The following is a 119,695-nucleotide window of genomic DNA, read 5'->3' as shown; positions in this document are numbered from 1 at the left end:
CTTTTGAACAGTAGTGTATGTGAGATGAGGAATGAGTGGGACATAACTATTCCTCCCTCACTTTTACATGGGAGGTTGACTGAGAAAGTTTCGGTTACAGGTCGTCCTGAGATGCCCATCGTCTGAATAGAATTTGAGCTGAGCGGTGGGTCTACTGGAAGTACCCCATGTTGTATGACTGAGTGTCCCACTCCAGAATCTACTAAAAAAGTCAACACATGCCCACATACAGTGAGGGGCATACAAGGGAGTAGTTGTGTATTTTAACAAACTTAATGCAACTTCAGGTGTATCTACCGTTTCTGTGTAGTCTTGCTGTTGCATGCAGGTGCTGCTACTAATGTGTTTAACATTATGTGAATGTTCCTGTCTATGTGTATGTGCATCATCAGGTGTGTGTGTGTGTATATATGTGTGTGTTACCTCCCCTGTTCTCTGTGCGGGGCCCGTTCCCGGAGTCCGCCTGGCAGTCTGCTTTGCTGTACTCCTCATGGGGCCTCTGTTTGCTACTGTGGAGACAATCTTGAGCAATGCAGTCACCCGATGCCAGTCACCCTCTGCACACCATCATCAGCAACCAGAGGAGCCTGTTCAGTGACAGAATGCTCCTTCCCAAGTGCAGGATGAACAGACTCAAAAACTCCTTTGTCCCTCATGCCATCAGACTGTACAACTCCTCTCTGGGGGGGGGGAGGGGTAACAGGAGGACAGAGGACGGGAAGGAGCAGTAGCCTAGCCTAACAATAAGCAATACCAGACAATGTGCAATATAAAGTGCAATATCTTTCCTGCTGTGCCCCCCCTTTCCCCACCCTCCTCTCTTCCCCATATCTTATTCTTTTATATTTGTATATGTAAATACTTAATTTATTTTAATTTATCTAGAAGTTTTCTCTATTTCTTTTCTCTGTTTATCTGTAATGATGCTGCTGGAATCTTAATTTCCCTGAGGGAACCATCCCAAAGGGATCAATAAAGTTTTATCTAATCTAATCTATCTTCTGATTGCAGCTGTAGCAGGTTGCACCTTTTATCCAGGACGGGTCACCCCAGGTCATCCTGCCTCGGCCCCTACCTCGACCTCTTCCTCTAGGTCCAGGCTGAGCAGTCTGGAGAAGAGTGAGAGTGGCAGTGTGTAGGTCTTGGTCTCTTTTTGTTGACTTTGTCAACTCCTTCTCTTTCAGCAGCCTTTCTGCATGCACAGCATACTGCTTGATCTTGGTGAGGCTCAGGAGTGCCCTCCACTGCAGCCAGGGTCACAGGCCTGGTCAGGCCACTGTGTTTCTCGTGCATGGCAGTGAGACGAGCAAGAAACACTGACATCACTTCACCATCTTCTTGCTTACACATACTGATCTTAGTCATGTCTATGCTCATGGGAAACGCTTCGATCAGACGAGCACAGAGAGCAGTGAGGGTATTTCTATACTCACTATTGCCATCCGCTGGTCGGCTTCTGGTCACTCTCTGGAAACCTTGTTCCAATCTATACCCATCTTGGTCATGAGTAGGCAGCGAAGTTCATGGGTGGTTGGCTGGAATTATCTACAAAATATCAACAGCTCATTACCAAATCTCTTTCCTCCTACCTCTCTCACATTGGGAAGGGAAGCCATGCTTTCCTTGATATCGGCTGTCGTCCAGGGTCTGTGGACTAGAAGCACGCTGTCAGCTCCAGCCACTTCCACCATTGGAAGATGAAGGACTTCAGACTTAAGGTTACGGCCTTGTGGACCCACTGGTGATCATGTGGTCAGGTCCAGGAGGGTGTCTCTTCTGTCGCCATATGCAAGACCGGATCTCGTGTGTGACGGAGAAGCGAGGGGAGGCACTGACACTGGAGGCAGCTGGTAGGCTGGGAGAGATTCCAGAGGCTCAGTTTTGTTTTGTTTTTTGCTTTGTCTCGACTTCTCCCCCTTTCTGTGGGTGAGGCGCTTGTGGGAGTGATGCTCCGCCTTGCTGAGGAGGCAGTGTGTCTCGGGGTGGTGGGGCAGACTCCAGGTCAGGGTCTATCTGAAATTTCAAACACTGAGAAGAGGGTGAGAGCCCTGCCTGTCGTTCCTCTCTTTTGTACTCTCTCAAGTGTTTCTTCTTTCCATGCAGAAAATGCCCTCCAGTCCCCTAAGAACTTATTATCTGCAGACTCTTCTTTTCCCTTTGGTTTCAACTTTTTTTCTAATTGTTCTATCTGCCTGGGACTAAAACTGCCCTTCTCAGGGAATCCTGTCCTTTACCCATATGTCAAACTGTGCCAAACAATCCTCGCCATATGAGGTTTTCATAAACTGGATGTTTGGGCTGTCATAGGAACACCCAATTCTTATTATAACACATGTAGCCTCAGGCTTACTTGCTTTTTTCTTTTCTTTCCCTAACTTGCCGTTTCTGTTCCCCATTGTACACTATTATATCAATAGGTTGTGACAACAATGGCTGAGGTTTTTTTTTACTAGGATCACAAGAAGAATAGGTTGGACTATGTCCAAAAATGCGACACAATAATCCTTTAGGTATGTTCTTATTAGTAAACAATTGATCTGACATTTACCTTAAGCTAAAAGTAGGTATCATTTAGCACAACAACCTCAAAGACAACTCACGCATGTGTACAAGATCTATTTCTCTGTTTCAGAATTTGGAGGAGGACAGTACTCTGTTAATTCATCAATATTTTGCGTGCACACCGGTATGTCTTGGTAACTTTGTGATCAAACCTCTCTATCCTGTTCCTATGACAGGCCAGTTGTTCACACAGAAAAAAGAGAGCAAGAGTCAATTCTTTCCCAGTTACGAATCGCTGAATGTGAATCCGTTGAAACACGCCCCCTTACTTCAAACTCTCAAGTTGGTGAGCCGTTACCCAGTCGTCACTTAGATGGATTTTCCTCTTACACAACCCAATAAACTACTCGCGGTTTATTGTCTCAAAATTGTGTTTTATCCATTTCTGCAAACATATTGATGGTACCACAGCTTAGCAGTCCTCCTTGGCTAGAACAAATTTCTGTCCATCTCTTATATCAGTTTTTAAATACTGTTTCCACTAATTTCTTTACACAAGAATGCAAAGTTATCACTTACTGGTTTGGTGAGCCTTGACGGTCTGGTCTCTCGTCTGAGTTCTCAGCTCCACACCATGGTCTTGGGAGTGTCCCATTGTCCAAGGATCAGATGCATAGGGCCCACCCAGGGACGCCAAATTGTAATGGAAACTTCTAATATACACTTCAGAATGCTTAGCAGTTGTCTTTTCAGTTATTTATTATAGTAGATCATATAAAACAGATATAAAACAGGAAAGGAAAAAAAGAAGAGAAGACACCACTTCAATGATGCTGAGAGTACGCACTCTGAGTTGTGTCTTAGTGGCTGTTATCTATTATACTCTAAAGGCATTCGCTTACTGCTCGCGTCTGTACGTGATTGGCTCAAGACTTTCTATGAAGCTTTGTTAAAGCGTGCACCTGGCGTGCTTTGGGATGTGCAGGTGAATGCATGGTTAGGGAGAACCCAGACACCCTGCTTATCACCAGCCAAGGGCACAGAAAGGCGATTACAGCATGTGGGAAAAACAACTTCTCAGTACACTAGGCCACTTAAGCTCAACACAGAAACACAGAGTGAAACACATGAACACAATGTTCATTCACTAAATTTCCTTCACAGCCCACCTTTCCACCAAATTTCATCCAAATCCATTTACTACTTTTTGAGTTAGATTGGGAACAGGCAAACAAACAAACAGTGGCAAAAACATAACCTCTTCCAACACAGTTGGTGTAGATAAAAAACAAAAGGTGATTTACTAAGTAAAACTGGTTAAGTTATATTCTGAGAGGCTGCTGGATCCCGATACTCACTGTGATCATCTTCAAGTAACAGTTCTTGTGTAAACCACATGGTGGTGACTCACACTTGGTAATAGTGTCCTGTGAAGGCTCAGACAGGTGTAGTGAGGGCTAAAATAGAATAAATTTAAGTTAAATTTTATTTATTATTTTTACACAATTTATTATATGTTGTATTCTATACATAAAATACAAATATACAGTATTGTACAAAAGTCTTCAGCACCCTATTTTTTTAACTTCATACAAACTTTTAGATTTCTATTTTATGACTTCTATATTATTGAGTCAGTCCAAAAACATTTTAGAGTTCCAAACATTCATTTTCCAGCACAAAATTAAATGTTACAGAAAAAGAAAATGTTTGTATTTGAGCAGCATAGTCCATAAGAGAGCACTTTTCAGATTAAAAAAAGAAAACATAATGAAGGCTACTGGGTTTTGTTGCAAAATTAAGAAGCAAGTGAAAGTCAAAGTGTTCAGAAGAACTGTGGCTGGTTCTGGAAGATGCTCAGTAAAACCTACAGATCATTTCCTTATAAAACTGCACTTATTGTACTTGAGACTACTATTTTTTTCAAACAAAGGGTCATCTCACACCAAATATTAACTTTGAAACACAAAGGATGTCAATGTTGTCAAGAACCTGTGAAGTGCAACATCCTTAAATTTAAGAATTTCAATGAACACCTTTGCCTCTGTTACTAAGTGAGTAACTAAGAACCCAATGTCAGTTAGTCTTGTAACATTTAAATTAATTACACTAAAACACTTCTACTGAAATGTCTCAGCACAACATCTGGCAGGAAAATGGTGGACACTTTGAAAATCTTTTGTTGAAATTTTAGGAACATGTTTACATTTCAGGCAAAGACAAAATGTTCCTGATGTCATTTGTTTTCAAGGACTCTAATATGGACATGTACCGGTATGGTTACAGCATCTCATCTGGGACCAAAGCTTGAGTCTTTTTTTGGTTTGGTTGCTTAAATGAATCATGTCATTAGAAGCAACTAACAGTTGATTCTTCATTGGAAAAAAAAACATGTTGGACCTGAGAAGCATTTACTCAGAACTGAACTTAAACACACAGGCTCCTTGTCTCAAGTAGGATTATACTAATTATACTAATTTTGGAATTTATAATGTTGTGTAAATGTATTACTCAGAATTAGATACAGCCCAAGCAGTTAATGTAACATGTAGCAGGATATAGAATACACATGAGCACATTTTGGGGATAATTCTGTTTTACTCATGCAAATATGTATGTCCATCAACTTTTAAACTTTCATAGTTTGGTGACAGATAGATGTTGAAAGCTGAAAGTCTTTTCTGTCTGGTGCACCTCCACGATTGTGTGAGTACCAGCTGCAGGTTCTTCATCTGGGAGCCATCCTTCACCCCTTTAATCCCAGAACATCTCAGGATAGTGGGGCAGTGGTCAGAGACATCTCCTTGCTGCTCCATGCAGCTGGAATTAGATTGTCAGGTGATTCCATTACGTGGCTTCTTGGCTCCCCCTGGGTGGGAACCAGCTCCTTAGGGTGGTTCAGTGGGGACCATTGCTGTCTTAATGCACCAGGGTTGTGGGTTGGATCCTGAGCTTGGGATTCTGTCTGTGCAGTGTTTTCCTCATGTTTGTGTAGGTTCTGTTCCATGTTCTTCAGTTTCCTCCCACTCTCCATCAGTGCGTCTGGGATATTTGTTATCAAGATATCTAAAGAATGAGTAGATAAATATTTGTAGGATTTATATGGAATTGTCACTGTAAACAGCTGATGAACTAATTAAATTTTGGAATTGCTCTAAACTGGTTAAAGGTCACAGCATAGTCAAATGTCTGAAACAGTCTTTTTTTCAATAGCTTCCTTACTGCTTAAAATGTATTTTAAGGGTACTTCAGGTATTCAAATTATACTGTGAGCTGGCCTAGTGGTTAGCATGTCTGCCTTTTGACTGGGAGATCATGGGTTCTACTCATGGTCAGGTCATACCAAATACAATCATAAAAATGGTACCTACTGCCATCTGGGGTGGTATGCAGTGGACCAGCCCCCCCATAACCCTAGCTATATAATAGGTGAGAGGCCAAGGGCTATGGACCCTTCCCACGTGACGTCACAACAAACGTGGCCGCCATTTTGGACATGAACTACCAGTAGTCTACCACAGCCAACAACGAGGAACAACGGCGAAGCATCGAAAGGAATATAGCCATCAAAGAAAGTTTTTACTTTCAGCAAGACTTCCATCATGCCATTATATTGTTGTGCACCTGGATGTAGTAACCATCAACACACAAGGCAAGATTTATCATTTTATCGGATCCCAACAGATGCTGACCAACAGAGAAGATGGATGGTCTCTAAAATATTGGCAAAATGATGTTTATTGACATAGCAATCGTGTGTAACGGGAAGCATTTGCATATCCAAAGTGTTGTGTTTACATCAAAGATAAAATAAACCGATATGACGACGACTGCTGCTGCCAGGTTGGGGACACAAACTAGTAGAAAGGAAGTGTGCCAACAGACTTCCTTTGTGGTCGATTCTGCTTTAAGGTAAGATGCATTTAGTTATTTGTCTGCTGTGGGTTTGGAATCGGTAGCCTGACCGATTCGTTCATGTTTGTGGTGCCATTTGTTTGTTGACGCATGTTGAAATGGAAGATTGGTTGTTGACATGATTTCCAGTGATGCTTTGGTGCTGCTGTGGATCAGATGTGTTGAGTAGCCTGACTGTTTTTTTTTTCTTGCATGTGGTATCATTGTTGACACAAGGTTGTTTTTTGAACATGCCAATGCGGACACGATTTCCCCTGATGAGTTATGACTTCAGACGCGATGCATGTGTGGTGTGGAGTTCGTGTGATGTGCGTAAGATAGGCTTCTCATGTGTTTGGAGATCCGCGCTCTGAGACAAGCGCAAGCACCCCCCCCAGGGAAAAAAGGGACCCCCCGAAAATATCGGCATAGTTCGAACACTGGGTTGGAGAAAGTAATGGCAAATAGTGAGTGCACAAACCATAGAAGGTAAACTGTACACAGCGCCAGGGCAGTGTGATGGTATGTCTACTTTTAGATTGTGTTAGCTTATCAATGAACACACTCGTCACTCGACGAGTTTCACGTCTTTACAACAGATACTTAAATGTGTGTTAGGTATTATTGTTGCAGTCTAAGCAGTCATTGTAGCAGCTAGATGAGCGAGAACTGAAAGGGTCTGTGCCATAAACCGTTATTTCTTCATGTCCAAAATGGCGGTCACGTTTACAAAGGTCACGTGAGTGAAAAGGGTCTATAGAAATGGAGATTAGTGCCACACCCATGCATCTCAAAGAGCTGGGTAGTACTAGGACAGGAGACTGCCTGGGAAGACCGGATCCTGGTGTGGGAGGGACTTTGACTTGACTCAAGTATACAAATTAGTAAGAAGGACAGATGGCATGATGGTGCACTGTTGCCTCACAGCAAGAAGGTTCTGGGTTAAAACCTCACAGCCGATGTGTGGAGTTTGCATGTTCTCCCAATGTCTGTGTGAGTTTCCTCTGGGTGCTCTGGTTTCCTCCCACCATCCAAAGACAGGTTAACTGGTGTGAATGGTTGAGAGGAGAAAAACTCTATGATAATCCAGTAGAAGGCAAGAGGAACTACAGTGATATGCCAAAGAGAGAGAGAATGAGAAAGACTAGACATGTTGGTAGAGTCATTCCTTGACATATTTCTTTCACTGGTTTTTGAATGTGGGGGATCCAATCTCAACCAGACCTGGCCATCTAGATAAAGGTATGGTATAATGGTTAGCACTGTTGCCTCACAGCAAGAAAGTTCCGGGTTCGAGCCTAGCAGCTCATGGGAGCCTTTCTGTGTGGAGTTTGCATGTTCTCCCTGTGTTTGTGTGGGTTTCCTCTGGGTGCTCTGGTTTCCCCCACAGTCCAAAGACATGCAGTTAGGTTAACATGGAACAGCCTTAGGCTGGGGTGCCCTTGAGTGAGGAACCTAACCCCCAACTGTTCCCCGGGCGCTGTTAGCATAGCTGCCCACTGCTATATGTGTGCGTATTCACTGCTTCAGATGGATTAAATGCAGAGGAGGGATTTCACAAGTGTATGTGTGATGAATAAAGCTGTTGTTCTTCTTCTTCTAAAAAACAAGCAAACCCCTGTTAAAATAACACTTGCCAAATAATAATAATAATAATAATAATAATAAGGCAGTGGGGCGTGGTCAAGCACCAGTCTGTGACCGGAGGGCGGAGTCAGGGAAGGTAAGTGGCAGAATCACTACACCTGATGTCAATTAACCTGTTTGTGTGTCTTCCCAGTGACCGCGCCCTATATAAAAAGAGAGAGAGCACAGAGGAAGTGAGCTCTCTCCCCAGCCAGACGACTTGTGTGTGTGTGCGCATGCGTGCATGGCTGTGAGAGTATGTTTGCATCTGAAAAGAGCAAAATAAATGAAGTTATGGAACTTTATTCTGGTCTGCCGTCTTTCTGTGCTCCTCCCCCTCCTACGAACTGCCACAGTGGTGCCGAAACCCGGGATGGAGCACAATAAAAGAACAGCCCCAGGGAGTCCTCCCCCTTCGCAGACCTAGTCCATGCCCTCGCCACGGCCCAGCAGAGCCAGCACCAGGCGCTAGTCACCCTCCAGAAGGAGCAAGACCACTGGTTCGAGGCCCTGGTGCTGGCGCAGCAGGAAGATTGACAGGCGTTCCAGCACCTCCTCGCGTCGGCGGGGTTCACCATCTCCACCGCTGCGGGCCCTTCTTCCCTCACCCTAACTAAGATGGGCCCACATGACGACCCCGAGGCCTTCCTCACGCTCTTTGAGCAGGCAGCAGAGGCCTCGGGCTGGCCGGTGGAACAGCGAGCGGTGCGCCTCCTCCCCCTGCTAACAGGCAAGGCACAGCTGGCCATGCTACAGCTCCCCACTGACCTCCGGCTGGCCTACGCGGACCTGCGCCGGGCCGTCCTCCTGCGGGTGGGGCGCACCCCCGAACAACAGCGACAGCGCTTCCGCGCTCTGCGGCTGGAGGAAGTTGGCCAGCCGTTCGCTCGCGTTTGGCCAGCAGCTTCGGGACGCATACTGGCGGTGGTTGAGGGCCGACAACCACAACGCCGAGGGAATCCTTGATCAGGTGGTGCTGGAGCAGTTCATCGGCCACCTACCAGAGGGAACCGCGGAGTGGGTCCAGTGCCACCGCCTGGCGTCGCTGGATCAGGCCATCGAGTTGGCGGAGGACCATTTGGCGGCTGTTCCGATGGCAGGACAGCGGACATCCTCTTCTCTCCTCTCCTCTCTCCCCCTCTGTCCTCCTGTGTCTCCTCACCCCATTCCCCCACCACAGAGGCGGGGGCCGGCCCCACCCCAGCAGGCTCGTCGCACCAGCGGTGCCCTCCCGTTTTTCCCTTCCATGTCTGTCTCTTCCCCTCCTCAGGTGAGTGAGCCCCAGAGCGCCGGTGCAGAGAGGAAGCCCGGGCCGGTTTGCTGGCGCTGCGGGGAGCCAGGCCACCTCCAACAGCAGTGTTCAGTAATGGAAGTGGGCACGGTGGTTCGGATCCCCGATGTGCCAGGAGCTGCCCTTGATCGGGCCGGAGCGTATCGCATACTGGTGAGTATCCAAGGGGATACATATCAGGCGTTGGTAGATTCTGGCTGTAATCAGACCTCAATCCACCAAAGCCTGGTGCAAGACGAGTTGATGAGTCATTTAGTGAAGAGTGGGTCCTGCCGTAGTTCAGCAGGGGGAGGTCCCGGTGACGCATTGGCAGAAGCAGCTGTTACAGAGCCGTCTACGTCATCTCCACGTCAGAGTGAGGAGCAGCAGGCTCCTCCTCCCTCTCTCGGGGAATCCCTCGTGGATTTCCCGTTAGAGCAGTCGCGAGACGAGACCCTGTGGCATGCATTTGACCAAGTGAGAGTAATTGATGGTCAAACACTTCAGCCAAACACCACCCCGTCCTTCCCCTATTTTTCTATTATGAAAGATTATACCAAGTGACGCAGGACACTCAGACTAAAGAGCAAATCACACAGCTTTTGATTCCAAAAAGCTGTCGGGAATTGGTATTCCAGGCAGCTCACTTTAATCCCATGGCTGGACACTTAGGGCAGGATAAGACACTAGCCCGAATAATGGCCCGGTTCTATTGGCCAGGGATTCGCGGCGATGTCCGTAGGTGGTGTACGGCATGCCGCGAATGCCAGTTAGTAAATCCAGTGGCCATTACAAAAGCACCTTTGCGCCCTCTACCGTTAATCGACACCCCGTTCGAAAGAATTGGGATGGATCTCGTTGGGCCATTAGATCGGTCAACACGAGGGTACCGCTTTATTTTAGTTCTGGTGGACTATGCAACGCGATACCCGGAAGCAGTGCCTCTCCACAATATCTCAGCATGCAGTATTGCGGAAGCGCTCTTCCGCGTTATCTCCCGAGTCGGAATCCCGAAAGAGATTCTGACTGACCAAGGCACCTCATTTATGTCACATACACTGAACGAACTGTATGGGTTATTAGATATTAAGCCGATCCGCACCAGCGTGTATTACCCACAAACGGATGGTTTAGTTGAACGGTTCAATCGCACCCTCAAAAATATAATTAAGAAATTCATAAGTGAGGACACACGTAATTGGGATAAATGGCTCAAACCCTTGTTATTTGTGGTGCGAGAGGTCCCCCAAGCCTCCATAGGGTTCTCCCCGTTCTAATTATTATATGGGCATAAGCCACGCGGAATTCTAGATGTGCTGCGAGAAAATTGGGAGGAGGGACCTTCACCAAGTAAAAACGAAATCCAATATGTTATTGACCTGCGCGCAAAACTCCACATACTCACACACCTAACCCAGGAGAATTTGCAGCAGGCCCAAGAACGGCAAACCCGCCTGTATGACAAGGGTACGCACCTTAGGGAGTTCACACCGGGAGATAAAGTACTCGTACTGTTGCCCATATCGAGCTCCAAATTGATCTCCAAGTGGCAAGGACCCTTTCAGGTCACATGGCGAGTCGGGGATGTCGACTACGAGGTGAGGCGAACGGACAGGGGTGGGGCGCTACAGATTTACCACCTCAATCTGATCAAACTCTGGAACGAGGAGGTTCCTGTGGTGTTGGTGTCGGTGGTTCCGGAGAAGGCGGAGCTGGGGCCGGAGGTTCAAAAGGGAGCATTGGCATCGCATACCTCTCCGGTCCCCTGTGGAGACCACCTCTCCCCGCCCCAACTTGCGGAGGTTGCCCAGTTGCAGACCGAGTTTTCGGACGTGTCCTCACCCCTGCCCGGCCGCACCGACCTCATAGAGCACCACATTGAGACGCCCCCAGGGGTGGTAGTGCGCAGCCGCCCTTACAGGCTACCCGAACACAAGAAAGTGGTTCGGGAAGAACTCGAGGCCATGCTCAAAATGGGCATCGTTGAGGAGTCCCACAGTGACTGGAGCAGCCCGGTGGTCTTGGTACCCAAGGCCGATGGGTCGGTCCGGTTCTGTGTAGACTATAGAAAAAAGTCAACGCGGTGTCTAAATTCGACGCGTACCCAATGCCTTGTATTGAGGAGTTGCTCGATCGACTAGGCACAGCTTGTTTTTACTCAACACTGGATTTAACAAAGGGTTATTGGCAGATCCCTTTGACTCCATTATCCCGAGAAAAAACGGCCTTTTCCACACCGTTCGGCTTACACCAGTTTGTCACACTTCCTTTTGGGCTGTTTGGGGCACCCGCTACATTTCAGCGGCTGATGGATAGGGTCCTCCGCCCCCACGCCACCTATGCAGCCGCATACCTCGATGACATCATTATAGTAATGACTGGCAGCGGCACTTACAACACCTGACGGCCGTCCTTAGGTCGCTTAGGTGAGCGGGTCTCACAGTCAACCCAAAGAAGTGTGCGATTGGGCGGGTGGAAGTACAGTATCTGGGCTTCCACTTGGGCAACGAGCAGGTGCGTCCCCAAATTAACAAATTAACTGCCCGAGGCCCAAGACCAAAAAGGGGGTGAGACAGTTCCTGGGGCTGGCTGGCTACTATCGTAGGTTTATACCTAATTATTCGGACATCACCAGCCCGCTGACTGATCTCACTAAAAAGGGGGCACCAGATCCGGTCCAGTGGACAGAGTAATGCCAGTGGGCTTTCTCTGAGGTGAAGGTTGCACTGTGCGGGGAGCCACTGTTACACTCCCCTGACTTTTCTCTCCCTTTTATGTTACAGACCAATGCGTCGGACAGAGGGCTGGGGGCCGTTTTGTCCCAGGAGGTGGAGGGGGAGGACCGTCTGGTGCTGTACATCAGTAGAAAGCTGTCAGTACGCGCGGGACACTACAGCACCATTGAAAAGGAGTGCCTCGCAATCAAGTGGGTGGTCCTCGCCCTCCGTTACTACCTGCTGGGATGCCCTTTCACCCTCTGTTCGGACCACGCGCCCCTCCAGTGGCTCCACTGCATGAAGGATGCCAACGCGCGGATCACCCGTTGGTATCTGGCACTCCAACCCTTTAACTTCAAGGTGATCCACAGGCCGGGGGCGCAGATGGTTGTGGCGGACTTTCTCTCCTGTTGGGGGGGAGTCGGCTGCAGGCCAGACGACTGCCCGGCCTGAGTCGGGCGGTGGGGGTATGTGGCAGTGGGGGCATGGTCAAGCGCCAATCTGTGACCGGAGGGCGGAGTCAGGGAAGGTAAGTGGCAGAATCACTACACCTGATGTCAATTAACCTGTTTGTGTGTCTTCCCAGTGACCGCGCCCTATATAAAGAGAGAGAGAGCAGAGGAAGTGAGCTCTCTCCCCAGCCAGATGACGTGTGCGTGCATGGCTGTGAGTGTATGTTTGCATCTGAAAAGAGCAAAATAAATGAAGTTATGGAACTTTATTCTGGCCTGCCGTCTTTCTGTGCTCCTCCCCCTCCTACGAACTGCCACAAATAATAATAATAAATGTGTACTTATATATTTACTTAAGTGATTTGGTTTATCACACCAAACACTATTATCATATTATATTACAGTTTAATATTATCATATACTTTCAGACACTCCCATTTGGGACACTTAACCTCTTAGGGTCTTACTCTCCACTGATTCTATGCCATGGATTAAAACTTCTCTTGTGCCTAAATTTGGGATGTAATCATGCTTGGCACATCCAAGCTGTTATATAACAAGATTTCCTGGTAATTCTGACTGACACCTAGACAAAGAACTGACTATAGTGACTTACAGCAGTTCAAGAACAAATTATGGAGCTCAGTCTTTTTTTTTAAATCCTAAAAACAAACAGAAAACTCTCTTGTTTGCCTTGTGACACTAATATGCAGTGAAGTGGAATAAATATTTACTGGCAGTGTGTTCATGGAAGGATTTTCTTCTTTGACAAACCTTTTGACTACTGGCTTTGTTTGTATCAGCTATGCATACTTATTTTTGCCACTGACAGGCTCATAATATAAGTGTCTGGCAACAATGAAAAGATCCCTCTGGAGTACACCTGTGTCTGTTTACGTCAAAAACTTAATAAAATAAAATAAATAAATACAAAGATAGGAAATGAAAAAGGTAGGAAATGACTGTTTCTATTGTCATTATTTTACCTTTCTCTTCTTCTGCTCTTTGATGTATCACCCCATTCATTGTCTGTAGTTGATTGCATGGGGGCTGAATACCCTGTGATAATCAACAGGAAAAAAACATAGAAAAATAGAAAGCCTTTATTGTTATATGGCTTTTGCATGCAATGAAATTGGAGTGCTGTCCCGAGTTTGGTACATTATAAACATACAGTGACCAAATAACCATAAAACTTGAACAGTTAAAATCCATATAAGTGCATTGTGTATGTCATCCCTTGAGATGAGGTACTGAATTGGAATATTTCCAGTGAGTGAATATTCAAGTATTCCACAGAACAGGATAACTTAGCAGAATTAGAATGAATAAATAAGTTGACTGTACAAGGGGATGTAGTGTTCAACTAGAAGCTCTACATGCAAGAGTTCAGTGTAGTACAGTTCCAGTATGAATGTGTTTCTCAACTACAACCACAATTTCAAAAAAGTTGGGATACTGTGTAAAACATAAATAACATTACAGTGGTGCTTGAAAGTTTGTGAACCCTTAAGAATTTTCTATATTTCTGCATAAATATGGCCTAAAACATGATCAGATTTTCACACAAGTCCTAAAAGTAGATAAAGAGAACCCAGTTAAACAAATGAGACAAAAATATTATACTTGGTCATTTATTTATTGAAGAAAACAATCCAATATTACATATGTGTGAGTGGCAAAAGTATGTGAACCTTTGCTTTCAGTAACTGGTGTGGCCCCCTTGTGCAGCAATAACTGCAACTAAATGTTTCCAGTATCCATTGATCAGTCTTGCACACCGGCTTGGAGGAATTTTAGCCCATTCCTCCGTACAGAACAGCTTCAACTCTGGGATGCTGGTGGGTTTCCTCACATGAACTGCTCACTTCAGGTCCTTCCAAAACATTAACTTTATTCTTTAACCATTCTTTGGTAGAATGACTTGTGTGCTGACGGTCATTGTCTTGCTGCATGACCCACCTTCTTTTAAGATTCAGTTCATGGACAGATGTCCTGATATTTTCCTTTATAATTCGCTAGCATAATTCAGAATTCATTGTTCCATCAATGATGGCAAGCCATCCTGGCCCAGATGCAGCAAAACAGGCCCAAACCATGATACTACCATCATCATGTTTCACAGATGGGATAAGGTTCTTATGCTGGAATGCAGTGTTTTCCTTTCTCCAAACATAATGCTTCTCATTTAAACCAAAAAGGTCTATTTTGGTCTCATCCATCCACAAAACATTTTTCCAATAGCCTTCTGGCTTGTCCACGTGATCTTTAGCAAAATGCAGATGAGCAGCAACGCTTTTTTTTGGAGAGCAGTGGCTTTCTCCTTGCAACCCTGCCATGCACACCATTGTTGTTCGGTGTTGTTCTGATGGTGCACTCATGAACATCAGCCAATGTGAGAGAGGCCTTCAGTTGCTTAGAAGTTACCCTGGGGTCCTTTGTGACCTCGCAGACTATTACACGCCTTGCTCTTGGAGTGATCTTTGTTGGTCGACCACTCCTGGTAACAATGGTCTTGAATTTCCTCCATTTGTACACAATCTGTCTGACTGTGGATTGGTGGAGTCCAAACTCTTTAGAGATGGTTTTGTAACCTTTTCCAGCCTGATGAGCATCAACAACGCTTTTTCTGAGATCCTCAGAAATCTCCTTTGTTCATGCCATGATACACTTCCACAAATGTGTTGTGAAGATCAGACTTTGATAGATCCCTGTTCTTTAAATAAAACACGGTGTCCACTCACACCTGATTGTCATCCCATTGTTTGAAAACACCTGACTCATTTCACCTTCAAATTAACTGCTAATCCTAGAGGTTCACATACTTTTGCCACTCACAGATATGTAATATTCGATCATTTTCCTCAATAAATAAATGACCAAGTATAATATTTTTGTCTCATTTGTTTAACTGTGTCCTCTTTATCTACTTTTAGGACTTGTGTGAAAATCTGATGATGTTTTAGATCATATTTATGCAGAAATATAGAAAATTCGAAAGGGTTCACAAACTTTCAAGCACCACTGTATGTGAAGATTTGCAAATCATGAGAACCCTATATTTTATTGAAAATAGTACAAAGACAACGTATCAAATGTTGAAACTGAGAATTTTTTTTGTAAAATATATGCTTATTTTGAATTTGATGTCAGCAACAAGTTTCAGAAAAAAAAAGTTAGGACAAGAATTGTGTAATGCTAAAAAAAAAAAAACTAATTTGGTTACTTGGCAAAAGGTCAGTTGCATGATTGGGTACAAAAAGAGCATCCCAGAGAGGCAAAGTCTCTCAGAAGTAAAGATGGGGAGGGGTTCACTGCTCTGTGAAAGACTGCGTGGGCAAACAGTGCAACAATTTAAGAATAACTTTCCAGTAGAAGTTGTTTTGTTTTTTTGGTGTTCAGTGTCAGGTGTCAGGACCTTATCTCTGTAAGCTAACTCATCACCTCTTGAGATTAGTCTCATCCCAGTGATGACATCAGCAAATTTTCTGAAAAGAGCAATTTGGAAATTGACATTAACTGAAAACCATCTCATACAGATTGGTATTTGGTATTTCACTCTCACACTGTACACCCCAGATTTGGCAACTGTGAATGTTCCAACCTGCTCTTTGTCACATGACAATCTGATAAATGTTTTAAAATGTCATGGTCGTTAATTTAAATGGTTACACATTCCAACATATCCATAACTAAAGAGTCTAAAACACCCTGGACACTAAAATTGCAGCACTGTTATATGTGGCACAGGGTTATGAAAACATAGGAGGACTTTCAGCAGTTTCACAAGTGCCTACCTCTGGAACCAAATAGCAAATCTGTCTCACATAATCTTGTGAATGATGCACAGTGCAAGTTTAAATGTCAGGAAATTTCCTCCATTCACATGGCTCAGTGAAGTCCCTCAGATGGATGGAGAAAAGTCTCCATGATATAAAACATAATTCTAAATACATATTCTTCTATAAGCAGATGTGTATTATTATTATCTCATCTCATCTCATTATCTCTAGCCGCTTTATCCTTCTACAGGGTTGCAGGCAAGCTGGAGCCCATCCCAGCTGACTACGGGCGAAAGGCGGGGGACACCCTGGACAAGTCGTCAGGTCATCACAGGGCTGACACACAGACACAGACAACCACTCACACCTATGGTCAATCTAGAGTCACCAGTTAACCTAACCTGCATGTCTTTGGACTGTGGGGGAAACCGGAGCACCCGGAGGAAACCCACGCGGACACGGGGAGAACATGCAAACTCCACACAGAAAGGCCCTCGCCGGCCCCGGGGCTCGAACCCGGACCTTCTTGCTGTGAGGCGACAGCGCTAACCACTACACCACCGTGCTGCCCTATTATTATTATTATTATTATTATTATTATTATATGTAAGATGACAAAAGTCCTACACAGACAAAATTATCTTATTTTGGAGTGCAAGTATTTCCAGCACTGCTCACTTTGGACTTTATGTACATTTTCAATCTTGGTTGAACAGTTCAGCCTCTTTACACAATGACATTTTTGATATTATGAAGGATTAGACTGAAGTGTTTGAACACAAAGAATGATAACCTTATAAATCAGATTAAGGTGTCAGAATGCAGGCACTTACGGATGTATGTGCATATGAAGGTGTGAAGCAAACTGTCAACAAAGCCAAAACGAGAGACTGGAATCATGGTTGGTAACTAGCAAGAGTCAGGTGATTCGTGAACAACTTTAAAAGGAGAAGACAAAGGGCGAAAACGTGAAAGCAAGAAGCAGTCAGAGAAAACAAGGCTTGGTATGTACTGAATAGAGCAGAATGATACTTTGCACTGAAGTGGTGTCTGAGAGAGGCTTAAGTTGGGAGAGCGGGGATTAGGAAAATGAGTGTCTGCTGGATTCAATAATTGGGAGACAGAGGGCGCTGTGAATCTTGGAAAACGTAGTTTGAGGTGTCCATGTTTGTAGTCAGAGAGTTCTCAGCCAATTTACTGACAGACCCCCCGAGGAGCTCCCTCTGGGAGCTACATTCTTCCTGGGCCGCCCCTACCTCTGGGTGCTGGCTTGTCGGGATGTAGAATGTGGAATTCTTGCTTGAGGAGTGGGTCTAGAATGTCCTTGGCTGCAACCCAGCTCTGTTCCTCAGGGCTGTAGCCCTCCCAATCTTCCAGGTACTTGATTTGTCCTTCTCTTCATCTAGAGTTGAGGATTTTATTTACCTGGTAGATGGGTTCACCCTCTATGTCAAGAGCTGGGTGCTCCCGGACCGGTGCACTCTCAGCAAGGAGCCCTGGAATGGCAGGCTTGAGACTTGAGACATGAAAGGTGGGTGCTAACCTGCTGTGAGGGGGGAGTTCCAGACAGTAAGAGACCTTGTTTATGTGACAGATGACCTTGAATGTTCCCATATATTATAGCTGGAGCTTCTTACAGGTGTTGGGTTCTCTTAGGTTTCTTGTTGTCACCCATACTCTGTCACCCAGGGAAAAGTCTGGATTGTTTGCTCGATATTTGTCGGCATACCCCTTATATCGGGCATTGATGGTTTCTAGACGCTGGTGGACCTCCTCCCATATTGTCTGGCTGCATGAAAACCAACCTTCGACTGCTTGTATTTGGCTGGGCGCATCATCCCAGGGGAACCACGGTGACTGGTAGCCGAGTATGCACTGAAATGCTGTCAACTGAGTTGCAGAGTGTTTCAGGGAATTCTGTGCATACTTGTCCCATGAGAGGAAGCATACCCAGTCCCCCTGGTTGTGCATGCAGAATATCCTTAAGAAGCAGCCAATTTCTTGATTCGCTCTTTCTACTTGGCCATTAAACTGGGGATGATACTTGGACATGAGACTCACTGATACCCCCAGTCTTTCCATGAAGCATGTCCAAAAGTGTGAGATGAACTGAGGGCCCCGGTTGCTGACAATATCTTCAGGGATGCCATAATTTCTGAAGATTTGCTGAAACAGTAGTTTTGCCATTTGGGATGCTGTAGGGATGCCAGGTAGCAGGATGAGTTTAAGGGCTTTGGAGAAGCGGTTGATAGTTACCATTATTGTGGTATTTCTTTGAGAGGGAGTGAGGTCAGTGATGAAATCAATGGCTATGTGGGACCAGGGTCTTTGAGGTACAGGGAAGGGACAGAGCTTGCCTGCTGGTAGGGTTCTTGGAACTTTGGTTTGGGCACAAATAGAGCAAGAGGCGATGAAGTGGTTGATATTTGTGAGCATGCTCTCCCACCAATACTTGTTTCTCAACAACTGATAAGTATGTTGACTGCTGGGGTGTCCAGTGGCAGGAGCTGTATGAGTCCAAGTGATGAGTCTGCCTCTAAGGTGCTTTAGTACATATAGCAATCCTGGTGGAAGATTATGAGGTTGGGTCTGAGGTTGTGAGTCCCTTATTTCCTTATTGAGGTCCCAGGTCATTGACTGTACAAAGCATTGCTGTGGAAGAATTGAGTGTGTGACTGAGTCTTGATGAGGTGGTGCAAAGACTCAAGATAATGCATTGGCTTTGGTGTTCTTGGAGCCTGGATGGAATGATAGGTGAAGTCAAAACATGTAAAGAAGAGATCCCACCTGGCCTGGTGAGGGTTTAACCTCTTTGCTTTCCAGAGATACTCAAGGTTCTTGTGATCTGTGAGAATGAGAAATGGATGTGTGGCTCCCTCTAACCAGTGTTGCCACTCCTTGAGGGCTAGTTTTATGGCAAGCAGCTCTCTGTTCCCCACATCATAATTTCTCTCTGCAGATGAGAGTTTCCTGGAAAAGAAGGTGACAGGAAGAGGTTTCAGTTTCTCCCCAAAACATTGTGATAAAATGGCCCCTACTCTGGTATCAGATGTGTCTACTTCAAGAATGAAGGGCTTAGATGGGTCGGGGTGCTGTAACACTGGAGTGGAGGTGAAATCTTGCTTTAGATGGCTGAAGGCTTCTTCTGCTGTGGGGTTCCACTGGAGTTGTTTGGGTTGCTTCTTGAGCAGAGCTGTCAAGGGAGCGGCAATCGTGCTGAAACCCCTAATGAAATGGTGATAGTTTGCGAAACCCAGGAAACATTGGAGGTCCTTGATGGACATGGGAATGGGCCAAGAGGTGACTGCTGAGACCTTGGATGAGTCCATGCTAACCCCTCCAGCACTGATGACATATCTCCTTCTTAGGATATGTTTCTGATGGAACTCACATTTTTCCACCTTGACGTAAAGGTGGTTCTTCAACAAGTGGTTCTAATGTGATCCTTGTGGGTTGCTTTGTCTGGGGAGTAGATGAGGATGTCATCAATATATGCGATGGTGTATTTGCCTAGCATGTCCTGTAACACGTCATTGATTAGACACTGGAACACACTAGGCACTGAAGAAAGGCCATACGGCATTACCCGGTACTCAAAATGGCCAGCGGTAGTGCTGAAGGTGGTTTTCCCACTCATCGCCCTCCTTGATTCTTATGAGGTTGTAAACACTGCGTAAGTTGAGCTTGGAAAAGATCTTAGCTGACCTGAGTTGCTCCAAGGCTGCCAGGAGCAGGGGAAGTGGATATGGGTACTTCACGGACACCTGATTTAGTCCCCTGTAGTCAATGCATGGCCGGAGGCCGCCACCCCATTTTTCCACAATGAAGAAGCCCAATGAAGCTGGAGATCTGGAAGGGCAGATGTAGCCTTGCTTGAGGGCTTCCTGAATATATTCCTCCATAGCTGCATTCTCCTTCTGGGAGAGTGGATAGATACGCCCACATGGTGGTGCCATACCTGGCAGTAAGTCTATTGCGCAGTCATATGGTTGATGAGGTGGTAACCCACAGGCCTTTCCCTTGCTAAATATCTCCTTGAGGTCCAGATAACATTCAGGGACATTGTCAAGGGAATCTGGTTGTAGACTTTCCACAGAGGTAGATGAGATATTGTCTTGAGGTCGAGTGATACAAACCCTGGAAGCAGGCAGGTGACCAGTGGAGTATGTCCTTATGTTGCCAGGAGATCAAGGGGTTGTGAAGTTGAAGCCAAGGGTAGCTGAGGATAATATCATGGTTTTCTGTGGAGGTGATGTAGCAGGAGATGAATTCTGAATGCAGTGCCCCCACCTGGATGTAAAGGGGGTGGTGCTAGTGACAAGACCTCCTATGGGTCATCCCTCGAGGGCTCGAATGCTGAGTGCACTTTGGAGATGGGTTATTGAAAGGTTGAACCTCTGAGTGACTGAGTTGCTGACAAAATTCCCCTCGGCCCCTGAATTGATGAAAGCAGAGAGGATATGTGTGGAGTTTGCCAACTTTAACAGCACAAGAACCTTAAACGATTTAGAATTGAAAGTTCATGTTGGACTCACGATATGTGCTGGACCTTCTGTGAGAGCTGCACGAGATAGACGGATGGGACATTGGTTGAGCTGGTGCTTGGCACTCCTGCGGTAAAAGCACAGGCCCTTCTGCTTTCTCCTAAGATGTTCTGAATGTGTTAACCAGGTACGTGACACCTCCATGGGTGAACTGCCTTCTGATGACTGAACCAGTTTAGCACTTTCCTGAATGGAGGGATGGTGCATCAACAGATGATCTAAGCAAATGTCTAGGTCAATGAGTGAGTCCAGAGTACACTGTTCGTCTCGGCAGGCAAGCTTGCTCAGAATCTTGGGACGCAGGCCTTGGCAAAAAACTGCCTTCAAAGCAGGATCATTCCACCCACTGGCTGCTACCAGTGTCCTGAAGTCCAGGGCATACTCAGCCACACTATGGGAACCTTGTGAAATGGTGAGAAGACTCTCCCTTACTTCAATTCCATCTGGTTCATGGTCGAATACCTTCTTGAATTGAGCAAGGAACTGCTCATAAGATTTGGTTTGCTCACCTCCCAGGAGCCAAATGGCACTGGCCCATTGGAATGCTTTACCAGTGAGAAAAAAGAGGAACTTCACAATTTTATGCTCTTCAGACAGGTTAGGCATAGTAGTGAAATACATGGACCATTGCAGCAAAAAACCCTTACATGCGTTGGCATGTAATCAGGCTAGGCTATCCAGCTAATCTTTCCAGAGCAGGAAGTTGCAATGTGGGGTTCGGAGGAGACTCGGGACACTCTAGGAGGGCCTGCGACATCACAGAGGCTAGTTGCGCCATTCATGTGTTGAGGTAGCATCTCATCATGTGTAGCATCTGCTGATGTTCTCCCAGAAGGTGTCCCTGGGCATTAAGTGCAATTTGTTTAGCTTCTTCCACTACATCCATGGTGGCAAAGTATCCTGTCAGAATGCAGGCACTTATGGATGTACGGTATGTGCAGATGAAGGCATGAAGCAAACTGTCAGCAAAGCCAAAACGAGAGACTGGAATCATGGTCGGTAACTAGAGAGGGTCAGGCAATCGGCGAACAATGTTGAAAGGAGAAGACAAAGGGCAAAAATGTGAAAGAGTAGCAAAGAGTCTGAAATTCAGAAGCAGTCAGAGAAAACAAGGATTGGTATGTACTGAATAGAACATAATGATACTTCATACTGAAGTGATGTCTGAGAGAGGCTTAAGCAGGAAAAGCGGGGATTAGGAAAATGAGTGTTTGCTGGATTCAATAATCGGGAGACAGAGGGTGCTGTGAATCTTGGGAAATGTAGTTCAAGGTGACCATGTTTGTAGTCAGAGCGTTCTCAACTGATTTACTGACGTAATGATTATGTCAAGCATTGTTTTTTCTTCTTTTAACCAGCTCAGCACACTGTAGACCTGGACAGAACCTTACCAATATGTAGTATCACTTTTTAAAAAAAAAAATTTCAATCCCCATTCACTGGATATGAGCAATCGTGCAATCTGATTGGCTATTCTAGTACGAGGCTATCAGCTCATGTACCGTGAGTAGAGAAAAACAAAATGGTGGAGCATCTTGCTGAACCAACCGCGGACGAAATAAAAACTCTACTGGAAAACAACCACCCCTCCCGCCCCCAAAAAAAGCACAACAAAATACAGAATAAAATATTTGATGCTAAGACTGTATCTTCTTTTATTTTTCAAGAATTATTATAGCATTTTATCGAATTTGAAAAAAAATGCTCTGTTTCTCAAAATCTAGTGAATGTGGATAGAATAAAACAGTTATTCCACTCAATCTCATCATCTATGACTTATAGCCAACTTGGCACTCTGTGCCTCATCAGGTATCAGATCATGTCTGACTCGATTACATGGAATAACTGTTAAAGAGATGCCTGTATGGGCAGCACAGTGGTGTAGTGGTTAGTGCTGTCACCTCACAGCAAGAAGGTCCGAGTTTGAGCCCCGTGGCCGGCAAGGGCCTTTCTATGCGGAGTTTGCATGTTCTCCCAGTGTCCACATGGGTTTCCTCCGGGTGCTCCGGTTTCCCACACAGTGCAAAGACATGCAGGTTAGGTTAACTGGTGACTCTAAATTGACCGTAGGTGTGAATGTGAATGGTTGTCTGTGTCTATGTGTCAGCCCTGTGATGACCTGGCGACTTGTCCAGAGTGTACCCTGCCTTTCGCCCGTAGTCAGCTGGGATAGGCTCCAGCTTGCCTGCGACCCTGTAGAACAGGATAAATTGGCTAGAGATAATAAGATGAGATGCCTGTATGGAACATCCATCCATTACCATATATCCTGTGTAGGGTTGCAGGTAAACTGGAGCCAATCCCAGGTGACTATGGGCAAGAGGCAGAGTACACCCTGGACAAGTCATCCAATCATCACAGGGCTGACACAGAGACACACAACCATTCATGCTCACATCTATGGCCAATTTAAAGCCACCAATTAGCCTAACCTGCATGTCTTTGGAGGAAACTGGAGCAAACCCACACAGACAGAACATGCAAACTCCACACAGAAAGGCCCCCATTAGCCACTGGACTTGAACCCAGAACCTTCTTGCTGTGAGGCAACAGTGCTAACCACTACACCACCGTGCCACCTGTATGGAACATGTATGAGTATAATCAAAATAGGTTGCATGTTTTGCACAAATGCTTTTTAAGTTGTCTGGTCAAATAATATTATCAATCAATTAATCAATCAACAACTTTATTAAAGTGTCAAACTTATAGCTGGCCACAAGTAGCCTACTAATTGGGGAGACTAGCTATAAATAAATAAATAAATAAATAAATAAAAAAATAAAATCTGAAATATATACTTCTCATCTCATTATCTCTAGCCACTTTATCCTGTTCTACAGGGTCGCAGGCAAGCTGGAGCCTATCCCAGCTGACTATGGGCGAAAGGCTTGGTACACCCTGGACAAGTCGCCAGGTCATCACAGGGCTGACACATAGACACACAACCATTCACACTCACATTCACACCTATGGTCAATTTAGAGTCACCAGTTAACCTAACCTGCATGTCTTTGGACTGTGGGGGAAACTGGAGCACCCTGAGGAAACCCACATGAACACGGGGAGAACATGCAAACTCCGCACAGAAAGGCCCTCGTCGGCCATGGGGCTCAAACCCGGACCTTCTTGCTGTGAGGCAACAGCGCTAACCACTACACCACCGTGTCGCCCATATACTTATCTATAATCTTAAATACAAATGATAACTTAAATCTTAAATGTATACTATAAAACAGTGGTTCTCAAAGTGGGGTCCGCGGACCCCTGGGGGTCCGTGGCGCGTTGCCAGGGGGTCCGTGAAAAAATTTGCTACAAAATAATAAACTTCCCTTATGTGGAGAAAAAACGGAGCCCCTCTGGTGACATGGGTGAAAAAAAAATATTCCGTGGCCACGAGTTAATAACGCGTGGGAACGAGATCCTATTCCGTGGCCACGACTTGTTTAATGCGTGGGAACGAGATGATTATTAGGTGGCCACGAATTAATAACGCGTGGCCACGAGAAGTGCTCGTCATTTCATCACTGAGACTGTTGACTTTCTGGCATCAGTAGCTTCAGCCGCAAATATGGACAAGTTTGATCTGATTTCGTTTTATTTTAATCTAGGAATGAATTATAATGATATCCTTAAATCACTTGCAGTTAGCAGCCGAATTAAGTGTCTCTTGCTCAGAATTACTCCATGTCTAACTGCAAGTGATTTAAGGATATCATTATAATTCATTCCTAGGTTAAAATAAAACGAAATCAGATCAAACTTGTCCATATTTGCGGCTGAAGCTACTGATGCCAGAAAGTCAACAGTCTCAGTGATGAAATGACGAGCACTTCTCGTGGCCACGCGTTATTAATTCGTGGCCACCTAATAATCATCTCGTTCCCATGCATTAAACAAGTCGTGGCCACGGAATAGGATCTCGTTCCCACGCGTTATTAACGCGTGGCCACGGAATATTTTTTTTCACCCATGTCACCAGAGGGGCTCCGTAGGTAAAATGCTACAGTATTCGCCCAATCACATTATTCTCTTTATTCCCGCTCGCATAACATAGCTAGGATAGCTTGGTGAGCTGATTGAAAGGCAGCAATCAGAGTTAGAAAAAAGAAAATGGATAGATTTTTGAAACAGACGAGTAACAACACTCCCAAACCAAGCAAAGTAAGAAAATATGACGAGACTTATATAGAATTTGGCTTCATTGAAAGCAGCGGAGGAAAGCCAATGTGTGTGAACTGTCTCCAGGTGCTAGCTAATGAGGCTATGAAGCCAGCCAAGCTAAAGCGGCATCTGTTAACAAAACATCCGGAATACATCAACAAACCAAAAGAGTTCTTTCACAGAAAAGGTGAGGAATATTTCTCTCAGCGAACAAGACTAACCAAGCTGGCAACTACATCAGAGAGGGCGCAGAAAGCTTCTTATTTGGTAGCCCAGCGTATAGCTAAGTGTAAGAAGGCTCATACCATAGCAGAAGAGCTGATCCTTCCATCAGCAGTGGATATGTGCGAGGTTATGATCGGAACAGAGGCAGCTAACAAATTGAAAACGGTACCACTCTCCAACGACACCGTAAGGCGAAGGATTGATGATCTCTCTGATGACATCTTGTCACAACTTCTAGGTAGACTTCGCTGCAGTGGTCAATATTCTATTCAGCTGGACGAGTCTACTGACATAGCTAGTGCAGCTCAGCTCATCGCTCTTGTCCGCTATCCATGGGGAGAAACAATTTTAGAGGACTTTTTGTTCTGCAAAGCGGTCCCAGGTAGGGCAACAGGAGAGGAGATATTCAGGCTCCTGGATGAATTTATTAATGAAGCTGGGCTGAGCTGGGGTAAATGTGTCGCCGTGTGCACAGATGGAGCGGCAGTGATGACTGGCCGAAAGAGTGGTGTTGTCGCTCGCATAAAGGCTGTCAACCCAAATGTCAAGTCTGTGCACTGTATGCTTCATCGGCAAGCGCTCGCCTCCAAAGCCATTGAACCTGACTTGCACTTGGTGCTGAATAAAGCTGTGGCTGCAGTTAATTTTGTTAAGTCAAGGGCACTGCAGACACGTTTGTTTGGGCAACTTTGTCGGGAGATGGACGCAGGCCACGACACACTGCTTTATCATTCCGAAGTGAGGTGGCTCTCTCGCGGAAAGGTACTTCAGCGGGTGTTTGAGTTACGCGCCGAAATGTCGGAGTTTATGCGAACGGAAAAGCCCGACATCGCAGAGTTTTTCTCTGATCCTGTGTACGTTGCTAAGTTGGCCTATCTGGTGGATGTTTTCAACGCCCTCAATAGCCTTAACCTCTCCATTCAAGGACGCTATGCCTCCATCCTTGAAGTAAGCGACAAACTCACCGCCTTCATGAGGAAAGCAGAGCTGTGGCAAAGACGGCTACAAGATGGAGTGACAGACATGTTCCCGCAGCTCACAGAATTTCTGCTCGCAAACAACCTGCCTGTGACTGTCGTGAAAGAGGTAGCCACCTCTCACCTCACTGCTCTCAGCAAGCACTTCACCTCATATTTCTCAGATGTAAACACTGATGCCTGGGACTGGGTGCGAGATCCCTTTGCTCCAGCAGCTACATACAGCCTTACAGGCAAAGCAGAGGAGGAGTTGGTGGACTTATCTTGCGATCGGACATTGAAGGCCAGATTCCAGCAGGTGAGCCATGCAGAGTTTTGGCCCTCACTAGCATTTGAGTATCCTGAACTCACAGCACATGCTATGCAGATATTGCTCCCTTTTCCTACTACCTACTTATGCGAGTCATCTTTCTCTACTTTGACTGCAATGAAGACCAAGTACAGAGCTCGTCTCCATGTGGAGAGTGATCTTAGAGTCTGTCTATCATCCATCACACCAAGACTGGACAAACTGTGTAGTGAAAGACAGGCACACCCATCTCATTGATGATGATGATGATGATGATGCATTCCCCCTGACCCCCACCCCCCACCCAAAACCACCAACAATATGGTTAATCAGATATTTTCATAGTATTAAAAAAGTTATCTACTGTTGTCAATCTCACTTGCTCACTCTCCAGCTGCCCCCACCCCCACCACTGAAAATGGTTAATCATAACATTTTTAGTTGTAATGCATGAAATATTTTGAGCAGTTTGATTCTCTTACTGCAGTTTGATGCCTGTTCCTGCATCAGAGCTTTTTCATTGTTTTTTGATGGTTAGTATATTGCCATTCATTTTACACCATGAGATCAGTTACCTCTGAATGCATTGAGTGTTTTTTGTCAGTCTGTTATCTATTCTGATGAGTTCTAAAATGTAATCCCATCAATATGTCAATAATCAATACTAAACTAAAATGGAATTCTATTTGTTCCACGGTATATTGTTCCAACATATATATATATATATATATATATATATATATATATATATATATATATTTTATTTGCTAAATGCATTAAAATGACTATTTAAAACAATGTGGTAATAACTGTATGTAACAGGACAAATATTTATAAGCCTATATGGTTAAATTTGTGGTGCGATTATGAGGGGGTCCTTGGGAAAATTTCTGCTCCATTGGGGTCCCCGGCCCAAAAAAGTTTGAGAACCCCTGCTATAAAACCTGACAAAGAAAATCCTATTATTCTAAAAAAAAAAAAGATCCTTGATTAGAATGGAATACAAATAAATAGATATGAAGGAAATATTAAATATATACTCCAATCTACAGTATAATCTTACAATGATGGCTGTCACTTTAAAGCATTAAACAGCAGCAAAATGATTACAGTTTCAGTGCAACACAATATAATAAATACATTATACTACACACAAAGTACGAAGTACAAACCAGCACCAGAATGAACTAGATGGCTTTACTTTCAGGCTGTACTTCTATTGTGGAAACAAACAAACAAACAAACAAACTCAATAGAAACTCAGCATCCATTATTTGTGCGTTACTTCATTGTAGCATCTCATTTTTGATTCGTTAGTCAGTTATTATTCATAATGCACCCCTTCTGCACTGATGGTGAGAAATAAGTCAAGTACTATATCATTTCCAGGTCAGCATGAAAGTGATGAGGTCAGTTACACAGAACACTGCATCACGCTCTGCAGATTTTTATCTCTTATAGCGCTGTACGGTAAAAAACAGAACATCACAGATAGCTGCTGTGATGTAGAATGATTTGGATAGCAAATTGGCTGAGTAAGTTGGATATGGATTTGAATTATTTTCCACTGAAGACTGCATGGGTAACATCTTGTATGTAAAAATGCTTCAGTAAACTTGCATGCAATATTTTATGATGGAGTCATAAAAAGAGCTGACCTTTCTCCAGGGCCTCAACATGAATTTGTATGTAAGAAGCACAAGATGTTAAGTAGCAATGGATATACTCATTTTCAATTTAAGATTCAATAGGTTAGTCAGAAATCACAATCCAGCATTATTGTAGTTATTATAGGAAGTCTATTTAACTTCAACATCAACAGTTAAATAAAAAAACAAGTCAACATCAACTAAGGCTGAAGGTCATCTTCTCGGCAGAGAGTTCAGGCATAAGCAGCTTGAAATAGCTGAAATGTTACTGTACATAATGAGCTTAATATTTGACTAAATGGGTTACAATTGCAGGTGGCATGGTGGTGTAGTGGTTAGCACTGTCACCTTACAGCAAGAAGGTCCTCAGTTTGAGCCCAGCAGCTGATGAGGGCTTTTCTGTGTGGAGTTTGCATGTTCTCCCCCTGTCTGCATGGGTTTCCTCCAGGTGCTCTGGTTTCCCCTACAGTCCAAAGACATGCAGGTTAGGCTAAATGGTGGCTCTAAATTGACTGTAAGTGTGAATGGTTGTGTGTCTCTATGTGTCAGCCCTGTGATGATCTGGCGACTTGTCCAGGGTGTACCCTGCCTCTCACCCATAGTCACCTGGGATAGGCTCCAGCTTGCCTGTGACCCTGCACAGGATAAGCAGTTACAGATAATGGATGGATTGTTATTGCATTTTTCACAAATTGCTACCGTCATTTTGCCAGTTTATTTGCATTCTAAGTAGAAATGATTTTGACAGACAGTTTTTATTGATCAAACTCACAAAAAATAAGAATGCTCTACTTCTCAGAATCCAGTGAATGTGGATACAATAAAACAGCTATTCCACTCAATCTCATCATACATGGCTTATAGCCAGTTTGGCCTTGTTGGCCATCAGCTCATGTACGACTAAATTTCATGGAATAATTGTTAAATAGACCATTACATTACAGGCATTTAGCAGACATGCTTATCCAGAGTGACATACAACATACCCAGAGCAGCCTGGGGTTAAGTGATCAAGGGTACTTCAGCCATTCCTGCTAGTTCAGGGAATTGAACTGGTGACCTTTTGGTCCCAAAGCTGCCTCTGTAACCACCAGGTCATGGTTTCTCTTTAGACCAGGGGTGTCCAAACTGATCCATAAAGGGCCGTGTGGCTGCAGGTTTTCATTCCAGCTATGCAGCAGCACACCTGACTTGGCTCATACCCAGTTTGGACACCCCTGCTTTAGACCTTAGACCATCACTTCCCCATTAGACCATTCTACCATATTAAAGACTGCTTGCACTCAAGTGATTTTGATGACGTGAAATCCAGAGGGGGGGCAGGAAGTTAAAAGCCAAATGGATGAGATGGAGGAAAGCGCTTACTGTTCAATTAAAAGATATTACAAGAGAACTGTATAAATCAGAACTCACAGTATAGGCTCTTTGTGGTTTCTCAGTTTGATCAATTTGAGAAACCGTAAATGACGCAAACTTTTGGCATTGAGAGTTTGTTATAGTGCTTCTTATGTATCAAAAAATCACTTCCTGACCCATACTTACAGCAGGGCAGCTGTGGCCTGAAGGTTTGAGCTGCAGCCTTGGACCCAAAGGGTCGTTAGTTTGATTCCTGGGGCTTACAGGAAAAATATGAGGAGAGATGAGTGAATGAACAGCATTTTCCCCTCCCTCTGGATCATGGCTGAAATGCCCTTGGGCAAAGTACCCTACCTCCAACTGCTCCCTGGGTGCCCTAACACAGCTGCCCACTGTTGTGTGTGTGTTCACTGCTTCAGATGGGTTAAATGCAGAGGGGGAATTTTGCTGTGCTTGAGTATACATTTGACAAAAATACAGGGTTCTTCTCCAGTGACGTGATATCATATGCAAACAAGCTATACACAGCAAGGTGGTGCAATGTTGCCTGATACAAAGTGTGCCATTTCTTTGGTTTATATATATATATATATATATATATATATATATATATATATATATATATACACACACACACATATACACACAATATATATATATATATATATATATATATATATATATATATATATATATATATACACATACACACACACACAAAGTAAGACAAAGAATTGCAGCTTGTCATGTTAAAGAGAAACTGGAAATTATTAACTTCTCCTGTCATGAAGACTTTCCCTGTCTTGCTGAGAAATGTTACAAAGTACTGTGACTGTTACAAAGTGCTGACACCTGAGACTCCTCTAAATACTGCATAAACAAAAAGCTTCACCAGATATTCATGATTATTTGTTTGTCTGTGTTAAACAACACCCTTTGAAAAAAAATATTTTATTATAAGTCTTGGATTGTGTTGCATTTCTGCCATACAGGTTCCTTTGCACTTTCATTGCCTCTGGAACATTTAGTATCTTTTTTTTTTTATAATGTTCTGTTTACTTAAGACATACCTGTATGTGTTTGTAACAGATCCTGATGTGGATGGAACACAGAAGTATGGCAGGCGAGAGTTGTTCACACAGACACTTTATTTACACACGTGTTCTGGTTGGGAGAGACTCTCCTCTGCGCTTCCTCTCCTTTTATGCTCCATCCCTGCAACACACACACACACATTAATTGACACCAGGCGTAATGACTTAGTCACTTACCTTCCCCGACCCCGCCCTCCATTCACAAACTGCCTTTTGGCTACGCCCCCATTGCCACACTGTTGCAATTGTATATGTGGAATTTTCTTACATCATATGCTGATGCAAGATGACACAAACTAACCTGTGGGTGGAAATCTAGCACTTACTTGGAATTCCTTGTTCTTATGTGGGTAACAAACTGCGGTTTCTTCCAGAAACGTGTATTTATTATGAGATGAGACAGTTGTGCACATAATATGTGAAGTCTGTTCAACTTATCATGTGACTGATTACACCAGAACTAATATAGATATTTCACAACAATGAGAATGAATACTGGTGGCACGGTGGTGTAGTGGTTAGCGCTGTCGCCTCACAGCAAGAAGGTCCGGGTTTGAGCCCCGTGGCCGATGAGGACCTTTCTGTGCGGAGTTTGCATGTTGTCTGCGTGGGTTTCCTCCAGGTGCTCTGGTTTCCCCTACAGTCCAAAGACATGCAGGTTAGGCTAAATGGTGGCTCTAAATTGACTGTAAGTGTGAATGGTTGTGTGTCTCTATGTGTCAGCCCTGTGATGACCTGGCGACTTGTCCAGGGTGTACCACGCCTTTCGCCCATAGTCAGCTGGGATAGGCTCCAGCTTGCCTGTGACCCTGTAGAACAGGATAAAGCAGCTAGAGATGATGAGATGAGAATGAATATTTATGCAATCAGAAATTTTACTTTTTTTTTAATTGATCCTGCAAGCTTTAATGATTTCTTTAATAAGTTCTTTAATAGTTCTTTAAAGTGCTGATGACACGTTTTTGACATCTTTGGCGATGTTTTATAACATAAAAAGTAATTCTCGATGAGCCATACATTAATTCACAAAGGCGCCTATTTTACAAGTTATGATAAAAAACACGGCTATTTGGGCAAATTTGACGGGGCTGCAGCACCCAGGAGACGAAGGAGGAGGAGGAGCTATATGACGTCAGCAAAAGAACCTTCCTCCTAACTTACCAGTTTGTTGTTGATGTGGCAGGTGTTCAGTTTATCATTATTAGTATTTTTATTATACTATATATATATATATATATATATATATAATATTTAATATCAGCTGGATAGTACAGTGGTAATGCTCACTGACTACGACGCAGGAGATTGGGGTTCAAATCCCGGTTGGGGCAAAACATCATCCAGTAAGGGTCCTTAGGCAAGACCCAGGTCCTTAGGCAAGACCCCTCATGATATATCAGCCTACCTCAGGAACGGCTCATACCGGCTCAGACATCGCCCGGGTCAACAAGGTCTGCGTTAGTTGCTAGGGAACCAGGGCAAACTGATGAGAAATGGGCTACTGGAACAAGACATCGATGGATGAGGACAGAAAATATGAATTTGCTGGAATGCTACTATACAATGCTATATACAACGTTATATTAATATAACGTTGTTGTATTAACGAAATACAACAACGATGCTACAATCATGGAGATGCTTGGACACAAGGTGGGCTCGGGACATAACAAACAGTATCCACCATGGAAAAGACGATTAGAGGCCAAGATAAAGGCAGCACGGAGAGAAGTTAGCCAGCTAGCTGAACTACAGAAAGGGAACATGGTGAAAAAAGGGGCACCCAAGAAGTACAACTCACTCTCCATACCAGAGGTACTCGAAACTGCCAAACAGCGACTAACAGCTCTGGCCACCCGGTTGAAGAGATACACCAAGGAGGGAGAGGCCAGGAGAATAAACAAGATGTTCTCCACTGAACCAGCCAAGGTGTACTCTCAGTGGCAGGGAAACAACAACCGGTCAGACCCACCAAGAGCTGAGGTGGAAAAATACTGGAAAGAAAGGCATCACACAACACCGATGCCCAATGGTTAGTGGACCTAACAGCTGACCACAGCAACCTCCCAGAACAAGAACCAGTAACCATCTCAATGGCAGATGTCCAAGAAAGAGTGTCAAAGATGAAGAGCTGGACAGCACCAGGCCCTGATATGATCCATACGTACTGGCTGAAGAAGCTAACTGCACTCCATGAACGCCTAGCAGCACAGATGAACCAGCTGCTGAGGGATGGGACCCACCCAGAATGGCTAACCCAAGGCAGGACAGTCCTAATCATGAAGGACCCCCAGAAGGGACCCATCCCATCCAACTACTGGCCAATTACCTGTCTCTGCACAACATGGAAGGCCCTGTCAGGCATCATTGCGGCAAAAATGAGTAAGCATGTGGCTCAATACATGAGCAAGGCACAGAAAGGAATTGGCAGTAACACCAGAGGAGCCAAGCACCAGCTACTGGTTGATAGAACAGTTGCCCGAGATTGTAAGAAGAGACAGACCAACCTGTGCACTGCCTGGATTGACTACAAGAAAGCCTACGACTCAATGCCACACACATGGATACTGGAATGACTGGAACTGTATAAGATCAACAGGAACCTAAGGACCTTCATCCAGAACTCAATGGAAATGTGGAAGACAACCCTAGAGGCCAACTCAAAACCCATTGCCCAAGTCAACATCAAGTGCGGCATACACCAAGGAGATGCGCTATCACCACTGCTGTTCTGCATAGGCCTGAACCCCCCTCAGTCAGATCATCATGAAGAGCGGCTACGGGTACCGATTCCGTAGTGGGGCAACAATCAGCCACCTGCTCTACATGGATGACATCAAGCTGTATGCCAGGAACGAGCGAGAAATAGACTCGCTGATCCACACCACCCAGATCTACAGCGATGACATAGGGATGTCATTCGGATTGGACAAGTGTGGCCGGATGGTCTCAAAGAGAGGCAAGATGATCCAGACTGAGGGGATTGACCTACCAGAGGGCAACATAGGCGATATCCAAGACAGCTACAAGTACCTTGGCATCCCACAGGCTAATGGAAACCATGAAGAGGCCACAAGGAAGTCAACCACAGCCAAATACCTCCAGAGAGTAAGGCAGGTCCTGAAAAGTCAGCTGAATGGTAAGAACAAGGTCCGAGCCATCAACATGTACACACTACCAGTCATCAGATACCCCGCTGGTATCATAAACTGGCCAAAGGAGGAGATAGAAGCCACAGATATCAAGACTAGAAAGCTCCTCACCATGCATGGAGGGTTCCAAATCAAATCAAATCAAATCAAGTTTATTTGTACAGCGCTTTTAACAATAAACATTGTCGCAAAGCAGCTTTACAGAATTTGAACGACTTAAAACATGAGCTAATTTTATCTCTAATCTATCCCCAATGAGCAAGCCTGTGGCGACGGTGGCAAGGAAAAACTCCCCCAGACGACATGAGGAAGAAACCTCGAGAGGAACCAGACTCAAAAGGGCATGTTAATATGGTAAAAAATATATCATGACCTGCTCTGGCTGGATGCTTGATTGGGTGATGGGAGCACACTCCTCAGCAATGATGAGATGCACATGGGACCCTTAGGCCTGGCCAAAACAATTCAGTTACATTTCACCGGGTCTGGGACATGCGACAGAATGTCTGACGGCCGATTCCCTGCAGGCTACGATAGCCAGTCGAGGTCTCCACCGTCTCCACCAAAAGATTTCCTGTTGACTCCATGTAACTCAGAGGGACAGATTTGGGGTGGGGGGGAGAGAAAGAAAACACAGGTGGTTAGGTATGCCCAATGTCACCTGAATAAGTAGGAACAGTATACATATTGCACCGAGTACAAGCAGGGACTCCGGCAACTAACTATGACAGCATAACTAAAAGGAGAGAGCCAGAAGGTAACACAGGCATGAGGGAGCCCCGGGACATAAAGCAGCCAGCCACTACACCGTCAACAAACTCGAGTGAGCAAGCAAGTGGGGACTGACAGCATCCATACATCCCAGTTTACCAAAACACTCTATGTCTGAGGACCCTCCAGATCTACTCCTTTACCTCATAAACACCATTAACAAAAGGCTTGACTAAACAGATATGTTTTCAGCCTAGACTTAAATGCTGAGACTGTGTCTGATTCCCGATCATTACTTGGAAGGCTGTTCCATAACAGTGGGGCTTTGTAAGAAAAGGCTCTGCCCCCTGATGTAGCCTTCACTATACGAGGTACCAGCAGATAGCCTGCACCTTTTGATCTAAGTAGGTGTGGCGGGTCATAGAGGAGCAGAAGTTCACTCAGGTACTGTGGTGCGAGACCATTTAGTGCTTTAAAGGTCAATAGTAGTATTTTATAATCAATACGAAATTTGATTGGGAGCCAATGCAGTGTGGATAAGACAGGCGTGATGTGGTCATATTTTCTAGTTCTAGTAAGGACTCTTGCTGCGGCATTTTGAACTAACTGGAGCTTGTTTATGCACTTATTGGAACATCCAGACAGTAAGGCATTACAATAATCCAACCTGGAGGTAACGAAAGCATGGACTAGTTTTTCTGCATCATGCAATGACATTAAATTTCTTGTCTTTGCAATATTTCTGAGATGAAAGAAAGCTATCCGGGTGATGTTATCAATGTGAGTTTCGAATGAAAGACTGGGGTCAATAATCACTCCGAGGTCTTTTACTGCTGCACGTGAAGAAACAGAAAGGCCATCCAGAGTTACTGTGTAATCAGAAAACTTACTTCTAGCTGTATGTGGTCCTAGCACAAGTACTTCAGTCTTGTCAGAGTTAAGCAGAAGGAAATTAATAAGCATCCAGTGTCTAATGTCCTTAACACATACCTCAATTTTATTAAGCTCTCTCATCAGGTTTTGCAGAGACATACAACTGTGTGTCATCAGCATAACAGTGGAAACTAATACAATGTTTACGAATAATATCGCCCAGAGGTAACATATATAGAGAAAAAAGCAGTGGACCCAAGACAGAACCTTGTGGAACACCAAACTTTACCTCGGTACGTCTAGAAATATCACCATTTATATCAACATACTGATAACGATCAGTTAGATAAGACCTGAGCCAGGAGAGGGCCATTCCCTTAACTCCCACAACATTTTCTAGTCTATCCAGAAGAATGGAATGATCAATGGTATCAAATGCTGCACTAAGGTCAAGCAACACAAGTAGCGAGACACAGCCCTGATCAGACGCCAACAGTAGGTCGTTTACTACTTGACAGCTGACAGGGATCAAGGTCAGGTTTTTTAATCAGGGGTTTGATAACTGCTAGTTTAAAGGATTTGGGTACATAGCCAATCATAAGAGAAGAATTTATTATTTTTAGAAGCGGTTCAATTACTCCAGGCATTATCTGTTTGAATAGATGTGTCGGTAAGGGATCTAGTACGCAAGTTGAGGCTTTTGATGTAGAGATTAATGAAAGTAATTCAGTTTCTTTTAGGGGAGTAAAACATTCTAACTGATTATCTGATACAGTTATATTGTTAACTACAAGGTCACTTTCATTGTCTAACCTTAAATTAGTAGTTTGAATTTTTTGTCGGATATTCTCAATTTTGTCATTAAAAAAAATTCATAAAGTCGTTGCTACTACATACTGCAGGTGTGCATGTGTTGATAGTGGACTTATTCCTGGTTAATTTTGCTACAGTATTAAATAGGAATCTAGGATTATTTTTGTTATCTTCTATTAGGGAGGAGAAATATGTTGATCTCGCAGCACTAAGAGCTTTTCTATACTTCAGGAAGCTCTCCTTCCAAGCTAATTTGAACACTACCAATTTTGTTTGACGCCATTTACGTTCCAATTTTCGAGTGGTCTGTTTTAATGTGCGAGTGTCATCATTATACCAGGGTGCTAATTTTTTGTCTCTGACCATTTTCCTTTTTAGAGGAGCTACATTATCTAAAGTATGGCGGAATGTTGGGGTTCCACCCCAAGTCCAGCACCCTGAGACTATACACTAAGTGGAAAGAGGGAGGCCAAGGGCTAGTGAGCATCAAGACCACGGTCCAGGATGAAACATCGAAAATCCGAGAATACATCAGAAAGATGGCCTCAAAGGATGAACTGCTAAGTGAATGTCTCAGACAGCAGAACCCTGATGAGAGTGCAGAGGAGGAGGAGGAACAGACAACCTGGAGGGACAAACCCCTACATGGCATGTACCACCGTCAGATAGAGGAAGTGGCTGATATCAAGAAATCCTACCAGTGGCTGGATAATGCAGGACTGACAGACAGCACAGAGGCACTAATCATGGCAGCACAAGAACAGGCCATAAGCACAAGAGCCATAGAGGCCAGGATCTACCAGAGTAGATCAGACCCAAGATGCAGACTGTGCAAAGAAGCCCCTGAAACAGTCCAGCACATAGTTGCAGGGTGTAAGATGCTAGCTGGATCAGCGTACATGGAGAGGCACAACCAAGTGGCTGGGATAGTATACAGGAACATCTGCAACCAGTATGGAATAGAAGTACCCAAGTCCCAATGGGCCATACCACAGAAGGTGGCTGAGAACAACAGGGCCAAGGTTCTGTGGGACTTCAGCTTCCAGATTGACAAACAGATCCTGGCTAACCAACCAGACATAGTGGTGGTGGACAAAGAGCAGAAGAGGGTGGTGGTGATAGATGTGGCAATCCCAGCTGACGCCAACATCAGGAAGAAGGAACATGAGAAACTTGAGAAGTGTCAAGGGTTGAAAGAGCAGCTGGAATGGATGTGGAAGGTCAAGGGCTGCGTGGTCCCCGTGGTAGTGGGGGCACTTGGGGCAGTAACCCCCAAACTGGGAGAGTGGCTCCAGCAAATCCCAGGAACAACATCTGAAGCCTCAGTCCAGAAGAGCGCAGTCCTAGGAACATCGAAGATACTGCGCAGGACCCTCAAACTCCCAGGCCTCTGGTAGAGGACCCGAGCTTGAGGATGACATGGATACCACCCCCCCACCAGGGGTGAGAAGGATATATATATATATATATTATGCGGGGCGGCACGGTGGTGTAGTGGTTAGCGCTGTCGCCTCACAGCAAGAAGGTCCTGGGTTCGAGCCCCGGGGCCGGCGAGGGCCTTTCTGTGTGGAGTTTGCATGTTCTCTGCGTGGGTTTCCTCCGGGTGCTCCGGTTTCCCCCACAGTCCAAAGACATGCAGGTTAGGTTAACTGGTGACTCTAAATTGACCGTAGGTGTGAGTGTGAATGGTTGTCTGTGTCTATGTGTCAGCCCTGTGATGACCTGGTGACTTGTCCAGGGTGTACCCCGCCTTTCGCCCGTAGTCAGCTGGGATAGGCTCCAGCTTGCCTGCGACCCTGTAGAAGGATAAAGCGGCTAGAGATAATGAGATGAGATATTTATTATGCCTTCGTGTTGTGTTGCCGGCTTTTGCTCCAAAACCCACAAGGATGGGTTAAGTTTATTCAAGTTTCCCAGAGATCCCGAGCTGCATGCGAAGTGGGTGAAGCAAGTCAGGCGCACTCGTGACAAGTGGGAGCCCTCACCAACATCCGTCCTGTGCTCTGAACACTTCGATTTGGATTGTTTTGACACCCTTCCCAGCTTAAAGGAATCTCTTGGGTGTTCAGTTCAGCACAAACGTGTGCTGCTACTATCAGCAGTGCCTACAGTATTCCGGAGGGGGTCTACTAGTAGCTATGCCGGATCCAGCAGTCGCCTGGGACAAGGCGACTCCTCCAAAGACAGTCCTCCTGTCAGAACATGTGTTGAGAAACGACATAAGATAAAGGTACGTAGAGCTATAGAGTGCTCCGACATGATGCTAAAAATAGTAACCATGCGGTCTGCATGGCCATCTTGGAAGTCACTTGCTCCAGAGCGCTCATAGAGTACACATCATAGAGTACACATTCATGATAATCATAAATGTAATCATAAAGTCGACGTGATATCAGTCATGTATTTTCCTTGTGAAAGCTTGTTTCTCAAAGCAAACACTGAGGGAAAGCTAACTTAGCCAGACAAGTAGGCTACAGATTGTCATTTGCTTACGCTGATGTAGGTTATCAAATATTTTGCTTCATTCAAGGATAAAACTAAGAAGCCATAAACTAGAAGACGTGCCTGCCAATATTATCCTAAATGTATCACGGATCAGGCATAGTCGTAAGCTTATTATGTTAGCCATTTGCATGCTCCATTAGGAACTATGTATTCAGTGTAGCATACGGCTTACATGATATAAGCAGTGTTTACACATGCAAGACAACAATACACAATATTAAAATATTGATTCCGTAACATTTTGAACAAATACGGGTTGACCTACCAATCCTTGTTATCCAACCTTGTGGTGTTCAATGCTGGGCTGTCTGCCTGTCCGCTGTCCATCTCGGGGTTGGAGTCGCTCTCAGATTGCACAGTAACAGGTTCAAACCTGTACGGTTGGATGCACCCGTGTTCGTCATCACTTGATTCTTCCGATCTATCCCACTCGCAACACAATTCTAGACTCCCAGAAGAGGAAGAGCTAGAGAGTTCACCGGCATTTTCATGCGCCATTTCCATTGAGTAGACAGCCAGTGAACCGCAGCGTGTTCTTCCGCTGACGTCACAACATGGCCGCGAGCCACGGACCCAGTTTTCTTGCGCTGTGCAATTAAAAGTTGGATATTCGTGTAACAACAGCTTCTTTTCACGTAATTATAACAGAAATCTAACATGTTTGCCATGTTGTATAGTTTATTTAAGAAATTGCATAGAGTCATGTTCGTGTCATCAGCCCTTTAAGGGCTATTTTGTGTAGATTCATGATATTCTATCTCAATTCCAGTAGAAAATGTGGACAATTTCAATGGGGATGAATACTTATGCAAGGCACTCTAAGCAGCTGGATTTGTCTGAGGAAGTGTAGAAAATTCAGGATCATCAGGTCCAGTAAGGTCATAACTATTTATCCAGAACTCCTACATGTGTACAAGTGACCTTTGCCAACATTTCCAAATATTTTATGAGCTGAATAATTTCATTGGTGATGTTTACATTACTTTATGACTATGTGTGAACTCCTCCTGCTCTGACGTCTGCTGCCTTTTGAGGTACAGCATCAGTGTATGAGTGAACAGTGCCAGAACATTCAGTAACTCAAAAGCTATTTAAAAGCTCAAACACACATTGACATTTCGTCTTGGACAGGATATTCCAGTGGTCTCTTAGCAACCTTCTGTTGAAAAAGCTGTGAAATGGAGTTTCGTAATATTTCTGAATGAAAGAGGTTCAGGATTTTCCCTCAGTGTTAGCTGAGGTTGGTAACCATGGAAATGGAAATAGTAAACATGCTTGTAGGGGAATAAATATATATTTGTATTACCTGTGCATGCATTAGGAAAGCTCAGAGACATTTAGAGGTTGAAATAATTCTTAAACATTTTAGTCATGATATGTGGCCTTGGCTTTGTGTATCCTGAACCTACAAACTGTGGAGGTTTTTTTTTTAATACATTTAATGGAATTTAGCAGACACTTTTATACAGAGCAAAATATAACATATCCAGAGCAGCCTGGGGGCAGTTGGGGTTAAGTGCCTTGCTCAAGGACACTTCAACAATTCAGCTGGTCTAGGGACTTGAACCAGCAAATTTTTGGTCCCAAAGGTGTGTCTACAACCTTTAAGCCATGACTTCCCTGGTGACCTTGTGGTCCCAAAGCTGCTTCTCTAACCTTTAGGCCATGGCTTCTCCATATGATGTGATGCACAGAAAGGCCTTCCAGGTGGAGTTTTGGCCACTAATGACACCAGGGCCCTGTACTACGAAGCGGGTTTTCTGGCTTACCAGGGTAACTTCGAGAGTAACTTGATCACGTGCAGCGTAACTTCCCGATTAACCCATACTACGAAAGTTGGCTATGTTCAAACCGAGGTATGCTGCCATGGCAACTTACGCTGCATCTCAAACCTGCTCGTCTCAGGTTATGTTCTTGGTTAACCCGAGGTTTCCGATTAACCACACCCTTTTTAAACACCACCTCTCCACCGACATTTCCTCTAGAGACAATGCCAGCGTACCTGGATGACCCGTGCGATATCGGAGCGCAGATTAGAGATGGGATTTATGGCTCTTTGATGGGATCCGCATCTTTGTGATCCGTTCTTTGAAAAGAGCGATTCAAAAGACTGGCTCATTTGGCTCTTTTTAAATATTTATTCAGTTTTAAGAAGACAGCGTCTAAAGAAGCCAGATCCCTCTGCTTAAACAGTGACATCAATATTTCTGGACATACCTTTTATATAAAGCAACCTAGACTTACATTATTGTAACCCCTAAACGCTCATAAATAACCATTAAAAAACAATGAGGGCTTCAATGAATGTCCATGCATAACGGCTTTTCTGTAAAAAAAAAAAAAAGAAGAAGAAGCCACTCAAGAACATAGTTATCAAGAACGCAAGAATATTTTATAGAAAAACACTTGTTTTACAAAAATACAAAATAGATACAACTACAATAAATATAACACAAGAACTAGTTATCACACAAGAACATTTTAATAGAAAAAAACAAACTTTCTATATTAAAAATATTGAAATTGTAACAAAAATAGATACAACTAAACAGTCAGATAAATAGATAAAGTTATAACAAGAACACAAGATTATTTTAATAGGAAAAAACAAACTATTAATGCAAAAAATATATTATTATTATTATTAGAAAATAGATACAACTAGACAAACAGATAAATAAAATACACAAAAATAGAACAAACAAAATGACGATAGAATAAATTAAATGAACGTCCGTGCAAAGTAGTTTTCCCACAATATTATCATTAATATCACACAACATTATAAACTGTATACAAAACAATTTGAACTATTAGGCAAACAGATAAAACTTGAATAAATAAAAGGCAAATGAATGCTTGCTTGCACGCACACACACACACACCCTATTATGAATGATGTTTTTATATTTCATTTTCACCTGTTGCCAGGTGCGTTTGGCACTGCTGTTGCCTCTGAAATGTTCACAGGACCGACACCAACTTCGTCAAAGGGACTGAACAGTCAGTTATCCTAATTCATGTGACTCTGTGCACATATCAGTTTAAGTAGGCTACTCCATGAATTTACCATACCAAATTTTATTCAGGATTTTTCGGACATTAAGCTATATATGACTGGGGCCACGTCGAAGGACCATTTTCTGTGACTTGTGATTGATCATGAAGCTTTCTCTCATCCTATACTTCTGTTCTGGAACATGTAGAAGGGAGAATGTACTTGCGCATTTACCCGATCGGCAATTCGTTGCCAACATGCTTGCCGCTCCTTATTGGCAGCCGCTGTGTTAGATTTTGCTCTTAATGTTGTTTTGAACTCCTTGTAGCTTTGCATTATGACAGCGCATTCTTCCTCCGTGAAGTGCGGCGACCGTGCCATTGTGAACAGTGGGGATTTGCACTGATAACCTCCCCTTTAACGTGAACGCGCATTAACCCTGATTAGGTTAAACCAGGTTCAACAAATCAACTTCATAACTGGCGTCGTAGTACCATTTAACCCCAAACAAGATAACCAGGTTTTGTCAACCCCGGTTTAGCGGGGGAACCCTGGGTTACTTCTGGGTAGGTTAACCTCCGTTCGTAGTACAGGGCCCAGTACATTTAGCTTGTGAGGCCTTTAAATGCAACTTCGATCAAATATACTTCATACAGAAAAACCTCAGGATATCTTTAGCCATTCCTGCTGGTCCTGTGCATCACACTGCCTCACATGGGGAAGCCATCCAGTGACCTCTGGATCCCAAAGCTGCTTCTCTAATCTTTAGGCAATGGCTTCCCCTGGTGACCTTGTGGTCCCAAAGCTGCTTCTCTAACCTTTCAGCCATGGCTTTCCCATGTGATGCACAGGAAGGCCATCCAGGGGGAGTTTTGGTGACTAGTGACACCACTAGATTTAGCTTATGAGGCATTTAAATGCAACTTTGTTCAAATATACTTGACACAGAAAAATATCAGGATGTCTTCAGCCATTCCTGCTGGTCCAGGGAATCAAACCATTGACCTTTGGATCCCAAAGCTACTTCTTTAATGTCTAGGCCATGGCTTCCCCTGGTCATTAGGCTATGGCTTCCCTGGTGACCTTTTGGTCCCAAAGCTGCTTCTCTAACCTTTCAGCTATGGCTTCCCCATGTGATATGATGTGATGCACAGGAAGGTCATCCAGGGGGAGTTTTGGGCACTAGTTTACACCACTAAATTTAGCTTATGAAGCTTTTAAATGCAACTTTGATCAAATATACTTGATACAGAAAAACGTCAAGATTTCTGAGCTTAGCAAAACATTCTACTTTGCTTTCAGTAGCTGTTGAAAGACTTTGATCAAGTGTTCAGATGTATAACATTTGTGAAAGTATTGAAAGAAGACTGTAATCAGATAATGAAGTTTCTCAACTAAGTGTGAAGCAGACTAACTGCTAGCTAAGTGATTTGTGAACACAGTGAATGTCTCAATTTGACTGGTGTTCCATAGTGCCAAAAATGGACATTAATCAGATACCAGCTATCAAAATGTCAGTGATGCATCATGTCATTATTAAAACATCAAAATGCATACTCACCCAGATTTATTTTCTTGGCTGACAGGAATTCAACTCAGTGTGATCCTTTGATTGGTATTAAAAGTGTGTCAAAAAAAAAAGAAAACATTCTCCACTCCATGACACAATTATCAACATATTGGTTTAACCAAACAGTGTATCAAGAAATGCGCAGAAGAAATAAAGACCAGATGATGATTTTTGAATCTATAACTGTCCAGTTCAGGTGAGTCTGTTCCCAAGTCCTGTAGCCACAGATTCCTGTTCTTGGTTGACAGGAGTGGACCCTGATCTCATCTTTTGCTGTTGTAGCTCGTTCACCTCAATGCTTGATGAGTTGTTTGTTCTGAGATGCTTTCCTGCACACCACAGTTGTAAAGAGTGATAATTTCAGTTACAATAATCTTCCTGTCAGCTCGAATCAGTTTGGCCTTTCTCTTATGAACTCTCTCATCGAGGTCAAGGTGTTTCAGTTCACAGAACTGGATGTTTTATTTTTTAAATTTATTTATTTTACCATTCTGTGTAAAGTCTTGAGACTGTTGTGTCCCAGGAGATTCTCCAATAATCAAACCAGCTTGTCTGGCACCAACACTCAAAGTCACTGAGATCACATTCCATCTATCCATCCATCTATCCATCAGAAGCCATCGCCTAAAGGTTGGAGAAGCAGCTTTGGGACCAAAAGGTTGCCTGTTTGATTCCCTGGACCAGCAGGAATGGCTAAAGTGCCCTTGAGCAAGGCACCTAACCCCCAACTGCTGCCCAGGCTGCTCAGGGTATGTTGTACCTCACTCTGTATAAGAGTGTCCGCTAAATGTCATTAATATAACATTTATCTATGCACATATTATTTGACAACTGTCAAACAATCCTTTAAACTTCATATTGGAAATATACAACTTATTCCTGATTGACCCTTACTATGTATCTCGAATACACAATGAATATACAGTACTGTGCAAAAGTCTAAGGCACATCATGTAAATAAATGCTGTAGACCAAAAATGGCTTAAAAATGATGAAATGAAATGTTTCAACATTAAAAATACTATAAACAGTAAGCAGTAAGCCATAATAAATGAAACAAAATCAATATTTGGTGTGAGACAACCCTTTGCTTAAAAAAAATAGCAGTCTCAAGTCCAATGAGTGCAGTTTTATAAGGAAATGAGCTGTAGATTCTATTGAGCATCTTGCAGAACCAGACACGGTTCTTCTGGACACTTTGACTGTCACACTTGCTTCTTAATTTTGCACCAAAACCCAGTAGCCTTCATTGTGCTTTCTTTTTTACTCTGAAAAGTAGTCTCTTATGGAATATGCTGCTCAGGTACAAACATTTTTTCCTGTAACATTTAATTTTGTGCTGGAAAAAGAACTAAAATGTTTTTGTACTGACTCAATAATATAGAAGTCGTAAAATAGAAATCTATAACAAAGTTTCTTTGAAAAAAATATGGGGCCTAAGACTTTTGCACAGTATTGTATTAAATTGTAAATTTATGAGGATATTTTGGGAAAGCTTCAGGACATGATGCTTTTCTGCAACTTACTATACTATGCACACCATCCGGGATGCTATTAAAAGGCTGCATAGGAAAATGAGCTCAGTAGAAGCAAATCATATAGAGGTGAATTTAAATGTGGCGAGTAGTTACTCACCACATTTTCAGTAAGTCTGCAGCTACGAATGGTCTGCTCAACAAAGCTTCCTCATACTTCATCTTTTTATTTCCTTCTTCCCTGTTTGGCTAGCACATGCTAGTGGGATTTTTTTTAAATCTTCAGCATATGAGTTGCAGTTCCATTGCCTTACACTTACTCCTAATCTCAAGCAATAATAGGAAGTGAAAGTGAGCAGAATTTCCTCTAACGGTGACAAGAAAAAACCCCACACTGCTTCTATTATTTTGTATGTATTTCCTCTAACGGTGACTGAGTGTGCTGAACGCAGCACTGCCATCAGCGAAAAAAAAAGTGTTTCTGTGACTCAGTGTGAGATTAAGGTTTACTGAATGTCTGATATGCAAGACATCATCAATCATCTGTGTGAGAATGTGTGAATGAGAGATAAGTGGTAGCCAATGTTGCAGATACAAAGAGCTGAGTCTCGTGATGAGAAATTATGTGGCTGGTTTTGCTATGACTGGATGACTCTATGAGCACAGATTAAAAATGTCAGCCAGAATGTGCACAATGTGGTTAAACTGAAACAATACACATGCACCAGCACACTATCACTATCACATGCACCAAAGTGCTGAGATTTGAGCAAAAGTACCAGAAATGTCTGCTTGACTGTTAATGATCCAAGCTGCCATTCAACAAGGTCTAATTCAACAAGCTTACATAGTAGGCTATCAGGACCATTGATTTGGCATAGTATGGATGGAAGCTTGTCAGCCCTGTGATGACCTGGCGACTTGTCCAGGGTGTACTCCACCTCTCGCCCATAGTCAGCTGAGATAAGCTCCAGCTTGCCCGCAACTCTGCACAGGATAATTGGTTATGAATAATGGATGGATGGATGGAAGGAAGGAAGGAAGTTGGTCAGAAACATGGCTACAATATGAGTGTTTTTGTGAATATTGAGAAAGTTGTGTCCCAGAGCCATGTCTAGGCCTGTGTAATGTCAAGTCAAAGTCCCTCTCACACCAGCATCTGCCCAGTTCTCCCCATGTCTGCATGGGTTTCCTCCGGGTGCTCTAGTTTCCCGCACAGTTCAAAGACATGATTAGGTTAACATGAGGCAGCCTTGGGCTGAAGTGCCCTTGAGTAAGGCACCTAACCCCCAACTGCTCCCTGGGTGCTGTGGCATGGCTGCCCACTGCTCTGAGTATGTGTGTGTGTGCTCATTGCTCACTTGTGTGTGTGTGCATGTGTGTGTTCATTGCTTCAGATGGTTTAAATGCAGAGGATGAATTTCACTGTGCTTGAGTGTGCATGTGACAAATAAAGGCTTCTTCTTCTTCTTCTTCTTCTGCTTTCACTTGGGATGTGGTACTATCATTTGGCAGTATTTATACCAAAACCCAACATACATCATTTTTACCAAATTGGCCACCCCAAATTTCTCAGTATTCACAGAAACACTCATAAATATATAAATAAGGAATAAAACACTTAGAGGCATGCTGTTATAATGAATTATTACATGACTTTGTTGAATACTTGATTCTGATTGGTCAACTATGGCATGTTTTTGCGTTTCAGGGATTTATACTGAAATATGACGAGGTTCCTGACTCTCCTCATTCAGGTCTGCTGATTTTTTTTTTAAATGGGAGTCCCTCTCTCCTTCCTTAACCCCATCATTACATATCCAGATCGTAAACCTGTAGTGTTTGCATACACGGAAGTGCCAAGCATGATTTACTGTCAATGCATTTGATACCAACCATGAACTAGTTGTTGAGTTCCTTATAAAAACCTATTCAACTTACTTGAAATGATCTTTAACATCCACATTGCTTGGTCTGTGGAAGACTGCTGCTTGAAAGACAGATATTTTCAGTTCCTTTCCTCCAACTAACCACAAAGCATTACAAAATTAACCTCTTGAGGCCTAGGGTGCTGGGAGGTGTGGCTCACCATGACAGCTGTACCCAAAATTAATCAAAAATAGTTCCACAATTCTCAGGTCAATATCCATAATCTTAGTCGATATGGATATCTACGACCTCAGAAAATATATTCCCAGTGTCAGTAATATTGTGACTGTTACTGTGTCTGAGTAAATTATAATAAACCAAAGGAGAAATGTCCAATTTCTATCCTCACTGAAAGTTTATTCTAGATTACAGTGAAAGGACGGAACCTTATGACCAAAAGATTTGTTGCTGTTAAAACTATCCCAGTCAATGATGCCATGATACAATGGTCCTTTGCACAAAGATACCACTTTTTCATTCTGCAAATCATGGAAACCTAATATTTCATTGAAAATAGTACAAAGACAACATATCAAATGTTGAAACTGAGAAATTTTATTGTTTTTTGAAAAAATATATTCTCATTTTAAATTTGATGTCAGCAACACGTTTCAGAAAAGTTGGGACAGGGGCATGTTTACCACTGTGCTGCATCACCTCTACTTTTAACAACACTCTGTAAACATTTGGGAACTGAGACCAGTTGCTGTAGTTTTGACAGTGAAACATCCCATTCTTGCCTGATATACAATTTCAGTAGCTCAACAGTTCGGGGTCTCCTTTGTCGTATTTTGCATTTCATAATGCACCAGATGTTTTCAAAGGGAGATGGGTCTGGACTGCAGCAGGTCAGTTTAACACCTGGACTCTTTTACAGCAGCGCCATGTAATTGTAATGCATGCAGAATGCGGTTTGTCATTGTCTCACTGAAATAAGCAAGGCCTTCCTTGAAAAAGACATCATCTGGATAGCAGCATGTTGTTCCAAAACCTGTATACCCGTATATCATTCAGCTTTAATGATGCCTTCCCATGTCATGCTACCCATGTCATGTGCACTAATGCACCCTCATACCATCACATGCTGGCTTTTGAACTGTGAACTGATAACAAGCCGGATAGTCCCTCTCCTCTTTAGCCTGGAGGACGTGGTGTCCATAATTTCTAAAAAGAATTTTTACTTTTGATTCATCAGACCTTGGGAAAATTTTCCACTTTGCCACAGTCCATCGTAAAAGAGCTCAGGCCCAGAGAAGGTGGTGGTGTTTCTGGATATTGTTTCTTTCAGAATCAGAATCAGAATTACTTTATTCCCAGAGGGAAATTCAAATTTGCTACAAAGCTCCTGAATCAGAGAAGAAGTAAACGTCTGAAAATAGAAGATGAAATAATCTAAAAAAAAGAATAAAAATAAGTTCAAATAAAAGCAAAATGAAGTGATTCTATATACATGATTCCTATATACATACATTGTACCTGAGTTAAGTATACACAGTATACATGGTAAGACAGTGTTTCACAGTTATACAGTGGCATTGTACAACTTGACTGCAACAGGTAGGAATGATTGCCTGTGTCTCTCAGTTGTGCAGTGTGGAAGAATCAGCTGTTTACTGAACGTGCTCCTGTGGCCGATCAGCTCCTCATGTAGAGGGTGGGAAGGACCATCTAAGATTTTCTTGATTTTGGACAGTGTCCTCTTCTCCAACACCACTGTCAGAGAGTCCAATTCCTTGCCTACAACATGGCCAACCTTCCTGATGATCTTATTGAGTCTGTTAGTGTCCTTCACCCTCAAGTCGCTGCCCCAGCAGACGACAGCATATAGGATGGCACTGGCCACTACAGACTCATAGAACATCCGCAGCATCGTTCGGCAGATGGGTGGGGGAGGGATGAAGGTGTTTCGGGGGGGGGGGGGGGGTTGTACTCGGCCAGGGGGTCTGCTGAGGGGATTTTAACTTGCATTTGTGGATGCAGTGATGAATTGTTTTCACAGACAATGGTTTTCTGAAGTGTTCCTGAGTCCATACAGTGATTTCCACTACAGACACATGTCTGCTTTTAATGCAGTGTCCCCTGAAGGCCTGAAGATCACAGGCATCCAATGTCAGTTTTCAGCCTTGTCTCTTGCATACAGAGATTTCTCCAGATTCTCTGAATCTTTTAATGATATTATGTACCATAGATGATGTTATCCCCAAATTCTTTGCAATTTTACATTGAGGAATGCTATTCTTAAATTGTTGCACTGTTTGCCCACACAGTCTTTCACAGAGTGGTGGGGCCAAAAAAGTATTTAGTCAGCCACCAATTGTGCAAGTTCTCCCACTTAAAAAGATGAGAGAGGCCTGTAATTTTCATCATAGGTATACTTCAACTATGAGAGACAGAATGGGGGGAAAGAATCCAGGAAATCACATTGTAGGATTTTTAATGAATTAATTGGTAAATTCCTCGGTAAAATAAGTTTTTGGTCACCTACAAACAAGCAAGATTTCTGGCTCTCACAGACCTGTAACAACTTCTTTAAGAGGCTCCTCTGTCCTCCACTCGTTACCTGTTTTAATGGCACCTGTTTGAACTCGTTATCAGTATAAAAGACACCTGTCCACAACCTCAAACAGTCACACTCCAAACTCACTGTCAACGCAGCAGTGAAGTCACCTTCCAGCTGGTGTAGCTTTCATCAGTAGTGTTAGCAAATGCGAATAAAGCAGTAAAGCCAATGCTGTCAAGAGCAAGTAGCACAGGCTAATGACCGAGAAACTAAGATTTCTGTCTCCAGACTCTTCTTCCACACACACTCGCTACAATATTTTTCAATCAGACTTAAGTATTCATTTCCCTCTGTAATTTACTTAGTTACTTTTAAAATCAACATTGACAACTACACACAACGGAGTGACCTGGCAGCCTGCTGCTAATCCCTTGCAAAATCCTTTGCCCTGTTGCTTTTTTAGTGTGTCTACAAGTTTTGGCTGAGCTCAAGTCCCAGCTCTAATAGTAATGGTTCACCACTGATATCGATTACCAAGTTTTATTAGTATAGTACAGTTGTAATATCATATGTACTGTACATCGCGTATTTAAAAAGTTCATTATAGTCTATGCAAAGAACAAACACAATGAAGGAACAATACATTTCACACTAAAATAAATAAGCACTAAAACACTTGAGAATGTGCTGTTATAGGCAAAGCAAGTTCATTCACAGCAAGTATTCAGACACTTTGGTATTATATATACTTCCAGTTTCTATATTCGCTTCAAATTTACTCACATACTGTCTTTTTTGTCATTAGAAAAAAGTGTGTATTCATAAGCATACACAAAAATATGTTTACAAAAAGTATGCATTGGGAAAAAGTATCCAGACACCACAAATAGCATTTTGTTGTATGTCTACTAAATTTCATGAGTATTTAAGTTCCCTTGAAGTTCAGCCCTTAAATTTAGTAGTACATTTAAGTACCTTTTACTGAACTTTTTACATTCATTAAACATACTTGTAAACCACAAGTTGGCCTAGTGGTTAGCGTGTCTGCCTCTCAACCGGGAGGTTGTGAGTTCTACTTGTGGTCAGGTCATACCAAAGACCATCATAAAAATGGTCCCTACTACCGTCTGGCAAGGCACACTGCAATACAGATGTGAGTGGGAAAGTCAAACTCTCAAGGTTACCAGAGGCCTAGCTCCCCACTGTAACCCTAGCTGTACAGGCAACAGGCTGAGGGCTATTGAAACAGAGATCAGTGCTGCCCCCAAATGCCTTAAAGAGTTGGTAAGTACTGGGATGGGAGACTGCCTGGGAAGACCAGATTCTGGCGTGAGAGGAACTTTGACTTTTTTGAAATATACTTCTAACTTTAAGACCCTTTATTGGCATTCTTAAAAGTAGTAGTGACTTTAAGTACATTTAAATGTTAAATTTAATATCTTTAAGTGACAAATGTTCTTTTTAACAGCATTTTGTTGTCTTTAAGAAGTCATGGAAAGTCACTTAGTTATACTATAAGAATTCTTAAAGTTATAAGTACATACACTGAAATTTAGCATTTTGTAAACTTTTAGGAGACTTTAAGAACTTTTTAAAACTGGCAATTTGTCTAGTGTATGGTCAGAAATAATTCTCTCTTTGCTTGATTACGATTCAATTTTGGTCAATTCCTCTGAGCAAATCATCTTAAGGTCAAGTGTATCCCTCTGATAGACTCACAATTTTAAAATCCTCCATAAATTTTCAGTGGTATTCAAGTCAGGAATTTGCATGCCATGCAATGCCTTCTTGAGTTATTTTGGCTTTATGTTTGTTGTCATTTTCCCTGCTGAAACATTCCTCATCATTATCCCAGGTTCAGTTTCTTGGCTTTTTCTTCTTCTTCCAGCTTATCCCACTTATGTGTGTTGGGTTGCTGCCATGTCTTTGACATGTCATATTAATTGGAGTATAGTTTTATGCTGGACGTCCTTCCTGCCACAACCTTCCCATTTCCAGGCTTGGGACCAACCATCCACACACATATTCACACCTATGGACAATTTAGATGAGCCAGTTAACCTAACTGCATGTCTTTGCACTGTGGAGGAAACTCATACAGACATGGGGAGAGCATGCAAACTCCATACAGAAAAGCCTTTGTCAACTGTGAACCCAGAACCTTCTTGTTGTGAGGTGATAGTGCTAACCACTACACCATTGTGCCACCAAGTTCAGTTTCTTGGTTGATGAAATTAAGTTCTCCTCTAATACATCCTGGTACACTGCTGTGTTCGTGTTTCATTTAGTGGCATAATGACCCAGTACTGTTTACAGAGAAACAGCCCCATATCCTAATGCTCCCATCACCATGCTTCACTGTGTATATGGTGTTCTTGCGATCATATGTCCAGGGAGCACAACCCTTATTTCCCAAACATGATTCAATGAGTTATTGCCAAAGAGCTTTATTTGTGTTTCATCTGATGAGAGTATGTTGTTCAAAAAGTGTTCTGATTTGTCTAAATGCTTTTTTAATGGAATGGATGAATAGAGATGATTGTGGTGCAGTTCCATGCTTATTGTTCTCTGTGTAACTGTTATATTACAGGCATTAAGCATATGATCTTATCCAGAATGACATACAACATGTTCAAACATTTTTTACCTAATCTGTATGTTTTTGAAGGGGAAGCCATGGCTGAATGGTTAGAGAAGCAGCTTTGGGACAAAAAAGATCACCAGTTTGATTCCCTGGACCAGCAGGAATGGCTGAAGTGCCATTGAGCAAGGCATCTAAGCTCCAATTGCTCTGGGTATGTTGTATATTGTTCTGGATAAGAGCATCTGCTAAATGCCTTAATGCAATGGAAGGAAACCCATGCAGACAGGGGGAGAACATGCAAACTCCAGACAGAAAGGCCCCTGACAGCCATGAGGTTAGAACCCAGAACCTTCTTGCCGTGAGGCAACAGTGATAATCACTGGACCACCATGGTGCTTTTCAGGGCCTCTGACAATGCCTTTTGAGTGACAGCTGGCATCTCTCTTACTTTCCTCATCATTCATCTGGAATCTGGAATAGTCACTTTGTGGAATCTTAAAAATCTTAGAAAAAAGCCAGAATTTCTGAGATCAAATTCATAAATTTACAACAAACAATTCAGATATTCTCTGAGATTATAAAGTCAACAAATTGTATGAAAAAAAATGCAGAAATTCTCTCAGATTCGATTCATAATTTTATGAGAAAGAAAAAAAAATCAGGAAGAATAGTGTTTAAACATTATGGACTTTGGGGAGAGGGAAATATTCAGAAAAAGAAAAACATTCTGAATTTCTGAGATTAAAGTTGTACATTTGCAAGAAAACAGCTCATTAAACCACATGCCATGGTTGAGCCAAGAGTTATAGGAAATGTGGTCTTTCCTCTTCACTCCTTGATTGTGCAATATAAAACAGGAAAGCACTCTAAGCACTTCGAGATTTTCAACTACATTTCGCAGAATACACTGCAGCCGGTAAGCCAGAAAGTGTGGGAACATCTGATTTATTTCTCATAAATTTGCAAGTTTATGAAGTGTCTTTTGTTTGCATTTACCGTAATAATCACATGTTTCCAGCTTTAAGCAGCACAGAAGCTAAATGCAGCCCCACCCTGTTTGGTCCTGCCCCGAAGCACTGCCAGCAGACTGCTCCTGAGATCTCAGAGGGCTGGTCAGTTTGCATTCTTCAGGTAGAGCCAAGACGTCTTTTGAACTGAAGTAACTGATTTGTAGACAAGCAGCAACACTTTACAATCAGTTCTGTAAGTTAGCGGCTGGCAGGGTCGGGATCATAATACCGGAGGAATACAGAGTGCTCGGTTTTCTTTGTCTTGGTGATCTTTCTAGCTGCTGCATTTAGATTAAAATTTGGCTCGCTGATGGTATCTTTTGTTGTTTTTTTAGACAGATCATTATGCAAACTGCTACACATGTAAGGCATGGTTAACTGCACCAGGTCCTGTTTAAATCATCCATCCATTATCCATAACCGCTTATCTTGTGCAGGGTCACAGGCAAGCTGGAGCCTATCCCAGCTGACTATGGGTGAGAGGCAGGATACACCCTGGACAAGTCACCAGATCATTTCAGGGCTGACACATAGACATAAACAACCATTCACACTCTCATCTGCAGTCAATTTAGAGCCACCAGTTAGCCTAACCTGCATGTCTTTGGACTGTGGGGGAAACCCACACAGAGAACATGAAAGGTTCCACACAGAAAGGCCCACATCGGCCACTGGGCTTGAACCCAGAACCTTCTTGCTGTGAGGTGACAGTGCTAACCACTACACCACTGTGCAACCCCCTGTTTAAATCAGATTGGTAAAAATATTTCTGAGAGCTGAAGCACAACATATCAAATGTCGAAAGTGAGACATTTTGAAATTTCATGCCAGATATTGGCTCATTTGAAATTTCATGACAGCAACACATCTCAAAAAAGTTGGGACAGGGGCAATAAGAGATTAACTGTGCGTAAGGGTCAAGGCTGGAAAACCATACTGGGTGCCCGTGATCTTCGGGCCCTTAGACGGCACTGCATCACATACAGGCATGCTTCTGTATTGGAAATCACAAAATGGGCTCAGGAATATTTCCAGAGAACATTATCTGTGAACACAATTCACCATGCCATCCGCCGTTGCCAGCTAAAACTCTATAGTTCAAAGAAGAAGCCGTATCTAAACATGATCCAGAAGTGCAGATGTCTTCTCTGGGCCAAGGCTCATTTAAAATGGACTGTGGCAAAGTGGAAAACTGTTCTGTGGTCAGACGAATCTAAATTTGAAGTTCTTTATGGAAATCAGGGACCCCGTGTCATTCAGACTAAAGAGGAGAAGGATGACCCAAGTTGTTATCAGCACTCAGTTCAGAAGCCTGCATCTCTGATGGTATGGAGTTGCATTAGTGCATGTGGCATGGGCAGCTCACACATCTGGAAAGACACCATCAATGCTGAAAGGTATATCCAGGTTATAGAGCAACATATACTCCCATCCAGACGACGTCTCTTTCAGGGAAGACCTTGCATTTTCCAACATGACAATGCCAAACCACATACTGCATCAATTACAGCATCATGGCTGTGTAGAAGAAGGGTCCGGGTACTGAACTTGCCAGTCTGCAGTCCAGATCTTTCACCCATAGAAAACATTTGGTGCATCATAAAACGGAAGATATGACAAAAAAGACCTAAGACAGTTGAACAACTAGAATCCTACATTAGACAAGAATGGGTTAACATTCCTATCCTTAAACTTGAGCAACTTGTCTCCTCAGTCCCCAGACGTTTACAGACTGTTGTAAAGAGAAAAGGGGATGTCTCACAGTGGTAAACATGGCCTTGTCCCAACTTTTTTGAGATGTGTTGTTGTCATGAAATTTAAAATCACCTAATTTTTATCTTTAAATCATACATTTTCTCAGTTTAAACATTTTATATGTCATCTATGTTCTATTCTGAATAAAATATGGAATTTTGAATCTTCCACATCATTGCATTCTGTTTTTATTTACAGTTTGTACTTTGTCCCAACTTTTTTGGAATCGGGGTTGTGTATATATATATATATATATATATATATATATATATATATATATATATATATATATATATTACACCCCTTCGCATGTTTGTAAACAAACCGACCGTTGGCAGGATGCGCGCGCAGCCTGGACCCAGAAACAATGGCGCTGCCCATAGACCGGCATTATGAGCTGTCAGATTATGCAAAACAATTGTCGTTACAAGATCGAGAATGCTACATAAATAAGTTAACTCTAACAAGTGGACATCGCCTACCGGATCCGCATTTAATAAAAAAGAGTGGACGGACTATGTTAGTAAGTTCCCTGGTATACAATGGCCAGATATATACTCGAACCTTATTGCCAAGACTTCAGTGTACACCCACGAAAAACTTCGTGCCTACAAGTCTTTAGACGCATATGATTATGTTATGTGTGGGCATGTACAACTTGATTAACAATGGGACATTCATATTCATTTTGTTTTAATCAAATTATGCCAGTGATGTGATGGCAATGCGGCTTTAGCTACAACAGCAAATACCAACACTAAACGGCAATTTGCAGGAGGTAATGGCATGAAAGGACTGATAGTGTAAAGAGTGCAGCTAAGAGAAATCAGAGCTGCGTAAAAAGCGAGAGGCAGAGAGCAGAAATGAAACTGAACGGGGCAGGAGCTAGGTTAGAGCAGTCAGCGTAAGTTGGCATTTAGAGTGAGGGCACACAATTTTACCTTTCCATCCTTGCTTTAAAATTGTGATTTTCGGCATACACAAATAATGATGGCACAAAATCTGGACTGCTTGAGTCAAGCGAGACCTCTCCTACAAACAAAATTGCATGCAAAGCTAAGTTAACATGCTAACAATATTCATTACATTGTGTAACTATGACCCAGCTAATCAGACAAACGTTACCAAAGTATTTTGCTACATCAATAAACGAAGACTAGAAAGAATAAAAAAGAAAGATTTAATAAATAGCCTGATCTTACCTGTGATGAAGTGGGCGCTGCAAACCCGCGCATTTTTGATGGTGCTTTCATCCCAGTCTACACGTTTGATGGCTTGTAGCCATAGACGTTGGCGATTTTTTTTGGAATGGGTGAGATCCTGCTGGAATTCTGAACATTTTAACCCCATCACTGCTACGAGTCGGACACCCGAAAACACAACAACTTGGCATTTCTGAGTCTTTTTTGGGTCCAGGCTGTGCGCGCAATTTCCGCTTACGTATGAATGACGTTTACTGCGAAGGGGTCTATATATATATATATATATATATATATATATATATATATATATATATATATTTTTTTTTTTTTTAATAAACAGGCAATAAACTAGCCACTACTTTATTTTGATTCCTTTTCTAATGCTGCACTGCCATAATTTTTGTGGAGAAATGCAAACAAATTGACCAAGGAGCCACGCTAGACCATAATATTATACTATAGTCTCGTACAGCATGCACTTGTACACCTCGGCTGTGTTCATGGAAAATGACATCACACACGATGGAGTTATGGCGGCCTCTCTGACAAAAAATAGTCCCATCTATTTTCATCACTTTAGTGGTTATATTGTGAAGAACAAATTCAACATGCAGCTTTTTTTTTTTTATAAAGGACAGACATAAGGACCAACTTTTAGCTCAATTTATTTATTTGCGATATATTTCCTTTAAGAAGGGTAAAGAGTTTATGTTGTCATGGACACCATTCCAACCATAGAATCTCACTGACTATTTTTTTATCTGAAGTAATAAAATAATTTTTAAATCAATTCATGTTGGGGTCCTGCATCACCCTGTTGAGGTTTATTTCATAATAATATCTGGCTTGCTGCACATTATCAATTACATCAACATTCCTGTACCAGCATCCCTTTTACAGTTAATCAGACAAACAAACAAACAAACAAACAAACCAAAACCTTGCTTGTCATATTACTGAGAAACATGAAAGTGCTGAAAACATTTGGCTTTGTCAGGTTTTCTAAGTAATGTCAGAGCATTTTTACATAACCTCCTTACTTCATTGCTCCATAAACTTCCTATCATAATGTTGCACAATACTGTATACCTACCACATTCTTGCAAACCTACTGTAATAATTCCAAATTGGCGCGCACACACACACACACACACACACACACACACACACACACACACAGGGCCGTTGACAGGGGGGGACAACCGGGTATTTTGTCCCAGGCCCAGGCATGAGGGGGGGCCCAGAACTGGTCCCTCATGAAGATGCCATTAATCATTCTGTTTCATTTCAAAATGTGTTGATTTGGGGGAGAAAAATGTGCTATATTTGCATTCAATGAATGATTTCTGGTTCTTTTGCCTTTATTGTCTTCGAAAATAGATTCAAGAACCCACCTACCACCCCTAATGCAGAAATGGTTTGGTCTTTGATTAAGGTGCCAAATAACACGGCACTATTCCATCATAACGCTTCGACAATAAGTGTGCGAGCCCGTTTGCCAACATGCACAAGTCAGGAGCAAAGAAAAGAAAAGAGAAAAAGAAATGAAGAAGCCAAGAGCCTCAGGGGCTCACTGCATAGATATTTTAGAAAAGATTCAGATGATGCAGTGGGGCAGCTGAGCCAGGTAAGACACAGATAACTTTTTTCCAGCCCCGTAATGTAACCCCAGCACGCACGACGCGCCATTCATAATTATAAAGTAGGGGATAGCAGGGTACACTGAGTGAACACTGAAATGCACAGGGCATTGAATTATTTCATAAACATATCGGTTTAATAACACTGTGTTGCATATATCTCAATGAAGCAAAGAATAGCACATTGGCCTGCAATCATATCCAAATGTTTTAGGCACGCTTGCTGAGCTGCGCTGAGCTGGACTCCGGTTAGCTGAAAGCCCGTGGAACGCTGCCTCTTGTTAATTAAACCTTATTTTGTTGGAAATCATCCCGTGTAGATACGACGGCATGTGAAATTGCCAGCTAGATAAGAGTTTAATGTAACGAATGGGCTATAAATGGGGTGTTTTGAGGTTAGTCTGTTGCAAAACATTAAACTTTCGCTTAGACTGGATACTCTTCAAACAATTCCCTTGCTCAAGTGAAAAATGATAGGCCTGTATGAAAAGCGCAATTAATGAAAGTAGCCTAATAAGCCCTAAATGAATAAAACAACCTCTGTTTTATTGTTGTTGCTTACACGTTAAGATTTTGAAATCTTCTCGGTCCAGTTCTATATCCAGGGAACGCTGTAATCCTTTTGGTTTATCCGTAATAAACGCGTCAGCCCCCAGGTCAGATAGGCTAATGTTACGTGGTTGGGAGGGTGTCAATTTTTTTTGTAACATTCTAAATCGAGTACGGAAAGGACGTTTATGAAAAACAAGACAAAAAAATACACTGAAAAACTCACTGTACACATCACTAGTGGCACACACGGACTGGCCATCGGGAGTAGCGGGAGTTTTCCCGGTGGGCCGGTGGTTCAGCGTGGGCCGGCGGAGAAAAAAAAAAAACAGTTGCGCGCTGGCCTTTAATATGATAAGCAATGTTAACAGTTTCTTAAAGAAACTGTTAACATTGCTTATCATATTAAAGGCCAGCGCGCAACTGTTTTTTTTTTCTCTGCCGGCCCACGCTGAACCACCGCCCCACCGGGAAAACAACCGCTACTCCCAATGGCCAGTCCGTGTGTGACTAGTGGTGATGCTTCTACGTTCAGATTTTGGGAAAGCCATAACTCCGTTCTCATTGAGGCCCAGTTCCATCCCGTAAACAATCATTTTGGTTTATCAACTACCTGCGCTCAAACATGTCACAGGAGAGGCTCAATGGGCTGGCTATGCTCTCTATAGAGCACGAACTTGCAAAGAAGCTGGACTTCAATGACCTTATTGACGACTTTGCCACAGCAAAAGTCCGGCGCATTGCATTTCGCACCTGAATAGTTGCAGACTAAGGAAATGTTCAAACTGTAAAATATGTTGAAATGTTGAAATAAAATGGTTGACTGTTATAATGGGCTTGGAATACCTGTTATTTAAGGGTTGGAGTGAATGGAGACTGTGAAAAGAGGGGTTGGGTGTGGGTGGTTGCTGTGTGGCGATGTGCGTGCGCGTGTATGTGTGTGTGGGGGGGGGCCCACTCAGATTATTTTGTCCCGGGCCCAGCCAAAGCTGTCAACGGCCCTGCACACACACACTTCCATGTCATAGGGAATGAAAATGCAAACAATATGTCACATCATACCACATCCTGAATTGGTCAGAAGGTGTTGATTCATTTTCTTTCGTATAAATACAGAGGTGATTATTGGAAATTGTGCGTGCTGGTTGGTTGAGAAATTTGGACTATTTCTCGATAATCATCGTGACTCAGCAAAATTGCGGCCAATCGCTTTGTCACCGTAAGTCAGGAAAAATGACAAATAATGAAAGAAAATGTTGTTCCTAAAAGCACGAAAGATGCTAAGAAGTTTGGTTGAAAACTATTCAAAGGTAAGGTGGAGTTGTGATTCATTTTATCGATTTCAGAACAAAGTATTTTATGTGAGTTGACATAGATAAGTCACAAGTCTGCACCACGCCTTTATTACATTTGCATGCCGCTTTGGAAGTTTGAAATTAATTATTTTTAATATATTTTTTTAAAAATAATCACCTGTGTATTTATACTAAAACAGTTATCCACCTCAGACTCAGTGAATATCGGTGAATAACAACATCAACTTTGTCTCCGTTATTATTCACCGATATTCACTTTATCTTCAGCGAATAATTGTTAACAATCAGCAGCATTGACAGTACTGCAGCTTAATAGTGATTTCAAATTGCAGCTTTATATTAACGTACTCGTTTTAATTGTTCATTAGTAAATGTGCTGTGGTATAAGATGAATAGAATACTTTGGTGTGGATGATAATTCACTTTGGGGTGTAAAAGTAACTCTGCTTCGACTCAGACTCGATCATACCACCTTATTGTTGGTTATTTGCTCATCTGGCTGACAGGTGATGATCTTGTCTGTCGTCTGTCCGGCGTTGTCCACATTTCATGTAAATCGCTTCTCCTCTCTCAATTCTTCACCGATTTTTATTCATTTTGGCAGGAAGGTAGATCTGCCTTGGGTGCATATAACTTTGACCCACATTTGCATAATTGCAATTATTGATGAAGATATGGAGTAATTAAGCCCTAATGAGCAGTTTCCACACAAATCGCTTTTTCTCCCTCAATTCTTCACTGATTTAGGAAGGTAGAGCTGCCTGGGGTGCATATAACTTCTACCCAGATTTGCTTAATTACAATTATTAATGAAGTTATGGACTAATTAAGCCTTAATGAGCAATTCAACAAAAATCACTTCTTCTCAGCTAATTCCTCGCCGTTTTGGATTCTTCCTGGCAAATAGGTTGGTATTTCTAGGGTGTATATAGCTTCTATATATAGCTTGTATGTACTGTATATAGCTTGCAACATTTATTGCGCAAGGTGGCCCACTTTAGATCGTTCCTTTTGGACTAGACGGGGCCGGAGTGAGCTACGCCATCTCATTTTCCTATAACAGCATGCCATGTTGTGTTTATCTTAATTATTCCATTTACATGCAATTTGAGCAGTCAGAGTTACTGATCACACCTCATTTACTACATGCATCAATATAAAGAGACCATGATAATGTATGTAGTGATAGTGCATATCTGTGCAAACCCAGTCCATTCCTCAACTGCCAGTACCCCGGTTAATGAAAAAAAAAACCTACCAACCCTTCATATCAGAGTGAACACAGGATATTCTTCCCTTTTCTGCTTTGCCTGACATGATACTGAAGTCTGAACTGTATTGTTATTTTTTACTTTATGCAGAAACGTACATTTGCCTTGCAGGAAATAACTCATTTACATCAGCAGCTGAGGAGATCTCAAACCCCTCAGCCTCTTCCTATTTCCATGACTGAATTGTTGCAGTTGTCATTGTTTAAAAGTGCCATTGTCTTAACCTCAACACATGACTCAGTTCAACAACGACTCTGAGAGCACATGCTCCTAAATCCACTGCCGTTGCAAAATAATTTCTATGTTCAAAGGTGAGTCAGTGAGTTTCAGGATGTGTCATGCATAGTAAAATATGTAACTGCCTCATGTGTCAAATGTCATGCCTCTCTCTGATTCATATCTGATTGATCTTCTGCCCCGTTATAACGTCAACATCTTTTTTTTGCTGATAAATTTATAATTAGATTCACTGGTGAAGGAAATAATGTCTGTGAAGGTTCTCAGTCATCCAGGTCATTGTAAACTGTAGGTGCTAAAGAAGGCAACTGGACTTGCTTGAAATTCTTGAAAACATTTCACCTCTCATCTGAAAGACTTTTTCAGATCTGTCTGACTAGTGGGGAGTTCCAGGTATTTATCCTCTAGTGGACCAAAATCAACCCCAAGGAGAGTCGTTGAAAAGAGAAGGAGCAAAAGCACATCAAGGAAGTGCTTCAGAAGTGCAGGTATCCCAACTAGGCTTTCTTCAAGACCAGAAAAAGAAACATACCAGACAGGGAAGAAACCAGCAACAAACACAAGAACATTGTCATTCTGTACATTTCTGGACTATCTGAGAAACTCAGGAGGATTGTCTACAAACACAACATCCTGTACACTTCAGACCCAGTAACACTTTGAGGCAGAAATTGGTCCACCATTAGGACAGAATACCCAGACACAATCAGGACAATGTAGTGTATGCAATTCAATGCAGTGAGGACTGCACAGACCTGTACATTGGGGAAACGAAACAACTGCTTCACAAGCACATGGCTCAACACAGGAGAGCCAGTTCCTCAGGCCAGGACTCTGCATTCTAGCTTCATCTCAATAACAAAGGACACTCCTTTCAGGACTGCAATGTACAGTATGTATTCTAGCTAGAGAAGACCGGTGGTTTGAAAGAGGAGTAAAAGAAGTCATCTTCGTCAACTTGGAATGACCATTACTGAACAGAGGAGGTGGTCTGAGACACTGTTTATCAGCCACCTACAGTGCAGTCCTTGGCACACTTCCCAGAAAACTGAATACACATCCATACCAAGACTCAGCTGACATCATGTGAGTCACTGAAGGCAGAGAGAGCCAATGACCTGCAGATCACCCTAACAACCCTCTAGGCTGCTAACACCATTTGCTCCCAGCCTCCAGTGACCCATAGCTGGTCAGGAATGAAAGAAAGATGGATGGCACTAAATACAGGGCAATTCTGGAGGAAAACCTGTTTGAGTCAGCCAGAGGTTTGAGACTGGGATGAAGGTTCACATTCCAGCAGGACAATGGCCCGAAACATACTGCTAAAGCTACACTGGAGTAGTTTAAAAGGAATCATTTAAATGTCTTGGAATGGCCTAATCAAAGCCCAGACATCAATCCAATTGAGAATCTGTAGCATAACTTGAAGATTGCTGTGCACCAATGCAACCCATCTAACTTGAAGGAGTTGGAGCAGTTTTACCTTGAGGAATGGGCAAAAATCCCAATGGCTAGATATGCTAAGCTAATAGAGATATACCCCAAGAGACCTGCAGGTGTAATTGCAGCAAAAGGTGGCTCTACAAAGTCTTGACTTTCAACCTATGCACACTCTAGATTTCTGTTTTTTTATCTTAATTATTGTTTGTGTCACAAATAAATAAATAAATAAATAAATAAAATCACCTTTAAAGTTGTAGGCATGTTGTGTAAATCAAATGGTGCCAACTCCCCAAAAATCCATTTTAATTCCAGCTTGTAATGCACCAAAACAGGACAAACACCAAGGGGGATGGATACTTTTGCAAGACACTGTAGGTACTGGTCACTCCCTCAGACTCTTGTATTCTTCACATATCTGGTCTATGGGGTAGAGTGGCTAAATGGAAGCCATTTCTAACAAAAAACAAAAAAAACCCTCAAAAACATCAAAGCCATCTAAATCACCCCAAATCATGTCATAAAATGTGTTATTGTCTGACAAAACCAAGGTAGAACTTTGATGGAAAAATTATTTAAGTTAATATTATGTTTCATGCAAAAACAAGCCAGCTTAACACTAAAACAACACTTGAGCCACAGGGAAGGCAAGGCAGCTTTATTTCATCTCATTATCTCTAGCCGCTTTATCCTGTTCTACAGGTTTGCTCTCATCTCAAGCTTTATTTGTATCATACATTTCATATACTAAGGCAACTCAAAGTGCTTTACAGAGCAATAAAATAGAGAACATGATAAAAGATACACATTTACAATAAAAGAGTAAAAAGTAGGCAGCACGGTGGTGTAGAAGTTAGCGCTGTTGCCTCACAGCAAGGAGGTCTGGGTTCGAGCCCCATGGCTGGCAAGGGCCTTTCTGTGCGGTGTTTACATGTTCTCTCTGTGTCCGCATGGGTTTCCTCTGGGTGCTCCAGTTTCCCCCAAAGACATGCAGGTTAGGTTAACTGGTGACTCTAAAGTGAGTGTGAATGGTTGTCTGTGTCTATGTGCTTTCCAATGAAGGTACCGCGCCTTTAAATTTGATACCTGGTGGGTGCGTAAGTTCCAATAGAATAACTAGAAACAAACAAAGGGAACTCGCACACCTATATGCCGATGTAATAATGTACTTTTATTGCATATTAAAACAAACAAAAAGTGCTACCCAAGTGAAAAGTGCAAACGTTTGCACTTTTCACTTGGGTAGCACTTTTTGTTTGTTTTAATATGCAATAAAAGTACATTATTACATCGGCATATAGGTGTGCGAGTTCCCTTTGTTTGTTTCTGTCTGTGTCTATGTGTCAGCCCTGTGATGACCTGGCAACTTGTCCAGGGTGTACCCCACCTTTTGCCTGTAGTCAGCTGGGATAGGCTCCAGCTTGCCAGATATGTAATATTGGATCATTTTCCTCAATAAATAAATGACCAAGTATAATATTTTTGTCTCATTTGTTTAACTGGGTTCTCTTTATCTACTTTTAGGACTTGTGTGAAAATCTGATGATGTTTTAGATCATATTTATGCAGAAATATAGAACATTCTAAAGGGTTCACAAACTTTCAAGCACCACTGTATTTTGGCCCTGAGCCGTAGAGTGATTTATACATAAGCAGCAATATTTTGAAATCAGTTATCTGGAAGCATGGTGGTTGCAGCATCATGCTATGGGGCTGCTTTTCTTCAGCTAGGACTGGGTGCTCTCATCAAGACAGAGAAGCTCATGGATAGCTCTAGTCTGCTGCCAGGTTCAAACCCAGAACATTCTTGCTGTTAGGCGACAGTGTTAATATGATAACTATCCATATTAGTAAAAGTGCTTTGGTATAAGATGAATAAAATACTTTGGTGTGGATGATAATCCACTCTGGGGTGAAACAGTAACTCTGCTTTGACTCAGACTCTATCATACCACCTTATTGTTGGTTATTTTTCCAATAACAGCATGCCATGTTGTGTTAATCTTACTTATACCATATCGGTGCAATTTGAGAGGTCAGAGTTATTGATTGCACCTCGTCTACTACATGCATCAATATAATAAAGAGACCATGATACTGTATATAGTGATATTGCATATCTGTGAAAAAACAAAATAACAACAAAAAAGAAAAACCCTTAATATCAGAATGAACACAGTATATTTTTTCCCTTTTCTGCTTTGCCAGACATGACACTGAAGTCTGAACTGTATTTTTTTTTCTTTATATAGAAACGTGTGTGTTTGCCTCGACGGAAATAACTCATTGACATTAGCAGCTGAGGAGATTGCAAATGAATACCAAATGAATTTTTGCAGCTGCCATTCTTTAAAAGTTTCAAAAGTTAAGCTTCTCTTTTCTCTTTCCTCTTTTTTTTGAAAGTGACATTATTGTCTTAACCTCAACATGTGACTCAAATCGATAATGACTCTGAGAGCATATGCTTCTAAATCCACTGCCTTCATAAAATAAATTCTAATATGTTTAAAGATGGGTCTGTGAGTTTCAGGATGTGTCATGCATCGTAAAGTGTCTAACTGTCTCATGTACCAAATGTCAGGCCGCTCTCTGATTCATATCTGTATTTCTGCCACCTCATCATGTCACCATCTTTTTTTTTTTTGCTGATGATACATTTTTAATTAGATTCACATCTTAATTTTATGCATTTGGGTTAAAGAGCATTTGGGGGTTAAACAAGAAAAAGAGTGGAGTGTGGAGTGCAAAGGATTAACAAAGTTCAGTAGATATCAATGTCATTGCAATTCCATTACATGTACCATTTATCCATCAGGGTCATGGGATAAGCTGGAGCCAATCCCAGCTGACTTCAGGTGAGAGGCAGGGTTCACCCTGGGCAGGTCACCAATCTATTGCAGGGCTAATACAGAGACCAACAGCTATTCACACTCACAATCACACCTATGGGCAAATTAGAATAGCCAGCTGACCAAATCCACATGTCTTTGGACTGTGGACATGCAAACTCCACTGTAAAAGTGGACACCTTTCTGTTTCCGCCAGCATTAACTTTTTCAGCAGGTTGTGCTACAGTAGCTCTTCTGTGGGATTGGACCATATGGGCTAGCCTTCATGCCTCATGCAAATCAATGAGCTTTTGACACCCATGACCTTGTCGCCGGTTCACTGGTTATCATTCCTTGGACTGCTTTTGGTAGGTACTAACCACTCCATACCAGGAACACCCCACAAGATGTGCAATTATGGAGATGCTCAGACCCAGTCATCTCCATCCATTATCTATAATCACTTATCCTGTGCAGGGTCATAGGCAAGCTGGAACCTATCCCAGCTGACTATGCGTGAGAGGTGGGATACACCCTGGACAAGTCACCAAATCATCACAGGGCTGACACCTAGAAACAAACAAGCATTCAAACCTACAGTCAATTTGAAGCCACCAATTAACCTAACCTGTATGTCTTTGGACTGTGGGGGAAACTGGAGTACCAGGATGAAATGCAGACATGGGCAGAACATGCAAACTCCACACAGAAAGGCCCCTGTCAGCTGCTGGGCTCAAACCCAGAACCTTCTTGCTGTGAGGCAGCAGTGCTAACCACTATGTCGTGCACGTTCTGGCTGCCGCTTCTCACCGGAGCTCTTATTTTATTTCTTTTTCTATTTTTTTTTCTTTCCTGTGTGTTTGTGTAGTTTGGTGTTTGTTTGAGTGTTTTGTCCGCCGGTTGTGGTGTAGCTCCGGACCCAGTTTGGGGCGTCGGTTCCCTCTAGGCCTTGGTTCGCTGTGGGTGATGCCTGCACTCCCAGCTGTGGACTGCAGTGAGCCTGTTGCTCAATTTACATCGTGGTTGTCCAGCGCTCTGTGCTTTAACACTTGGCGTGATGTTCCGAGTGATGTTGCTCGGTGGCGTCGCGGCGGCTGTGCAGGCGGTTTGGGACACACCAGCGCTCTGCATGGCGGAGCTTCTCTGCTCGCTGTGTGGATCCACGGCGTGGTGTTTGAGCGATGTTGCTGACGGCGTCACGGCGGCGGTGCTGGAGATGTGGGACTTGTTTTCGTGAGCCTTTTGGTGGGACTGTGGCTGCTACACCACGGGAATTACATCCTGACCCCTACTTGGTGGACTTTTTACTTATTATATTTCTATTTTTTTTTTTTTTTTCCTTGTCTATAATTGTAAAGCGTCCTTGGGTTTTTTGAAAGGTGCTATATAAATTTAACTTATTATTATTATTATTATTACTACACCACTGTGCTGCCCCCCAGTCATTTCGCCATCACAATCTGGCCCTTGTCAAAGTTGCTCAGATCCTATTTTACACTTGCCCATTTTCCCTGCTTCCAGCACATCAACTTTCAAGAACTGACTATTCTCTTGCTGCCTAATATATCCCACCCCTTGACAGATGCCACTGTAATGAAATAAGATTCAAGATTTCTTTGTCATTGTATAAGATACACAATGGAATTCAGTGCACTGCCTTATGAAACAGTCCTCAATATATCTGTATGTAAAAGAGATTTAAATAAAAGATGCAAGATTTGCAAACAAGAAGATATACAGACATAAGGGATTACAAATTTACAAGATATGGACAGAATTTACAAACAAGAAAGATATACAGGCATTCACATAACATCCACTGAGCACTTGGTCATAGGTATTTCACTGGTAGTAGGAATTTCACTGGTAATAGGAATTGTGGTAATAGATATTGTACAATAGAGGATAATGCACTTGATAATATATAATAACCCTAAGAATAAATACTGCACAAGCTGGGGGTAGATTGACATGTTATTGATTGTGGTGTGTGTGTGTGTGTGTGTGTGTGTGTGTGTGTGAGACTTCAGAGCAGAGTTCAGGGTGGTTGTAGATTTGGCAAAGAAACTATTTTTGAATCTTGTGGTGCATGCTTTGGTTGTTCTGTAACGCTTGCCTGAGGGCAGACATTCGAACAGCTGATGGGTGAGGTGGGATGAGTCCTTTAGGATGCAGCGTGTTTTCTACAGGCAGTGGGACGTCTATATGTTCTCATGAGCAGGCAGCTGCTTTTTGATTTTTTTCTGCAGTCTTTATGACTCTTTGCAGTGCCTTCTTATCTGCTGCATAGTTGTTACCATACCTGCCGTTTGTGAGGACACTCTCAATGGTACAGCGGTAGGTAGAAGGACATATCAGCAGCTGTTGGGACAGGTTGATTTTCTTGAGAGTTCTCAGGAAATATAATCTTTGCTGTGCTTTTTTAACAAGGCCGTGTGTGTTGCATATCGACGTCAGGTCCTCTGATATGTGTGAACCCAGAAATCTGAAATTGGAAACTCTGTCCACCTCTTCATTTATGTTCAGTGGCAGATGAACATCCTGATGTCTTCTGAAATCAACTATCAGCTTCTTGGTCTTTTTTGGTATTCAGAGCCAAGTTGTTCTCAGCACACTAGTCTGTCAGCCTCTGGACCTCCTCTCTGGAGGCAGACTCATCTCCTCCAGTGATCAGTCCCACAACTGTTGTGTCGTCTGAGAACTTTAAGATGGTGTTTGTGGTGTGCAGTCATGTGTGTGCAGGGAGTATAGGAAAAGGCTCAAAACACAGCCCTGTGGGGCTCCTATGCTGAGTGACAGAGTGGAGGAGCGGTGAGGGCCCATCCTGAATGATTGTGGCCAGTTACTTAAAAAGTCCAGTATCCACAGGCAGATGTTGTGATGGAGGCCTAGGTTGGACATCTTGTGGAACAGTCTGCTGTGGCTGATTGTGTTAGATAATCAGTGTTATTCACTTCACCTGTCAGTGGTGATAATGTTGTGGCTGATCAGTGTGTGTGCATAATCAGTAAGTGAATATGACAAACTTTAACATGAAACCTCAAAGCAAAAGTCATGCTATATCTTTTTTGCTTTCAGGTTGAGAGTATGCTGTGTGTCTTTTGGCTGTTGCTTCTCACCGGAGCTTTTTCTTTTTTTTTTCTTTTCCTTCTTTTTCTGTGTTTGCATGTTCAATGTTTGTTTTCTGTTTGTGCTGATTTTGTCTCTTTGTCCGCTGATTGCCAGCTGTGGCGTAGCTCCAGACCAAGTCTTGAGCATCGGTTTTCCCAGGCCTTGGTTCGCCATGAATGATGCATCTTCTCCTACTTGCTATGGACTACAGTGTGCTTGTTGCTCTCATCAACATCAGGGTTACCCAGACTTTTGTGCAGTTGCATTGCGAGCGCTGGTGTCTGGTGGCGTAGTGGCAATTGTGCTGGCTGTGTGGGACATATCTGTGTGGACCTTTTGGTGGGACTGTGAGCAGCTACACCACTGGAGTTACATTCTGACAACTTTTGGAGAACTGTTTTTTTTCTGTTTTCTGTTTGCTTTTGTAACTGCAATGTGACCTTGAGTGTGAGAAAGGTGCTATATAAATTAAACATATTATTATTGTTATTATTATTTTGGGGCGGCACAGTAATGTAGTGGTTAGCACTGTTGCCTCACAGCAAAAAGGTTCTGGGTTTGAGCCCATTGGCCAATGGGGGCCTTTCTGTGCGGAGTTTGCATGTTCTCCCCGTGTCTGCGTGGGTTTCCTCCGGGTGCTCCGGTTTCCCCACAGTGCAAAGTCTTGCAGATTAGGCTAATTGGTGGCTATAAATTGACCATAGGTGTGAGTGTGAATGGTTGTTTGTCTCTATGTGTCAGCCCTGCGATGACCTGGCTACTTGCCCAGGGTGTACCCTGCCGCTCACCCATAGTCAGCTGGGATAGGCTCTAGCTTGCCCGTGACCCTGCACAAGATAAGTGGTCATGAATAATGGATGGATGGATTATTATTATTATTATTATTATTATTATTTTGGTGGCCTCAAGCTAAGCCATATGTGACAAACACATTTTCCTTGTCCACATAAAACAGCAGAATTAAACATACACCGAAGCAGACCTGTAGCTTCAGGCAGTTGGTTGGGTCACTTAAATGTGAGAAGCCTGTTGAAGACCAACACTAATTCCATGAAAATGTCATATCTCAAAATGCAGATCCCTCAAAATCTAAGGATGGGTTATGGTCAATATAGTACAATGTACTGTACCAGAAACCACCTTAAAGCCTGTCTTTTTAATGGTTACACTTTTCAAAATGAAGAGAACTTACCTGTGACGGAAGTCGTAAAAGAAAGAGAAAATAATAATCATTGCTGAGGAGTGTGCTCCCATCACCCAATCAAGCATCCAGCCAGAGCAGGTCATGATATTTTTTACCATATTAACATGCCATTGTTGTGTGTTATGCCTGGTGTAAAGACTCTCGTCTCTGCAAGCCTACCACACAGATTTAATTCTTGTCATTTTTAGGGCATACCTAACAACCTGTGTTTTCTTTCTCTCTCTCTTCCCCCCCCCCCCCCCCCAATCTGTCCCTCTGAGTTACATGTTGATCCTGGGATTGAGATGCTGGCCTCTTCTGCCCCTCGGACCTGCTTGATCCATCCTGGTGCCCTGTGTCTGGTCAGAGTTTTATCGCACTGCTCCTGTGAAGGACGGCCCCATGAGGACAGTTGAGGGTTATACCTGTTAAAACTGTTAATATTATAGTCAGGCTGTCTGTTGTTGCCCAAATGAGGATGGGTTCCCTTTTGAGTCTGGTTCCTCTCGAGGTTTCTTCCTCGTGTCGTCTGAGGGAGTTTTTCCTTGCCACCATCGCCACAGGCTTGCTCATTGGGGATAGATTAGGGATAAAATTAGCTCATGTTTTAAGTCGTTCAAATTCTGTAAAGCTGCTTTGCGACAATGTTTATTGTTAAAAGCGCTATACAAATAAACTTGATTTGATTTGATTTGATTTGATAATAATCAGAGAATTGTGGTAATTTTTTGAGATAATCTCATAATGTTGTAATTAAGGATAGCTGTTGGCTAACATGGGTGGCATAGTGGTGTAGTGGTTTGCACTGTCAATTCACAGCAAGAAGGTTCTAGGTTTGAGCCCAGTGACTGACGGGATCCTTTCTGTGTGGAATTTGAATGTTCTACCCATGTCTGTGTAGGTTTCCTCTAGCTGCTCTGATTTCCCCCACAGTCCAAAGATGTGCAAGTTAGATTAATTTGTGGCTCTAAATTGACCATAGGTGTGAATGGTTGTCAGTCTCTATGTGTCAGCCACAAAGCACATGTGGACTGGTTGGGCAAAGTCCCATGAACCCTCGAGCACCCTATGAAGGGTATAGAGCTGGTCCAGTGTTCCGCGACCAGGACGAAAACCGCATTGTTCCTCCTGGATCCGAGGTTCAACTATTGGCCGAATTCTCCTCTCCAGTACCCTGGAGTAAACCTTCCCTGGGAGGCTGAGAAGTGTGATTCCCCTATAATTGGAGCACACTCTCCGGTCCCCTTTCTTAAAAAGAGGGACCACCACCCCAGTCTGCCACTCCAGAGGCACTGTCCCCGATTGCCATATGATGTTGCAGAGGCATGTCAGCCAAGACAGCCTCACAACATCCAGAGATTTGAGAAACTCAGGGCGGATCTCATCCACCCCCGGTGCCTTGCCATCAAGGAGCTTACAAACCACCTCAGTGACTTCGGCTTGGGTAATGGATGAGTCCACCTCTGAGTCATCAGCCTCTGCCTCCTCAATGGAAGACATGATGGTGGGATTGAGGAGATCCTCAAAGTATCCCTTCCACCACCCGACAATGTCCCCAGTTGAGGTCAACAGCTCCCCACCCGCACTGTAAACAGTGTTGGCAGAGTACTGCTTCCCCCTCCTGAGGCGCCAGACGGTTTGCCAGAATTTCTTCGAGGCCGACTGATAGTCCTTCTCCATGGCCTCCCTGAACTCCTCCCAGTTCCGAGTTTTTGCCTCTGCAACTGCCCAAGCTGTGGCACGCCTGGCCTGCTGATACCCGTCAGCTGCCTCAGGAGTCCCGGAGGTCAACATGGCCCAATAGGACTCCTTCTTCAGCTTGACGGCATCCCTTACTTCCGGCGTCCACCACCGGGTTCGGGGATTGCCGCCACGACAGGCACCAGAGACCTTGTGGCCACAGCTCCGAACAGCTGCGTCTACAATGGAGGTAGAGAACATGGTCCACTCAGATTCAATGTCCCCCACCTCCCTCGGAAGCTGGGAGAAACTCTCCCGGAGGTGGGAGTTAAAGACCTCCCCGACAGAGTGCTCGGTCAGACGTTCCCAACAGACCCTCACCATACGTTTGGGCCTGCCGGGTCTGTCTGGCTTCCTCCTCTGCCAGTGGATCCAACTCACCACCAGGTGGTGATCAGTTGACAGCTCAGCCCCTGTCTTCACCCGAGTGTCCAAGACATAGGGCTGGAGATCAGATGAAACAACAACAAAGTCGATCATCGACCTCTGACCTAAGGTGTCCTGGTGCCACCTGCACTTATGGACACCCCTATGCTCGAACATGGTGTTCGTTATGGACAAACCGTGACTAGCACAGAAGTCCAATAACAAAACACCACTCGGGTTCAGATCGGGGAGGCCGTTTCTCCCAACCACGCTCCTCCAGGTGTCACTGTCATCGCCCACATGAGCATTGAAGTCCCCCAGTAGAACAATGGAGTCCCCAGTCTGAGCACCTCTCAGTACCTCTCCCAGGGACTCCAAGAAGGCCGGATACTCTATACTGCTATTCGGCCCGTAGGCACAAACAACAGCAAGAGCCCTCTCCCCAATCCGAAGGCGCAGAGAGGCGACCCACTCGTTCACTGGGATAAACTCCAACACATGGCGGCTGAGCTGGGGAGCTATAAGCAAGCCCACCAGCCCGCTGCCGCTCACCATGGGCGACTCCAGAGAAGTGGAGAGTCCAGCCCCTCTCGAGGAGCTGGGTTCCAGAGCCCAAGCTGTGTGTGGAGGTGAGCCCGACTATCTCTAGCCGGTACCTCTCAACCTCCTGCACAAGCTCAGGCTCTTTCTCGCCCAGCGAAGTGACATTCCATGTCCCAACAGCTAGCCGCTGTGTTCGGGGATCAGGTCATCGAGGCCCCTGCCTTTGACTGCCACCCAATCCACACTGCACCGGCCCTCTACGGCTACCTCTGTGGGTGGTGAACCCACAGGAGGTTGGACCCATGTCACCACTTCGGGCTGAGCCTGGCCGGGCCCCGTGGGCAAAGGCCCGGCCACCAAGCACTCGCATACAAGCCCCAACCCTGGGCCTGGCTCCAGGGTGGGGCCCCAGCTGCGCCATACCGGGCGACGTCACAGTCCTTGATCAATTATTCTCCATAAGGGTTTTGGTGAACTGCTCTTGGTCTGGCCTGTCACCTAGGACCTGTCTGCCTTGGGAGACCCTAACAGGGGTGTAATGCCCCCGACAACATAGCTCCTAGGATCATTCAAGCACACAAACCCCTCCACCACAATAAGGTGGCAGTTCTAGGAGGGGTGGTTTTATTTTATTACATGAAAAACCCTGCAAATTTAAGTGTAGATTAATTTAAAAAAATAAAAATAAATACAATTTTATATATATATATATATATATATATATATATATATATATATATATATATATATCCACTGTATGACCTGCCTGTCACCTTGTGTTGAAGAATGTGTTCTTTTCTATTTAGATAACAGTGTCATTTTATATTTTATGACTTGGATCTTACTGACTGTTGTCACATTTAGTCTCATGAAATTTTGCAAGATATACATTTTATCTTCTTTTTAAGCACAGGATGTGTTTGGTGACATATAAAGTACTTCAGATGTAATATGTCTGGATAAAAAGGTATTTGGGGCCTGGAAATTTTCATTACATCTGAGTACAGTTTTAAACATGAACCCTTGTCAACTTTCCCTCAGTGTCTGCATGTGTGGGTATAAATACATGAGTGACAAACTGTGGGCTGCTAAATATGGTCATTCAAAATTTGCCTGCTTGTGCCAGGACTAGATATAAATATGGAAATGTGTTGAGAGAAACTTCTAGAAACTTAATCATTCTTTAATGGTTAACCATTAAATTGTTGTGGTGGAAGAGGAATAAACCACATCTGGATGTACTGTTATTGGGAACAAATAAACTTTCCTATGATAGTATGACTCAAAATCATGCTTTGAAACCTACTACACTGAGCAAGCAGATGCCACCTCAGCCACCACACAAGACCAGGCATGATCACTGTTTACAGATGAGGTAAAAACAACACTGATGAGAGTACACATATAAAACACCTGGACCAGATGGCATCCCTGGCTGTGTATGAAGAGAATGTGCCAGCCAGCTGGCTGGCACCCTCACAGAAGGGGGTGGGGTGGGGGCACAGAGACACTTTTCCTGTGTACTTTAATGTTACAACCATAATCCCAGTGTCAAAGGCAACCACCACCATCACAAACCTGAATGACCACTGTCCAATTGCTCAATAGTACCGCCATTATTAGGCTTCTGTGGAAGTGTGGAATGCTCAACTTACACCCCTAAAGTTTGCTGATTCTGTCAATTCTTTTAAAATGCAGCTCAAAACTACCAGGGTCACAGATAGGACAAAGATGCAAGTGAGCAGTTTAATAAAAGCAAGTATCAGGCAAACAAATTGAAATCAGCAAACACAGTTCAGGATCAAATGACAGACACATGGTTGAGTGATCAACAAATAGGATAGAAGAAGAAGCCTTTATTTTTCACATGCACATTCAAGCACAGTGAAATTTGTCCTCTGCATTTAACCCATCTGAAGCAGTGAGTATTGAACACACAAGTGAGTATTGAACACACCCACATACCCAGAACAGTGGGCAGCCATGCTACAGCACCGAGCTGGGGGTTAGATGCCTTGCTCAAGGGCACTTCAGCCCAAGGCCACCCCATGTTAACCTAACCACATGTCTTTGAACTGTGGGGGAAACCAGCACACCCAGAGGAAACCCAAGCAAATATGGGGAGAACATGCAAACTCCACATAGAAAGGCCCATCGACTACTGGGCTTGAACCCAGAACCTTCTTGTGGTGAGGCAACAGTGCTAACCACTACACGACCATGCCACCTGTAGTGCTGGCTGGACAAAATGCAATCCAGAAAACTAGATCAGAAATGAAACAAGCGGTCAACAAATACAATCAATAAGGCTTGGTAGTCAGACAGAATGTCATTGTGGTGCTCCATTTTATCCACTTGTTGATATGTCTGTGAAGTTTCTCAGTCATCCAGGTCATCATAAACCATAGGTGCCAAAGAAAGCAACTGGACTTGTTTGAATTTCTTGAAGATGTTTCACATCTCATCCGAAAGGCTTCTTCAGTTCTGTCTGACGAGTGGGGAGTTCCAGGTATTTATCCTCTAATGGACCAAAAGCAACCCTAAGGAGAGTCGTTGAGGTCACATGGGTTGTTGACCCTCTCAGTCATCCTATAGGTTGTTAGGGTCATTGGAGGCTGGGTGTGAATGACCCTCTAGACTGCTAACACCATTCACTTCCGGCCTCCAGGGACCCTAATGACCTACATATGATGACTGAGAGGGTCAACGACCCATGTGACCTCAACAACTCTCCTTTGTGAGTAGTGTTTTTGGTCAACAAGAGGATAAATACCTCATCTCATCTCATTATCTCTAGCCGCTTTATCCTTCTACAGGGTCGCAGGCAAGCTGGAGCCTATCCCAGCTGACTACGGGCGAAAGGCGGGGTACACCCTGGACAAGTCGCCAGGTCATCACAGGGCTGACACATAGACACAGACAACCATTCACACTCACACCCACAGTCAATTTAGAGTCACCAGTTAACCTAACCTGCATGTCTTTGGACTGTGGGGGAAACCGGAGCACCCGGAAGAAACCCACGCGGACACGGGGAGAACATGCAAACTCCACACAGAAAGGCCCTCGCCAGCCATGGGGCTCGAACCCGGACCTTCTTGCTATGAGGCGACAGCGCTAACCACTACACCAGCGTGCTGCCCGGATAAATACCTGACATGCATTTATCAAACAATGCTTGTTCCTATCATGCATCGTTTTCCATTCGGCAAATGTGAGCCAGGCAGCATGGTGGTGTAGTGGTTAGCACTGTTGCCTCACAGCAAGAAGGTTCTGGGTTTGAACCCAGTGGCCAACGGTGGCCTTTCTGTGTGGAGTTTGCATGTTCTTGCTGTGTCTGTATGGATTTCCTCTGGGTGCTCTGGTTTCTCCCAAAGACATGCAGGTTAGGCTAATTGGTGGCTCTAAATTGACTGTGAATGATTGTTGGCAGGGCAGGAATTTCATGAGGCCCATGGCCCTCGTGCCCTCTCAATTTGGCTTTGTGCCCTTGGAAAAAAATATCTGCCGTAAGGCCACAGTGGCCTTGATGCCCTGCGGTTTTGTAGTCTGCCTCGTGACTGCCAATAGGCTTTAACATCACCTGCGTCTATTGAGAAAAAAATACGTCTTTTGATGACATTCTGGATTCTTATTGGGCAACTCATAAGTGGAGGATTCGACTCGAGCCTGGCATGAACCGCTCCGATGTGCTATAATGACACCAATCTATCACCAGCCAACCAGGAAACTTAATCAAACGCATCCCCCGCCCACTTGTGTCCGCGTCTGAGACTTTGAATTTTCACAGAAGGAGGGAAGAAGTTGACTGAGGTAAGACTGTGTGATAAATTAACGAACGGATAAGATAGGAATTTCAACATATAGGGCTTAAGTTTGTTACTGTTAAATAAGCATTGCTTGTACAGTAACGTTATGTCATTACAACGTTGACCCACTTTTAACGTTCCGAGTACCGACTGTAGCCGGTAACAAATGCTAATTAGCTTGCTGTCAAGTTTTTCCTTTGTCGAGCTTTAAGCGTAAGGTCATGGATGTTACTACTGCTTGTTCCTGTCGTAATATGATATGTGATATGTGCTGTTGTCTGTTCATAGCCACTTTTTTAATCTATGCAGTTAGCATTGTTTTGTTACTAGTATTGTATGTTTCTTTTTGCTGTTTAACCGAAGTGTAACTGCTGCCATCTTGACGAGATCACCATCGCAAGAGATTTTATCTCATTGTTTTTGGCATCATTACAGCATTAACATTTACTTTTATTCATTTACCCCCTCTGTGTAAATTAGAAAATGGCACAACTTCCTTTGTAGCCGTCAACGGACAAGCACAGACTTGTCTTGAGTTTTGAGCCAATCACAACAGGGCAGCACTGTGGCCTGAGGTAAAACATGATAGTTTAAGTTTGTTTAAATTACAAAAATGAGTACACCCAATGACTGTCTCATCTACTCTTCATATACTCATACTGTTTAAGTAATGCAATAAAACTAATCTTTAAAAGTGGAATTTACTCAAACTGTTTGCATAGAATGAACTTTCAGGTTATCGGTGTAATAGTGTTGCAGTGTTCTGCAAATTTGCAATTTAATATTTCAGATCTTGAGACATGAAAGTGCTATTTTAAAAAATAAAAGGTCAGAAATATTTTCTTTGTTGTCTATTTAATTCATTTTATTTCCTCAATAATTTTCCTTGATTAAGAAATCGGTCTGGGCTCTTATGCATTAATCAGTAGCCTGCATGCTAGTATATGTTCCATTTGCAGTCAAACATTTTGATGTACTCCAGGCTCAATTTTGATTAATCAAAAATCTGCGTAGTAGTACAGTCTGAAGATGCTCTTGCACATTCGGTGTCAGTTGAACAAAAATTATGGGAGGATATAGGTTTAATAAGTTTTACAATTTTTGAAGTGAGTGATGGATTGATAAGTTTAGATGTGTTCAATATTTTCTTATCTTCAGACATAATAGTGTAGGAGATGTTTCTTTACCTGCTTGATAGTTTCGACTGAGACTCCAATCTTCCTCAGAAGAGTCATTAGTCCTTAAATTAAATTCATTATAGACATGAACTTAAAATCATTGTTTTATTTTATGGCCTTGGTGCCCTGGCTTTTGGCCTTCGTGCCCTCAAAAAATTGACAGCACAAAAGGCCAAGTGGCCTTGCCCCTAAAATGACGAAATTCCAGGCCTGGTTGTTGGTGTCTATGTGTCAGCCCTGTGATGATTTGGGAGCTTATCCAGGGTGTACCCTGCCTCTTACCCATAGTCAGCTGGGAAAGGCTCCAGCTTGCCCACAACCCTGTACAGGATAAGTGGTTATGGATGGTGGAAAAAAATTCTGATCTTTATTTTGGTTTCATTGTGTTTTGCTTCACAAAAACCTCCCATTTAATAAGGGTGTGTAGACTTGTTTTTATAGCCACTGTAATCTATCCATCTTATCCATTTCCATACTTGAACCACCTGCTATTTATCTGCACTGTTATTTCAACTTGCCGCCTTGCTTGGGATCACCACCTTACTCGTGGTGGGGTTTTTTGTATGTCCCAGTGACCCCCTAGAGCTATGTCGGCTGGAGCTTCATGCTCCTGTTAGGGCCACCCAGGCCAAACAGGTCGAAGGGTAGGGGCCAGACAAAAACTGATCCCCCATTTTCCCCCCTCGGGAGGTTGGTCTAGGGCTAACAACCTTATATCGTAAAAAGTAGATGTTACAAAATCATCGAGGAGTAACTTTCAACCACCGGACCTGGGCGAGGTAGGGTCTTTAACATGAAGGTTTATGACGTGACATGGTGAAAGCCAGATGGAAACTGTGGGGCTGAATGAACTACTGACACCCAGGAAGACCATCAGAATATCGAATTTGAATGTCAGAATGATGTATGAACCAAGAAGAGTGGTGCAGATAGCTAAGGAGATGAGGAATTACAATATATCTGTACTGGGTTTGAGTGGAACAAGATGGAACCAGACTGGGCGGTTAGTGTTATCAACAGGAGAATTGGCATTTGGCATTGATGTTGTCAAAGGAAGCTGCCAGAGCTGTCATTAGCTGAGAGCCAGTCAGCTCTAAAATTGTGATGGCTAAGTTTTCAACCAAGCAAAAGAACATCAAGGTTAATATTATACAGTGTTATGCTCCTACAAACAATGCTGAGGAAAATAAGAAGGAGGAGCTCTATTCCATACTACAGGATCTCCTGAACAAGGAACGATCTAAGGACATTACCATCATTATGGGGGACTTCAATGAATGAATGAATGAATTTATTTATTTCAAACATGCATAAAAATGTATGTAACTATTTGTACATACAAAAGAAAGAAAACGAGAAAGTGACAAAAAAAGAATAAATAAAATAACATAAAGAGCTAAGACATTACAATACACTGCACATTGTTCGAAAAAGGAGTGGGAAGAAGTACAATACTTTTTTTAAATTTCCCACCCCTTTTTAACTACCCCGAAATCCAAACAACATTAATACACCTATAAAAATATATACCATATATCCACTTCATGAATATCTATATAAATATCTCATCTCATCTCATTATCTCTAGCCGCTTTATCCTTCTACAGGGTCGCAGGCAAGCTGGAGCCTATCCCAGCTGACTATGGGCGAAAGGCGGGGTACACCCTGGACAAGTCGCCAGGTCATCACAGGGCTGACACATAGACACAGACAACCATTCACACTCACATTCACACCTACGGTCAATTTAGAGTCACCAGTTAACCTAACCTGCATGTCTTTGGACTGTGGGGGAAACCGGAGCACCCGGAGGAAACCCACGCGGACATGGGGAGAACATGCAAACTCCACACAGAAAGGCCCTCACCGGCCCCGGGGCTTGAACCTGGACCTTCTTGCTGTGAGACGACAGCGCTAACCACTACACCACCGTCGTGCCGCCCCTATATAAATATATAATTACAAAAATAAATATATACTACATACCATATATATATATATATATATATATATATATATATATATATATATATATATATATACACACATATATACACATATACATACATATACATACACTTCATAAATATCCATATAAATATTTAATTACAAAATTAAATATATACTACATTCCGTATATACACTTCATAAATATCTATATAAATATATAATTACAAAAATAAATATCTACTACATACCTATCCCTGTAAATATGAAGATATCTATCCCCATAAATAAATATATACCATATATACCATATACTAAGTTAGTTCTAATATAACAATCAACCCTATTCTATTTATCCCTCATCATCCTCCATTAACATACTTCCTCTTCAATATACGTGTTTAAAAATATTTTTTTTGTACCTTTTTTTAAACAGATTTATATTTGCACTTTGTTTTATTTCTGTCTCCAGTCTGTTCCATAAAATCACCCCACAGCTCGATACGCACATGCATTTCATATTTGTTCTAACCTTTGGTTTTTTAAAATTTAGGTCTCCCCTTAGATTATATCCCCCCTCTCTCTCACTAAACATTCCTTGTATATTTTTCGGCAATAGATTATTTCTTGCTTTGTACATTATTTGTGCTGTTCTTAATTTGACCAGATCCATACATTTCAACATGTGTGATTTTATGAATAGTGAGTTTGTGTGATCTCTGTATCCTGTTTTGTTTAATGTCCTTATTGCTCTTTTCTGTATTGTACATATCGGCTGCAGAGTGGTTTTGTAGGCGTTTCCCCAGACTTAGACACAATAAGTCAGATATGGCAAAAATAATGAATAATATAGAGTATGCAAAGATTTGCAATCAAGAATATATTTTGTTTTCCACAGAATTGCCAAGCACTTTGCCACTTTTGCTCGTACATATCCTACATGAGGTTTCCAGCAGACTTTATGATCCAAAATCACACCAAGAAATTTAATTTCCTTTACCATTTCTATCTTAGTATTGTCTATTATCAATTCTACATTACAATCTATTTTGTGTCTCCCAAACAACATGATCTTTGTTTTGCTTAGATTTAATGATAATTTATTTTTGTCAAACCATAGTTTTAGTTTATTTATTTCAGTTGTGATTATCTCTAAAGTCTGCTGCAAATTCTCACCGGAACAAAAAATATTGGTGTCATCTGCAAACAAAACAAATTTCAGTACTTGCGAAATTGTACATATGTCATTGATATATATTATGAATAATTTCAGACCTAATATTGACCCCTGTGGTACCCCGCATGTAATGTTCATGAAATCAGATTTATGGTCACCTATCTGCACAAACTGTTGCCTGTTTCTTAGATAGCTCGACAGCCAGCTCCACCCAACTCCCCTAACACCACACTTTTCTAGTTTACTTAATAATATACTATGATCAATGGTATCGAATGCTTTTTTTAGGTCCACAAATGCTCCAATTGCTATTTTTTTATTGTCTATACATTTTGTGATTTCCTCTATTAGTTCCATTAGTGCCATCGATGTTGATCTGTCCATTCTGAATCCATATTGACTGTCTGTAAGGAGGTTGTGTTTTTCAATGAATTTGTCCAGTCTATCTGAAAAAAGTTTTTTGAGTATTTTGGAGAATCGGGGGAGTAAAGAAACAGGCCTGTAGTTTGTGAAATGGTGTCTATCTCCGGTTTTAAACAATGGTATCACTTTTGCAATTTTCATTTTGTCTGGAAATGTACCTGATTGAAAAGATAAATTGCAGATGTGGGTGAGTGGTTTCACAATTCCCTCAATAACTGTCTTTACTGTTAACATGTCTATATCATTCCAGTCTGCAGAGGTTTTGTTTTTACATTTTCTTACAATTTGGATAATTTCTTCCTCATCAGTTGCAGTTGCTACTACTATCGATGCTAAGATAGGATCTGATAACACTAGTTATGAAGGGGTCATAAGAAAGCATGGTCTTGGGGAAATTAATGAAAACGGAGAGCTGTTTACTGACCTGTGTGCACTGAACCAACTTGTCATTGGAGGTAGTATTTTTCCACACAAGGGCATACATAAAGCTACTTGGGTATCGTCTGATCATCTAACAGAGAACCAAATAGATCATTTTTGGATCAGCAAGAAATTCAGGAGAACATTGCAAGACATGCAGATTAAGAGGGGCGCAGATGTAGCATCGGACCACCACCTTGTCCTGGCAACCTTGAAATTGTGCCTTAAATGTCATAGCCGACCTGCTTGATCTAGGACACAATACAATGTAGACCTGCTCAGAGTGGCAAAGATGAAAGACCAGTTCCAGATAAGCATGTCAAATAGGTATCAGTTGTTGCAAGATCTTTATGAAGCAGAGGGTGTAACAGATATCGAAACTGAGTGGAGTAGAGCGAAGAACGTTTGGATCGACGCATGTGAGGAGACTGTTGGAAGGAAAAAATCAACCTACAAGGACTGGATGTCACTAACTACTTTAGAGAAACTCGAGGAGAGGAAAAAATGTAAAACCGATTTGAACAACTGCTGGACAAGAGATTTGAAGGCTAGGGCCCAGGAGCAGTATGGAATGGCTCACAAGGAAGTCAGAAAAAGTGTTTGACGAGATAAAAGGGTGTACATGGAGAACATGGCGAAGGCAGCAGAAGAAGCAGTGGCCAGGAAGAACATGAAAGATCTTTATAGCTACACAAGGAGGCTGGCAAGAAAATATCATCATGCAGAGAAGCCATTCAAGGACAAGTGAGGCAAAACCTTAACCAAAGCAGAGGAGCAACTCAAGTGTTGGGTGGAGCACTTTGGAGAACTACTAAATCGACCTTCCCTGGAGAACCCACCAGATATTCCACCATCTGACACAACCCTCCCCTTGAACTATGATAAACCCAGTAAGGATGAGATCTGGAGGGCTATTCAAGCCTTGAAGAATGGAAAAGCAGCAGGGCCTGATGGGGTTCCTGCCAAAGATATGAAGGCTGATCTAGCAATATCCATATGTATCCTTCACAGGCTCTTTGCTAGGATATGGGAGGAGGAGAGCATCCCAAAAGATTAGCGGGAGGGGATTATCATAAAAGTTCCTAAGAAGGGTGATCTGGGAGAATGTAACAATCACAGGAATCATGCTACTATCTGTACTGGGGAAGGTCCTTAACAAGATACTTCTGGAGAGAATGAAAGCAGCAGTTGATGCCCTGCTACAAGACCAGCAAGCAGGTTTTCGGCAAGATTGATCTTGCATAGATCAAATATGTATGCTCTGTGTCATCATAGAACAATCATTGGAATGGAATTCCTCACTTTATGTCAACTTTGTGGACTATGAGAAGGCCTTTGATAGTGTGGACCATGAGACACTATGGAAATTACTTCACTTTTACGGAATTCCAGAGAAATTTGTGGCCTTAACAAGGGAATGTCTTGCCGTGTTGCACACGAGGGTCAGTTATTGGAACCTTTTGAAGTTAGAGCTGGAGTATGGCAAGGATGCTTACTATCACCTTTCCTTTTCACATAACCATTGCCAGATGCAGGAGAAAACTAAGTTCATAGAAACATCAGCCAAGGTTGGTCTGAGGATCAACAAGGGAAAGACAAAGGTGCTTAGGATAAACACCACTAGCAAGGTACCTGTTGTGGTTGAAGGGCAAAAACTGGAGGATGTAGAGGAGTTTACATATCTTGGGAGTATCGTGAACAGTCTCATCATTACAAGGATAGGGAAGGCCAGAGAAATGTATCTTATGTTGAAGAACATCTGGGCTTCGAAAGAGCTCACAATAAAAATGAAGCTTCGCATATTTACATCTAATGTGAAGTCGGTCCTGCTCTAAGGTGCAGAAACATAGAGAATGACCAAGAAGACACAGAACAAAATCCAGACCTTTGTCAATAGTTGTCGGAGATGAATTTTTGGGATCTGCTGGAAGGATAAAGGTCACCAATGTGGATCTATGAAAGCTTGCCAGGGAGGAGCCAATGGCACTGCAAATAAAGAGGAAGAAATGGGGGTGGATAGGTCATACTCTGCGGAAGCCTGCAAGCATCACGTGGCAGGATCTTGCTTGGAACCCACAGGGGAAAAGGAGAAGAGGAATAGTTGGAGGAGGAACTTAGAAAGCAAGCTCCAGGGCTTGGGACTAAGCTGGACTGAACTTGGAAGGAGGGCCCAGAACCATGTAAGCTGGAGGAAACTCGTCAATGGTCTATGCTCTGCAGGGGGCGACGGGCTTAAGTAAGTTATTTCAACTTCGTGCTTGCTCTACATTTGACACAGCCATTTTAATCTCTAATAATCCATCTTTCCTGCACTTTCCATACCTGTCCACTGTGAATGCCAAATCAAGTTCGAGTAATAGCCCAGGAGTAATAGGGTTATACCCGGAACAAATTAGTAACAAGCTGAAAATTTCAGAATATGTTCAGAATACCTTTAGGAATAACATACTAAAAGTCCCCGGAAATCCCCCTTGTGATCTCTGAGAAATTCAAGATGGCATCCAAAATGGCCGCCAAATGGAGATCTGCCCATATCTCAGGCCCAAAACAAAATATTAATGCAATTAAAAGGTCAGAATATATGTTTTGTAGGGTAGGAGAGAAAATTCCAACATGTGTATATTACATTGTGTATTAACATTATATAATAACAATGTACACATTATTATAACAGTATATTTGTGTATAATGTGTTCGCTTGCCATGTCTGGTTAGATTGTCATATTTTTGGCACTGGGAGTTTCACTAAAACCAAAAACATCATGAACTCCAAAACATTACCTTCAATCCATTATAACAATTTATTTACATATATTGTTCATTATAACAAGAAGCTAATCCAACACAATAAATCATGGCGACTGAGTGTTCCTCAAATAATGAACCTATTTACAAGAAGACAACTGGTCATTGTTCTATAACTTTCAACTTCAACAATCAATAATAATTACAGACTTATAATTGTAAATCTATACATGTGCTATTTAATGTACACTACTGATTATAGAGTGTGGATCCATTGGTTACTCGTTCACTCCGTATCATCCTATTCTGTTCACAAAACAACAAACACAATTACTAGGGGTTGGAGCACTTATTTTCATTAATATTAATTAAAGTAAATTGGTGGTGTAAAATGAAAAATGGCATGTTAAAGGTCATGCTGAGTTCAGTCATTTTTAAAAGGTCATGCTGAGTTTAGTCATTTTTTGTCCGAACACACTGGCATTGCTAGTAGTAAAGACTGGCACTAGAAACTCAAAGATTAATTTTTTTCCACCCTTAAACAATCTTTTGAATAAATTCCTTGCTTCATTGATGGTACAACAAAGGTCCAAGCATTACAACTGAGGCACTGAGAAGTGTTTAAGTCTACTCATTGTTTATAAGCAAGAGCTTTTATTGAGGCAGACCTTTTTGTCATGAAAGTCGCCGGAATGTTGAAGAAGTGTACTGAAACAGCTTGCCATTGTAGTTTTAGAAGATAGAGTTCTCAAATTTAATTTCCCTTTAATATTTTATCAAAGCTTAAAGATGCACTAAATATTAAGGAAATTGATGTCTAATTGTTGTCTTACATTATGTTCATGTATGTAGGTAGCCTACTAAGCTAATCTGTCAATCATGTCAACCATCAAATTCCATGTAATGTCCACATTAATGACCTTGTAATCTTGGTTAATTTTAATTTTAACAGTGTGACAATGGTGAATTTGCATTGCTTGTATGAGAGAACATATAATTTAACATTTTAATTGCATTTATATTATGTTTTATCCCTGAGATATTGAAAAATCTCCAATCGGCGGCCATTTTGGACGCCATCTTGAATTTCTCAGAGAGCACAAGGTGGATTCCCAGGGACTTTTAGTATGTTATTCCTAAGGGTATTCTGAACATATTCTGAAAAATTCAGCTTGTTACTAATTTGTTCCGGGTTGGACTCAATTTTGAGCTAATGCTCTTGGGCTAACCGCTCTCTGAACCTGCAAGCCACCCTAAAATTATTTTCCCCCATCATTTTTTTGTGCTATTTTCACTGTCCTGCCAAATTATGCTACTCACCTAAAATCTTCTGTCTTATGTTTTCCAGACTTGTGATATGTTTACAGCTGAGGTTATAGCTGAACTACATTTCTTTACACTGTAAAAAATGATTTTTTGACCTTGTAAATACAATAAGGACAATTAAAGTGATTTCTACATGAATATATCAATTCTGAGAGTTACTTGAACATGCCATGTGTAATTCAGCGTAATGCTTGGAGTTTTCGAGTAATAGTGTGCCTTCACATTCAGTTGTAAATTTAACTGTAATAACTGTAGTAAAAAATACTGTAGGCTTACTATTGTCATCATGACAATTACTACAGAATTTCAAGTAAAATGTTGCCTAATACATTGGTATGACGTCAGAGTTTGGACATGCCCGCCCTCAACAACAGGTTGTCTGACTGATGAACTTGACGTGACATTTTGTCGTGGACTCGTGGTGGTCGCAGATTAATATCTTCGTGCATTCAAATCTGTCGTTGATGGTCATCGGTGTCCTCCCTTTCATCTGTAAATGTTTGGAAGTGTGGAAATTCACCACGGTTAAGGTAAGCATGTACAAACTAATTTAATGGTCGAGCTTTGCAACTTTATCTGAACGCGTTTTGGAAGCATGTATTTGTAAATGGATGATGGTATCTGGGTTTTCGTGGTGTTGATGCGGCGATTTGTCATCAGTGTTGCATTGAAAGTAGGACACTGTCCTAAGGTGTTACTAATTACGATGTGCTTTTAGGTGAAATCGGTTTAATAATAACGGAGGCACAGTGAGCTGTTTTTCCCACTGGTAAGTTTGCTAGTGGAGTTGCTAGCAAGCCAAGTTTGTGCTAGCTAGTGGTTATGAAATGGCAACCATATTGCAAGGCTAATGTTTGGTGCTCTTCAGATGCTTTTGCAGGTAGCATAACATTCTCCATCCTGTCTCCAGGGTCTGTCACGTTGATGTTCTCTGGCTTATGCGAATTGCACTCCACAGTGTTGGGCTGCAAGCACAGGCCACATGTGTGAAAGTTAGGCCCTAATACTTTCTCAATGGAGTCTGTTCCTGACCATTTGAGCAGAAACCTGCACTTAAAGAACAGTCCACCCTTTTTGATTTTCACATATTTGCAGTATTTCCAAATATTACACATGAATGTGCATATCATTTTCTTCTCAGTGTGTTTAGTACTTAGATGCAGTACTTAGACATTATTAGCATAGCTTAGCATAACCACTGGACGTAAATAGAACCATTGTAGTGGTTATATTTACTTCCAGTGATTATGCTAAGCTATGCTAACAGCAGGCATACTGGCCTGTCTCCTGGTGTCCCTTCCATGTTCTGTACACTTCAGAGAGACACAGCAAATGTTCTTGCCACAGCTCACATTGAAGTTTCCATCATGCACTACCTACACTATATGAGGGACTCCGGCAAGTGATGTTCACCACCTTATGGTTCATCAAGGCATTGAGACACTTGGCAAAGTGCAAATGTAACTAAAACATTAGCCAGAAAGGAGCAGAATAGAGAAATGGTCTGTGGAGGCCACCGACCGAATCACTCATTTTTAGGGGGTGTCTTGGAAAAAACCTGTCATTTCCGCCTGTTGCCTAAATAAATTTGCACAACAGTAGTGTTGCTCCCCAGCTGGACAGGCTGATTTCACAGAAGTATAATTGACTTGAAATGATGTTGCGTTGTTTTGGTGTTCCCTTAATTTTTTGAGCAGTGTATTTACTTCATGCTCTTGTTTTCATACAGCAGCAGATCGATAGCCATGATGCCGTCATCCGTTGTCTGATCCATTTCCTGGGAGAATCAACAGAGGAACTCATTAAAGACTACCAGGTGTGTGTGTCTGTGTGTGTGTGTGTGTGTGTGTGTGTGTGTGTGTGTGTCCATGCCCCACGCCTTATACAAAGGCTGTAGTTGAAGTTTTGGGCTGTGCAAGTTGTACAATTTTTGATCATTGTGGCACTTCTTTGTCTTCTGTTTAGCAGGATGTGTCCCGGGATGTCATTGAACAAGACATCAAAGACCATGTGATCAAGATCCTTGTGCTGGGCAGTGCTGCAGAGGGTGCCCCCCCAACTGATGTCATCATTGTGATTGATGGTACAGAGGTATTGAGTGGTTGTAAAACACTCACCAATGCTTGCGTTCTGCTCATGGGCTTTGTGTACTCACTGAATCTCAGTTATCCTCCAAAATTGAAATACACATTTGAAGTGTTTCAAAAGTTGCTTTTGGAGTTGGATGATATAAAGTTTTCCCCCAAAGTGCATTCTCTGAAAATCAAACTGCTAATGTAAAAGGGAAATGTGACTAAAGCTCATGCAGTAGATGCAATTGACTTAATTGTGAAGTTGTTCTTAACTGTTCATAAGAGGCTTTCAGTTATGCGTCTTGCTATCTTAAGTGGAGGTTTCTTTAATGACCTCAATAATTTACAAATGGGCCTGTACAGATTTATTGGCTTTTTTAAAAGAAAGATTTGCGTTCTTTTTTGATGTTTGAATTTTATTGCAGTGTACTATTGTTTCAAGTGTTTAAAGTGTTTCAAAAGTCACTTTTGGCATTTGGATGACTTAGTTTTAAATTCTCCCCAAAAGTGGGTTCTTTGAGAATAATAGTGCTACTGTAAAAGGGGAATGCCATTGCATGTTGCAGATGCGATTGACTTCACTTTGAAGTCTGTTCATAAAAGTCTTTGAGTTATGCGTCTTGCTAGGTTTGTTCAACGACTTGAATGATGTGCAGGTGGGCATGTACAGCTTTTTGCTTTTTTATGTATTTATTTATTTTTAAAGATTGTTATTTTTTCTTGGAATATGTAGAGTATTTTACTATAGTGTACTATAGGCCGATTTAGTGGGTTCCCTTGCCATCATGTGTGGAGGGCCCAAAGTTAACTCATCCCTCTCTGCTAATCACACACACACACACACAGAGAGAGAGTTTGTTTTAGACATATTGGCCCTAGAAGTGATTGTCAATCTCTGGTCTCCCCCCATAGGAAAGCAGTGCTCCTCATCTGTGATTGAATATCTTGAGATATGTTAAAGCTCATTTCATATCATTGTGATCAATTGTTGTCTGGATTACTTCTCTCAATGGTACCTTAAGAGTAAGAGAGAAACTAGATTGATATAGAAGACATAACTAAGACAGAGGGGACCAAGTTGAGATACCCACTTAAGCAGTACTTGAGGAGAAGGATACACAAATGAGAGAACAGAAAAGGAGGAAATCACCTCTGTTCATCTTTCTTCTCAAATATTGCTCAACTGGTTATCTCAACTTCACCTCCTTTGTCTTAGGTGTGTCTTGTATCTCAATTTAACTTCTCTTTTGCTCCCAAGGTACCCTTAGGAGAAGTAATCCAGGAACAATTGATCACAGAATGATATGAATGAGAAGTTGAAATATATCTCAAGACCATAGATGAGAAACACTGCTTTCCTATGGGGTAGACCACAGGTACAATATATAGGAAGAACAAGTTGATATAACCATACTAAGCACTTGTTATATTGCATCAACCCAGTTGTTATATCAACCCACAGCACAAGTTTCTTTTAGTATTGATTTAGGTCAATTCAGATCCTAGTTTGGTGTCTTGACGAAAACTGTGTGAGCGGCATTCAATTGTGCTGTTAACATCAGAGACGTGCAAACTTCAATCTCGACTTAACATCTCCAGAAAGGCCACAAATTCATCTCTCTCTCTCACACACACACACACACACACACACACACACACACACACACACACACACACACACACACTCCCATCCCTCTTTTTGTTTTTGCTCTTTTGTTTTTTTACAGTGTTAGTTGAACATATAATATATATTGTTCAATTTTTATATATAATTTTATATTTTAATGTACAAAATGCCCATTTTGTTTTTGTGTTGTGGAAAAATAAAAAAGTAGAATTCTGGATATTGTGCATCTTCCTTTTTTGGAGAGATTTATAAAGGTGTGCCTATTAACATTTACTTGGATTTTTTATGTGGAAAATGTGTACTAGGTTTTTACCAGTAATTCTTAATGAAAATATAACTAAGTAAAAAATACTTGCTTTCAGATGTAAAAAATACTTTGGTATTGCTAGTAAAATCTATAAGGAATTGCAAGTAAATTTTACTTTAAAATAGGCAATTTAAATTTACTTAGCATTTCTGAGTGTAAAACGTGTACTAAAATTTTCTAAGTAAACCCCACTCCATATTTTTATCAGTGTGGACTCCACTCTTTGAGTATTTTAATGACAATAAATGTCAATTAATTCTATTCCTTTCTTAAATGAAAGTCATTTTTTAAAATGCTTCAGCAATAAGACATGGATCCATGTGGTCATTGAGCCAGCCAGACTGAATTTCAGAGAATACCTTTTAACAATAACACCGCTTCCAGAAAGTGTAATTTTGTATATTTTAATACTTTGCAGATTTCATAATTATTCATTGAAATACAAACCATTTAAGCATTTGAGCAACAATGCAAAATAAAAAACAAAAAAATTCAGAGGTAATAACGTTGCATGAGGCAGTTAGTTTGACAAATTATTATTTTAAAAAATGTATCATCGAAAAAAAAACCCACTACATTACAGACACATACACACTCCAAAGCAACAAGAGCATATCAGCTGCTCAATTACGTTTCATCTGTACAACATAATGAAAAATCAAGACTCAGCGAGGTGCCTAGATCTTTAGCACCTGACACACACCTCGAATTGTTAAAAAAAATGTGCAGACATAATAATCTATTAATAAAAATAATTTAAAAAAAACGACATCTTTGAAGAAACTAGGCAGTAAAGACTTAACTCCACTCCTCAGTGTAACATTGACCAATTATAATCTCTCATACACACTCATTAATCTGCAGTCAGGACATTTGCGGGTCTCCCTTCATCAACATATGTGTATGTGCAAAGAAAACAGAATGCACTCGTGAAGGAACAGAGGCTTCAGAAGGGGATCAGTTAAGAGATAGTCAAAGTGTTTCTGCACAGATTGACTTCATCTTGAATCCTATTAATTTTGCTCTCGATTTTGGTTGCCAGGCTCTTCATATTGAACTTGTGCAGTAGTCTGGGAAGGCTGCTGACTTCCTGCTCTGTCGCCTTGCTAAGCCACTGCTGCAGCTGCTGAATCCAAGTGTCCTGGTCTGTGACAGACCGTAATGCACGAGTGTTCTTTGAATTAGTTAATTGCCTAATAAAGCGATGGAGCTTCTTAGTATTGTGATGCTTGACAATTTCTATTAAGGACTGCTTGAGGATATTTAGCCAACCTGAAAACAGAAGAATAAAAAATTATCAAAAACAGTGCTTGCATCCAGTTACTGTGTCTGATTCATTATTCAAGGGAGAGGAGGAATCAGTCTGAGAGTGCAAGAATGAATAATTTAACATCTCTTTTAGAGCTATAAAGACAAACCACTGCTGTTGTATAATTTATTAGGATGCCGAAATAGAACATTGAGGTGAGATCTAAGCAGAGTGGAAACCTTTTACGGGTTATTATTTTACCCGACACCATCAGGTAACATTATAAAGATTTGCATGAGGTTGGGTCACTGTTCAATTCTCAAATCTGACTGGTCAGAAATTGTTGATTCATTTTTGCAAGGTTTATATGAACACACTCACTCATTCTAATATGTGATCATTTCTATATAACCCCTTTACACAGACATATTATAATCTAATACTAAACTGAATAACAAAGTGCTGTCTAATCACTGGAGCTCTCTTGCACATTTCAGCTCTGAGCTAGATGCCAAAACAATCCCTTCACAGTCTCTTCTCCCCTTACTCTAACCCCAGCCAAGTTTCTTCTTGAGTCATGTTTCCATAATTAGCTATTCAGTGGAGACCTGATATGTCTATGATCCTTAGCTTGGTCTCTCACATTTCTATCACTGCCAGATAAAAAAGTGGTGCTAATAGTTCCTGTTTATAGTTGAGAAGCCTTATAGATGACATTACAGGCATTTAGCAAACACTCCTATCCAGAGCAACATACAATGTACCCAGAGCAGCCTGGGGAGCAGGTGCCTTGCTCAAAGGCACTTCAGCTAATCCTGCTGGTCCAGGGAATTAAACTAGCAACCTTTTCGGCCTAAAGCTACTTCTCTAACCATAAGGCCATGGCTTCCCCTCCTCAGTCCTCAAAAGGAATAGAAAACTATTCCTTGTCCTTGTTAAATGAAACCCTAACAATTTTCAATAAAGCATACCATCTTGTGCAATACTGTTGCAGGTAACACACACGTTGTCCAAATGGCTGGTTCCATGGAACAGAAGCTTCTCTTCTGATTTGCACGGTGTGTGCGGAACACATTTGGTGTTTCCCGGTTGTCCGACTGCATAACTTCCATTCCTGCAATACTCACACACCGTGTCTGTGTATGGAGTCCCTGTTCAATGATTAAAAACAAGTCTTAATTTAAAAAAACAAACAAAAAAAAAACTGCAGAAAGTACAAATTTTACATGCTTTTCTCCCTGTTAACTTTGTCTTTTTTGGTTCTTTTTTTACAGATATATAAAATCAACAGTTTTTTTTTTAATGCAACAATTTGTTGGCATGGAATTCCACGAAACATATCGTGTATCATAGAAAAGACTTTAAGAATCATATGATATTTCATTCAACCCTAATTAAGGTTCAATGATGTCCATGTTATTTTCTCACTTTTATTTTATATACATCATGTAGATGCACAGATTAATTATTTTCTCTTAATACAAACTACATACAGTTTGTGCTTGAAATAAAGTTTTAGTTGTATCACATGGAACAGATAAATACACACTAAATAAAAAAATCCTCGGGTATAGCAGCAAGATGATTATACACTCTAAGTGATCATTCAACACTGATACATTTCAGAAGCTAGACAAGAAAAGACAGGTTCTGATTAACTTTTGAACTGAATTACCTTTTTCTTTGACTCCGTATCCGACTGGACACACCGTATGTGGCTGGCAGCTGTACGAGTCGCGGTAAAAGCCCTCCTTGCACGCACACACACGGTTACTGGACCTCGTGCATTTCTGTACCACGACCTCATCTGAAGAACACCAGTCGCATGGTAGACAATCATAGATGTAGTTCCAGTACTTGGTGTAGAATCCATCATTGCACGGTTGGCACTTGGTAGGGCGCGTCTCCGTGCAGTGCTGCTGCAGATGGAAACCTGGACCACAGCGGTTGCACAACACTGTCCGGCCAGAGGGAAGCTCGTGCAGATATGTGGTCTCATTTTGAGCGAGGACCAATGATGCTGTGCTGCTGTATAGCACTAAAAGTGTGAGGACAAACTGTAGAGACAAGTGCACACACACACACACACAACACAAAGAAAGATAAATAAATTACATGTTCAATACAGGCAACATGTTCAGTCTTTCTTGTTTGAATCTTAAAGCACTGTGTCTTTCGTGAGTTCCTGCTCGAGCACACAAGAGTGCATTGTAACACTAACACTAACTCACTGTCAAAATGGATAACAAGAATACTTAATCATTTTTTGCTACCTCGGTTTTAGGAATTGTTAACTCCTTATCCTTATCATCGTTATCCGAACACAATACAACAAACAAATCAAAATAAAATCCACACACACACTTTACTGAGAGCAATCCCAAACCCAGAGTGTCAGAGTAAGACTTTTACAGGTTGACAAGTATAATATTCAACAAACTAGTGAGGATCTGGACACAGTAATGGAGAGGAAGATGAGGGATAAAATCAGGAGCATCCCAAGCAAACCCTTCTAACCTCTATAGATAAAGAGCACTATCAATCTCCTAACCCATGGGCAGGACGGAGCAGATACAGGGGGTCTTTTGTCCTGACAGCCATCAGTCAAGCCATTAGTACAAGAGTGCCAGTGGACATTTTATGATTTACTTTAGACATTGGATTTTTAACACTTTAAATACCTGAATGTGTGTGTGTGCTGTTTTTTTTTGCACCACATTTAGACAGTATATTTCATGTCTGTGTATCCTTCTACATCTGTATTCACCTCCTGCTGTTAATTAACACCCACCAGAGGATGAATTAAGTCTTAATTAAGGGTAAAGCTCTTTTCTTATAGCTCCAATGATCAAATTTGCACCAAAAACAATCGTGTCAGGTACTGTAAATATGAAAAGGCAGGAAGGATGCACCTTTTTTTTAAAAGAGTATAACAACACTGGAACATACCTTATAGGCTATGATACCTTCGTCAAGGTGTTAAACAGAACGTTTCATCCAGATAAGACCTCTCTCTCCCTCCATACCAAACACAAACACATTAAACACACAAATGTCAAAGCTCAGGCAGTTCTCTGAACACTCTCTCTCTCTCTCTCTCTCTCTCTCTGTGTGTGTTTAAACACAGAAAAACTACCCTGTGCTAAGAAAAGAAAGAAAGAAAAAACACCCCAAAGCCTCTACGCTTGAGCCGTGCCTCAGTGCGCGTGCCGCGGACTGACCCAAGCACGAGCGCTACGTGATTCTCTGAAAGTGCGACGTCACTCACCTCGCGAGTTGCCATGAGTTCCTGTATGTGCGTGCCTGCCTGCCTGCTTGTCTTTCTCTTTCTTTCCCTCCTCCAAGTTCTCAAGGAGGAGCACCTCGTCCCTCTTTTTATTGTGCTCTGCTTGTTCTTCTAAATGCGTCACAGAACATACTACTCATTTCCAGGAAAATACCCCACATCTTAATGTACATCAACAATGGAATTATATATACATACACACACATATTTGGGAAACACTTGTGACAACCTCGGTATTAAATAACACCATTTACCATCACCTTCCTTCTTTCCTTCCTTCCTTCTCTCTCTCTCTCTCTCAAACTGGACATTTCACATCTTTGCACAATATCTTGAAGGTTTTTTTTTTTTTATCATACCAGAGATCCTTACATTTAATCCTAGATAGTAGAGAGCTTAGTATTCATAATAAATCATCAATTTTTATCCAGTTATTTTCTATTAGCCTATAAAACTGAACATGGACTGATGTTGTATATTAAATACAGAGCTGATATGTTCATTATTTTAGAATAAAAGAACAGAAAGTATTTATTTGTCACTTATTAGGTGACCTGGCTCATTTGAATACTCAATTTTGATTGGTTGTTAGAGGAAGCAATAAAATAATTTGTACACTACCGTTCAAAAGTTTGGGGTCACCCAGACAATTTTGTGTTTTCCATGAAAAGTCACACTTTTATTTACCACCATAAGTTGTAAAATGAATAGAAAATATAGTCAAGACATTTTTCTGGCCATTTTGAGCACTTAATCGACCCCACAAATGTGATGCTCCAGAAACTCAATCTGCTCAAAGGAAGGTCAGTTTTATAGCTTCTCTTAAGAGCTAAACTGTTTTCAGCTGTGCTAACATGATTGTACAAGGGTTTTCTAATCATCCATTAGCCTTCTGAGGCAATGAGCAAACACATTGTACCATTAGAACACTGGAGTGATAGTTGCTGGAAATGGGCCTCTATACACCTATGTAGATATTGCACCAAAAACCAGACATTTAGTAGAATTTAGCTAGAATAGTCATTTACCACATTAGCAATGTATAGAGTGTATTTCTGATTACTTTAAAGTGATCTTCATTGAAAAGAACAGTGCTTTTCTTTCAAAAATAAGGAAATTTCAAAGTGACCCCAAACTTTTGAACGGTAGTGTATATCATTGGGTTTTTTGTGTCAAATTATTGATTTGTTTAGTAGATATTCATGTATTAAGCGGGATAATGTACAGTGAGCCTCTGCTTTTTATCAGCATCCAATATCACCTGTAGGGTTTATTTCAGAATAATAACCAGCTCAAGGTACAGTACCAGTCAAACATTTGGAAACACCTTCAAATTCAATGTTTTTTTTTTTTTTTTCCTACATTGCAGAACAATACTGAACTCATCAAAACTATGAAATAACACATGGAACATATGGAATCATATGGTAAACAAAGAAGTGTTAAAAAAACAACATGTTTCATCTTTTAGATTCTTCAAAGTCGTCACTATTTACCTTGATAACAGCTTTGCGCATTATTGGCATTATCTGAACAAGCTTCATGAGGGGCGGCATGGTGGTGTAGTGGTTAGCGCTGTCGCCTCATAGCAAGAAGGTCCGGGTTTGAGCCCCGTGGCCGACGAGGGCCTTTCTGTGCGGAGTTTGCATGTTGTCCGTGTGGGTTTCCTCCGGGTGCTCTGGTTTCCCCCCAGTCCAAAGACATGCAGGTTAGGTTAACTGGTGACTCTAAATTGACCGTAGGTGTGAATGGTTGTCTGTGTCTATGTGTCAGCCCTGTGATGACCTGGCGACTTGTCCAGGGTGTACCCCGCCTTTCGCCCGTAGTCAGCTGGGATGGGCTCCAGCTTGCCTGCAACCCTGTAGAAGGATAAAGTGGCTAGAGATAATGAGCTGAGAATGAGCTTCATGAGGTAGTCACCTGGAATGCTTCTCAATTAACAGGTGTGTCTTGTCAAAAATGGAATTTCTTGCCTTCTTAATGCATTTGACACCATCAACTAGTAAAAAGTAATAAAAATACAGTAAATAGCCCTGTTCGACAACTGTAATAATCCATATTATGTCAAGAACCACTTAACTAAGTAAAGAGAAATAACAGTCAGTCATTACTTTAAGACACAAAGTGTCTTTTAGTTAATTAAAATAAAGAAAAAACATTGAATTTGAAGGTGTTTCCAAACTTTTGACTGGTACTGTATATTAACCCTTACACAGACAGTACAGTATAGTACATTAAAATTCTTTTTTGGGGAATCAGAGCAAAGGGTCAGCCATTATGGGGAAGCCATGCCTTAATGGTTAGAGAAGCAGCTTTGGGACCAAACGGTCACTGGTTTGATTCCCTCGACCAGCAGGGATGGCTGAAGTGCCCTCAAGGTACATTAACCTATACAGTACAGCAAAATTGTTTTTTGGGGGTCAGAGCAAAGCATCAGCTATCATAGGTAAGCCATGGCTTAATGGTTAGAGACACAGCTTTAGGACCAAAAGGTTGCTGGTTTGATTCCCTGGACTAGCAGGGATGCCTGAAGTGCCCCTGAGGTACATTAACCCTTACAATTATGGTAAAATTGTTTTTTTGAGGATCAAAAGGGACTCGCCATGCTGGGGAAGCCATGGCTTAATGGTTAGAGAAGTGGCTTTGGAACAAAAAGGTCACTGGTTTGATTCCCTGGACCAACAGGGATGGCTGAAGTGCCCTTGAGGTACATTAACCTTCGCAGTATAGCAAAGTTGTTTTGTAGATGTCAGAGCTTTGGCATCAGCCATGATGGGGAAGCCATGGCCTAATGGTTAGAGAAGTGGCTTTGGGAATAAAAAATGCAATCATCAAAACATCGTCATAAACAGAATAGTATAGCCACAAGGCAATAACATAATAATGTTTGGAAAGGATTAGGAAGAAGTAAATAACTTATCAAATCCTAACCCTCTATACCACCTTTAATCAAACGTCACTTTCCACCATAATAAACTATATATACAAAAAAAATCAAAATCAAAAAAAAAAAAAACATACCAAGACATACCAACATGGTATAATATCGCCCAAATCAAATCATATATATACAAATACTTATGCTATGCATATATACACACATACAATACATATATACAGTACATACACATACCTATAACTATACACATCCATACATGCACAGACACCCATATCATAATTATGCATATTATGCTTATATATTATATACAATTATGCACTTATATATATATATATATATATATATATATATATATATATATATATATATATATATACACACACACACACACATATATATATATATATATATATATATATATATATATATATATATATATATATATGTGTGTGTGTGTGTGTGTGTGTGTGTGTGTGTGTGTGTGTCTTTACATGGTAGGATATACCGCAGCCACCGCACCTGGCAGGCATTAAGGCCTGCTCCTTCTGTGTGGTGGCTAGCATAGAAGTCGCTCCCCTCAGACGTCTTCAACTGAAAGCAGAGCTGCACGACGAAGACCTGTAGACTTCACAGGGTTTTCAAGTGGGCACCCCCCACTTCACCGGTGTTTCGTCAACAAGCCCACGACACCTCAGTGGGGCTTGACAGCAGAACCAGTGTCCTGGAACTGCTCCCTCTGTCATTCAGGAACCTGCCGTGCAACTCTGTCCCCCCTCTTCTCTGCCAGCCTGGCTTCGCCACTGGTCACTTCTCTTTAGCCACAGCCACCTGGATGCCTGTTCCACCTGCTTTGAGATGCTGTTCACCAAGTTCTTACGGGTTACACCCCTAACCCCAAGCCGTCCTAGTGCTCTCCAAAGGGACTGCCCTGGGAACCCCCTGCAACCCACCTCCACTGGTAGGTTCCAGGTTCTCCACCCCCTCTGCTAACTATCTACAAGGAGGGGCTGGTACTTCCCCAGCTTGCATTCGTGTGCCTCCTCAATCCTCTCCTCCCAGGGTACCATTAGCTCTATCAAGGCCACCTGTTTTGTTGCATGGGACCAGAGCATGATATCTGGTCGGAGGCTGGTGACAGCAATCTCTTCAGGAAACCTGAGTTGCCTACCCAGGTCAACTCTCATTTCCCAGTCCTCTGCCATGCCAAGAATACCTGCACACCTGTCCTCCCTGCCTGCCTTCTGCCCAGGCCTGAGAAAGCTGATGAAGCAGGGCCCTTTGTTGTGGGCCTTGGTTCTTTTCCTCTTCCTCTCCTTCTCCAGGCCATCGGCCAGTTGCGCCAACACTTTATCATGGCGCCACCTAAACCTTCCCTCGGTCAGGCTTGCTTTGCAGGATGACAGGATGTGCTCCAGGTTTGCTGGTCTTTTACACTGTGCACAGAAGGGATCCTCTGTCAGCCTCCACCTTTGCAGGTTAGTTGGTGTTGGTAGCACATTATACACAGAGCTCAGAAGGAACTTCAACCGATGTCCCTCCATGTTCCAGATGTCCTTCCAACTGAGGTATCTTCCCCGGACACTGTCCCACCAGGTCCAGCTGCCTTGCTGCTTCATCGCCACTGCCCTAGCTTGCCTGTTCTCTTCCTCCACAGCCCGGATCTCTTCTTGTACCATTCCCCTATGGTCCTTTGCCTTCACCTTCTTCCAGCTTGCTCAGGTGATGACTCCAAGGCCCAACCTCCCCTGGGTCACAGTACCCAAGATGTCAGCATGTTGCAGTCGCTCCTCCGCTTCCCTCAGCGCTCCGCTGGCTCTCCACTTCTGACCTGTCTTCACAGTGATGTCTGCCTGTCGCACCGCCTGATCATCACTGTCACGCAACATCATGACTAACTGGACCTTGGCTGCCTTAAATTCCTCCACGACAGATGTGATTGGTAGTTGTAGTTTACTCCCAGAACTATATAGCCCTAAGGAGCAAAAACTCTTGGGGACTGCCAACCATCTCCTAAGGAAGTTATTGATCTTCCTTTCCAAAGTTTCCACTGTTGTCAAAGGAACCTCATACACAAGCAGTGGCCACAAAAGCCTTGGTAGGATGCCGTGTTGGTAACCCCATACCTTATACTTCCCCGGTAGGCCACTCCTCTCCAGGGCTTGCAGCCACTCGTCTGCCTGGCTGAGCATCTCCTTTACACTTGCCTTGTCATTCAGGTCAGCTCTGTACCACCTCCCTAAATTCTTAATAGGCTTCTCTGTTACCGTGGGGATGGTGTCTTCACCTATCTTGAACCTGAAGCGATCTTGGACACGATCCCGCTTCAGGACCAAACTCCTTGATTTTGATGACTTAAACTCCATCCTGGCTGCAGCAGTGGGTACATTCGGATATATTATATAAAAAATGAGTGTGTGTGTGTATATATATATTCACACACACACACATACATATATATATATATATATATATATATATATATATATATATATATATATATATATATATATATATATATATTGTATATATTGTAATTCCTCCTCCCTATACCTAGTAAAGATCTGTTCCTTATACCTTTTTTTGAACTGGTTTATAGTTGTACATTTCATGAGCTCCATATTCAAACTATTCCATAGCTTTACTCCACAAATAGAGACACTGAACATTTTTAACGTTGTCCTAGCACTGCAAATTTTAAATTTCCCCCTAAAATTATAGCTCCCCTGTCTATCCGAGAACATTATTTGGATATTCCTTGGTACTTTATAATTCCTTACTTTGTACATTACTAAGGCAGTTTTATATTCTATAATATCCCTGAATTTTAAACATTTTGAATTTAAGAATAGTGAATTAGTATGATCTCAGTAACCAGCACTATGAATTATTCTTATAGCTCTTTTTTGAAGTATAATTATTGCATGAAGTGAACATTTATACGTATTTCCCCACACCACTGAGCAGTAATTTAAATATGGTAAAACCAGGGAACAGTAAAGTATGTGGAGTGAATTATAGTCCAGGACATGCTTAGCTTTACTCAACACAGATATGCTTCTTGATAGTTTCATTAGTATGTATTTTATATGTGATTTCCAATTAATTATATCATCTATTATTACCCCAAGAAATTTTATTATTAGAAACTCTTTCAATATCAACACCATCTACCTGTACATTTATTGCCCTATTTATTTTATAATTATTAAATAACATGATTTTTGTTTTAGACAGATTTAATGATAATTTATTTTGATCAAACCAACTTTTTAACCTGCACAATTCTGAAGAGATTATGTTTTCTAACTCATGTAAATTTGTTCCAGAACAAAACATATTTGTGTCATCTGCAAATAATCTCATCTCATCTCATTATCTCTAGCCACTTTATCCTGTTCTACAGGGTCGCAGGCAAGCTGGAGTCTATCCCAGCTGACTATGGGCAAAAGGCAGGGTACACCCTGAACAAGTCTCCAGGTCATCACAGGGCTGACACATAGACAACCATTCACACCTACAGTCAATTTAGAGTCACTAGTTAACCTAACCTGCATGTCTTTGGACTGTGGGGGAAACCAGAGCACCCAGAGGAAACCCACGTGGACAACATGCAAACTCCACACAGAAAGGCCCTCGCCGGCAACAGGGCTCGAACCCGGACCTTCTTGCTGTGAGGCGACAGCGCTAACCACTACACCACCATGCCGCCTCTGCAAATAATACCATCTTAAATATCTTTGACACATTGCACATATCATTTATATAAAGAATAAACAGTTTAGGACCCAATACTGACCCCTGAGGAACACCACAATCAATATTCAAATGAGTTGAGACAGAGTCACCCAGCTTCACAAATTGTGTCCTGTTGCTCAAATAACTTTTTATCCAATTTAATACAACTCCCCTTATCCCATATTGTTCCATCTTATTAATTAATTAATATATCATGATTAATTGTATCAAAAGGTTTTTGAAGATCAATAAATATCCCAGCAACATATTTCTTATCATCTATAGAGTTACTGATTTCTTCAATTGATTCCATTAGTGCCATCTCTGTTGACCTATTTATTCTAAATCCATATTGACTATCACTGAGTAGTCTGTATTTTTCAATGAATTTATCTAATCTGTTATTGAATAGTTTTTCAAGAATTTTGGAGAATTGAGGAAGTAAAGAAACAGGTCTGTAATTTGTGAAGTTGTGTTTGTCCCCAGATTTATACAATGGAATTACTTTTGCTATTTTCATATTGCTTGGAAATGTACCGGTTTGAAATGACAAGTTACAGATGTGTGTTAATGGTATAGAAATCCCCCCAATAATAATTTTCACTAGTTTCATATCAATATCATTACAATCTGTGGATATTTTATTACTACATTTATTAACTATATCAATAATTTCCTTCTCATCTACTGGTGTAAGAAACATAGAACAAGAATTCCTCTTTATAATATTATGTATATAATCATTATTTGTTACTGGATCAGAGATATTTTGAGCTAATCTTGGTCCAACATTAACAAAAAAATTATTAAAACTATTAGCAACTACATCCATGTTATAATTTTCGATACCTTTGTCATTAAAGTATTTAGGGTAATGTATTTGTCCAGAACCATCTTTAATAATACTATTTAATATATTCCATATTCCTTTAATATTATTTTTGTTATTATATATTAATTTACCATAATAATCCTTCCTACATCTCCTTATGATACTTGTTAACTTGTTTTTATATTTTTTATATTTATTTTCTGCCTCTTTGGTTCTTAATTTAATAAATTCTCTATATAGAGTGTTTTTCTTCTTACAGGCATTTTGTAATCCCTTAGTAATCCAAGGTTGGTCATTATAGTTTTGTTTTGTACTATATTGCTTCAGTGGGCAATTTTTATCATATAATAAGGATAAAGTGGCTAGAGATAATGAGATGAGATGAATAATTTGAATATACTTAAAAAGTTATCATATGATCTATCAATGCTATTCTCTATATAAACTGATTCCCAGTCTTGTATTAATAAATCATTATTTAATGCAAACATGGCCTCCTCAGTCCTAACTCTTCTATACTTAAGTTTATGGTCTGTCAAATTTCTCTTATGATTATAGTCATAAATTGTAAAAACTGGTAGATGATCACTAATATCATTGATTAATATTCCACTTATAATGTTATTATCTATATCATTGGTAAATATATTATCTATTAAGGTAGCACTATGGTCAGTAATTCTGGTGGGTCTGGTAATTTTTGGGTGGAGACTCATACTGTACATGGTATTAATAAATTCCTCAGTCATACTGTGCTTATTAGGGTTCAACAGATCAATATTAGTATCCCCACAAATGAAGATAACTTTATTATCTACTGTAAATGTCTTTTCTACCCAGTCCTTAAACACCTCTATACTAGTTTCTGGCACTCTATATATACACAGCTAATTACTACATTTCTACTTTTTTCAATATTAATTTCGATTGTTAAACATTCTAATAAGTTATCAATCACTGTTGTCATACCATCTATTAAGTTATAATTCAAATTACAGTCCACATACACCGCCACTCCTCCACCACCTTTATTTTTCCTGTTTATATAATTAAATTCATATCCAGCCAGTTCGAAATCCACTCCTTTCTCCAGGTCAATCCAGGTCTCCGATATGGCAATTATGTTGAATGGATGAGTAAACTGACTTAAGTATTTCTTGATGTGTTTGAAGTTAGTGTACATGCTTCTGCTGTTGAAGTGTATTATTGATAATTTTCCCACAGCCTCAGTGGACTGATTGTACTGCTCCTCTGTGTAATAGTGGCAATTGTCCTTAATGGTTGAGAAAAAGTTATTGTTCAGGTGTATGTCATTTTCTGTATCCAATAGTTTATGGTCAGTGAATTCATGTGGTTTCAGTTCCAGGTTTTCATAATCAACAAGCATTTGCATGAGCCGAGTAGTGTTCCGGGTAATGGATGAAGAAGTTATTCTGGTGTGTGTCATGGCTGTGTTCACAATGACAAGAAATACGTCATCTCCTCACCAAAACACTATGCACAAAACCCCCCCCAAAACCTTCTCATAGTTGTTAGAGCTGTGATTACAATATTAGAGTTTTTATTCACCTTCAAACATTGTACCTAACTCATTCATATGAATAAACTTGAAATAATGACAGCCATTAAATCTGGCAAATTTAATAAGAGATTTTAGCACTTGCCGGAAAGTCACTCATGTCCTGGAATAATAAAACCTTACTCATTTCACATGTGATCATACAAACAAAACAAAACAGCACAAAAACCCCCTGCCAAAGTAAACATGATACAAACAATGCACACCCTGTGAACTCAAGAAAACGTCACATCATGTAGATGTACGAAATAAAATCATATAGCCAATGTATTATGTGTAAAAACAAACAAACAAACAAACAAACAAAACCCACTACATATAATTAACAAATATTAAAAAGCATTATGTATTTGTGGCAGCGGGGGCATGGTCAAGCGCCAGTCTGTGACAGGAGGGCGGAGTCAGGGAAGGTAAGTGGCAGAATCTCTTCACCTGAGAGCAATTAACCTGTGTTTGTGTGTCTTCCCAGCAACCACGCCCTATATAAGGAGAGAGAGAGCAGAGGAAGTGAGCTCTCTCCTCCACCAGATGACTTGTGTGTGTGTGTATGCATGTGGCTGGGAGAGTATACATTGCTACTGAAAAGTGCAAAATAAAATAGTTTTTGGAACTGAGTTCTGGCCTGCCATACTTCTGTGCTCCACCCACCTGCTCTGACTTCTACAGTGGTGCCGAAACCCAGGATCTGGAGCACAGCAGCCTCACAGCCCCATGGAGTCCTCCCCGTTTGCTGAACTGGTCCACGCCCTTGCCACGGCCCAGCAAAGCCAGCACCAGGAGCTACTCACCCTCCGAAAGGAGCAAGAAGAGCGGTTTGAGGCCCTGGTGTTGGCCCAACAAGAAGATCGACAGGCGTTCCGGCACCTCCTCGCGTCGGCGGGGTCCACCAGCACTCCTACCGCGGGCCCGTCTCCCCTCACTGTCACCAAGATGGGCCCGCAGGATGACCCCGAGGCGTTCATCACGCTCTTTGAGCAAGTCGCCGAAGCCTCGGGGTGGCCGATGGAGCAGCGCGCGGTGCACCTCCTTCCCCTGCTCACGGGAGAAGCACAGCTGGCCGCGCTACAGCTCCCCGCCGACCGCCGGCTGGCCTACGCGGACCTCCGCTGGGCCGTCCTCCAGCGCGTGGGGTGCACTCCAGAACAGCAGCGCCAGCGCTTCCGCGCGCTGCGCTTGGAGGAAGTCGGCCGGCCGTTCGCGTTTGGCCAGCAGCTCCGGGACGCCTGCTGGCGGTGGCTGAGGGCCAACAACTGCGACGCCGAAGGAATCCAGGTGGCGCTGGAACAGTTCGTCACTTGCTTGCCAGCAGGAACTGCGGAGTGGGTCCGGTGCCACCGCCCGGCGTCGCTGGATCAGGCAGTCGAGCTGGCGGAGGACCATTTGGCGGCTGTCCCGGCGGCAGGACGGCAGATGGCGTCTTCTCTTCTCTCCTCTTCTCTCTCTCTCTCCCTCCTCCTGTGTCCCGTCCTCACCCCATTCCCCCACCGCGGAGGCGGGGGCCGGCCCCACCCCAGCCGGCCCGCCGCACCCGCGGTGCCATCCCATTTCTCCCTTCTGTGTCTGTCTCTCCCCCACCTCAGGTGAGTGAACCCCAGATCACCGGTGCAGAGGGAAAGCCCAGGCCGGTTGGCTGGCGCTGTGGGGAGCCGGGCCACCTTCAACAGCAGTGCACGACAATGGAAGTGGGCGCGGTGGTCCGGATCCCCGACGCGCCAGAGGCCGCCCTCGATCGGGCCAGAGCGTATCACATACCGGTGAGTATCCAAGGGGCTACATATCAGGCGTTGGTGGATTCTGGTTGTAATCAGACCTCAATTCGCCAAAGCCTGGTTCAAAACGAGGCATTGGGGGGAGCACAAGGGGTGAGGGTGTTGTGTGTGCATGGGGATGTTCACCGCTACCCTTTGGTGTCGGTCAACATTATTTTCAGAGGGGAAAGATTTATAGTGAAGGCGGTGGTTAATCCTCGCCTTACCCACTCTTTAATTTTGGGGACTGATTGGCTGGGATTTCGGGGTTTAATGACGTGCCTAGTAGAGAGTGGGTCCTGCCAGTTGACAGGGGGAGGTCCCGGTGTAGCTTTGGCGGGAGCAGCTGTCACAGAGCCATCTACATCATCTCCGCGTCAGAGTGAGGATTTCCCATTAGAGCAGTCGCGAGATGAGACTCTGCTGCATGCGTTTGACCAAGTGAGAGTAATCGATGGTCAAACGCTCCCACCGAACGTCACCCCATCCTTCCCCTACTTCGCGATTATGAAGGATAGATTATACCGAGTGACGCAGGACACTCAAACTAAAGAGCGAGTCACGCAGCTTTTGATTCCAAAGAGCCGCCGGGAATTGGTATTCCAGGCGGCTCACTTTAATCCCATGGCTGGACACTTAGGGCAGGATAAAACACTAGCCCGAATAATGGCCCGATTCTATTGGCTGGGGATTCGCGGCGATGTCCGTAGGTGGTGTACGGCATGCCGCGAATGCCAGTTAGTAAATCCAGCGGCCATTCCAAAAGCGCCTTTGCGCCCTCTACCGTTAATCGAGACCCCGTTTGAGAGAATTGGGATGGATCTCGTCGGGCCATTAGATCAGTCAGCACGAGGGTACCGCTTTATATTAGTTCTGGTGGACTATGCAACGCGATACCCGGAAGCAGTGCCTCTGCGCAATATCTCAGCATGCAGTATTGCAGAGGCACTCTTCCATGTCATCTCCCGAGTTGGAATCCCGAAAGAGATTCTGACTGACCAAGGCACTACGTTTATGTCACGAACACTGCGCGAACTGTATGGGTTATTGGGGATTAAGCCGATCCGCACCAGCGTATATCACCCACAAACGGACGGTTTAGTGGAACGGTTCAACCACACCCTCAAAAATATTATTAAGAAATTCGTAAGTGAGGACGCACGTAATTGGGATAAGTGGCTCGAACCCTTGCTGTTCTCAGTGCGAGAGGTCCCCCAAGCCTCCACGGGGTTCTCCCCGTTCGAATTATTATATGGGCATAAGCCGCGTGGCATCCTGGACGTGCTGCGGGAAAATTGGGAGGAGGGACCTTCACAAAGTAAGAACGAAATTCAGTACGTTATGGACCTGTGCGCAAAACTCCACACGCTCACCCACCTAACTCAGGAGAATTTGCGGCAGGCCCAGGAACGGCAAGCCCGCCTGTACAACAAGGGTACGTGCCTTAGAGCGTTCACACCGGGAGATAAAGTACTCGTACTGTTGCCCATGTCGAGCTCCAAATTGATCGCCAAGTGGCAAGGGCCCTTTGAGGTCACACGGCGAGTCGGGGACGTCGACTATGAGGTGAGGCGAACAGACAGGGGTGGGGCGCTACAGATCTACCACCTCAATCTGCTGAAACTCTGGAACGAGGAGGTCCCCGTGGCGTTGGTGTCAGTAGTTCCGGAGAAGGCGGAGCTGGGGCCGGAGGTTCAAAAAGGGACATTGGCATCACGTACCTCTCCGGTCCCCTGTGGAGACCACCTCTCCCCGACCCAACTCACGGAGGTCGCCCAGTTGCAGGCCGAGTTTTCGGATGTGTTCTCGCCCCTGCCCGGTCGCACTAACCTCATAGAACACCACATAGAGACGCCCCCGGGGATGGTAGTGCGTAGCCGCCCTTACAGGCTACCCGAAAACAAAAAAAAGGTGGTTCAGGAAGAACTTCAGGCCATGCTCGAAATGGGCATCGTCGAGGAGTCCCACAGTGACTGGAGCAGCCCGGTGGTCTTGGTTCCCAAGGCCGACGGCTCAGTCCGGTTCTGTGTGGACTATAGAAAAGTCAACGCAGTGTCTAAATTCGACGCGTACCCAATGCCTCGTATTGATGAGCTGCTCGATCGACTAGGCACGGCTCGCTTTTACTCGACACTGGATTTGACGAAGGGATATTGGCAGATCCCCTTGACTCCATTATCCTGGGAGAAAACGGCCTTTACCCCGCCTTTCGCCCGTAGTCAGCTGGGATAGGCTCCAGTTTGCCTGTGACCCTGTAGAACAGGATAAAACGGCTAGAGATAATGAGAATGAGAATGAGATGAGCTGCCAAACCCACAAATAAAAACAGATGATCTAACACAAGTTTGCGTAAATGTTATTACACCCTAATGTGGATTATTTTCCAATTACATCACACGATGAAGTATTTTATTCCTCTAAACCCAGAGTGATTTGTCAACAGTTACAATTTGTAATCATCTCATCTCATTATCTCTAGCCACTTTATCCTTCTACCCAGGACCTTCTTGCTGTGAGGCAACAGCGCTAACCACTACACCACCATGCCGCCCAATTTGTAATCATCTCATCTCATCTCATCTCATTATCTCTAGCCACTTTATCCTTCTACCCAGGACCTTCTTGCTGTGAGGCAACAGCGCTAACCACTACACCACCATGCCGCCCAATTTGTAATCATTTTATATATATTTATATATATTATAGAATGGATATACACACACACACACACACACATCCATCCTCTGTAACCACTTATCCTGTGAAGGGTTGCAGGCAAGCTGGAGCCTATCCCAGCTGACTATGGGTGAGAGTTGGAGTACACCCTGAACAAGTCACCAGATCATCACAGGGCTGACACATAGAGACAAACAAAAGTTCACACTCACATTCATGCCTACGGTTAATTTAGAGCCACCAATTAGCCTAACCTGTATGTCTTTGGACTGCAGGGGAAACCGGAGCACTGAGAGGAAACCCACGCAGACACAGGGAGAACATGCAAACTCCGCACAGAAAGGCCCTTGTCAGCCACTCGGCTCAAACCCAGAACCTTCTTGCTGTGAGGTGACAGTGCCAACCACTACACCACCATGCCATGTATGTATGTATGTATGTATGTATGTATGTATGTATGTATGTATGTATGTACTGTATGTACAGTACCAGTCAAAAGTTTGGAAACACCTTCAAATTCAATGTTTTTATTATTTTTTTTCCTACATTGTAGAACAATACTGAACTCATCAAAACTATGAAATAACATATGGAACATATGAAATCATATGGTAAACAAAAAAGTGTTAAAAAACAATGTTTCATCTTTTAGATTCTTCAAAGTCGTCACCATTTACCTTGATAACAGCTTAGCACACTATTGGCATTATCTGAACCAGCTTCATGAGGTAGTCACCTGGAATGCTTCTTAATTAACAGGTGTGTCTTGTCAAAAATGGAATTTCTTGCCTTCTTAATGCATTTGACACCATCAACCAGTAAAGAGTAAATAATAAAAATACAGTAAATAGCCCTGTTCAACAACTGTAGTAATCAATATTATGTCAAGAACCACTCAACTAAGTAAAGAGAAATAACAGTCAGTCATTACTATAAGACACAAAGTGTCTCGTCTCGTCTCGTCTCGTCTCGTCTTCTTCCGCTTATCCGGGACCGGGTCGCGGAGGCAGCAGTCTAAGCATGGAAGCCCAAACTTCCCTTTCCCCAGACACCTCGGCCAGCTCCTCGGGAAGAACACCGAGGCGTTCCCAGGCCAGCCGAGAGACATAGTCCCTCCAGCGTGTCCTGGGTCTTCCCCGGGGCCTCCTCCCGGGGGGACATGCCTGGAACACCTCCCCAGGGAGGCGTCCAGGAGGCATCCGAAAAAGATGCCCGAGCCACCTCAGCTGGTTCCTCTCGATGTGGAGGAGCAGCGGCTCTACTCCGAGCTCCTCCCGAGTGACTGTGCTTCTCACCCCATCTCTAAGGGAGCGCCCAGCCACCCTGCGAAGGAAACTCATTTCAGCCGCTTGTATCCGCGATCTTGTTCTTTCTGTCATTACCCAAAGCTCATGACCATAGGTGAGAGTCGGAACGTAGATCGACCGGTAAATTGAGAGCTTCGCCTTTTGGCTCAGCTCCTTCTTCACCACAACGGACCGGTAAAGCGACTGCATCACTGCGGAGGCTGCACCGATCCGCCTGTCGATCTCACGCTCCATCCTTCCCTCACTCGTGAACAAGATCCCGAGATACTTAAACTCCTCCACTTGAGGCAGGACTTCTCCACCAACCTGGAGAGGGCAAGCCACCCTTTTCCGGTCAAGAACCATGGCCTCGGACTTGGAGGTGCTGATTCTCATCCCAGCCGCTTCACACTCGACTGCAAACCGCCCCAGTGCATGCTGAAGGTCCTGGTTTGAAGAAGCCAACAGGACAACATCATCCGCAAAAAGCAGAGATGAAATCCTGTGGTTCCCAAACAGGATTCCTTCCGGCCCCTGGCTGCGCCTAGAAATTCTGTCCATAAAAATTATGAACAGAACCGGTGACAAAGGGCAGCCCTGCCAGAGTCCAACATGCACTGGGAACAGGTCTGACTTACTGCCGGCAATGCGAACCAGACTCCTGCTCCGTTCGTACAGGGACCGGACAGCCCTTAGCAAAGAGCCCCGAACCCCATACTCCCGAAGCACCCCCCACAGAATACCACGGGGGACACGGTCGAATGCCTTCTCCAGATCCACAAAGCACATGTGGACTGGTTGGGCAAACTCCCATGAACCCTCGAGCACCCTATGAAGGGTATAGAGCTGGTCCAGTGTTCCGCGACCAGGACGAAAACCGCATTGTTCCTCCTGGATCCGAGGTTCGACTATTGGTCGAATTCTCCTCTCCAGTACCCTGGAGTAAACTTTCCCTGGGAGGCTGAGAAGTGTGATTCCCCTATAATTGGAGCACACTTTCCGGTCCCCTTTCTTAAAAAGAGGGACCACCACCCCAGTCTGCCACTCCAGAGGCACTGTCCCCGACCGCCACGCGATGTTGCAGAGGCGTGTCAACCAAGACAGCCCCACAACATCCAGAGACTTGAGATACTCAGGGCGGATCTCATCCACCCCCGGTGCCTTGCCACCGAGGAGCTTGCAAACCACCTCAGTGACTTCGGCTTGGGTAATAGACGAGTCCACCTCTGAGTCATCAGCCTCAGTCTCCTCAATGGAAGACATGACGGTGGGATTGAGGAGATCCTCAAAGTATTCCTTCCACCGCCCGACAATGTCCCCAGTCGAGGTCAACAGCTCCCCACCCGCACTGTAAACAGTGTTGGCAGAGTACTGCTTCCCCCTCCTGAGGCGCCGGACGGTTTGCCAGAATTTCTTCGAGGCCGACCGATAGTCCTTCTCCATGGCCTCCCCGAACTCCTCCCAGTTCCGAGTTTTTGCCTCCGCAACTGCCTGAGCTGCAGCACGCCTGGCCTGCCGATACCCGTCGGCTGCTTCAGGAGTCCCGGAGGTCAACATGGCCCGATAGGACTCCTTCAGCTTGACGGCATCCCTTACTTCCGGTGTCCACCACCGGGTTCGGGGATTGCCGCCACGACAGGCACCGGAGACCTTGCGGCCACAGCTCCGAACAGCTGCGTCCACAATGGAGGTAGAGAACATGGTCCACTCAGACTCAATGTCCCCCGCCTCCCTCGGAAGCTGGGAAAAGCTCTCCCGGAGGTGGGAGTTAAAGACCTCCCCAACAGAGTGCTCGGCCAGACGTTCCCAGCAGACCCTCACCATACGTTTAGGCCTGCCAGGTCTGTCCAGCTTCCTCCTCCGCCAGCAGATCCAACTCACCACCAGGTGGTGATCAGTTGACAGCTCAGCCCCTCTCTTCACCCGAGTGTCCAAGACATAGGGCCGGAGATCAGATGAAACGACTACAAAGTCGATCATCGACCTCCGACCTAAGGTGTCCTGGTGCCACGTGCACTTATGGACACCCCTATGCTCGAACATGGTGTTCGTTATGGACAAACCGTGACTAGCACATAAGTCCAATAACAAAACACCACTCGGGTTCAGATCGGGGAGGCCGTTCCTCCCAACCACGCCCCTCCAGGTGTCACTGTCGTCGCCCACGTGAGCATTGAAGTCCCCCAGTAGCACAATGGAGTCCCCAGTCTGAGCACCCCTCAGTACCTCTCCCAGGGACTCCAAGAAGGCCGGATACTCTATACTGCTATTTGGCCCGTAGGCACAAACAACAGCAAGAGCCCTCTCCCCAATCCGAAGGCGCAGAGAGGCGACCCTCTCGTTCACTGGGGTAAACTCCAACACATGGCGGCTGAGCTGGGGAGCTATAAGCAAGCCCACACCAGCCCACCGCCGCTCACCACGGGCGACTCCAGAGAAGTGGAAAGTCCAGCCCCTCTCGAGGAGCTGGGTTCCAGAGCCCAAGCTATGCGTGGAGGTGAGCCCGACTATCTCTAGCCGGTACCTCTCAACCTCCCGCACAAGCTCAGGCTCCTTCCCCCCCAGCGAAGTGACATTCCATGTCCCAACAGCCAGCCGCTGTGTCCGGGGATCAGGTCGTCGAGGCCCCTGCCTTCGACTGCCACCCAATCCACATTGCACCAAACCCCTACTGCTACCTCTGTGGGTGGTGAACCCACAGGAGGAAAGTGTCTTTTAGTTAATTAAAATAAAGAAAAAACATTGAATTTGAAGGTGCTTCCAAACTTTTGACTGGTACTGTATGTATATATGTATATGGCCCATTCTATAATTGCGGGTACATCTCATTTCAAGTGTTGACTCTGTTAGCCATCGGCAACTCTGTTATTGTTAAACTGGGCAATCCATGAACAAAACTGACGACAACAGAGTTGACATTTCCCACCATTTTGTGTCTTAACTCCACATGCTGACCTCAAACTAGCAACCCCATGGCATGTATAAAAACAGAATTTTATGGATTTTAAACATATTATTGTTTTTTAAAAAAATGAGTGATTCACTCCAACATCCCAATAACAATTTTAACAAGTTTGGGTGGCACGGTGGTGTAAGTGGTTAGCACAGTCGCCTCACAGCAAGAAGGTTCTGAGTTTGAGCCCAGTGGCTGGTGGGGGCCTTTCTTTGTGGAGTTCACATGTTCTCCCTGTGTCTGTGTGGGTTTCCTCTGGGTGCTCCGGTTTCCCCCACAGTTCAAAGACATGCGGTTAGGTTAATATGGGATGGCCTTGGGCTGAGGTGCCCTTGAGCGAGGCACTTAACTCCCAACTGCTCCCTGGGTGCTGTTAGCATGGTTGCCCACTGCTCTGGGTATGTGTGTGTTCACTGCTTCAGATGGGTTAAATGCAGAGAGGAATTTCACAAGCATGTGATGAATAAAGTTCTTAAATAATCAATCTACTGTTGGTGTAAAATCCTGAGAATTTTGTTCATATTAATGAGAGAAGAAACAGAACATACCAAACTAAGCCCCTTTCTGAAGTTTCCTGCCGGAGGAAGTGACATCACTCTGTGCAGGTGTCATGCGTATTACTGAAAGTCTTTGGGGATTTTATGCAGTTTTATAACAGAGTTAGCAGCGTTGACAAGAACATTGGGATGAATTAGAAGTATATATTTTTATTCCTGAAATTTCACAGAATACAAAAAAATAGATTTACTATGCAATTGATTTTATAACAGTTAATAGAATAAGCCCCCAAAAACAGATTGTTGGACTGAATCACTTCATGTTTATTCCAGTTGAATCTATTAATCAGGAGTCAAAAACAGCCAATAGTGTGTGTGTGTGTGTGTGTGTGTGTGTGTGTGTGTGTGTGTGTGTGTGTGTGTGGAGGGGGTGTCATTTAGTTAATGTTTATGGATGAATTGGGTCTAAATTGTACATCAAGCATTGCTATTGGTGAAAGTTTGTCATAATTTGCATTATTGTTCAAAACTGATTCAGTACAGATTTCTTTTGTGGAAAATAACAAAAGGTTTATCTCGGAGACATGAAATGTAGCCCAAATTCTAAAAGGACCCATATTTATATATGAGACAGGTCACACTTTTTATCAAATTAGATTGACATTTAATGTTGTGGAATGTCTGCGAAACAAGGACACAGGGGATTCTCGCTACGGGTCTCACAATCCAATGATTTGGATCGATGCATAAATTGAAAGTACTCAATACAGCTATCATAAATCAGTTATTATCCAAAATGGACAAATAGCTGGTATGTTGGTGTTTAAAAATAATTCATTAGTTTAAACTGATGTGGAAATAACTGAACAGGCTAATGAGGTTATTTGCTTGTAACTCTGATACTTTTAAAACAGTCCTTCTCAATGACTCTCTATGGGAATTAAAAATAGGCCAACCTCAGATTCTGAACACATCAACAGTATGCTGCTCAATCAACTCGAAATGGAAATGTATTGTATCGCAGCATATTCAGTGGTATTGTCAAATGTCAATTTTTTCCGTCATGAATGGAAAATTTATTTTACCTTATCTTACCACGGGGGAGACTGGGGTTATCACCGCTAATTATTAATGGCTGCTATACTAATTATAGCAGCTACTTACAGTCATTTCCTCACTTTCTCTTGAAGTGAATGAGTGAAAGTGCAACCCATGTTATGAGGAAAGCATGTTAGAAATATAACCCTTCCTCGGTTGCAGGGAATTTGATGTATCAGGACTGTCATTCCTCCAAAACCAACTTGTATCCCTATTAGACAAGCATTATAAATAGATTTGCTCTTTCACAAATCAAGTCAATTTACTTGTGTAGCACTTTTAACAATAGCAGCTTTTAAAGACTTTAAACATGAGCTAATTTTATTCCTAATTTATCCCTGATGAGCAAGCCTATGGCGACGGTGGTGAGGAAAAACTCCCTCAGACGACATAAAGAAACCTTGAGAGGAACGAGACTCATTCTCATCTGGTTGATAACAGATTGAATGATTATAAATAACTCACTATTATAACTGTGTCCTGTATAGTCACAAAATTCAACTGTGTAACCAGGAAATTCATTATAGTTTTAGTATGAAGTCTATTTTGTTGAAGTTGTCAACTGTCCATTAATTGATGGTGACTTGAGTGTAAAACTGTTCATGACAACTGCAGTCCTAAAGTTATCATGTCAACTGTAGTCCTCAGCCATCATAGCACAACTGTAAGTGTCCAGGGCCAGCTTCCAAGTGCAACTTTCGACTATCCATATGGGGGCCATCCTCGACAGGAGTGATGTAATAAGACTCCAGCCAGAAGTAGGGCATCAGGCAAGAGGTCAGCATCACTAATATCTCAGGATCGATGTGTAACTCAATAGGATCAAAATACTCCAATAACCAGGAAAAGCTTTAAAATCTTTATCATACCTTAGATGGGGCTGAATTAGCTATCAGATCCATAGTCTAATCCCAGAACTTTAATCTGTTTCGTTAAGACTTTGATACATCCATCCATCCATCCATCCATCCATCCATCCATCATCTGTAGCCGCTTATCCACTACCAATGCGGCTGAGTTGGGCTGAGCTGTGCGGTGCTGAGTTGGGCTGAGTCGAGCTGTTGGAGTTGCATTTCGACTACAACCGCGCTGAACCGTGCTGGCTGGAAGTGGGTGGACACACTGGGTGGAGTTAGCGAAAGTGGGTGGACGTCACATGATGTCGTTAGGCGGCGCAAACAGTGACATCAGTGACCTTTTAAGCGGTAGTCTCACGACCCGGAAAGTAAACAATAAACATGGAGGACATGGAGTCATTAGTGTTGCTGGTCTTGGTGCTGTGGCTTGTTGTCACCGACAATGCCAACAGATACTGGCAAGAGTGTATAGATGAGGCGAGGCACATAAGGCTTCAGAAATTCTCGTAATTCGTAATTCTTCTTCTTCCGGGTTCACGGTGTTTACAGATCCCAGCATGCTCGCGGGGCGTGTGTGGGCATGTGAGGACATGCCTCCTCACCAATCAGTGCACAGGGGAGTGTCTCCTCACGCCCCTAGCCCCACTCGGCTCAGTTTGGCTCGCTTCAGCCCTACTCCAAAACCGTGCGAGTTTTGGGTGCTGAGTAAGGCTGAAGCGAGCTGAGTCGTGCTGCTCTGAGGTAGTCGAAACGCGAGCCATGTCGGGCTGAAGTGAGCTGAAGTGAGCTGAAAAAGGGTAGTGGAAAAGGGCCATTACAGGGTCACACTTTGATACATATGTTTTATAAATATAAAATGCTTCCAATCCAATAACTCAATTGAGAGAAACCATTTGGAAAGAAACCTTTAAAAATGTTTGAAAAGCCCTATTCTGACAGTGTTAGTTTCATGATATTGTCTCCTTTCTATCATCTATCATTTTAGTACCAGTGAAGACAATCCAAAGCATTCATTGTTCATGATTGGTGGAGATATTTCAACACTCTTTGGCTGCACAGTGAAAAAAAAAGCACAGAGATGGCAAATGAATATGACTCAACCAATCCCAAATAAAGTAAGCCTACTTTAGGATTTTTCTCAGAAATGCAAAGAGAAAACCATGCAAGCAGGAAATATTACTGTAATTCCTTGAAAATAGTCTAGGACTATATTAATACTCATCCTCTTTAAATATAGGAGGATCTAGGAATATGCATGAGTGTGTCATTTCTAAGAGTTTCCTTGTCTTTTTTTGGTGTGGCATAATCAGGGATCTTGTCTTGAGCTTGATTTAAATCTCCACCCGGATTTCTGTAAAGCTGCTTTGTGACAATGTCTATTATACAATAGAGTCTATTATATTATAATAAAAATTACTTTACATGCATTTAGCAGACACGCTTATCCAGACCGATGTACAATGTACCCAGAGCAGTTAGGAGCCTTACTCAAGGGCACTTCAGCCATTCCTGCTGGTCTAGGGAATTGATCAGGCAACCATTTGGTTCCAAAGCTGCTTCTCTAACCATTAGGCCACGACTTCCCCATTTAATTTGAGCAAAACTGAATTCAAATTAAATATACAATAATAATTTAATAATAATTTATTGCTTATAGCACCCAAATTAACATGAAATATATGATCAAATGCACATTACAAAATATTATAAAAAATATGGGCATATACATACATGTGAAAATATATAAATTCAGAATGCCACCAAATTGTTTTTGAGAGGAAACCATTCTGGCAGTGGCTTTGGGATTTATATCAAAGGTTTGAAGTATCTTCTACAGTGCTGTTTCCTTTGTCCCTTTGTTGTTTTGTCATGGAATTCAAATACAAGATGTCCTGTTTGTCCATGTTGTTTTGAGTCATTTCTCACCACTGGTTTTGAGAAAGACAAGATCTGAACCGAGAGCCAAAACAAGCAGTCCTTTCATTGTGAAACAGTGACTTTTTAGTGAGAAATGTGTTATTTCGTAGAACAGTTTTTGAGAAGCAGAATCATAATCATGGTGGTGGGTGTGTTGAGTTTCTCCATGAAATATTTTCCAGTTCATAAATCGTCATCATAACATACACACTGCTGCTCATTGCTCATTTTATAGCTTTAATAAACATCAATAGCATACTTACTGTACAAATATGTATGTGATTCAATGTCAAATAACATTTTATGCCTATCGATTGCACTATAATAATGTACAATAACATTAATTTAATGTTTAATCACATTTTATTGGCTGCCAACTACTATGGTGTGAAATACCGGTACAATTAACCAATTAGAATAATTTGTTTTTCCTGCTTTTGTTTGAAAGACACCTATGTACACCATGAGGGAGAGTGAACTGTACATCTGGGTTTATAAGAAGCCATAATGGTTAGAAAAGCAGCTTTGGGACCAAAAGGTCACAGGTTCAATTCACTAGACCAGCAGGGATGGCTGAAATGCCCTTGAGCAAGGCACCTAAACCCCAACTACTCCCCAGGCTGCTCTGGATAAGAATGCCTCCTAAATGCCTGTAATAAGATAAAATGTCTTTTTTCTCATTATCACCTTCAGTGGATGTGTCAGAAATGTGGCACACAGCAACACTATTAAGATAGGTTTGATGGTAGATCATGCCTTCAGTTAGTTATAAAGTCAGAAATGTATGCCCTCACTGCTCCTAGTACTATCTGACATCCATCCCCTCCAAAAATGCATGAATTTTAATCACAGTTTTGATCAATCAGATCACATTTTGTTTTTATTTTGTAAATGTCATCATCTCCAACACTGAATGTAATTCCTGAGAAGTGTTTTTGTGTACAAGATCATAGGAACATACTGAGAAACAAAAAAAAAACAATGTCTGAAGATTTATCTTCAATAACAACAGTCATATACTTAAGACCATATTATAAGCTTGTGGTTTCTCTTATACCCACTTGAAATCCTTACTTAATACTTAGGGTAGTGAGTAGTGGATATGTCACTATTAGTGATTGTGGCAGCGGGGGCGTGGTCAAGCGCCGGTCTGTGACAGGAGGGCGGAGCCAGGGAAGGTGAGTGGCAGAATCACTACACCTGACAGTAATTAACCTGTGTTTGTGTGTCTTCCCAGTAACCGCGCCCTATTTAAGGAGGCAGAGGGAGAGCAGAGAAGAGCTCCTCCCGGGACCAGAACACAGCGTGTGTGTGTGTCTTTACCAGAATAAGACTGTGTTGTTATACTGAAAAGTCTGGCAATAAAAAGCCTATTTGTACCTGAAGCTTTGTCCTGCCGTCCTCTGTGCTCCACCCACACTTCAGAGAGCTCTACAGTGGTGCTGAAACCCGGGAGAAAGGTGGAGCACCAACCTCGCAGCCCCATGGAATCCTCCCCGTTTGCGGACCTGGTCCACACCCTCGTTACGGCTCAGCAAAGCCAGCACCAGGCGCTCGTCACGCTCCGAAAGGAGCAAGAGCGGCACTTCGAAGCCCTGGTGCTGGCCCAGCAGGAAGATCGCGAGGCATTCCGGCATCTCCTCGCGTCAGCGGGGTCCACCAGCGCCCCGGCCGCGGGCCCGTCTCCACTCACTGTGACCAAGATGGGCCCACAGGACGACCCCGAGGCATTTCTCACATTGTTCGAGCAGGTTGCCGAAGCCTCGGGGGGGCCGATGGAGCAGCGCGCGGCGCGCCTCCTCCCCCTCCTGACGGGAGAGGCGCAGCTGGCCACGCTACAGCTCCCCGCCGACCGCCGGCTGGCCTACGTGGACCTTCGCCGGGCCGTCCTCCAGCGCGTGGGGCGCACACCAGAACACCAGTGCCAGCGCTTCTGTGCGCTGCAGTTGGAGGAAGTCGGCCGGCCGTTCGCATTCGGCCAGCAGCTCCGGGACACCTGCTGGCGGTGGCTGAGGGCCGACGATCGCGACGCCGAGGGAATCATTGATCAGGTGGTGCTGGAGCAGTTCATCGCCCGCTTACCAGCCGGAACCGCGGAGTGGGTCCAGTGCCACCGCCCGGCGTCGCTGGATCAGGCAATAGGACTGGTGGAGGATCATTTGGCAGCTGTTCCGGTGGCAGGACAGCCGACGACGTCTTCTCTTCTCTCCTCTTCTCTCTCTCTTTCTCCCCTCCCTTCTGTGTCCCGTCCTCGCCCCATTCCCCCACCATGGAGACGGGGGCCGGCTCCACCCCAGCCGGCCCGCCGCACCCGTGGTGCCCTCCCGTTTCTCCCTTCTGTGTCTGTCTCTCCCCCCCCTCAGGTGAGTGAGCCCCAGAGCACCGGTGCAGAGGGAAAGCCCGGGCCGGTTTGCTGGCGCTGCGGGGAGCCAGGCCACCTGCAACAACAGTGCGCAGCAATGGAGGTGGGCGCGGTGGTACGGATCCCCGACGCGCCAGAAGCTGCCCTCGATCGGGCCGGAGCATATCGCATACCGGTGAGTGTACAAGGGGCTACATATCAGGCGTTGGTGGATTCTGGTTGCAATCAGACCTCGATCCGCCAAAGCCTGGTGCAAGATGAGGCATTGGGGGGAGCACAGGGGGTGAAGGTGTTGTGTGTGCATGGGGATGTTCACAGCTACCCTTTGGTGTCGGTCCACATATTTTTCAGAGGGGAAAAATCTATAGTGAAGGCGGCGGTTAATCGTCGCCTTACCCACTCTTTAATTTTGGGGACTGATTGGCCGGGATTTCGGGGTTTAATGACGTGCTTAGTAAAGAGTGGGTCCTGCCATTTGACAGGGGGAGGTCCCGGTGTCGCTTTGGCTGGAGCTGCTGTCGCAGAGCCGTCTACATCATCTCCGCGACAGAGTGAGGAGCCGCCGGCTCCTCCTCTTTCTGTTGGGGAATCCCTCACGGATTTCCCATTAGAACAATTGCGAGATGAGACTCTGCGACATGCGTTTGACCAAGTGAGAGTAATCAATGGTCAAACGCTCCAGCCGAATGCCACCCCGTCCTTCCCCTATTTTTCTATTATGAAGGATAGATTATACCGAGTGACGCAGGACACTCAGACGAAAGAGCGAATCACACAGCTGTTAATTCCAAAGAGCCGCCGGGAATTAGTATTTCAGGCGGCTCACTTTAATCCCATGGCTGGACACCTAGGGCAGGATAAGACACTAGCCCGGATAATGGCCCGATTCTATTGGCCGGGGATTCGCGGCGATGTCCGTAAGTGGTGTACGGTGTGCCGCGAATGCCAGTTAGTAAATCCAGCGGCCATTCCAAAAGCACCTTTGCGCCCCCTACCATTAATCGAGACCCCGTTCGAAAGAATTGGGATGGATCTCGTCGGGCCATTAGATCGGTCAACACGAGGGTACTGCTTTATATTGGTTCTGGTGGACTATGCAACGCGATACCCAGAAGCGGTGCCTCTTCGCAATATCTCAGCACACAGTATTGCGGAGGCCCTCTTCCACGTCATCTCCCGGGTTGGAATCCCGAAAGAGATTCTGACTGACCAAGGGACCTCGTTTATGTCACGAACACTGAGCGAACTGTATGGGCTATTAGGTATTAAGCCGATCCGCACCAGCGTTTATCACCCACAAACGGACGGTTTAGTTGAACGGTTCAATCGCACCCTCAAGAATGTAATTTAAAAATTCGTAAGTGAGGACGCACGTAACTGGGATAAATGGCTCGAACCCTTTTTATTTGCAGTGCGAGAGGTCCCCCAAGCCTCCACGGGGTTCTCCCTGTTTGAATTGTTATACGGGCGTAAGCCGCGCGGCATTTTAGATGTGCTGTGGGAAAATTGGGAGGAGGGACCTTCACAGAGTAAAAACGAAATTCAGTACGTTATGGACCTGCATGCAAAACTCCACACGCTCACCCACCTAACTCAGGAGAATTTGCGGCAGGCCCAGGAACGGCAAGCCCGCCTGTACAACAAGGGCACGTGCCTTAGAGAGTTCACTCTGGGAGATAAGGTACTCGTACTGTTGCCCACGTCGAGCTCCAAATTAATCGCCAAGTGGCAAGGACCCTTTGAGGTCACATGGCGAGTCAGGGACATTGATTATGAGGTAAGGCGAATGGACAGGGAGGGGGCGCTACAGATCTACCACCTCAATCTGCTTAAACTCTGGAATGAGGA

The 119,695-nt window shown here is 43.0% G+C and overlaps 2 protein-coding genes across 2 annotated transcripts; one reads left to right on the top strand and one right to left on the bottom strand.

The window, feature by feature from the left end:
* The first annotated feature begins 25,053 nt into the window (after nt 1-25,053).
* LOC132870626 (zinc finger MYM-type protein 6-like) lies at nt 25,054-88,242 on the top strand. The gene is made up of 4 exons (XM_060904366.1): nt 25,054-26,451; nt 86,597-86,683; nt 86,833-86,958; nt 88,198-88,242. The coding sequence occupies exons 1-4, from the start codon at nt 25,054-25,056 to the stop codon at nt 88,240-88,242; spliced, it is 1,656 nt and encodes a 551-aa protein (XP_060760349.1).
* Nucleotides 88,243-89,263: 1,021 nt separating this feature from the next.
* LOC132874692 (tumor necrosis factor receptor superfamily member 11B-like) lies at nt 89,264-93,482 on the bottom strand. The gene is made up of 4 exons (XM_060911060.1): nt 93,391-93,482; nt 91,798-92,179; nt 91,094-91,273; nt 89,264-90,145 (listed from the first exon to the last, which is right to left on the bottom strand). The coding sequence occupies exons 1-4, from the start codon at nt 93,403-93,405 to the stop codon at nt 89,835-89,837; spliced, it is 888 nt and encodes a 295-aa protein (XP_060767043.1). The 5' UTR covers nt 93,406-93,482; the 3' UTR covers nt 89,264-89,834.
* Between the last annotated feature and the right edge of the window lie 26,213 nt (nt 93,483-119,695).

Source organism: Neoarius graeffei, chromosome 2, assembly GCF_027579695.1.
Source record: "Neoarius graeffei isolate fNeoGra1 chromosome 2, fNeoGra1.pri, whole genome shotgun sequence".
Classification (NCBI taxonomy): domain Eukaryota; kingdom Metazoa; phylum Chordata; class Actinopteri; order Siluriformes; family Ariidae; genus Neoarius; species Neoarius graeffei.
The sequence above is the reverse complement of the archived record's forward strand: the minus strand, read 5'-3'. Positions and strand labels throughout refer to the sequence as shown.

Excerpts from the sequence above, each read along its gene's own strand:
- LOC132870626 (XM_060904366.1), top strand. The coding sequence starts at position 25,054 with ATGAAGCCAGCCAAGCTAAAGCGGCATCTGTTAACAAAACATCCGGAA. Across the intron at positions 86,684-86,832 it reads AACTCATTAAAGACTACCAG|CAGGATGTGTCCCGGGATGT; the intron begins GTGTGTGTGTCT and ends TCTTCTGTTTAG. Across the intron at positions 86,959-88,197 it reads TTGTGATTGATGGTACAGAG|GTACCCTTAGGAGAAGTAAT; the intron begins GTATTGAGTGGT and ends TTTGCTCCCAAG.
- LOC132874692 (XM_060911060.1), bottom strand. Across the intron at positions 91,274-91,797 it reads ATACGGAGTCAAAGAAAAAG|GGACTCCATACACAGACACG; the intron begins GTAATTCAGTTC and ends ATCATTGAACAG. Across the intron at positions 90,146-91,093 it reads CAACAGTATTGCACAAGATG|GTTGGCTAAATATCCTCAAG; the intron begins GTATGCTTTATT and ends TTCTGTTTTCAG.